Source organism: Manduca sexta, chromosome 28, assembly GCF_014839805.1.
Source record: "Manduca sexta isolate Smith_Timp_Sample1 chromosome 28, JHU_Msex_v1.0, whole genome shotgun sequence".
NCBI classification, from domain to species: Eukaryota; Metazoa; Arthropoda; class Insecta; order Lepidoptera; family Sphingidae; genus Manduca; species Manduca sexta.
In genome coordinates, this window is record NC_051142.1 from 18,249,677 (window position 1) to 18,371,542 (window position 121,866).

At 36.3% G+C, this 121,866-nt stretch overlaps 1 protein-coding gene across 3 annotated transcripts; it reads right to left on the reverse strand.

The window, feature by feature from the left end:
* Positions 1-10,745: 10,745 nt before the first annotated feature.
* On the reverse strand, positions 10,746-80,730 carry LOC115447922 (DENN domain-containing protein 2A). 3 transcript variants are annotated; one of them, XM_030175223.2, is made up of 12 exons: positions 78,918-80,730; positions 40,838-41,230; positions 20,798-20,915; positions 19,979-20,427; positions 19,022-19,164; positions 18,600-18,696; positions 18,076-18,338; positions 17,466-17,615; positions 16,754-16,937; positions 16,146-16,274; positions 15,018-15,167; positions 10,746-14,637 (listed from the first exon to the last, which is right to left on the reverse strand). In XM_030175223.2, exons 1-12 carry the CDS (start codon positions 80,373-80,375, stop codon positions 14,326-14,328), a joined length of 3,846 nt encoding a protein of 1,281 aa, XP_030031083.1. In that variant the 5' UTR covers positions 80,376-80,730; the 3' UTR covers positions 10,746-14,325. The 3 variants fall into 3 exon arrangements, with proteins under 3 accessions (XP_030031083.1, XP_037300267.1, XP_030031084.1); XM_037444370.1 differs by lacking the exon at positions 78,918-80,730 and adding an exon at positions 67,524-67,586; XM_030175224.2 differs by lacking the exon at positions 78,918-80,730 and adding an exon at positions 63,485-63,601.
* Positions 80,731-121,866: the final 41,136 nt, after the last annotated feature.

A 121,866-nucleotide genomic window follows, 5' to 3' on the forward strand; every position in this document is an offset into this window, starting at 1 on the left:
AATTATAGGGTCTCTTAGAGTGATTCGTACGTCCATTGTTAAGAGATTGTCGGCACCCGTGCCCTTCCTTAAAACGTCCTGTCCGTGCAAGGGCCCGCTTCCCCAATGACTCGCGCGTCCACTGTTGTAATACCGGTAGATTTCAGCTTTTTTTTACATGACATACATTTGCCAGGCAAGGGTCGATTTTACAAATAGACCGGATTTTTGGCTGGACGCATTAAGAGCGTTTACGCATCCGCGCGCCGTATGTCTCAAAAACAGCACTTTTCGAAGGAGATAATATCCATCAAAACATTATTTTAAAAACATATGAATTAGTAATTATTATAGAAAATTTTGTTGTCTAAAAAGTTAGTAGAGAAAATTTTTAGATTTATTGAGTATTTGTAAATTGTTTAATGATTACTGAACAGAGGTATTCAAATTTGCGCTTCGAACGTCTATTTCGAAGCTCAAAATATCTTAAACCACTAAGGAACATAACAATATGTTATTTTTATCTAACTAAGAAGATCCTGAAGAAAAAAGTTAGTAGAGAAAAAATATCTTTTTATGTTTAATTCATGAGAAATAAAAATTCAAAGAATTCGAAAATTTCAGAAATATTGGTCATTTAAATGATTTTTTTTCACTATATCTTACTTAATTGAATATAATATTGGATTACTATAATAGAAGAACATCTCCTTAAAAACATACAATTTAAAAATTCTACAAAATTAGTTCTGTTATTTTTCTATAAATATTTTAAATACCACTATAAAACGCAACGCGCAAATCGTTTCAAATTAGTCCGCCTTGAGGCTTTCTAGAGAGAGGACGTATCGCTCGTCGCTCCGGCGAGACTCCAGTTGGACTTTGCTGTGCGTAGAAAAATAGTCACGTGTATACAGTGATTGCCACATCTTAGTACTTTAGTAAGTAAAATATTTTTTTTCTTTGATGATTGACAATAATTTTAGTAGTTACTATAAATTATTATTATATTATTATGTTTCAGACACAATGGGAAGTAAAGCTATTTCTAGGCAAGAAAAGGAAACGTAACAACGCTGAAACTTCGGCTAAAGCAAAAGCTAAAAGATTGATGTACTAATGTTATAACATGCGTCTGTAGTTATGGTTGTTGCTTTTTACTCATTAAACACTTGAGCATAGTTACTCGAAAGAAAAAATGGAACCTTAAGCTAAAACAATTAGCCCATTGAAATGTTACATGAGCTTTGTATTTTTAGAGGACCCAATTTTATTTTTAGAACATGTGTGGGGGTCAATAGAAGCTTAATCTCAAGTTTAGAGGGTCGCCCCCCCTTGTCCCCTGGCCGCCATCATGGAAAAAGGGGTGAAAACAATTTTTTCGCGATATCTCGGAAACTATGCGTCTTACATAAATTTTGTAAAGTCATAATTTGTAGCAAATTGTTTTGCCTACAAATATGTTTATATAACTTTTTGCCCTAAATTAAAAATTAAAGAAGTTATAAGCAAAAATGTGAGAAAATGTTTATAAAAGTTTTCTTTTTGCTCTATAACTTTTTACATTTTACAAAAAATTACCTCAAACTAACTTGTAAATGATCTTTTGAGGAAAATTGTTCCCTATAATTTTTTTTTATTTCATTCATTTAAAACGCTGTTACAGCGCTCCAAAGTTTACTGGGTTCGTCAATGCTCATGAGAATCCGGTCGAAACAAAATGTTTAACTTATTTTTGATTTGTTTTTATTGTAAATATATTATTACAATTTTTTTGTTAAATTCGTACAACTTTACTTATTTATTCCTAACTCTTTTCTTTGCCATAGAACTTACCAAATTTAACTTATCGAATGTTATGCAGGTAGAAAAGGTATGAGTTACCATTTCGGGATAAAGGAAAAAAAAAACATATTTGCAGGCAAAACAATTTGCTACAAATTATGGCTTTACAAAATTTTTGTAAGACGTATAGTTTCCGAGATATCGCGAAAAAAGTGTTTTTACCCCTTTTTCCAAGATGGCGGCCGGGGGACAAGGGTGGCGACCCAAAAAACTTGAGGTTAAGCTTCTATTGACCCCCCACACATGGCCCAAAAATAAAATTGCGTCCTCCAAGAAATGCAATATTCGGTCCATAAATTGTAACATTTCAATAGACTAAACGCACATTTCAAAACTCGTTTTACTCCCGCGGCCAACTAGTAGAATCGTGCGGGCCACGGTAGCACCAGCGCGCTCTGTGGTTAGTAGGTGGGCGACTGCAGTAGTCGGTAGGGGAGGGGTGGTTACAGAAATCTGACGCCATTTTCCTCCATCGTGATAGTTTCTGATATGTGTCCATGGCGTTTTGGAACTCAACTGACCGTTAACTGTCCATCTTGTAACCGCCCGCCTTGCGATAATCGCTCGCCAAGTTTGCAGGACATAATCGGAACCGCGGTGGTTACAAATCGCACAGATCTCCGGTCGTCATGAGTTTGGAAATAAAACAGCCGTTTCTCAACCACGGCGGGCGCGAGTAAAAACCGCTTCGTGAGTTCTTAGCCTTATAGAATCACTTTGCTGTCCCGTTGTCAACACGTTTACAACTCGCCAAATACTCAGTGCGCGAGTCTCACTCGCACTTGGCTGACTTTTTTGCATAATGCATAGGTACGCTTACTTTCAAATAACAAGGTTTTTGTGTTCACTGATGCGCACTGTTAAGAAAATTCAAGTGACGAGAGACGGAATCCTATATCTTTCTCCTCTTTGAACCTTAGAAATAAGGGATTTGGTAATTTATGTAGCTAGTGAATAAAACTACTAGTAGTAGTTAGTATACCTATCTTCTTAACTATTTGGGCTAGTTTAGGTTTACACGCTCACATCAATTTTACATATAATTTTATCCTGACGTTTAACCCTGTGCAGGTTTCGGCGTCATTATACTTGTATAAATTAAACGCGTCTAGATCCATATGCAGTTTTACTTAAGTATGTAGTGTTTGCGTAAACTTCGATAACAATAATAGTATATTCTATATATTTTTTTATTTTTAGGTAATCGTGCCTGATATTACACTCAAAATAAATAAGGTTATTAAAAGCCGCAAAATTATAGATTTTCAATATTTTTTGGATCAAATTAAAACACTCAATAACCACAACAGAGCAACAGGTTGTAGTATCGAACATTTACAACTATTGAAAGAGAATGTTTGCTTGCAGTCAACATTTTTAATGAAGCGTAATATGTGCAATATGGAATTTAAGCTATTTAAGCGCTAAGAGATATACTGATAGTATGGACGTATATCGTGGAACTGTGAATGGAGCTATGATGACTGAAGTTGGTAGATCAAATTTAAACGAACAGTTAGCTTCCATAGATTTACCAATATTAACGCAAAATGTTTACATGAAATGTTACGACGAGTTAGCTAAATGATTGAAATTAGCTGCAGAGGACAGGATGCAAGAGGCCGCTAGGGAAGAAACTGATAAAGATGTTGCCTGTGGCGATGTAAAAGACGGTATTCCCATACTTACAGTCAAAGCTGACTGCTGTTGGTCAAATTAAAGTACAGATCCATCTATTTTGCTTCGTCGTGTGTCGCAAATATTATGCAAAACTATGGATATAAAACTGGTAAATTGTTATACATGGATGTACAATCGATCGATTGATGATCGATGTCACTGAGAAGCAATACCTATTAAAAAAACTATCCAAAAAATATAACCAACTTCCGAAAAAGAAGTCTTTTATTTCTCACTTGTTAGTTATACACCTAAAAATGACATCTCATTACATACACCTTCTGACTCAAAACATAAATTCCAATATGTAATTTCTAATGACTTAATTTAAACTTTCAATACGCTAAATATTAAAAACTGCAGATCTATGGAGTAATTATGTGGTCCATTATAAACATCGTAGCACAGTAATTTTCCTGATTTATTGTCTGATTACGGAGTTCTGGTGCCTATCTTTCGGCTTCATGATGAGCTCCACTTTACTAAAGGGTACTTTCTTAATGCAAATGCTTAAATTTTTTAAGCATTTGCATTTAAAAAGTGAAAATAACAATTTGTAAAATTGCCGTTAAAATTTGTTAAAAATGATTATTTTTTTCATATAAACTATTTCATGATGAATTCTTATATATTTAATAATAGAATTCTTCATTTATCATAAATTCATAAATCATAAGTTACATTCCAATTAGATAATTAAAGCGAAAAGATCAAAATTGGTTGGTCTGACTATAAAGATAGCCGACGCGCTAACCTACGCACACAGCTACGCAACGGCTCTGTGTGAGTGAATTTTGCGAAGAATTACCTATAGTTGACTTCACGCGCGGCACGTAAACGCTCTTAAGCGCTAGCAACCCTTAATAGTTCTCGGGTGCGCATTCACACGCCCTGTCCAGTGACAGGGTTCGCTCCCTTAGTATCTATGACTCACGTGTCGAAACAAACATAAAATAACTTATTCTTTGTTTTGTGCACATTTTCCACATTTATTACACCATTATAATTTAATTCCTAGTTTAAAGTTAGTTTCGCTCAATATGTTAGTTATTATGGTTCGTAAAAAACAATATAATTTAAATAAACGTTTTAAATAGCGTGAAAAATCGTTTGCAATAACAATCGAAGCGGGCGAATATTTTAAGTGTTGACCTTTTGTTTGGAATGTACTGACGCGCGGACAAATGTCTTCGAAAAATAGTAAAAAAGACTTTATGACCTTTGTAGATGATTTGGTGAAAATGTTGAATCGATGAAACAGTGGGTGGTTTAAGTGCTCTCTCTGAACCCAATCTTCATTAATTAGAGGGTTACAACATATCTACTCCCTACTTACGAGTTGTATAGAATTCTACGTGTTCACTAAACTCAGCTATCAGCAGATGACTTATTTGTTTATTGCATAAAATTATTTAGAAAAATAAAGTTATAGCTATAACGTAGCAGGCTCGTTATTTTTATAACTAAGTAAGGCAGCATTCCTAATTGCCATAAAATGCTATTAACAAGAAGCTAAAAGGAAAGAATAATTTCTTCGTTAATCCTGTCTTCCGTTTTTTATAGTTGTAAATATTAGAGGTGTATACTTTATACTTTGAGTTTATTTAAAAAAATCCTTAGTATATTTTTCTTATTTTACTAAAACATATTGATCTGACATTGGACTCATAAGGTCAGGCGGGGAGTCAGAAATCTGTAAACTATTTTGTTCCACAACTCACTTTCCTCACGTCAAAAGGTTGAAGGAAACGCAAATGTCATAAATTACAAAAACTAGTCTTAACAGTCTTAAAGTCAGAATGTAAGTTTTTTTTTTATAAAAACAACCGTTGTCATACATTTGGTCGAACAGTTATAAGTATTTTAAAACTAGGCTGACAGTATTTAAAAAAAACTGCCATGTTTTACTAAAAAGTTTTGTTCCGAACTGTACAGCCGAAGAGATTCGACGCCAACTGCCGACATCGCCGTTGCATTATTTGAGACGGCTCTTTATATCGCGTATGTATTAGCATAATGGTATTATTTAAGGTCTAGCCACATTTAAATTGGATTACAAATGGACCCCCAAGCCAAAATAGTGTATGTTTGATTTTCATAATTATAAGTTGTTGAGAGACCTTGAGATTGAGTGTTTTAGCGACCAGTATTAATTTTAAACGTTAGGTTAATATTGGAACATCGTTAAGTGACCCGCTTGAATATTTGCTTCTAGACTATAAAACAAATAAAATCAAAATGGCCACATTTACACGTGTATCTTGCGGGAATACGCCTTACTTCTATACAAACGTATATACGTACATAGAATCACGCTTCTATCCCAAGAGAATAGGCAGAGGCTATGGAATATGGATTGCCATTTTGTTAGATTCTGGCATACTTCTCTCGCTTCCTCCACATTCATAAATCTTTTAAAGAAGGTCATATTCGTTTGTTCGGTGCGATTGGCAACTACCGGGTTTTCTATTTCCACTCCCCGTATATTTCGTCTTTGTCAGTCTCCTGTCCATCTTCTCCAAATGCCCAAATCGCCTTAGCATATTCTTCTAGATTACGGTCACTATCCAAGGGTTTTGAACCTACGGACATTCGTCTCGGCAGCCCGTTCCACATCCTGTTAGGCTATCCCCGCTTGTTAAAGTTCTCTTTTCCTTTGCTTTAATTTTTCTAATATCTATAACAATGACAAATATTTATCCTGCGTACCATTACTATAATCAGTATGTCTTACATTTCTTAAATCCTAAAAATATTCTGCTATAAAAAAAATCCTAAAGAATATAACTAAAAAATATAATATTTTAAGTTATCAAGTTCTCTATCTCGATGCTATATCGTTTTCTGTAACAATTGCGTAAACTGAGTTTCTTTAATATTACAATATTTGTACCAATGTCAGATAATTACGAAACGCGATGGATGCCGCGATCATGTGATTGTGTTGGGATATACAACTAGAATATTTTAAATATAACTCAGTCCGGTAAGTATTTATTTATTTGTAAGATACACCAAGCGCACTACATATTGCATGATTCAATACAATAAAACAATAAGGTCTAGCATCTTATATGTGTGCTACTAAATACACACAAATAATATTAATAACAAATATTATTTTTTTGTTATTGTACCAATATATAAATTTGTATGCTGTGGTTTATAATTGAACGGGCACGTTACATTGTTAATTGTAAAAATGCTACGACATTGTTTTTATTATATGCCGTGTATCCTCCGTTAGAGGTTCTTAAAGCAATAAATAAACACACACAACATTTACCACAGACAACATATTTAATTTAAATCTAAAACATAATAATGAGGAGGCAGAAGATAATATTATGAAGTACTAAAAATCAATGAGTAAGCACTTTACCTTTAAACATATGAACAGAATCACTAAATAGCCCATAACATGATACAATTGGACTACAAAACCTATGTATGCAATATTAAAGTGTGATATGTTTTTATATGGGTTCGATAAACTGCCCCCACCATATCTATCTATACAGGTATTTATTTTGAGAAAGAAAGGTTTATTATTGAATATTAACAGTATAACGTGGACATAGTAACAAAACAAGAAGACAAACACAAAACTGGAAATATAAATTATACCTATTGTACCAGCCTGATACCACAGCGCTGATTTTCAATGAGGCACCCCGGGTGACATTACCCCGCGGCTTCAACGTGTAAAGTTTTCCGGGATAAAAGTCCGTTCAATATATTTTCCCGGGTTAGAATGTATGTATGTATATGTTGTCTATAAATAATTTGTGTTAGCGTATGTGTGTCATATCTAATTTTTCATTTTATTACTATTATTATTATTTTACGTCCGCCCTAAATTCCCCTTTCCACTATTTTATCATCTCCATCCAATGGTGGTTTGGTAGAGATCGCCTCGAGCATATTGCTCGTCTTATTAGACTGCCATTTGTACCACCGATGTTTTAATCATTTCTACCGTCTGTATACTTTGTCTTGTTTCTTACATATAGTCTCAGACTATCTACATATCAAATTTCTTCACAATCCGTTGTGTAGTTTTTGAGTTTATCGCGTTCTCACAGGCAGACGGATGCGGAATTTCTTTATGCCATATTTTTTGGAACTTTTGAAAAGGAATAATTCCGTCATTTGTGCTTATTGCGAAACTTTAACCGTTTACGCAGCGCAAGTAACGGAAACGCTTAGTAACATTTTTCATTAATGTTCCGCTCCTATTGGTCATAGCGTGATCTTATATAGCCTATAGTTTTTCTCGATAAATCGGCTATCTAACATTAAAAGATTTGTTCAATTCCAACCAGTAGTTTCTGAGATAGCGTTCAAACAAACAAATAAACTCTAGCTATTCTATTAGAATAGATTATGTAAATATTACTTTCATAATTATATGTTTTAATTTCAATTTGGAATATCGTGTCAAAAAATCTAAAATACCTATTTTACTTATTGAAAAAATATTGTTCCGAATTCATTTCATAGCATCACAACTAAAGGAATAAAAAACAGAAGTACGTATGAATTCATTTGTAATAATAACAACATCTTAATATTACAAAATAAATTTAAAAAGGCACAATATTGGATATACACAACTTACAGATACAACATAACAAAATACTAAGTTGACATACGAATTCAATCTGCAAGAAATGAACAACTGAAAAAACTAAGACCCATTTAGAATTAGGACAATAACTACGCTTTTAAATCACTTTAATCAGGAACAAAACAGCAATTAATCAATTTAAAAAATACAAACATTGACTACTAATATCCTGGTTTTTGGAAGTCGTTTAAAAATATGATAATGAGTAGATACGTAGTTGCCTCCAAGTATAATAATAAATATCTTGCGTAGTTAGAAATCGAAAATGGTTTACACAGATTCCACGTCCGGGTCGTGGCAGGGTCGTGTTGTCAGGAATAAAAAACCAATGAATAAAATATAAATGCTCCTGGGATCAATAACAAAGAACACTGTCCCGTCACCACCAGGACCATGCGCATGAGCGTGATTAGAATGTCTAAGGATTGTCGATCTGCGTATGACTGGATCTTAGACGGTATATAGTGGAATTAAAAGAATCCTAACCGGACATCGAATCGACAGCGAAATTAGTCCAATAAGAATAAACTTTGACAGGCTTCTAGAAGAGTTACTTTGGTTAGTTTATTCTTACCGTTTATCCGAAGTTAGGGATTTTCATATAAATGGCATTTATCCGTTAATTAGTGTGACAGTATCTTTAGTTGGAAAGGGCTATGTGCTTTTTATAATATATGTTAAGCAATAGACCAGGGATGGTGAACGAAAGGAATGGTTAACATGCCATAATTTATAAAAAAAAAAATTTGGACTGTAACGTGTCATTCAGGACCGGTTTTATCTATTCGAATGCCCCTTTTTTATGACCCAACTATGATTTTTTTTGGCTTTGCAAAGTGGATTCACTGCACCTGATATTAAGCCCAAAGAAATATATATATCATGTTTCGCATATTACTTGCATGCCCGAATTATTTCGTCAGATTCCATTGGTTCGCCATACCTGCAATAGATAGTCTTCGTACATCAGAGAGGAGTTATAGCTATCTTGTTACACTATATTATTATGTATTATATACATACTTATAAAATATTTAAATTAAGGTGGTAGCTCAAGGTCCATTTTCATACATTTTGTTTCGGCTTTAATCTGGGTAACTAAACAAGTATTGGCAAGTAAAGAATTTAAATTCACGTCTAGTTAGTGATTAGTTCTCGCAGTTGAAAGAAAAATGTAAAAATAATTAATAATCATGGATATTTCTGCCTTTAAAATTTCGTCATATTAAATTTTAAAGGCCGAAATATCCATGATTATTAATTATTTTTACGTTTTTCTTTCAACTGCGAGAACTAATCACTAACTAGACGTGAATTTAAATTCTTTACTTGCCAATACTTGTTTAGTTACCCAGATTAAAGCCGAAACAAAATGTATGAAAATGGACCTTGAGCTACCACCTTAAAGCTGCATTTTAATATAACTCATTAAACTATAATATAGGGCTTTATTGATAAACATTTTAAAGAGAGATTAGACAAGCTACTTTTGTATTTGTAATATTTTTGAAGTCATGAAGTAAAAAAAAAAAATCATTTTGTTAGTCAATGTCGTTCAATTTTAATGTTAGTGATTGGTCCAGAGACTAACGCGTCAGTCACGTGTTTAGTCTCAACCAATCACAATAAAACGATACACAATCGTGTCGTGTTTTATTACACATTCTAAACACGCAGATCTTTTAATTACAAGTGCATAGACTTCACTATGATTATAACATAATATGTTAAGTCAGTAATTACACTGGCTCATTGACGTATATTATATAGACACGAACGTCCATATAAACTTTTTGTTCAAAATCTGAACTAAAATGGCAACCAAAACGTCACTGTGATAACCTATTTATTCACTTGAATAACAAATAATTTTACTTATTTGACTAATATTTTTTATTCAAATCAAAGTTTACACTTAGACTCGAGTTTTTATATCATGAGCCCCACTCCGTATACAACCACAAGCTGTCAATATTGACCATACTAAAGTCAATTTTAATGGATATCAGTTCAAATCAGTTGAACACAGTGAATGTTCGGAACGCCAAATCTAGTACGTAGTACATATTATATCGATGCACTGGCTGCAACCAACGTATCGGATCCAAATATTTGTTTGTGAGTAAATGTATGCCGTTGAAGTAAGAAATGTATCGCTTGTATTGATATACTGTTTATTATATTACGAAAATGTATGTGTTTGGCAGAATATCGTCCTTATTCATAATGAATTCTGCTTTTATAAATGCGAAAGATTGTGAAATTTTTTGGAAGATTTTCGTGTTGTGATATTAATTGTAAATTCTGTTGATTGTTGACTGCAGTTAGTTTATACTCCTGTTGTGTATTAATATCTAAGACATGAGCTAAAATATTTTAATAAATTGATTTTTAATAAATAAATACTTAATATGCTAGAATATTAAAAATGTATTATGTAGTTGTAACTAACTCCAAATCGGTTTATATTCGACTGCTATTTTTTATGATAAGTTCGACGAAAATTTATAAAATGAATCAGAGAGCATATACCGACTTCAATGTTTTTTTTTTCAATATAACTTTTTAAAACTCAACTATCAGTTTGGAAAGGGATAACATACAAAGCATATTTTCAAGTTTGGTTTATTTATTTCATACAGTTTGGCTTTTGAAATTTGTAACTCGAAACAGCATTTTCGAGAGCATAAACTATTTTCTATACCAGAGGTTGTCGAAATACAAAATTTCATCAAAATTAGTTCAGTAACTCTACCATAATGTAATAAACATTTTGAATTAAAATATTGATGGAAGAATATATCCCTTTTTCATATTTTATATGCTTATATATAGATTTAGGCCAAATTCAAATAATCAAAGTCAAAAAACACTAGATAAATAGATTCAAGGGAATGTAATAATAAATTTTATTTCTAAAAATATATTTACAATAGTATACAATACAAATACATAACGATTAGCAACGCGATCGAAACACAATAAAAGCGATCGTCGATACTTCAGCAACTGGATTTTCAACTCTAACATTTCATACATAAGGCATATTTAAGGCAAATTTCAAAACAGATACACCCAACAGCCGTAGATGGGACATATCACCTCTAGTGCAGTGGTAGAATCCGTATTTTAAATCAGAAGTTTCGTGGTTCGATTCCTAGGCGAGGCACACTATTTATGGTAATTCATAATCAATACCATGTAGTACACATATTGCAACGAATCCATCGTATTGTATTGTTCCTTGTGCCTTTTTATATTTTTTGTTGTTTTTATGTGTGTAGTAAAATAAATAGTGTAAAAGGTTTGTTGGGTATATCTATTTTTCCTTAACTTTGCTATATATCATTTTCTACCTTAAATTAAACAGTATAAGGCCTAATTATTAACAGATAAATTAAAACTATAATTACTGGTTAATGTGATGTAAAACATGATGAGATGTACGAGACTTAAATAAATATTCAAAGAAAAAATTAAAGCAAATACCATCTTTACCCTTAGAGACATGTAAAAAACGGATAGATGTTTTTCCTCATATAATACTCACTTTTTAAAACCGATTGACGTCACTAACTCGTGAAAAAAACGCAATTTCCTTTTGTTTTGGAACCTTTTCTTACTATGGCCGCCATCTTGATGTTATGCAATGTTATACTTAAGAATCCATTTCTAGCCACGAACATCCCATACATGTTTTTAATTCCATTAATATATCAAAAACAGTATTCTAGTAATTAAAAAAAGATAATTGTCAAGTTACCTAAACCTGCCATGCTGAGACAGGAATAAAATATAACTGTATTTGAAGAGAAGTGACTATAAGTTAACATTTCCTCCTTTTACGAATATTGTGTTAATAATTGAAGATCATAATTATCCTTGAAGGATACTTTGTTTATTATTCCTAAGTTTCGCTAGATTGCTTGATCTTCAACAGGATTGGCTGTTAACTGTAGTTTTGATACATCAATGGAATAGTTAAACCCACTTGTTCTGGTTAACGGGTAGTCAAATTACAATTTGATATCTTATTGTCAACCTGCGGCCACACTAACATCTTATGTCATTAATTCACCCTGAAGCAACTCCTGCGCAGTCGGTCTACACCGACTACACGCCCAAGCATGGACATTTGTCGCGGCCCTAGGGATACAGTTAAGTATGTATACCTCATTCTTGCCAAATCACATAAGGCCTATGAGGAATCGTAAACATTTCGTGGCCTTCTCCCCTCCTAAGAGGGTTCCTTTTCCCCCACACGGGTTAGCAGAGGTATAGACGACTATATGGGTTCATTTATTAACGCAATGTTAAAATGTCCCTATATATTGCGAATGTGTGTTAGGCATTACCTTTAGTGTGGCCACAGCAATATTGATATCAACTGCATTAACTTTTTTACCTTATTTCTTACGATAGAATCATAGATCGGAGTTACTCTGATGAGCAATTGACGTTTAGCAAGATATACACGGACGATATTGCTATTTATATTTTACAAGAAGCATGGAATCTTTGTCAGATAAATAATCTGATTTTAAATGTAATATGGGCTTAAACATCGAGTCCATTATTTCAGACTCTCTGAAGTAATTTGAGAACATCAATCCGCAATCTCCAACAGTCAAGAAGTTTAAAATTGCTCTTTAGAGTAACTCGATATTTTATACTAACGTTTACCAGACACAAGTGGGTGTACAAATTACAACAAAAACTAAGATCTATATTCGTTCAGTCCAGCCAAGACGTCTGTCTCGACCATCTACCGAGAGATGGCGCGGAAGACTTGTTTTAGAACTTGGCAAAACACCTTCCAGTAGATACCACATTAAACTAGGTAGGACGAGCAAATTGCTCTCTTAAAGCAACACCATATTTTTATTACAAATTGTATGGCACCGCGCTCGTCATATTCTAAGATCCTTTTTACAATGTTTGAGTAAACATTAACCCCCTTATTCATAGACGTTTATTATCTAAGGACGAAGCATTGTTGTGATAACAAGTCTGTTTCTCAGTGCTGACGGCAGCCGTCGCAGAGCGTAGACATAGGGCCGTTGTGATTGGCTAATATTGAGATACAACTTGAATCTAGTTGGCTGTCAGATAAACAAAGCTGAACAAACAGTCTTATTATCACAGCAATGCTCCGTCCTTAGATAAATAATGTCTATGAATAAGGGGGTGATAATATAGGCCGACCAAATACAAAAGTCAAACTTCCATTTAAATCGTAAGCAAGAATGCAGTCAACTTTAACTTGTAGATTACATTTACTTGAACATTATGATACTCGGTCTCATTAATGACACTGACTATAATATCCAGATTCTTTGTAGTATGATTCCGTTCAACAGGCCGTCATAATTGTATTGACTGTCGCGAGGTAATCATCTCTCGTCAGTCGACATTCTATTGGACCACACTCCACTTACCATCAGGTGCAGTGGAGCCAATTTTGCGTTGCCCGTAAAAAAATAAACTTTGATAATTCACAGATTAGTACATAAGAGATAGATCATAAATATTATAAATATACCAGTTTTATTTTTCTTTCCATTCCTTCTTTTATTTTCCGCAAACATACGATATGCACTAGTATACTATGAAAAATGTTAGTCCGATTATAAATCCATTGAAATATACAATAGCTACTGGTTTGTTTTAATGTGGTATCTATTGGAGAGGTGAAGCCCACAGTTGGGCGGTTTAAAGGCTGGGAAATATTGCTTCTCGATATGTTATTCTTAATCAGCTCAAATATATTGCTTGCGAGAATTCGGAACAAAAAAGCTTACTATGTGTCCATTACTGGAGATAGTAACATTTCCCACAATTAATGTTGGTTAGTGTTTGAAGTATAAATATGATCGATCCCACTCTAGTCCGTTGGGACGATAAGACCGTGTCCAATACTGGTTACTCCACTACGCATCGAGTGTCCATCATTACTTCCGTAAACTTCATTTACTGCTTTACTGGGTATTCCAACAAAGTCCATGTTTGGTTACATCGCCATATATGACGCATAGGCTAATATACTTTTTTGGCGTAACACCTCAGTAACTCTAAGTGGTTCCTCTAAGAAAAACCCAAAAATGGCAAACCCAGTCTATATCCATTAACTTCATCCTGATCATTACGGGTTACTTTGATCCATCTCAGGTCCCATATCTGTCCATTACTGGTTATGCTACCAAATCCCTCAACTTATTCTTCAGCATTTTAACCTTCCTATTCATGGCGCTTTTATAATTCTTTCCCTCGACATTCTTGCTCATGTTAAACCTCGTTATATTTGATATTCTGTCGTCGAAGAGATGGTAGAAGTCGGGTAAGGGCGCATCCACATACGCCACGTCGATGTCGCTACCTTGGGCCTTGTGGAGATGCTTGGTGGCCATGTTTTGGGCGAAGTGGTTGAACATGGCTGTCTCCGTGAACCACTCTAGGAAATACTGATTCTGTTTTGACGTTGCGCTCTTTATGAATGCGTCTTTCTGTAAAAGGAAATAGGGTGATTATTACCTGATGGGAGGTAACTGGAAGGGATCCTACAGCGACTACACAAAAGGAGTTGAAATAATGACTGGTTTCGAAGTGAGTCCTGATTCATACCTAAGGGAGACGCACATATTAACAATCAGCGATATACGCTATAGCGATGATATTAGGCACGAAACAAAAAAATAGGGTTCGAAGGACCAAAACTGAAAACATTAACCCACCTCTCCCTAAACTTAAAACCCTATTCGAAATATGCATTATATAAAGTCTTTATTAGAATAAATAAATAAAGTGATTCTATAGAGTTCGAAAGACCAAAACCTTTACTCAATTAACACTTCCTCCTGTGCCAAGTAGTCAAAAGGCCACTCACGTCAAAAACAGCGCCATCCTTGCCCATATCTCCGTCCTTCATGGCGCCGTCCCTGTAGAACCGCCAGTAGCCATCCAGGATGTCCACGAAGAACCGCATGAACGCCTCCGATATCATCACGTTGCGCGTCTTTGTGTCTTCCTGCTTGTCCTGCAATTGAAATGTTTTTTTTAAATACAAAACCATAAAGAACAAAGCAAGCAAGCCTGATGGTAAGTGATAGACTGCCCAGAAGCAACAATATTCCACTGCGCTCGTCTGCATTAATATATACAACTCAATATGGCTTTGAAGTGCGATCTCAGGTGAGTCAGTATCAAGTTAATGTCAACCTCTTAAGATCGTCTCTAAACAAATATCAACATCTCAAATAATATCTTAAATCACAGCATACGACGGAGTTTGGCAGCTGTGTTTTGTTTTTGCAACAGCTCACACTCATCTCAAAATAAGCACTCAGATTATAGCTCAAGTCTTGTTTACTATATAAGTTCAATACCTTAAACTTAAAATTGTATTCATAGGTGGCATCTTAAGTCCCATTATTCCCAGTAACTTCACCGGTTACAATGTCTTTTAAATTGGAACACAACATTGTCGCCACAATGTTGGTTAGCAGTTGAAATAGACATTTCGTTGGTAACTACTCAGCCTGAATCTCGCATATCAGAGATCAGAAGTTTTATTCCGAAAAATACGTTATGGAAAACTATCTAGTAATTATAATAATAATAATAATATCAGCCCTGTATTATATACTTGCCCACTGCTGAGCACGGGCCTCCTTTACTACTGAGAGGGAGGAGGTATCTAGTAATTATTTATACAAAAATAGACATACACACACACAACATCACGTATTTATCCCCGAAGGAGTATGCAGAGGCACAACCAGGGCACCCACTTATCGCCAAGTGTGTTCCGTCCCATGATGTGATAGGTGGCGAGCCTATCGCCATATCGGGCACAAATTCCAGACTCCGGGCTGATACTGAGCAGAAAAACCCAAATATCACTGCCCGACCCCAGGATTCGAACCCAGGACCTTAGAGCGCTGTTGTACCGTGCATGCAGTACAACTACGCCACCGAGGCAGTAGAAAATAGACTACATTATGATATATTAGACCTTATGTTTAGTGGACTCCATCTGCAGCGAGGTCTTGAGCGTCTTGTAGCTGGAGGTGGGCAGGATGGTGGACTCGTCGCTCTGGCAGAACAGCACCTTCGACGGGTGCGTTAGGTCTATCAGCATGCCCTGGGAACGACGCGACAGGTGATTTTTTTATACAAAAAGGCTAAAGAACAACAGTATAGAGTTACAGATATTACATCATTTTTTTTTTATTATTTAACAAAAGGCATAACACAGAACACAATCATTATAAAGAATACTTAAGCACTAAATTACATTATGACTAGATTGTATTCCTTTTTAAATCTAAAGCTATAGTTTCGTTTTCCATTAAGTAGTAAGTTTGACTAAGAATGATTAGATTTATTATTCTTTATACAAATAAGAAGTTCAGCAATTGAAGTAGAAACTGGTTGTACTACATCTGCTAAATCGCAGCAAATACATGTTTATAATGACTATCGGTTAAAGCGTTTAGAAAATGTCCCTCCAATGTGTTTGTAACCGATTTCCACTATACGTAAGTTTTCTTTTTCACTAACTAATAACAACACCCTTTATAAGCTTTATCACGACTCCACATTCAGCAACACCCTGTATACCTCCTCAAACAGTATCCCCTCCACGTCGATGTCGCCGCTGGTCTTCAGCATGCCGGCGAGGATCGGCAGCGGCGCCTCCAGCACGTCCGTCTGTATCTCCGCCGGGATCGCCGAGATCAGCGGCTGCTGCCACACGAACGGGTACAGGGAGCTCTGCAGCGCCTCGAGGCACGACGACACCGCACTGGAAATCACATCAAACCTTATTGTATATCCTACTTGAACTTATCACAAGTCACTATAGGGGACCGGACTCATTTTTGTTCTTTATTATTATCAAATATTTACGTTATATAAATTATAACACAGAAAGAATTATTTAAATCCGGTAAAAAATCAACAAGTTATAAATCTTTCAATTTCGGTAGAAGGGGTAAGTAACAAGAAACAGAAAAGAGGCGCAATACCCACGTGTGACGTTATAGGGCATTACGACGCGTGCGAAAGAAAGGGATGAAGCGATATCCCCACTTCGCGCCCACTTCGGTACATAGTAATATTTGAAATATGAATTACTCGCTCATTTTTTAACCAATTTTAATGCAGTTTTCGCAGGAGGGTTTCTTTTTCCTATAATTAACCATTACATATAGAATACTGTACAAAATCAAACACAGGACGGTCCCCTATTATGTACGGTCCGACCTGGCATTCGAACTCAGGACCTCAGCGTGATAGGCAGTCAAAAAACTACACGAGTCCCGACACTCACGTGAGCTGATCGCCGATGATGATGACCTTCCTCTCGAGCAGCAGCGAGCCGAACACCTTGATGACCAGCCCCGCGCCGAGCAGGTCCAGCAGCGTCGACAGGTTGTCCTCGTCCACGCGCGGCTCTATGGGACGCTTTATCGTCTTTGTCCTGGAATAAACAAATTTACACTTAAAACTTAACGCGATAAGACTTCTTTTAAACTGCCAGCATATTGTGTAGATTCATCGAGCATACAGCCTCCGTGGAACATTTTATGTTAAGTATAGTCTACTAGTCATAAACATACACAATATCAGAAGAATTAAATATCCATGTTTCTCATGTAATGGCTACTAAAATGTAGGAGTCTCAGAAAGGAGGTGTATGATAAACGACTGATTAATTATGCTGGCTCTTTCGTGTCAGCTCTTTCAGATGACACCACATGAATCATCACTTCAAAACTTGTAGAGTGTAGAAATATTCAGCAGTATGGCGCGTGGTCATTGCAGAAATAAGATGAATTAACTGTTTTCGAAATCTACGTTAAGTGATAGGTTAGTAGCTTTCTTTCTTTGTCTACAATTCATCACCAATTGCTTTTAACTCCTCGAACTGAATCACTCACCTATACCCTTCAAAGCTGAGCATCACCTTCCTAGGTCCGTTATTGTTCTCCACATCATAGTAATCCAGATCGCTGCCACCAGCCGAACTCCTCATGTCCGGCATGGTGCTGCATTTGACCATCTCCTTGCTAGGTCCGGTGTGGTGGTAGGAGACGGTGACCTCCTCCCCGCGGCTCGGGAAGTCCGTCTCGAACAGCTGCTGCAGGATGGAGTTGATCTCCACGTCAGAGCTGCCGTGGTGCGATTCGATTTCTTGAAGCACCTGGAATGAGGAATATTGTGCTGGTAGTAACTGATGGTGTTCGTTGATTCGTTCTTCTTTCCCAGCATTATGTACTAGACAATTTTATAATTAACTTTTATCGAAAAAAGATGTACATTTGTTGGGGTCCCTTAATTCGTTTTAAACATAGAAATATAAGTTTTATAGATTGAATGCTTTGGAATTATATCGGTCTGAAAATACCGTATATGTGAAATATTTTATCTACATTTTTTTTATTATCTATGTACGTATTTTTACCTTATAATAAAATCCGGGGGCACGATATCTCCCAATAATACAGTAACAGAGTGGTAGACAAGCGGTGGCGCCCTCTGGTAATACTCGACGACAATAACTGTAATCACAAAACAAAGCTTGTTGCAAACTTTTCTTCGGATATAAATTAAAAGAAAATTAACAAAGGAGGATTCAAAGTGAAAATGACAATTTACTCAAAGTTTATAACGATAATACATTCGAAATCAATTTTAATCATTTGGACGTAACATATAATCAAACACGAATCGTATATTAATAAATTTTCCTGAAGCAATAACCAATAATAATTATCAATAAAAAAAATAAGTGACAGAATCGCAAAACCACAAAACCGAAAAGTGCGGACTATTTTATCGAAACGTATAGATAATTTTCTCGAACACTATAATCAATCTACTCACCCATAAGACCTTTCGCCTCTTTCGTCAGTCAGTACTAGAGAGTAACACTGCCCTCCCTTGGAGTCCGCGCACCACTCGCCCCGCGACGCTGAGCTAAGCGTCTCTGGGAACACCAGATTCTCTATGTGTGGTGGGATTTGAGCCTGGAGGGAAGGGAGATGTTGGAATTAGTACAAAATTTGTAATCTATACATAATATAAAACAAAGTCCCCTTTTCTGTCTGTCTGTATGTTATCGATTTTCTTAAAATTTACTGTACTAATTGTATTTTTATGAAATTTGGTATGGAGATAGTTTGAGATCCTGGGAAGGTTATAGGCTACTTTCTACCCCGGGAAAATATATAGCGGGAGTTTTATCCCAAAAAGCTCCTTCACGCGTGTGAAACCCCGAGCAAAAGCTGGTACAATATAAGATAGCTTCAAAACGAGATCTCTTCATTTATAATGGAGAAGACAGACAAGGAAGTTGGTGGTGAATCGTCGTGAACTTATGATATTTAAACAGTAGAACTGTGAGATAGATCCGATTTTAAGAAAGATAATACGAGAAGGATATAATTGGCGATACCTAGCCTAGTTGGGAGTAGAACGGACTGCCCAGACAAATGTCCACAAGTTCAAAATTCAACATCACGCATCTCTGACTATTCTAAAGTTATCTGTGTATTCCATGTGAATTATCGCTTGGTTTAACGGTGAAGGAACAAACATTGTGAGAACATCTGTATACCTCAGAACTTCTCTATAAGAATTTTTAATATTAAGGGTATGTGAAATCTGCCAAACCGCACCAGACCAACGTGGTGGACTAAGGCCTTATTCCTCTCATTAGTAGAGGAGGCCCGTGTACAACAGTAGGACAGTATAGTATATAATATTCCCACACTAACTAATATTCGCATACAAGAGAGCTTACACTTGCTAATCTATTTTACCAATCTAAAAAGTACTTACTTGTGAAGGAAACACGCTCTTCACATACGCCTGTCCAGTCATATAATTCAAACCCACCAGCAAACACAAGTTGAACAACCCAGCCTCCCTCGCCTCCAAAGGCAACTCTATATCCAAACATCCCGCCTTCTCGTCTATGCTCAGTTTATCCATCTCGAATCTCATAGACATCACGTTTCCCGTAGAATCGGTCAGATTGAATTTGGAATCCGTCGGCATGTCTACTTTGTCTTTAGTCAGGTTGCTCTGTGAGTGTCTGAAGCTCTTCCAGGACCGGAAGGTGGAATAGGGGTTGTCTATGATCTCCGACTTGTACGAGCAGATCGAGGTCTGGTGTCGGAATCTCGTTTGCCGTATACTCTTTGTGTCGAGATATGCAACGCGGCTTGATACGCGTCGAACGTAGTTTTTCCTTTTTTCTGTTAAACTTCGCGTTAGTTTTATTGAGTCTGGAAAAAAATGCTTGTTACTTTACTATGCTTAGGCAGAATATCAATTAAAAAAAATCATAGGTGGAAAGACAAAAAATGTATACTTGTAATTAGTCTGTTATTAGAGAACAAAATATCACAGAATATTAAATTTTATACAAAAAAATATATAAATGAACTTGGGGAGAAATATTACTAATAAAATCGATATACTGTTTGAATTGAGTTTTCTAGTCAGTATCAGCCTCAAGTCTGAACTTATGCCCGATATGGCGATAGGCTCGTTGCCTAACCCACGGAACCTTAGAAAGCGGATGCACTAGATACGCGTCTGCCTAAGCCTTCGAGGATGAAAAAGCGTGCGTTTGTTCTAGAACATTCCACGTACCCTCGCTGGTGCTGCCGTCTGACTGGTCAGTGGGGAAGCTACCGGGCTTGTTGCCGGCACCTTCCATGTTGCACGCGGCCGTCACGGTCTCGTATATCTCGATCATTAGGCGATTCAACTGCAAAAAAAGGAATATGTAGATGATGGATAATATAATGCTTATTTGTATGTCTTGGCCGGTGAAAATTGGGGTTGGATTTTATAGAAATGGTTTTCAAATCGATTGTATATAGCAAATTGTCATTGTGCTATCCAGCATTGACAGTAGCTGAGGAAGCGGTAGGTATATTTTAAAGTAGGGGCGCAGTTGCAATTTGTTTTTAGTTATATTTGTTATTTATGTACACTATGTCTGTTTACTGCCTCGGTGGCGTAGTTGTACTGCATGCGCGGTACGGTAGCGCTCTGAGGTCCTGGGTTCGAATCCCGGGTCGGGCAAAGTGATATTTGGGTTTTTCTGCTCAGTATCAGCCCGGAGTCTGGAATTTGTGCCCGATATGGCGATAGGCTCGCCCCCTATCACATCATGGGTCGGAACAAACTTGGCGAAAAGTGGGTGCCATGGTTGCGCCTCTGCATACCCCTTCGGGAATAAAATGCGTGATGTTGTGTGTGTATGTCTGTTTATGTTGCGACTAGTTCGCTTGCCAGACCATCTTACGGTTAGTATATTGAAATTTATTTGCTAAATAACCCTTGTAAAGCTTTGAAAGAGTTTATGTAATAAAATTTGCGAGTCGTTGAACGTTAAACAGAAATATAATAAATAATTGTTTAAACCATTTTCCAACATTTTTTGTAAGTATTACTGAAAAGAACGAATTGACTACAATACGAATAGAATGCGACACTCATTCATAAATAGCAGACGACGGTATTTTAACAAAAATAAAAACTTCAAACACATTTGTAAACAATGTGGAAAATATATTTATATTTATTGAACTGGTGAATGATTATAATAAATTAGGTCCACCTTCAAGTTATGATCAAGAAAGGTTTAGTATAGGCACGTATATGAAACTGGTATATAGACGATATTTTCCCGGCACTGAAAGTGATTTCTTAAATCTCAAACACGTATAGGTCCGCTACGATTCGACACCTACAAAATGTTAGTATATATTTAGATAGACCAATACAAAGGACAACTCGTGATGTGTTAATAAACCACTGTTAATTTATTCGCACTTGAGGTATAAACGACTGAACAGATTTAGATGCAGTTTTCGCAAATGTCAAGTAATTTACGTAATACGATGATGAGTTCGCGCTAAATAATGTCAATTAAATCCCACGCGGATTGGTTCGCGTAGATAGTGATTCATATTAAAATAACGGAAAACTCATATCTTCTTACTACACGTTAATACGCCTCAAGGTCACTACATGTTTACGATATGCGCGTACAGAGTCTCGAATATAGCCGAAAAAACATTCATTCAATAATATTTATTCACAAACGGCTTAATTCATTCATTTTAATCATTCACTCATTCAATTACTGTATAAGAAAACTCATTCACCTGTACGAATCATTTTGGACGTTATTTTCGTACACTAGATAATCAAGTAGCACAAAGTAGTCAATAACTATAATTATTTTAATGTCCTATGTTTAGATTTGAAACACATTTTTAAACTGAAACTAATTTTAAATATCGAAATACTGAACACGTTCCATTTACGAATATTTAAATTTGAAGAGCACATTTAAACGTATTCCTCTTTTGAAATTTACACTTATTAATATTTGGTTTCACTTCGGTTCGGTTTTTGAAAACGTTTAATTCCCGAACGTCCAGCGTGCGATGGACAGCGCGGCGCGGCGGCGCGTGCGTTTACAAGAAGTGATCTAATTTGTATAATCGTGTGCGGGCACAGTGAAGTTTTCTTGTAACGATAACAAGTATGTTATATTACGACCCCCAATAATATGGTTTTATGCAATATGGGATAATTTATGCCAATTATTTCGTGAGAAAAACCTGAAAAAACACCTTTTCAGACTTTAAAGCTCAGCACATACCAAAGATGAAATATTATGATAATCAGATAATTAGACTTCTATTTATGTATAAAAACTTCAAAACATAGTGCCAAGTAAGATATTCACTAAAACTATTAATAATTACATCTGCCCCTAATTAGTAGTTCAAGACACTATCAACACGTATACTTTCAAAATGACTTTTGTGCTTGACAACTCAAGATATCAGTTAATACTTTTAATACCGAGTAATTACACCGGCAATGTCCTTCAAACGGGGACACAATAATGCTCATTGTTTAATAAAAATCTGTTTCAACCCACAAGCGTCTCAATATCGTTGATAATTAATGTGCTAACAGAGACTGCGTAATATTATATTTGATGAATATTATTACTTAATTTCATCTCGCATCGTAGATCTGCAACAACATTAAAACAACATACCCAATTATACACATAAATAAAACAAATACGCCGTGAATTCTAAAAACGTAAACACAAAAACATACTGTTCTCACAATTGTTTCGAGTATAAATGTCGTTTTAAGTTCTGAATAATTAATTGCAATTTGAAATACTTAAGATTTAATTTTGTGTACATTTGTGTGCAACGTCACAACCAAATCCACTCGGAAATTTATCCGAAATAGAATTAAATTTGCCCATTAGGCAATTTATGCGAAACGGGATTAATACGTCCCATAATCTTCATAACCTCTCACATTCATAATATTAGAAGGAGTTATATGTGATCAGTGTGCCAGTACAGTGATAAAGTCAGGATACCAGAGGCAAAGGGTCCAAATCACCAGATTCCTGCCGGTTTCCCTTTTTATAGAATTTATGTAGAATCTAATTAACATTAGAACTATTTGCAGTCCGTATTTATGCACATTAGTACCGACATATTATCGCCACTACACGGTATAGATATAGGTAGTACACTCTAGTATGTAAGCATCATCTCGAAAGAATACCTTTATCACAAGGAAGACCGTCGTCAAATTGAAAATTTACTTTTGCATTTCCAACTATACTGTGAATCATCTATTAATTGATTTGGAATATTCCTTCAACAAAGTTTTGAGGAATATTCCCGCTCGATAAGTCGTCTGGAAAATTAATAATTTATCTTTTATCGCAAATAATTTGATTTGTTTATTTGCACCACCGCCGCGCTGTCTGCTACTTATTAGGTACGTCGAAATAGCAAACATATTTTATTGTATTGCCTTTTGTTATAATCAATCAGGCTACGATTTTTTTAACTTCCACAGCAAAGGGACTCCACAGCACCCGATGGTAAATGGAGTGGGGTCCAATAAAATGCCGACTTACGAGAGATGATTACTTCTCGGCAGTCGACATTATGCCTGTTGGAAACCGATATACAGTGGCTGATCCCGGAACGCGACGTTGGCCACTATGGCGAGTTTTTGCTTCTGAAGCTAACATATTATATTGCGCATAAAACTATTTTTTTTTCCCAAGCATTAATGCAGCAACTGTAGTGCAAAGTCGACTATGGAAGGAAACAGTTATCGGTACACCAGTTTTTATAACAACGCGTCCGGCGCCGCGACTCACGAGTGTGAGTCACCGGGGAACCCATTCCCTAGTATCCATTGTTTTATATCAACTTAGCTTAGGAATATCATTACACACTGGACCTGATGTGGACAAGTCCAAATCAAATAAATATCAACTAACAAGAGATTTGCGTCCCTCTAAAGTCGCTAAAATATGCCACACATCGATATACATGTACGTACTAGATTTGGCGTTTCGAACATTCACTGCGTTCAACTGAATTGAACTGTCATCCATTCAAACTGATTTTCGTATGGTGTCAATATTTATGCTTGTGGTTGTGTACAGAGCGGCGCTCATAATATAAAAACGCGAGTCTAAGTGTAAACCTGGATTTGAATAAAAAATGTTAGTCAAATAAGTAAAATTATTTGATGTTCAAGGAATAAATAAGTTATAACAGTGACGTTTTGGTTGCCATTTTAGTTTAGATTTTGAACAAATAGTTTATATGGATGTTCGTGTCTATAGAATATACGCCAATGATGCCACACTCTTTTATGTGTGAAAATCGAGAAGCTAAAACATGACTGATCAAAACTATCCATTAGAATTATACGAATATTCGCTATTTAATCTAGTACAAAAAGTATTAAATAGATACTATCCTAAAACTCCCTGCATGTCAAAAACCTATTAGCGTGTCCGTCTGTTTGATTCGTTCTTGGCGCAGTTCCGTACAACGCCGTCCAAGATACATAAACAAATGAGGCTAGGTCATTACAAGTATTAAATAATGACGTATACGATAATGATTTATTATTAGGGATGTATTGTTGTCGATAGTTTGAGGACTGGAAATGTCGAATGCGTATTTTTTTACCTCTTCTCTACGGCCAAAGGGGTTGTTAAGGGCGCAACATGTGCACTTACAGTTTTCTATCCAGTTATTTCCTCAATGCTGAGGATTGTGACTTCAGTAGACTGTCTATAAAAGCCATCTACCTGGTTCTGTCACTGTGGTCAGTTGAGTTAAATATCTGTCTAGTAATGAGATGGCCTAATCATGAAAATTTTATCTCTGCAACTTGCGTGTGATTTGTAAAAAAAGGATCGTTTTATACTCGTTCAGCAAATTAAATCCTTTCACGGTGTCCAGGCGTCAGGCGCTGGTTTGTGAACAATAATTTGATTCCTTTAAGTAAAAATTATATCAGATATTTCAGCTTGACGATGGTGTATTTTTCAAGCCGAAACACCATTTGAGTTAAGATCTGTTGAATCTCTCATCTCATTAGCAGTATTAAATACAACAGCATAGCCACCATTTGATAGGGGTTTTCGGAGACACTGGTAATAAAATAAATAAGCGACTTAAAGCGCTAACCCTTAGATAATAAGGGTGTTTTTATAGTAGTACGGCAATTTGCACCTAATAGTAAGCAAGGTGGGGTCCAAATAGTGTCGACTAACAAGAAATTCGACACAATTATACCGACCTTTTTAAAATTGAATATACTTGTGTATAAGTAACATTGGTGATGTCTATGGCGAGTTCTTCGTCTTGTATACGTGGTCACAATCTGGTCAGACGCAAATATCCAACCACCAGTAAGTGGTATCCCTAACCGAATTTCGGCCATGACCGCCAATCTCAACGGAGATCACTAGAGTACGCAGGAGATATAATAGTACACAAGTGTGTGCGCAATACACAAGCACTCTGTGTTCTTTCACTCTCATAGCCCGGTGAGACGGCGATCAGACATGCCCCGAGATCAGGCGCAGGACCAACGGCTTTAAGTGCTTTCCGAGGCACGAGGATATCACACTGCCAACTACCTGACTCCGAGCTGCGACTGAGTTATTTTTAAGATGGCAAAACAAAATTATTTAGGCCCGACTCGGCATTCAAACCCAGGATTTGGGGTAGTCGTATTAGCACCGTGTACAATTGAAACTACGCCACCGAAACAGTCAGCACCACCGGTAATAGGTAAATGATTATAATTATTGTATCGACAACTCACCCCTCACTACTCAGCAGTTATCAGTTAATTAGTCCGTTATATTCCATGTGCGATCAGACAGGCCGACGCCGCGCGAACGATACGTTTTTTATTGCTTTGCACCAAATACTTGAGATATTTCGCGGTAATTACGTGTTTATTATTCTAGCTGTTTGAGGACATCAGCTGACTTAGTGCTGGGCATGCGCAGTAAACAATACACCATGATTTGTAGACGAATTACGTCATGAACTCTCGTAACATCACGTCTATATCCCTTTTTAGGGTTAGGTAGGGGTTTTAGCCACATATTGCCGTCTACAATAATGAACCTTGTTACCAATGTAATAGGAGTCAAGCCTATTGGCATTTTTTGCGTACTATTTCAGAATTTGACTGATTCTGAGAAACCCAATATCCCTTTCTCAACCTAAACATGACATAAACAGTGAAGATTTTGCATAGCTTAGATTTGAAAAAGCGGCAACAATATTTTTTATTTCAATTGTATTATGTGTTTTCGGAAAACATAATAGATTTTTTTTTTAATAATTTGGTACAATCTTTGAAGAACATTGGGTTACATAACAATGAAATCTGATTTAATTCTTGAAACATACAAAAATTGTATCTACATATTTATCTTAGATGGATCGATTTGCTGATGGTAGGATATATTTTATATACGCCCGGATAGCGATCACAGTACACAAGTTGTTAAAGCCCCATAGTGGCCCATGTAAGTGTGTCGCGTTCCAGGATCAGCCTGTGTATATACGGTTAAAATAGGCCGGCATAATTGTGACGACTGTCGAGGGGTAACAATCTCTCGTCAGACACTCTATTGGACCCCACTCCACTTACCATCAGGTACCAGTAGGTCACATAGCTGTGCCCGTATTAAAAATTGTTGGTCTAGCTCTCTCGTTCCACGGCCCACGTTGATCCAAACTGAACTATCGCATTGTTGACAAAACATTATTTTGTTATTGCTTTCTCGTTGCACCACGTTTTCGCTTGACCCCCCTAATTGCCCCACTTATCTATACAAGCAGATAACCTCTCACATGGTGTAAAACATTACATGGTGACTCATTGTCGTATTAGGTTATTAGGCTGTTTATTTAGATACTATTATAAATATAGTCTATCAAAATGGGTAGACGGAGGTGAACTCAGTACGCTCAGGGTTCGTAAAATAATTTTGTTAGAGTTACTTGACACAAGAATTTTGAAGGAATGTGAGGTCTGTCAACCCACACTAGGTCGATTAAAGTCAAAATCTTCTTAGCAGATGTGTAGTATTTAGGTGTAAGTGGAGCTGTATATAATTCAAAGCTAATACGTAAAGGTATTACGTAATTATTACTTCAAACTCAACATAGTATTGGAGAACAACACACATCCAAAACATCAAAGAATATAAAAAAATATTTTCTCCCATCCAGAAAGACCACCATCATTCCCTAGGGATATAAAACAGTTTATGTACGTAATGAGCATAAACTCGACTGCGCCGAGCCCCCGACTTACGTCAGCTGATGGGACGGACTCGGGTGGGTCGGTATGGGTCACGGCCCCTATCAAAATGAGAATTTACTCACCACTTGGCTGAATAAATAAACAGCTGAGTGTATTTTATACAACAGAATGTTGAGACGAGCAAATAGATCGCGTAGTGGAAATCATTACGACTATCCTTAATTTATCAAACAACTATACAGTCAGTCGCGACGAATTATACGTAGATATCTATGCAATGTTGACGCAGTGCACCGACTGCACTCGTAAACCATTGGATAATAAACCACACAAAGCTTTAAAATTGAATTAGCTACAGTTTTCTTTAATTTAAAATGCAAGTATCTGAACACTGTTGCGCAGCGACAAAAATACTCGAAGCAGCGCTTCCTACCCGGACGAAATTAAATATAAGGCCTATTTACATAAAACGCACCCAGTCTAGAAGGACTCCATTACAATGGAACTACCAATTACGTAATGCGTAATTAATATACTATTGCTTTATCTATATAGAATGAGGCCCCAACTGTTCCTAACCGCGTTCGTCCCTGAGGAGCCCTAAATAGAAATGACAGGCGTAGAACAAGTGTTCACTGTGTGGCACACCATCATCTATTAACACACATACCATCGAATAGCAATTAAATTTAAACCTTACTCCTTCCGGTTTAAGGGCGAGTATTTACTTTATTACTTAATGCTATCATCGTCTTTTCATTGATTTAACGTGAGCTCCAAACATACTTTGATTACAAAGAAGTAGACGCAGAAACATAAAACTTTGGACATGACTCCAAGACGACCATTGAAATAAAATAAGATCCCCACTTTAAAGATATACCAATTTGTCAATTCCATACTTTACAACTCATTACTAATACCCTAATCAAAATATGACTGCAATAAGCCTCTAAGGAAAACTTATAAACATGCAGACGCTCGCATAAGAAACCTAACTCAAGTTCCAAACTAAGCCAACGACGTTCGGACTTATGACGCTTGAATACAAAAGAGACTCAACTTAATTCCAGTCACAATCATAACAACGCTAAAACACAATGTACTTGTATTATGGCATGCGGTTAATACAAAGTAGGTGACCATTAAGTTAACGATTTAGAAACTGTAAGTTCATTGTCTCTGATTGTGGGTCATTTCTTTGTGCTGCAGAAGGCCACACGAGTAGGTCAGCTGTCGGCAAGTGATCACTGGACTTGAACGCTTACAATGTCACAAGAATTGTAAATAGTTTTCCCTTTGAAAGGAAAAGTGAATATAGTCCTGCGTTACCTATTTACTTGATACCTTCCCTTACACTCACCACAAAACCTGAAGCCAGGATCGATAAAGGCACGCATAGTGAAGAGAGAGCTGAAGCTATGACAAGGTGAAGCTGACTCGATGGGAACAATAATCTGTCTTAATCACGTAATTTAATTAACATATTGGATGATATAGAGAGCGAAGCACAATCATTAAAGAGGGAGGAAATAAACCCAAAGCAGATATTTTTACAACTGGAAAAGCCAGACGTAAAGCTGACGGGTTCCTATTATGCAGTGCATAAACTTGATTACACCAATGAATATGACAAATCTCTAGAAAGCATGGAAATTCCGCAAATACTGACCGCAGGAATCGAGGCAGCAAAGCCATTATACCAGTTTTCGTCAATAAATTATTCAAGCACTATCATTTAAACCCTAAGTCTACGTCTGCATTCTGGGCAGTAATACTATGTACGTATGTTAGTCTACGATTTCAAACAAGAATATTTTCATGTTTCCTAGCTTCAGCAGGTACGTTTTGTATAGAATTTTTTATCAAATTATTTACTTTAAAGGACATTCATCTCTTTGGTGTCGCGCAATACGATTTCATGACCTTTTGAAAAGATAGATATATACGAATCTTTCTTACTAAAACCCAACCAAATCAATTTTCTATGAAATACAATTGTAATTCTACGGAACAAAGCGTTCCAATGATATCATCTCGATTGGTCACCAATTAGCGAGTAAATCTCTCGTTATCGGCATATCGCTCTACTCTGACGCGGGGTCACGACATTCCATAACTTAGGCGCTGGCAATTAGATCGTATTGGGCTGGTCAAATTTCGATAATTTGCATTGATGATTGACAGCAGCGCCGTTGTGACGACTGGAACGAACGGGATAGAGCCCTAGCCTCGTCAAATTAGTAAAATAGCTATTGAAAACCCTATACTGGACTAAATGGGCGAGCAGTGGCGCAGGTGGAATTTACCAAAAGGGAACCCCACACAACATATCACTACATAGTATAAAACAAAGTCGCTTTCTCTGTCCCTATGTCCCTTTGTATGCTTAAATCTTTAAAACTACGCAACGGATTTTGATGCGGTTTTTTTTTAATAGATAGAGTGATTCAAGAGGAAGGTTTATATGTATAATAACATCCATTAAATAGTGGCGAAATATTGCACCCGTGCGAAGCCGGGGCGGGACGCTAGTTAGTAATAATATGTATAAATGCGGTCTGCAAATCAGATAACGATAAATAGATTTCAAATGAATGATGAAAGTGAAGCCGGCAGGAATCGGATTATATGGACCCTTCGCCACAGTGGACGAGTGATGGCAAGTTTTGGGTGCTGGTATTGTTAAACTCTCACGTTATCCACTTGACTACGATGTAATACTTGGTTTTGTGTTGAGTCAAGACTAAAGCTGAAGTGCAAATATTTTTACTCGTTTTTTCTTTCAAATAATAACGTTTTCATAAAATATGCAGTATTTATCTACAAAAGAGGCCAGAGTACTGCAAAAATCTCTAGCTAGTTCTAGTAACGATTATAATCACGATTTAGAAGAGCAACTCTTGTCTCGAAATTCATTGCAAAAACATTAGGTACTATAAAGAAAATCGTCAAGAGAGCAGAGTATTGCAAATCTCTGCCTGGTTCTAGTGTTTATTACCACCACGATTTAATAGAGCAACTATCGGTATTAAATATCAAGAAAAATAGTAATATTCATAACTGAATTCGCCTCACAGACTATCAAAGATGAGTTTATGAAACGCATGCGCCTGATATTGAATGTATTTATTAATTATCACTTAACTTTGTTATTAAAACATTATCTGTACGTACCTACTGAATTTTATCTCAATTTTAACAATACCTTACGTAAGGCAACTTGAACGCAATACGAGTTTATCTTCAACGTTTCTTTATTACTGTTAATGGACGCGATAACTTTGTATTGGAACTTGGTAATACAGATAAAAGAAATTCAAATATTTACAACAATTTATAATGTAGTATTTACCTCTTCGCCCAGTTGGGAGTCCGTTTTGGATTTTAAAAGCGTGTTGTTATTATTAAATCAGACTGTGTAGCTTTCTATTGATAAACGAATTTTTAGAATACAATAAATTTAGAGATCATATTATCTTAATAAGAAACAAACACAGCTTTACCTTTTTCTAATAAATTTCTCAACATAATGTATTGACTCTGTGGATCGGTAACAAAAGAATCATGTAAAATCCAAATTGCAAGACGTAAGTCTTCGCGTTTATCCCCGAACTGTTAAAGTGAGGAAGAACGGGAGCATCCACATATCCCCTTAGTTTATTGCCGTCTCTTTGCTGACGGCCTCAGTGTAGTAATCGTATTGTGTGCGCAGTACCACCACTGCTTTCGAGTCTCGGGACAAATATTTGGATTTTTTGCTTACTATCAGCGCGGAATCTGGATTTTGTGCCCGATATGGCGATAGGCTCGCCCCCTATCACTCATGGGAAGGAACACACTGGGCGAGAAGTGCGTAACGTAGTTGCTCCTCTGTCTACCCCCACGTGGATGAAGGCATGATATGTATTTTTGTTTCTCTATTTTTTTGTATTGCTCTCTCAGATAAAAGGCTTATAATCGTATCGGGCACAAATACCAAACCCATGAATCGGCAATCAAAATAGCATGAACTCCAACCACAACGATAAAACAAGTCCCATACACAAATATACAATCTAGGCATCACATAGCGGCCATTTGTAAATAATTACATCCCGCATGACGTTACAATAATGACTAGTGTGTAAACTTGACGGAGCATCATTAAAATTCTCCAGCACTTTACACAATGTAGAAATATGCAACCGACAGTCTGCGTGTAATGGGTTAGTATGAAAGGCCATTAGATGAATTATGAAGTGAGAGCTGCGTCTGAAGCAAACCTGTAGGTTTAGAATGTGGCAAAAAACAAAACACCACTCTGTGTCGTTTTATTTGGATTGGTTGAGACACTTTTTTATACGTGCACTGCAGCTGATGGTAAGAAGAGTGGAGTCCAATAGAATGTCGACTGACGAGAGATGATTACCCTTCGACAGTCGACACAATTATGCCTGTTGGAACCAGATATACACAAACTGATCCCGACAGCGAAAAACTTACTAGAGCCACCATGGCGGTATTGCAGAATTTGTGATTATATCGCTTGTTAAATGGCGTCACACTCGCCGTATACCAGTATCAAGGGGCTAACACGGTGATATGTGTATATTGCACCACTCTTTATTGTTCAGGGTGGGTATCATTAGGCGATTGGCCTGCTAGATGCACGTACATGTAGCCGCAGTCGTAAAAGGCAACTCACTGTCTAGTCACCTGACGGTCGATAAGGGTGCGGTGTCCCCCTGTGGCAACTTAATATAATTAACATTAACCACATGAACCTATACTATTTTATATAGTTGAAGAGTTTCTTTGTTTGTATGCACTGCTGCTCGGATTTTCATAATTCTTTCTATCTTCATTCTAGACTGTTTATTATTCGACGAAAATTAAAGGTGACGAAGTCGCGGCAAAAGTTAGTAATGAATAACAACGAATCTAAGAAAGGTTGACATTCTGACACAGAAACATAGTAAAATATTTCACAGCAACAAAACAATACTTGTGAATATTCAAGTTACAATAACTGCTATTGTGTTGTTTCATGTTTGAATGAACTTCTCGATGGGCGTTGAACCGACGTGTCAAAAATCCTCACCTGCGGTGATACCGTGTTTTTTTATTGGTCGTCGTATTGTACCGCGTACGAATTGTAACTACTACGCCACCGAAGCAAATAGAAACAAAATTATAAAACAGTAAGTAATCACCAATCGGTCTTAGTTATTCGAATGCTCCGGAATGAAAAAAAAGTATTCCAGGAAGTGGCGAAGGGTCTATATAACACCATTCCTGCTGGCTTCCTTTTATGTAGAATTTGTGTAAAATCTAATTATCATTATAACGATTTTCAGATCGCATTCGTGTACATAGCACCTATATATTGCGTGGGGTTCCTTATCGGAATATTTCACCTTTCGCCACTGGACCAGGGAGAGTACAACTTCAGCTGCCCTCCCCGCACGCTTTTGGATAGAATCTATCCGAACAACAAACATCAGATTTTTGTTATCATAACCATCTACTGAACACGTAAAGGAACTTGCCTAAGGACTATAAAAACCAATTCGCATCTGATGATGATGTCATGTAAGATTAATATCTCACATCAACAGCAATCATGATTTCTCAGGATGGTGATGAGGCGATGATGATTTATCATCATCATGAAAATGAAAAGGTTGCGAGTCAATATAAGAGAGGCTATTCGAAGTCTCGTGGACTCGCACTAAGACTGCTCGAATCACTCCAGTAATAAGAGCCATAAACATAATTAATGAAGTTGAGCGGAACATAGACATCTTTAATTGTACAATGGCGGAATTCATAAGGGTAGCTATAGAAACTAACTAATAATTTATTGACTATATGAAATACCTATACATATCTGTATCTGAATTGACTATGTGACGAAGTAAATATAATCGCATGGAATGTAACTACTGTAAGATTATATTAAATAAATAAATATATACGTCGTACACATTTGAAAAAACAGATTACTATAATTAGTTATTGTATACCTCCTTTATCACACAAACAAATATGTAAACAAAACATTGTTTTGAATGTAAAAGAAAACACAGAGTTAAATACAACAAAACATCGTATGATCACGCCTTTATCCGTGCAGTAGGCAGAGGTTCAACGTACTAGTGTTTAGCTTTACTACGAAACAGAATCGTTTTAATTGACTCAACAAGCACCAATAAAGTTTGTGGTATAACAGTAGTTCTAGAATGTACAATTTTAAAAAAAATGGGGGTTCACAATTCCAAAGCGCGGGGTCCACAATTTTGTTTCTAGTTTGATAGTATAACACTAAATTGTTGGTTTAACTTCACCTATCAATGTAGGCAGATAATATTGATAGGGGCCGTAAGGCACGGTGACCCCAACATAACTGTCTTGACTCCCCCTACGAATCCTTGGAGGTAGTCGTTATGCACTTTCTCCGCGAAACAAAAAAAAAAAAGTCCACCAGAAACAGCAACATTTTGAAAGTGGGCTATGAGAAAAGTCTGGAAACCTCTGATCTAGACCATGATGACCCTCGGTCTATTTTCTGTTTCTCCTATTTTTATACAACACACAATTCAAACTTCACCTACCTACTAAGCCAAGTGTTATCGTCGTGGGCTTGAGGAAGGAGGTTACATTACCAAGTTGCCTGCCTGACTGATCTCTTTCGTCGTCAAAATACACAAAATTCATTTTTGTGACCTCATTTCTCATCGTTGAACAAAAACCTTCCATTTAAAACTGGCACAGTTTTTTTTGTGATTATGTTTTTAGCAATACATATACCTTAATTCCATTTCAAAGAATACCATGATGAGGTTCCTAGTTTCTCGTAACTTTGTTATATAACACCTCCGGCAGACGGTATTGCGATCATCGTTTTCGGAAAAATGATAAATACCCCACAATTCTAATGTAAATTTTACCTTATCATAAGAAATCCAATGTCATTTGAACAGAAAGAAATCACAAATTGATCTTGAAACACTTTGAAATCCATATTATTTGTAACACAATCACTATTTTATCATACTAATTATTGTTTTTAAATACACTTCCATACAAACATTCAACTATGACCACAACGTGAGATTTGTGAAATCGACTTAATCCAAATTCGAGTCATTAAAAATTAATAACATTCAACACGCGATTCCTTTTTCGAAAATATCAACATTCACAGTTTTATGTAAAAACTGTTTAACAACACTTTTTAAAAAAAAGAACGTTTACAAAAAAATCCTCGGCTATTTTTTTGACTCGGACCTCTTCAGTCTTTAATAAATCTCAGCCTGATTTCACAAACTATTGGTAACTGTTATATCTATAATGCACTTTTGTGGTTAAAGTTAACGTCCAAGTTTGCGTAACCGTCCGTGCCGACGGTACGTCCAGCACTAAAGTTCAGTAGCTGACTACGTCGCTGTCGGTTCGGTTTACATGCCGCGAGATTTGGGTGAGTCATTTGTTTAGATTTCATGATAGCGTACGTACTTTGTAATGTTTCTTCGTTGATGAGTTAGGTTATTTTAAGAAAAGTAATTAAGATAGTTTCTAAGTCCTTAATCAACTGTTAAATTATATATTTTCTGTTCTTACAATATTTTAGCAAGCAACGCCGCGAACGAACTCAATATTGGCGGCATGTAATCCAGTTCTGCAGATGTTTCGTGATACCGCATGCTGACTCACCGCAGATAATGACTGCGTCTAACCGTTTGTTTGTTTGTGTGTTTACTACTAGCACTGTATGGACAATGGTATTACACGCCATGAAACGTCATCGTGGATTTTATCAACAGATCTAGATCATTTTTTTTTTAACTTGACCCTACATTTGTTAGCCTGGCAAAAGCCAGCTTATAAAAACACACCGGTCTTCTGTGTAAACGCTTTAGGCGCTCGCAACCCTTGAAAATTAAGCGACCATGTTGAGGGCAACCTACTAACTTAATCGGCCTATCACACGTGGTAAAGATCTGAATCTTATTGCGGGTGGGTTTTAAAATTTTTATTTATAATTATATTATTCTATTTTATTTTATTTAATATTTTTTATTTATATTTATGAGCCGATGTAATTGACCTACCTTATTGGTGCAAAGGATGACTTGACCAGAGATTCTACTTCGAAACACGAACGTCGAAACGTCGCGTCGGTCCAAAAACGAAGAAACGACGAACTTCGAATTAAACTCTACTACCAAATTACTTCGGATCCGTCACCGTTCTGTAGCTTACTTTAGTGGTAGGATCAATTCCCCGTTTTTTTTTTTTTTGGAGAAAGCAGTGGACTTTTATCCTCGCAGATAGTTTTGAAAAGTATAACTCTAAGTTCTTACAAATATCATGTCTGAAATATTGCATGATCGGATGTGTCACACTTCGTAGTAACAAAAAGTTCGATCCTTTATCCGAAAATACGGATTTCGTATTTCGAAGTAGACCTTTGAAATACTATCTGATGCGTGAGGCGCTTACCGATTCTTAGTGAAAAGAATTGCCTGGCTTTTGGACGGGTTGATATTAAAATAATTTAATTATAAAAAAATATTAGTTTGGTATTACAACATGTGATACCAAACTAATATTTTTTTTATAATTAATTAATAAGAACCAATAATGTTAACTTAGGTAAAGTTAACATTATTGCTTCTTTTTCTTAATGGAAGGTTAAGGAAAACGTAAGGTATTTGTTTCAAACCACAAAACACGTAAGTTATCCGAGTTGGGAATTTGTATCGGAAATGCTATTACATTAGTAATCACAATATTAACACGATTTAATTTAATATAAACAGTAACAGCATATTTTAGGGTGACGAATACAGTGCTAAGCAATATGTCAAAATTCTCAAGTTGCTACTATTTATGCGCAGGCGCTCATAAGGCGAGCGGCCATGTCCCATTCATTTGTATAAATTCTAGACTCGCTTGTCTAAGTCTATATTGTTCGCACTTCACATTACGTACAGTCGTATATAGCTATCGTTCATTGAAAAGCATTCCTTTGTTCCCATCAAATAATAGATCTGTTGGTACAGACGCGAACAGATTAACAATTCAAAGCATAAATATCATCCAGGAAGGGTATTAGGCATTAGCAAATGAGCCATGAAATTTACATAATATATTATGATTTATTATGGACGACTCATGGAGGATCTATACTCATTATTAAATCACCTAGAACCTAAGTGATCGGATTACAATATGGAAGTCAATCAATTTATTCTAAATAAAATTACTGATACATCTGATTACTCCGAGACCAGGGTATATTGCAACGGACCACGCAGTCCACTAACATATGGATGATGTACCTGCCATAAACAGGTGTAATATTTTTTGAAACTCTTCATTATGTACCTAATATTGTAAAAATTACTGGCTGTCCTATAATAATAAATAAAATAAAATAAGCAAGTCGTTTGTCTCGGCAAAACTCTAGAAAATTGACTATCAAATATGCTATAAAATTTCGATGGCGTTCCAATCGAAAATTTTCCATGCCGATGGGCCCACGAAATAATATTTTAATTTACAAATATAAAGTTATAAGGTCAAGTTAGCGGCGTAAATAAACAAAGCAACTAACGCCTTATCTGTGCCGCAGTGCATTGCTTTGTTTAGTATAAATCAAAGAGTTCTAATATTATATAGAGTGGACATTAGGAACATTGTGATACAAAAAAAATTGCGCACATGCGATGGTTACTCAATCTACTATGAAATCAAAACACCAATGAAAAATACTTCACATATTTTCCCTCTCAGTAGTAAAGGAGGCCCGTGCCCAACAGTGGGACAGTATATAATACAGGGCTGATATTATTATGTTGTATCTTTCCTGCGAGAAATCACGACATAAAAGCCGGTCCGTTTGGAAGGCTTGCGTGGCGACATGGATCCAACACGTAGAGGCCCCTTTAAGATACATTACTCTAGTTGGGGTATATACACCTTGCGAGTACTCTCTCTGTCTGTACTTATGGAGGAAATACAGCCAAAGACCGGTCTATAACCAACTATACTATTTATTGTCTTTGGCATAAACATACTTTACAATTTGAAACGCTTTAATGCGACTGTATGTCGAAATGAACAGAGTGCTTTGTATTGTGCATTGCTTTAGTATCTGTTCGTGAATTTACTTAACTTGGATGGCATCGACTCCAAAAAATACACATGTATAAGCATAATAGTATGAGAGACAAAGCAACTATATAGCGTCTTATTCCGATTTACATTTATTACAATAATAACTGTAATTCCGATCGTAACAAGTTGGTCACACAAACATTGTACGAGTCATCTTAAGATAAATATAGGTAGATTGTCCATAGTTGAACAACTACACCGGCTTTTGAATCGTATCAATCTGTTGATAAATACCGAACGTGTCAGATGTGTTTCATTTATCATAAATCGTAATATCAGCCTGTATTATATGCTGTCCCACTGTTGGGCACGGGCCTCCTCTACTACTGAAAGGGATTAGGCCTTAGTCCACCACGCTAGTGGCCTAGTGCGCGTTGGTAGACATCACACACCATCGAAAAGTCCTATAGAGAATTTCCCAGATATGCAGGTTTCCTCACGATATTTTCCTTCACCGTTAAAGCAAGCGATAATTCACAAAGAATACACACATATTTTTAAAAAAAATCAGAGGTGTGTGCTCTTAGGATTTGAACCTGCGGACATTCGTCTCAGCAGTCCGATCCACAACCAACTAGGCTATCGCCGCTTAAATCATTAAATATCGTAATATATAATAATTACTAATCTTACATAATACAAATAGCCTTCCATCAACCAAATAACACCACAGTTACCACTCCTAAAACGTTGTTCTCGGTTGTAGGCACCATTATACCGCCAAATGACTTACTCAAAATTTGCAATTGTAAATGAATCCATAGAAACGGTTCTATTAATCATGTCCAAAGGTCAGTGACAGTTAATTAGAAAATTGCAAACAGTTGCATTATTTCACGGTACAGTGCTATCGTTTTGGGAAAACGCGGCCCAATTAATGATGAAAATTGGCAACGCTAAGCTAATCAATTATAAACGCATTTATTGGAGTTAATATAAATCCATTGTGTACAAATTTTCCACTGTTTGTAATGGATAGATTGACTATATAGTAATAATTGTCTAAAAAACCTATGGTTTCGTATAAATATGCACGTAGCTACCAATTGTCATAGGCTCAGAAATCGAAATAGAAAGCGTAGTCGTATGATATAATTAATAATTCAGTTCCTCCTATCCACTCCTCACTTTACAAATTACTATCATTACATAGTATAAAACAAAGTCACTTTCTCTGTCCCTATGTCCCTTTGTATGCTTAAATCTTTAAAACTACGCAACGGATTTGATATGTTTTTTTTTAATAGATAGAGTGATTCAAGAGGAAGGTTTATATGTATAATAACATCCATTAAATAGTGGAGAAATACTGTTATTTTGTCATGTTATACCCGTGCGAAGCCAGAGCGGACCGCTATGTTTTTATATACAACGTTCACAGTTTTTCTGTAGTGTATTTAGTATCAGAATTGCACCCGTGCGAAGCCGGGGCGGGTCGCTAATAGTACATAAAAAAACAAATAACTTCACCAACATCAATAATAGACAAATTTAAACCATAATAAAATTTACCACTCAATAGAAAGAGACAAAGGTCATGTGCGGCCAATACCTGTCCCCTTTCTATAGGTTTATAAGAAATATGTATATATAAAATATCTGTCGTATTCATCTTGAGGTCCGGAGCTCCACCAAGGTATAGATGGAGACCAACACGGAGTTTTAACACATAAAAATCCAGCGTACCCTGCATACCACTAGTAAGCGGAAATCCAAAAAGATTTTCCCCATAAAAAAGTCTATAGCGTAGAGATTGTCCGCATCTATGGACCAAGTGATCACCATATCTCTTACTTTTCTGTCCGTATTCAATTAGCAAATGAATAGAAGCACGGATGGATAGGAGGTTACCGTCTATTCTCTATCGGCCGACCCCTATAAACGACAATAACTGCTGCCGTCGGATTAACCAAAAATAGTTCGTCTGACATATTTCCCACGAGTAATTTTAATTAGTTTATTCTTACCATTACCGCGTAGTTATCAATACGGATAGTTTATTGCATTTTGCCATATATCCTAAATGATATGACAATCATATTTAAAACCATTATCACTAATTATAATTTAAAACAACTTCCGCACTATTAGAAATGAACAGTACTTTAGCTTTTGACTGTACCAATTACGAACTTTATGCCTCTCTTTCTAATGTATGGAAAGATACGTTCATCTCTTTCTTAAATAGTATGGCAAGCTTTTTATGTTTTTGATGTAGGAATTTAAATCTAATTACTATGATATTAAAGTTTATTTGGATTTAAAAGGTTTTCCAAGACGAAATGGCACTCATCTTCATTGACACAATGTTCAATTTAAAATTCAAATCTATAACGTGACAATGTGCACTTTACAGTGATGCTTTAAGGTTCTTTATTGCCTGTGCATAGCCTATAAGTAATAGCAAATATTTCCCACGTACAATGACACCAAAGAAAGACGGTCTAGATTTAAAACTAGGAAATTAGCACAAACAAATGAGAGCTAACACTAATCATCATTACAATAAGTAAAAAATTTACTAAATCGTTTGGCGTGCATATATTTCAGTGTAATTTGAATTTTTTTTTGTCTACCTGGGACTTATGCCGAAATACCAATCTACAAACAATTTGTCTATAACACCATAGAAAGAGACAGCGATTATACGGCAAATACCTCTCTCATTCTGACTCTCTGTAAGGTAAAACATCTCAATATCTACTACCCGCATTATCGCTTTATCTCTCTCGCTGTTTTCTGCCCGTAATCACTAGTCGCCTGAATAGGGGCACAGTACTATTCCTAACTTTATAGGGGAGCCTTTAGCCCGAAATGAAACATTTAAACCATTAAAAAGATATACAAAACAGTACTCACATTCTCTTTGTCCACGTCCAACTGAGGATTTTCTTTTTTCGGCCCAACACCGCACCCCATATCACTATGGTTTCTATACCTCTTGGTCTCAGTCAAAAACTTCCTGTCCCTTTTCAAATATTTACCAACATCTATTATATTTTCAGTTGACTTGGAAACTTTGATTGCTGTCAGCATCGGATTTAGTTTGATCGATTTTTCGATAATCGATTTGTCGACGAATGACTTTTCCGCAATCGGTTCCATTGCGGGCTTTTCAATACTCATTTCCTTTGAACTGAAACCGTTTTCGAAATTCTTGAGCAGTTTTTCGAAGTCCATTTTCCGACTTTTCGCTACGTCCGGCGACGTGGACCGCGGCGCGTTTGTCGGTATCTCGTAGATTGTTTGGTCCTGGAAAGAAAGAAAAAAACACATTAATATTAAGTGTCAAAATTTAATATTTTTGTATTGTATCGTAGGCAACGATATTTCAAAAATTATCGTAGTTGTCAAGTTCGTTGAATTTCAAATCTTACGATCAAAGTCATAAGTATCAAAGATTTTAGTAATCTACGTCAAAATTCACCGTTTCCTCAGGCACATATGAGTCACAGGTGCCGATTTACTCAAATTGGGGGTAATTTTCTCATTATCCACTGATTCAACAAACAAGAACGGTACAACAATGAGTATACAGAAACGCAATCTGAAAAGATATCATTAGTTAAGCCACGATATAGTTTTAAGTTGGCTTGACCACGTTGGTACCAAAACAATTCTGATTTAGATCAAATTTGGCACACGGGTAGACCATGGCGTGTACTTCCTCATATGCTTCTTTAATATCGGTAATTTTTAAATAGATGGCGCTTGCATCACGCAATGTTTTAGCGACTTTTGTAGCAGTAAAGGCTTCTCATACGCGTGACGCCGCGCCGTGAGCAACACCAATTATACAATAAACCGAATAAGTACTGTTATACGACAAACTTTAAATTTACTGAAATAAAAACAAAATATTTTACCATTCATACAGCCAATACCCAGGCAGACGCAATTACAAGGGATATAATATAGAATAGACTAAACTACCGTCACTCGTTCACAATGAGGTCGATTGGCAATTAAGACGTCATGCAAATTGTAACAAACCTAGAGGGAAGTCCTGTGCCCTAAACAGGACGCATGCAAAACTATTACTTGTAAAATCTCCTTGTTATTCATGTAGAAATTCTGAAAAACTTTTTGTTCGATACAATTTCTCTGGGAATTATATTGTGCCCGGATTTTTAAAGTAGTGAGAGCGAACGAGTAAATAGGCATTCTTTAATACCTTTTGCTCGTAGTAGGATATTTTATATCCGCTCGGATAGCGACCACCGTACACAAGGTGTTAAAACCCGCCATAGTGGCCCACATAAGTGTGTCGCGTTCCGGGATCAGCCTGTGTATATTCGGTTCCAACAGGCCGGCATAATTGTGTCCACTGCCGACGGATAATCATCTCTAGTCAATCGACATTCTATTGGACCCCACTCAACTTACCATCAGGTGCAGTACGGTCAATTTGGCTTGCTAGTACTTATAAAAAAACCGCAAAATCTATCTATATATATAAAAATCAATTGCTGTTCGTTAGTCTCGCTAAAACTCGAGAACGGCTGAACCGATTTGGCTAATTTTGGTTTTGAATTATTTGTGGAAGTCCAGGGATGGATTAAACGATGACGAAAATAAATAATAAATAACGGAAAATACTAAAAATGACAATTTAAGTTTTCAATACAAAATGTTCCTAGCCATGAAACATTTGATGTCTTTTGTCTGGCTATCACATATATGTAGGTGCGTTAAGAAATTTGTCTGTTTCATAGTTGTAATATGAGGTCCGATTTCTTTGGTTTATTTTGTTCAAATACAAAACATTTCAGAAATAAATAAAGTGTAAAAGTGTCAGTTGGTTCTCAAAAATAGAAAACAAATAAAGAAATTTCAAGACTATAATTAAAATCTATCATCAATTGTTCAGTGCACGAGAACTTTATTTAATGTTATTGTCGCAAATTGCCACGGAGAAGATGACTTAGATCGTCGAAGTTAATGAAATGTGCGACGAGCTACCTCACGTGCAAACCTTACTGTTGACTAACGGGAGACAGATAATGATAACATACGTATTGGTATGGCAAAATTGCGTTCCACAATGAATAATAATAATAAATGTATGTAGGTGATACGAAGTTCACGGGGTCATCTAGTAAAAAATAAAAACCTCGAATTTAAAACTCGTACCTGAATCACCAACTTCACGAATTAAACACATTACACGGAAGAATCTCAATATGGACATAGTCGTATGTTATTAATGATAACCGGTGACACTCGAATACTATGATGTAACGTGATAAGTGTTACGTAACCGAGCACTGAACCCGCACCAATTGCGTGAAATTTTGCGGTTAAAGCGCTCCAGTATTGTGTTACTTAGTCAAGTGACAATTCCTGCTTGGCATTACGCTTTGAGAAATAGCTGTTTAACCGACTGCGTTAAGATAAAAGGGATTGTATGCTTTTATGTATATTGGCATTGGAATCGGTTGAGTTGAGAATGTAAATTAGGTATTTTATCATATTGTTATTTTAAAATATTAGGGTTATGATGCCTTTTGTGTTTCAAGACATCATATGTATAATAAGGCAAAATGATTCGATGTGCAACATTATGAAATTACTGTTGTTATTCTGTTTAAAGGATATTTTAGCCAATTTAATTACAGAAAATGTTAAGACTAAAATAATGTCACAGGGCATGAATATAAGACAATGCCACGCAACTTATGACGTTAAATCATGACGCTGAGTTATTCCAATAATTATTTTTCATATCAAATAAAAAACTGGATCCTACCACGCGGGACACACCCTCAACAACGCCATCTCTTAACCAACGATGCGAACTAACAGTTCCCTACAAACCCGACAGATGACAGCACATGAACGTAGCACGGAGCCGATGACCTCCACCGGATGCGAAGCTGTATACACAGCGGTTGTATATACGTTTCATGTCTTTATATTATTGAGATAAACCAATCGGCTTATTGGTGCAGTGCCAAAGTACACGTACTCAATTTGGACAGTCAAATTAAAGAAATTTTACTGTAATAGGAAAATATACACGTGATTTGGGTACACGATGACTTCGCAGGCACATTATGAGAAGCGAGTTCGTCGAAGAGTTGATGCATTAGCGCTCTTGTCTACCTCTAAGAGAATAATGGCTTGATCAAATAAAATGCATATATTGTCACATAGATACTACAAGTTACCTTGGCTATTTTGGCCTACTTTATAGAAACGAGTGGGTCTTCGTATCTGTCTTTGGTCTCCTATCTCTGTCGCGGCCCAAACCGCTACCTTATGACATTTTGTCAGGCCAGAGGATTACCTACCCGAACCCAGAAAGAGCTATTTAGGTATTACGTAAGTAGAATTTTTGTACTTTTTAATCTCCCCATCCCTCTTGTCAGTAAAACTAAGCAAAGCTCTGACCCCCTCTCTATGCCTACGTAAGTAAAAGGATAATGTTTACAAAATCTGTTCAAAATTCTTTATTGTTATTTATTTGTCAAAAGTTTATACAAAATATAAACAAACTTCGCTGACGACATCACTATTTACACCCATCCCCTCTGCTCCTCATGTTATAGAAAATAAGCAAAGCAAAGATTTCCCTTTAATTCTTAGGTATTTGAAGAGACCGAAAGCATCAGTGCTTCGCTCGTTAACTATAAAGCTAGACGTATTTATTTATTTATAAAGATACACCAAACAGATTACTGACAATAATAATCTAAATTACATTACAGTGGATCTAATGGCTATTCAGAATCCAAATAGAAGTGTATACAACTTATTCAAATTAGGTGACACGTACATGTTGTTTAGTTACAAAATAATAATAATAAATATAAAATATGTTGTCTAACGTAAGGCAGACGATGTGGGAGTTTTATTTGATGTATGCACGTATAATCGCGTGCAGCAACTAGTCAAGTTGTTTAGTGTAATTGATCACATTAAATTCACTTTCTACGGGACAGGTTTCTATGTACAGCCTGTTTGCGAGGCGGATGTGTGATGGAAATTGTAATGCAACAATTTTATTAATTAATGTTGCTGATAGATTCCGGATATGTTGGACCCGGGAAGCATCGAACCTACACGAAGCAAAGTGGATATTTGTGTTTTTTTACATATTTATGAGGGCAAAGAGACTCCATTGCAACCTTTTAAGACAGTGCCCCCAGCAGAACGGCACGCTAAGCGAATTTTTAGAAGCTATTAAATAAATAATGATTTCTTATGATTACGGGAATGTTAGAAATTTAAATTAAACTATTTTTCGGATTTTATCGCAGCCTCAGTCCCCCCCCCCCCCCAGTACTACCACGAAGGCTGCAAAGTCTTCGAAACGTCGGAAGAAAAGTAAAATATTAAAACCGCGATAAAATCCGAAAAATAGTTTAATTTAAATGAGCTATTAAATAAAATTTATATAATAAAAAACATATTGTGTCTACAGTATGTTATCTTAACTTTGCATGTTTCAAATCTATACTAATATTATAAAGCTGAAAAGTTTATTTGTTTGAACGCGTTAATTTCAGTAACTATTCAAGAGATTATGATTTTTTTTTCACTAAAAGAAAGCTACATAAGTCCTAAGTGATATAAGCCACGTCTTTTCCAGGAAAATATTTAACACGGAAAAACATTTTCACCCAGGCGAAGCTTCAGACAAAAGCTACTTTTTAATAATGTGAATATTGTTTCATTCATTTCGAATATAACTATCCTTAATTAAGAATATTAGCAACAGATTTGTAATATTGGAGCCTAACTTTAAGTTGTATTTATACAATTAAACAATTAGGTCTATATATTTTTATTATTGTTTTGAATAACGAGACGAGCTTGCTGTTTGTCTGATGATAAGCGATACGACCGCACATAAACAGTAGAAACACCATCCAACACCTTGAATCACAAAGCATTGTTTGATATTCCACTGCGGTCGCCATGTTAAGACATAAAATGTTTAGTCTTATTATGTCCGGTAGTTACACTGGCTACAATGTCCTTCAAACCGGAACACAACAGTAACTACACGCTGTTGCTTGGCGGTCGAAATATACATGACTGCTAGAGTATCGTATTCTTCTCGTAAAATATTTAACGTCGAATTAAGTAATTATCAAAAGAAAGTTATTTTGAGTGACGCAAAAATCAAAAATTAAATATCTCTGTTTGAGACAGGTCTGTAATAGGTGCAGAACATTAGACATCAATATATTCATTCTCCATCACTAATATGTTAAAAATCTTGTTTTCCTAGTAAAGTTCTTACATCACATTTAATTATATAAAAATGAAACGAGTTATAATTAAGAAATATTATTATATGTAACAGGGTTAACATCTTGTGAAACTGCAGGTCAATTTTTGAAATAATTTTTAAAACAATACATCTTATTGACACGTTACGTTTGCCGTAAATTGAGTTTTTTTGTAATTAAACAAGTTTTAACATGACTTGGATCGACTTATTTAACTAATAATTAAACATCAGCATTACAAAGCAGAGTTTTCTGTCAAAGACAATTAGAGAGGTGCAACCATATATTAAACTAACTAGTTAAAACCGAGTACAGACTTAAGAATATAAAGCCAGGTTTACAAAGCTGATTAACGCACAATTTATATAATATAACTTCAATAACTTTATTATCTTGGGTTCCGTTCCCAGGTTCTATTTTCGCATCTAGATTTATTCAATCAGTTTAAGCTGGATATATATATTATGATCCATTTGCCGATAGGTTTAATATATGTCCCACTACTGAGCATACCCTCCTTTATTACAGAGAGAGTTTAGATTAGTCCACTACGCTGGCCAAATGCTGAGCGTGGGTTGGCAGACTTGACAATTATGTTCAAAACTATTATGGAGAATTAAAAATCATGCAGTTTTCGTCACGGCGTCAAAAAAAACAAAACAAATTAATTACAAATAAATTATAAGCTTTGTTGCTCTAAACACGCTTACTGCTTTAGTAAAGAAATCATTACAATAATCTGTCTTGTTATTTAAACACAAACCCACCGGCCACGTTAGCACTGAACCTTGAATTTTTGGAGTCAGTTAATAAGTTACAAAACTCGGCCTTTGATTGTTAGCTGTTTTTGGCAAACTCATTTTTTTAGGAATTTGGAAGGTAAACGAGCTGACAGCTCACCTGGTGGTGGATGTATTACGAAGTCGCAAAGCCGCCTAAGACCCTGATTCCCGATCCTATAGATCATTTTGACAAATGATAACAATATCGTTTCATTGTCATTGGCCGAGAGTCTAACACGTGAGACTGGTCTCTCGACCAATCACAGACGTCACCACAAACGACACGATTCTTCGTGTTATAAATATGCCAAGTTATAGGGAGGCAAGGGATGATCTTAAAGTTGCTAGATTTATCTAATCCAAGGAGGTTACTAGAACTATTACAGTATTTACGTGAAGTTAACAGTACATTCGTAATGGCGGATGCGTTGACCCAGTTCCCCGATGGCCGTTGCGTCATTATTCGAGAGTTCGTGTAATTAACTTAGAAATGTGTCCTTCAGAATTAATATTTGGGCGATAGATGTATCACATTAATCATTGTATTCGTAAAGTTATTGCTAATTAATAGTTCGCGTCAAGACAGAAGGAAAATCTAGCAAGGATTCTAGTGCACCTGAGAATTCTTTAAAATATGGCGTAGAATAAATCAATAAGTTGGCCGCTAGATGTTAAAATGATCTCCATCGGCAATAAACCCAACCAATGGAATAATTGATGCGCAGTCGACCTCAAAGAAAAAAGAATAAGTTTAGGGAAGGGATGTGTTTAGGCCTCTGTAATCTACAAACTCGTTAGACCAGCGTAGGAAACAGAAAATCTAATCTTTCAATTGTAAAGTAAGAGAGTTCAATGCAAAGTTATGAATGTCAATGGATGTATAAAAATACTAGGGTATTGCATTCACACATAGATATCATCATCTGATTTTGACAGCCTCCGTGACGCACATATCGATGAATTAGATGTGAAACGAGAAGCTCCAAGGTCGATTCTCACAAGACAAATATTTGTATTGTGTATGTTGTAGAGTGAAAGTCGCTGTAGTTTGACATTCACGACTCTGAGATCTGATACATGTAGTACAGTGTTAGAAATTACTTCAAGTTACACATCGACGGTTGAAAGGCTAATTGTCTTAACCGACATTTTTTCGACACTAAGTTTCATACATATTTAAAATCAGCACTTTTTTTATGTTTTTTTAATAATAATAATATCAGCCCTGTAATATATACTGTCCCACTGTTCGGCATGGGCCTACTCTACTACTGAGAGGGAATAGGCCTTAGTCCACCACGCTGGCCTAGTGCATGTTGGTAGACTTCACACACTTTCGAAAATTCCTAATAGAGAATTTCTTAGGTATGCAGGATTCCTCACGATGTTTTCCCTCGCCGTTAAAGCAAGCGATAATTCACAAAGAATACACACATAATTTTTTAGAAAAGTCAGAGGAGTGTGCCCTTGGGATTTGAACCTGCGGACATTCGTCTTGGCAGTCCTTTCCACAACCAACTAGGCTATCGCCGCGATTTATTTTTGTTTTTTTAACCTAACTAAAATTTTTGGTAATTTGGTACTAATTGCGTCCGAATTACATTTCTTAAATTTAATAGCCTCAATTCGGAGTTTCGCTTCACATAACCCCAAAAATTGCATCAAAATCCATTCAGTTATCGTAATTAATCAACAACCATACCATAGATTTATAGTAGATACTTAGTAAAAACTTGACGACGTTAGCACAAAGTGAGACCAAGACCACGCACCGGTACCGTCACCCACTTCGATAAAAATCTACATGCTGACACTTGTACGAGTACTGTCACTTGCCGGCAAGCCCAGTGCTCACTAGCATACCGACTGACTAATGTAAGACTGTTTATACAAATCAATTATGTCGAGTAATCGCTTCGAGATAAGCACCTGCCATATACAGTAGGAACTTGTAGGTAATGCATTGATCATTGTGTTGCGAAATATTTAATGCTGTTGAGTTTGCAGTTACACCCACGTTTTAGTCCGTTCTTGGAACGAAAGCGGTCCTAACGGTCAGCCAAGTTACTGCAGTTCTGTCGGGCGTAATATTAATGAAATAGTTTGCATAGTTGTTAATTCCTCGTTCCCTGATCCCTACTCCTTCCCTTTAAGATCGGCAGCGCATCCATGATTACTGTTTGTTTTGTGTATCGAACTTCGCAGCCAACACCAGGGGAAACCTGTGAATGAGATACTGGAATCCCCCGGCTTAGCGACTGCAGGGCCCTGGAGGAAAGTTGGGAGGCGATATCTGGGGAAGGAAGTGTGGGGAAAGAAGAAGGTACCCTCTTAGGATGGGAAGAGGGGAGAAGGTCAGGAAGGTTGTGTGTCTAGGGCCGCGACCAATGTCCCCTCGTGCATGGGCCTACATTGGGTGTGGAGAAAGAGCGCACAAGATGATTACTGTCGCATGAATGTTGGCGCTGGATATAACTTAAGTTCAGTCAATCCCTTGCTCGTTTGTGTACGTGACCGCCAGTTTCCGGGCACAATATCCAAATATCGCAATTATATTGTGCATTTTTCGATTGAAAACATACGTGCGTTTCTCGGAAATCTCGCCTCGTAATGAAACGAAAATATCGCTGCAATAGATCCACTAACTCTGACTGCACTCAATAGCCCGAATAAAGGCGTAAGCCACGTTATTATGTATATCAACAGATACATTAAAATTAATTATGGATCAAGTAAATAAAGTGCATCATGACCCAGCGTTGACACGTTAATCCTATCGCTCCGTTATTAAAGGCCCAGTTTAAAATCAATTACCACCGAAACTAAGCCAAGGTTTCAAAATATCACGACTATATTTAGACATTCTAGATATTGTCCTAGAGGCTGTTTATTACGGCCGAAAACAAAGCCGAAATCGAATTTTAAGTATGCTGTGTACCACAACGCTTTCTATTGTTGAGATTGAGTTGAAGATAAATACAATCCCTTGACGATCACGATGTTTACTAAAGTTCAAATAAAGATCAATTGTTAAAATAGAACTAATGCATGATGGCGATAAGGGAACTAATGAAAATGGTAACGTAAAATGCTGTAACTATAACTACACAGGGAGGTACAATGTGATGTTTGTATAGCATAAACTGTACAGCCGTGGTTTTCGGTTAGGAGGGAAACAGAAAATAATTAACATATAGTCACTGACGTATATTCTATAGACACGAACGTCCATATAAACTATTTGTTCAAAGTCTCAACTAAAATGGCAGTCGAAACGACACTTATAACCTATTTATTCACTTGAACAACAAATATTTTTTACTTATTTGACCAATATTTTTTAGTCACATCCTGGTTTACACTTAGACTCGAGTTTTTATATTATGGGCGCCAGTTCGTACATAACTACATACTGTCAATATTGAAATCATACTAAAGTCAGGTGTACGGAGTGCAGTACGGTTGAGTCAAACACAATGAGTGTACGGAACGCCAGACCTAGTACATGTATATCGATGCCTATAGTATTCAAATCGAAAAAATGTTAATTTATAAATACCAAATAAATTTTAAGGCATATGCATCGCACGCATCGAATACATTCCGCTAGCAGTATTCCCGTCGCATGATGTCATTGGTAAAACTCTTACCATATCGGCCACAACTCCAATCACGGACATCTGTTTTGAATCAACTTAAGATAGGAATTTTCGAGACAAAATTCAATTTGAATGTATCACTAAATATATTTATATAAACGCAAAAGAGTAAAATAAAAACGATACGAACATCAACAAGTCTATTTCAAATTCGATCTTATTTTCGTGCACTTGCGCCGAAACCGAAACTGATCGAATTCGAATCTTCGTCCGGACTCTATTTCTAGACCCTCTCATTGGCTGACACATCGTTAACTCAATCGCATAATCTAAGGTCTCCTGGACCGTGAACTCCTTATCTAGAATAAATAAGATCAAAGTCATTTATTATGACGATGTTGTATTTCCTTATTTATAAATACATAGAATGTACTCAGATGCATTCTAATCTATTCTCTATTTATCAACCATACTTCTCCCGCAGCTGGGCACGCATTTCTACTTTTTAGTGTATGGACTATGGTCCACACGATGATTTAATGAACGTTAATATAAATCATAATAATATACAAAGAAATCTAGTATGCAGGTTTCTAACAATGGTTTCCTCCGCTAGCGAGCGTTAATAATAATGAATAACCACAAAACTTCTAAAAGTCAAATGTGTCTACGTTCTTCGGTATTAAAACCAATACGATACCCTTATTTCAAAATTACTTGCTGATTCAAAAAATATGGGGTGACACCACATTTAAACTACGCACTGCGCATCGCTCCTCTCGAGTTATTCAAAGTCTCAAAACCGCGTCGTGCACACTGCTCTGCGGAAACAAAGCCATGGCTACAGGTTAATCAGCTGACTCGCAATGGACACGTACATAAGCGAAAACCCACTTTTTAAGGAATTCCTTGTTGAGGGGCCATTAATTTTACCCGCCTTAGATAATCATAAGTATACGTAATTGCGGTTGTTACGTATTAACACAATGGATTAATCATTACGCCATATACAAATCAAAGTAAAAAATACGCATCAATTCATATTTCGAATATTGATATAAGTAAGACCAGCGTTAACTCGCTATCTCTTTCCTGCATGCACCATAATAACCGGTGACGTCATAATACTATACTCCTTTTCTATTATTTTACACTTACCCCATTCATAAAATTTCATACACAAGACTGATTATATTTTATTATTTCGCGAATTTAGATAATTCTTTTGGATTAGATTTCGTAAGATTAAAAGCAAGACAATAAGTCAACCTGTAAAATCAACTATAGGCAATTAGTGTGTAAATGTTTGTTTACAATTCTGTTACGTCTAGTAAATAAACCTCTCCAGAGTTACGCTACGTCATCACATGACACATAACGGCTCCAACAGATGTTTTCTCAATATAAGTGAAGGAAGTAGTTATTATTGGAACGTGGTTATTTTTAAACTAACCTATATGCGGGTATGTTGATACAAAACATGCGGCTCGCCGACGCGCTTTGAACGTTAAAAATAGATGTTTAGATGTTTGGAATATTAAAGTTCATTGCTTTCTAGATTTGCGATATTTATATCCGCCTCTGTAACAACCATCGTACACAAAATGTAAAATCCCGTCATAGTCGCCCTCAAAAGTGTGTCGCATATATCCGATTTGTACAAGCCGGCACAATTGTGTTGACTGACGAGGGTAATCTCTTGTTAGTTGACATTCTACATTGACGCCGCTGCATTTCGTCAGATGCAGAAACTAAAAGTTGTATAATGATTTCTTATATTTACGCGAATGTGAGACAAGAATTAAAACTATTTGTTGGTTTTTTGCGGACTCATTCCGCCCCGTGACCACGAAAGCTGCAAAGTTTTCGAAACGTCGGAAGAAAATTACAATATATAAAACCGCAATAAAACACGTAAAATAGTTTTATTACTAATAGTTGTATGTTAATATGTGAGCATTAAAGTTTCAGAACTCGTGGCAATGTATTAGATCTACACGGCTACACACTTTTTAAGGAAGTAGAAACATAAGCGATAGCTGGTTCAACGAGGATGTTGCACGAGGAAAACTTGCAAATCGCATCGTTGTAGAACGTAATAAAATATGAATTAAGATTACCATAATCTACACTAATGGATCACTTGTTCTGGAAGGGGTAGTCAGAGAAAAGAGAACTTATTATAACAAGGATAAAAAAATGTGAAATGTGAATAATAAGATCCACAATCGCCTACACATATTGTAATTCCAGATTAATTAATCCACTTCGAAGGATGAAGTCGCCAAACTGAACTCGAAATAGAACCTACAACTTCACTAATTCTTCCACACAATTCAGGCTAATAAACCAGTTCACAAACCCACTTGTATAACGTAGTACGAAATGACAACACGCGTGCTTCTCACCACCACAATGGTTAGGTCACCGCTCACCACGCGCCGGCTTTATCTTCAAGTTTATTATCATTGTATAATATGAATCATGGTCTGAATTTTGCAATAACGGGCCATTGCTATTGTTTATGATAGAAGTGAAATGAGGTGGAGTCATTATATTAAGTCTTTTTTTATTATTATAAAGCCGTTCGTATGATGGTAAGCGTCACTAAAAATGCGGCACCATTTGAACTTTGAATTGCTAAACCCTGCACGGCTCTGTACTGTTTGATACCCTAAAATATTCCAGATTTAATGGTCCTATCATGCCCAGTAATGTATTTACATGGAGTGTCATTAAAACCTGAACAAAATAGTTCTAGAATAATTGTGTTTGTCGGTAAAGTGACATTGTTTGGATAAGCACCTAAAGGAACACTCTCATGCGAGAGCGAGCAACTAGCTAATCAAATAAACATAGCTAAAAATGTAAGCTTAAGATTTTATTGCGATTTTATATTAAAATGTTCTTCCGACGTTTCGAAGACTGCAGCTTTCGTTGTCACGGGCGGACTGAGGTGTTGGTCGTCAGAGAAATCAGTTACAATATCTACCTATAATTTACATTTTTTTTATCAATTTCTAACATACGTGTAAGCATTGTAGCCAGTATAACTACTGGACATAATAAAACTTAACATTTCATGTCCGAGAATGGCGAACGCAGTGGAATACCAAACAATACTTTATATTCAAGGTGTTGGATGGTGTTTCTACTGTTTATGGGCGGTCATATCGCTTACCATCAGGCGAACGGCAAGCTCGTCTCCTCATTCAAAGCAATAAAAAAAACATTAAAAATCATTAAAGCTATAAATGATTTATTAATAACATGAACAAATAAACGCAGTTAAACCATCGCGTGTTAGACAGTGAAAGTAACCTCCAGTTACCGGAAAAAATTAACGTTTTTACAATAACTTTCGTACGAAGCGGAACCGATTGAAAGGCAATCAATGACTCTATATTCTTGCGTGAACATTTGTTTTATACAATCGGATGACGGGATAATACGTCTCGACGAGATAATCACAAACTACATTACGCTCGTCACCCTGAGATATTAGCTATAATCTTTATGAATATTACAAAAATAATAGCAGTTCACACCCTATCACATTATGGCACGGAATAAACATGGCGGAAACTGGATGCATCTGTTGCACCTCTGTCTACCCCTTCAGGAATAAAATACGTAAGTGTGTGTGTATGCAAAGTAGTCCTCCAAATATTAAATGTCCTCCGCCCACAAACATACATTATACAAGAATCATGGTACGTTAAGACCACTCTTTTTAAGGAAATAGTCACATATTTTTTTATTTTGAAGGGGATCAAAAACTATGAGCTATTTCCCGTTGATCTAAAATCATGAAATTACACAACAAGAAATTTCTTACAGCACTTTTTAAATAACAAATCTGAATGAAAAACGTAAACATGTACTTAATAACAAAAAAAAAAGGAATTACAACCCGAACTGTGCCGATCCCATTCATGATTCCACTAAATATATTTTTACAATACATTTCCTGTCACTCTTCAAAAATTTGAGCATAAGATATGCTTACCACGAGGAAAGAGACCTGTTACTCTCGTATTATTTTATAAAAAACCAATCAGGTTTCAACATGTTTAATTGGACATAATATTATTCAACAGAACGTTTATGCGTTTCTTGACTCTGATTGGACTTTTTGCGTAAAAAAACATTTGTGATTTTGAAATTAATACGTTAAGATATTTACGGAGTTACTAAGCAATTATATTAGTGGTAGTGGCATGTCGGAGTTTTATCTAAAGTCAATTATAAATATTCAGTTTCTTCTGTACCACCAATAGGCTTTACCGAGGTAAGGTTAATGACAGTTTCGATGTGTCCATACTGTTGGTAACATTGCTAAAGACCTAAATGTCTAAAACTTTCTTAATTGTAATCTTTAAAAAATAGGCTATTTAAGTATGTTTTATTTAATGCATTTTTAATATGTAACAGAAATTAGTACAAAAAAGAAATCCTGTGAAAACATCATTAAAATTCGATAAGAAATGAGGCAGTAGTTAATTTCAAATATTGCTACGTGCAGGAGTGGGCGTAAGGATATCGCTCCATCCCTTTCTCTCACACCCATCGTAATTCCCGCTGACGTCACATGCAAGTATTGCGTCCCTGTTCTGTTTTTTAACACTCACCCCTACTACCTAATTTCAATGCCTTATAACTAGTGGATTTTTCACCACGTTTTAATGATTGCTTCTGTTTTAGAATTTATACGACGTACAAATTTTGTAAAAGTTATAAATTAAAATAAGTCAGAAACCTTATCTCTCGTCAGTCGACATTCTATTGGACCCCACTCCGCTTACAATCGGTTGCAACAGGGTCACTTGGCCGTATATAAAAAAAAGTTTCTTGAATCTACAATAGAGTTTTGTTATTATTTATAAAATTTGTGTTTGTGTAGGTATTAATTGTAACTTAATAAAGAAATTCCATTTATAATCAAGTGACATAGTTTTTAATACTATTTTCCTTATAATTTGTCAGAAAAATCTTTAGTACCTATAAAATATGGCTTATATTTTTTTCCTTATTCAACTGCGACACTAGATCGATAGTCTCAGAGCGACAAAACTAATGTATTTCACTAGCTAACAGGTTCTTGGGAATTTAGAAATTGGATCATCATAAATTTTGATATATAATTTTGCTTACTTATAATCTCACACCTATTATCTTTTATCTAGTAGTAGACAGAGGCGCAACTGGGGCATCCATTTTCCGCCTTATGTATTCCATCCCATGATGTGATAGGGGCAAGCCTATCTCTGTATCGGGCACAAAATCCAGACTCCGGCCTAAGGGGCCAAGGTTCAAGTATTACGTAATGCAATTTTTTAAGATTTTTAAGCCCCCCCCCCCCCCATGTAACGCGCGGTAACGTTTTTCTGTATGCCATCCCCCCTCCAAAAGTTATGTAACTCTAAATTGTAAATTTTTTCTAATATTCACAATTATTTTACGCAAAATATTGGAAAGTCGCTAAAATACCTTTGTTATTGTTTTAAAATAAAAAAAAAATAATATTACATAACGCATCGTAACGTTTTACAAGACTAAAATTGCGTTACATAATACTTGAAAGGCCCCTAATAAGTAAAAAAAAAACAATAGTACTTAATCCCTTTCAGCATTATTCCCGATAAAAAATAACCTACAAATACTTAAAGATACATTTCCACGCACTCACAAACAATTTACATACTTTCGCTATTATTACTAGGAATACACACTAATCGTTTAACTTGCATCCTATACTAGTTCAACAAGGCAACAAACCGGTATGTTCAAGGTGAAACTAATCAAACGCTGATAAACCCCAACGTATAAAATTTTATAACCAACTGGATAGTACAGTACGGCCGTTTGATCATGGCCCGAGTGAAGTTCAGAGAACATCCAACCGGGCAAGACGTAGCGGCCGTTGTGTACCTGACGAGAGGTAATCGTCTTTAATTAGTGAAGGCTGTATTTGGACCCTACGACTTTCCATCAGGTATTAGAAAAATATAAATAACTTATATGGTGTAAAGCCCACCATAAAAGCGAGTCTTGTTCCGGGGTCGACAGTATATCTAGCAAGGCCCGCGTTATGGAGGCCGTCGAGACGCATTATGTTTGTCAATATAACAGAATACATTGTACAGACTATCGTATGTTTTTTATAACGCACTAGCTGATCCGACAGACGTTGTCCTGTCTTAAGTCTTAACTATGTATGCACGCGCGCATTCTGTCGACCGCTGACAGTTATTTCAAACAACGGACAGTTATGTTAAATTAATATTGTTATAGTCCATTGAAAAGTTACATTTGGGGTTGCGTTTTTTAGAGGACGCAATTTTATTTTTTTGAAGTGTAGGGGGGGTCAGTCTAAAGCTAAAACCAAGTTTGTGGGGTCGCCACCCTTGTCCCACGGCCGACATCTTGAAAATAGGGGTTGAAATGGTTTTTACGATGTATCTCTTAAACTATTTATCTGACAAAAAATATATAATTTTTTTTGTTGCAAATTAAATTCTCAACAACTTTGGTCTAGTAACTTTTGTCGTAGAACTATAAATAAAAAAGATATAAGCGAAAATGTTAAGAAATTCAATGTTAAGCAATATCCATTGCAACGTCATCAGAACGTGTGTTTATAAGGTTCATAATACTTTTTGTACTCTCATTAATACCTAAATACCCAAGGGACCATTAGGGAACAAAAGAACATCTGCCTGCTATTATTATTATTATTTCTAACCTCTCTTATTGTAAGAATAGCTGATAATATTGTGTTGAAGTTGTCGTAAGTAAGTTTTTTATTAGCATTTTAACTTTTAAAAGTCTTTTAAAAGTCAAAATGCTCATAAAAAAAAGTAGTTTTCACTAAAGTTAAAATCGTGTCTAAAATCATTCGAAATCGTCTTCACAATTAGAAACAGAATAAAATACATCCGCACGTACAGAAATATGTAGCACAACTAAAAGATATAAGTTGAACGACAACTTCAACACAATATTATCAGCTATTCTTACAATATGAGAGGTTAGAAATAATAATAATAATAGCAGGCAGATGTTCTTTTGTTCCCTAATGGTCCCTTGGGTATTTGGGTATTAATGAGAGTACAAAAAGTATTATGAACCTTATAAACACACGTTCTGATGACGTTGCAATGGATATTGCTTAACATTGAATTTCTTAACATTTTCGCTTATAACTTTTTTATTTATAGTTCTACGACAAAAGTTACTAGACCAAAGTTGTAGAGAATTTAATTCAAGATGGCGGCCGTGGGACAAGGGTGGCGACCCCACAAACTTGGTTTTAGCTTTACACTGACCCCCCCTACACTTCAAAAAAATAAAATTGCGTCCTCTAAAAAACGCAAGGTAAGGCCTAAAAAATGTAACATTTCAATGGACTATTAAGTTTTCTAACTATCCGCGCAATTTTTCGAAGTTTTTCTTTCATAAGAACCTTCTTCAGACAATAACAAACACAACAAAAAAAATAGTGAAATCAGTCCAGCGGTTCACGCGTGATGGCGTGACCAAGGAAAATAGGGATTGATATATATATATATATATATATATATATATATATATATATATATATATATATATATATATATATATTAGGAGGATTAGATTAGGAGTTACAACTTCACTTGCGGGAAAGATCTTACAAAATTACAATTACGTATTTTTTAAAAAATAAACAAATTAATAACATGGTATGCATGTTTCAAACTTTACTATATTTGTTAACAAGGAAAAACATTCTCAATAAAAAATGTGTCTGTAGTTATAAGCTTGACAACCTAGGTAAGGGAATACGAACCAGCCTTGAAACAATAGCCGCGGGTTCGACACCCGTAAAGAAATGTTACTGTAATGAGTTTGAATTTATGTACCTCGTAGTTGATAGGTAATACTTAACACGACACGTAAATTACAGTGAGACAGGCGGTGACGTAACGTGTTCGATTGCAGTGCTCACGTCAGGGGTTTGATCTCCAAGTCAGGCAAAGTAATATAGGATTTTTCTATTCAGTATCAGCTCGGAGTCAGGATTTTGTGCCAGATATGGCGATAGGCTTGCCCTCTATCACGTCATGGGACGAAACACATTTGGCGAAAAGTTGATATATATACTTCGGGAATAAGTGCGTGATGTATGCTTGTTTTTTTGTCTTTATACAACACTAGCGACCAGCCCCGGCTTCGCACGGGTGCAACGCTGATACTTAATACACTAGAGAAAAACTGTGAACGTTGTATACAAAAACATAGCGGCCCGCTCTGGCTTCGCACAGGTATAACATAACAAAATAACAGTATTTCTCCTCTATTTAATGGATGTTATTATACATATAAACCTTCCTCTTGAATTACTCTATCTATTGAAAAAAACCGCATCAAAATCCGTTGCGTAGTTTTGAAGATTTAAGCATACAAAGGGACATAGGGACAGAGAAAGCGACTTTGTTTTATACTATGTAGTGATAATAGTTCCTTATCACGTAGATGAGCACTAAGGAGGAATCTTTGGAAGTTATCCTAGTGTTTTATACTCTAGTTTGCATTTATACAGGAGATCTGTAACCCAGATTCGTACGTTAAAACCTATAGTGCCTAGGTCATCCGTTAGAGGCGCTGTACACAGATTTATTGATTCACCTGCTGGAATATGACGCATTGCGCACTGCAGTACGAACTATACATGTAATACAACTTTAAACAGTACTCTCCCAGTATAAAAGAAACACCCTTCTTATACATTTGAATGCGAGAGCGAAGAAGCCGCTCGCCTGATAGTAAGCGTCCAAAAATAATAGCAACTACACCCAAATAAAAAATTGCAATGTGTGCTTATCATTCTAGGACATGACATAATATATTACTTTAGATACTGCTTCGATTGCGTAGTTGTAATTGTACACGTTATGAGTATAACTACCGCGCTGCTGTCCTGGGTTTGAATCCCGGGTCGGGCCAAAATAATTTAGACTGGGTTTTTCCATCTTAAAAAATTACTCAGTAGCAGCTCGGAGACAGGAAGTTGGCGGTGTGATACCCATGTGCTTCAGAAAGTACGTAAAACCTTTAGTCCTGCGCTTGACTTCCGTTAAGATTGGCCGCCGTGTCCGAAATGCGGGTAGAAATGAATCCATCACCATAGTTAATAAATAAAAAGTAAAGGCACTGCGAATAAGCATTCATGGCTTCAGACTTACGTTATTAAGTCGCATAATATCAGTAACACTGCCCTTCAAATCAAAACATAAAATTGTAATAATAAAACATGAATGGTATGTAGATATCACTATTCATTAAGCGAATGTTCAAACCCCTGCTGTACAAGAAACATAATCGAGGAGGATATGAGTAATGCAAATTAAATTCCATCTAGTATTTAATACATAACTTTAGCTTAACAGGTTATCCCACGAATAGCTAAACATAAGCGCAACATGTACATTCACGAAGTTCCCTAAATGCTAATTAGAGGCATCCACCAACAACTAAACAAAAATGTTAAATGTATCGCTGAAGTCTGCCGTTCTTGGGTTCGATTGCCAAATCGGACATTTCTATTAAGATTTTTAATATGAGATTTAACGGCAAGGTTTGTTTTATATCAATATCTGAATAACTAAATTATGTTTTTAAGATCTAAAACACTTTTATTTTGATTATATCCGAGGATTACTCCGAACCGAGCAATGTATCTAGGACCTCGCCAGTTTCGTTTCCTAAGTATCCTATATAGATCAAAGATATTAAAGCTATAGGGTCTAGGTTTTTTATAAGAAGCGCTAGGATTGTGTTAAATGATATCCTGCCACGCCCTATGGAACCGGTCAAGCTTCGTTTAACTTGTTGCATAACATTATAAAATCTCTACTCTGCATATTTTTTTATTGCTTTGAATGACGAGACGTGCTTGCCGTCCGCCTGATGATAAGCGATACGATCGCCCATAAACAGTGCAAACACAAAGGTCAATACTAGATTCCCAAGATAGATATTTTAAATTGCCTTCCTGAACATTTGAATCATCTGATCGGTTTGGTAATCAAAGTAAGTACTCCGCCAAAAACAAAGAGACCTGCAGTAGTTTACTGGTAGAGAAGCGGTGGCCCGAGAACAAAGGAAATATCTGCAGTGCCTAGGATTCCAGGAAAGGGCGTTTTACATGACCTACCTTTGACCTAATTGCAGCTGAACTATACAGGTCAGATCGCATGCGTGATTGATCTAGAGCATGCGATGGTGGGGAAACTAGTGGGATGAGTTAAGCGTGACAGGATGAGAAAATAGGTGGGGGTGTCAGGTAAGGAGTAGTGGTGTGAGGTAAACGGTGGAGAAGGGGTGGTGAGACGCGCTAACAGGTGGTCCGATGCAATGAAATAGAACGAGCTCTGGTGAATTTGATTCCAAAATGGAATCCTGATTTCTGAGTTCTTAATTTAATAAAAATTAGGTGCTCCAGGATGAATATTAAATTATATGTTTATTGTTCGTCCCTAATCACACAATAGGATGTAAATAAGCTTGGGAAATTCTTAAAGACAGTGCAGATATGTGTAAATGCTATATTTTGGATATAGTAGAGCACGTCTGTAGAGTTTTCACAGCCGCGAATCAACGGTCTCACAGAAAACCAGCGTGAAGCAACTGCTTGGTTATTACGTTTTACAAGTCTAACGACATTACTGGGCATCGGTGAATACTCGTGACTCTTCTTAAAGCCTCCCTTTTGAAATTCGGAAATAGAAAGTCTTTGCACATGAGAATCTATTACCTCAGAACAAGATCCAAACATGAATAAGTTCATAATACTAATTAAATGAAATAAGACATTTTAGAGCTAACTCCAAAAGCGTGAGTTTATGAGGAAAATATGTGGAAACCTAGTTTATCTAGGTCATTAGCTAGGGATGCAGAACCCAGATTTATTGATTAGTTCACATGCCACAAACGCTTTTCAGTTTCCTTTTTGATATTTTACAGCGCAACAAAATTCGTCCTAATTTGTCATTTCTAAGCCCTTCCCTTTAAAAAATAAGTGATATCCTAGTTGGTTGTGGAATGGACTGCCGAGACGAATGTCTACAGATTCAAAACTCAAGGACCCACACCTCTGACTTTTCTAAAATCATGTGTATTTTTTGTGAATTATCACTTGCTTTAACGGTGAAGTAAAACATCATGAAGAAACCTGCATACCTTAGAAGTTCTATATAAGAATTTAGGATAGGTTAATTATACCAATACCCACTAGGCCAGCATGGTGGACTAAGGCCTAATTCGAGGAGGCCTGTGCCTAGCAGTGGGACAGTATATAATACAAGGCTGATATTAATATCATTATATTATTCCTTTTTTTTAATACTGCCATGTTAACATTTATATTTCTGGTATCGTAGGCGATTATAGGCAATGAATATTTTTAAACATAAAGCGCCCCATTGACATGCATTAAAAAAATCTAATTTAATATTCTTTCTATGCCAATGAGATAGAGTCCAGACTGGTCTGCAGTCAATGACCCCATTCAGTGTCAGTGACATTACTATCAGTCGATAATGATAACTGATAGACCTTATCATATTATCTAACAAATCGTTGTATTATAAATTCGATTGATAACTTATTTTCGATGGCCTATAATGGCTGTTTAATCGACGATGTTCAAAGGTAAATTAACTTGGGACACTCGTGCGCAGAGGTTGGATCTTGAACTGACAAAAGGGTGTTAACCACTTCTCGGGTCACTCCACGTAGTCCATTCCCGAGATAAAAAGTAGCCAATATCACTCAAAGATAATGAGACTTCTTATTAGACATGCATCTTCAGAATTGGACCAGTACACAACTTAATTCAAAAGAGCTGATTTACCTTCTCAACCAGGTTCGGCTGCCTGGCGACGACCAGGTTTTTGACGCGGAATTTTGTAATTACTGCATATATGCTATAAGATTGAAATTCACGTGTAAATAAGATTAATATAGAAGATTTCGCTACCTCATGGAATGACTTCCGTCTTTCTCCAACAATCCGATATTTCTAGGCTATCGTGTATCTTCTAGGTTATTTTCTCATTTACATTCGTAATGTAAGCAGAAATGCAATCCGTTCTAGATCCGAGTTATTTGGCTAGCTACCAACTGAGTTATACAAATATGGCGTCAAATGGAATGATAATACAATTAGCATTTCCTGTGTAGTGAGTCTGTCGAATGGGAGAATCTGTTCGAGTAAGTAAAAGCGTTTTGTTTATTTCTGCCGCCAGTCTACCACCGTTATTTCCGTTTAAAGAAGATTGTAGCCAAGGCCCTCTTGTTTTGTCATTGTATATAATATATTTGGAAAGAATTGCCTCTATATAAAAAGAAAAATGAAAAGCGAAATATTTTGCTAAGCGCAAACTTCGAAGAACTGAATCAATATATAAGTACATAAATATTTTTATTCAAATATTCGTTAAAATCCAAGGAAGGTTCTTAGAGAAAAATTTGAACAAATTTTCCTGGTCAACCTCGGGCTGCTAGACACTTGATGTGACACGAATTCGAAATGCTATGACATTGTATTTATTATATGACGTGTATCCTTCGTTAGAGGTCCTTAAATAAATCTGTCAGATCAGCTATTTAGTAATAGAAGGATTCCAATATAACCCATGCCGGCATTCTGTCCACAGTCAAGGGACGCAATACCTCATTGATTGACACAATTATGCCGGCTTCGAAACAGGATACACACAAGCGGTTCCTGGAACGAGGCACTCATGTAGGTCGCTGTGGCGGTTTTACACCTTATTCACGGTGCTCGCTTTCCGGACGGATACAAATATCCGGGAGAAATAACCAATCAGGCTCATACATTACCTTTAAACAATGATATTTATAAACAGTCCGTTTAATAATACCATTAATACCATCACCATAGGAAGAATATTCCTTATTCACATCACATTTCATATCACCCATTGTACACTATTCAACTTCGACTTTTTTCTATTCTATTTTGAATAACGGTTCTTTGTAATTCTTTTTTTAAAAATTGTTTTTGTTTTTCTTTGTTTAAAACAATAACTCTATAAATTATAACATTATTGGAACACGCCAATCGACCACAGTAGGAAAACTAAACTGACTGATGTAATAGAGGGATAGGGTGGGGAACTACCTATATATTTATCCTTATTTTACACATTGTTTAAACTAAGATATGTTATACTTTTTTTTTATGATAACATAGCACTTGTATAGACATTTTTACCAAGCTCATTCAATAAAGATTTAATTTACAATAGACATTTTTTTTACGTGTGACGGGACAAGTACTTAGCCTGTTCAATGGTAAATTATAGAAATAGTTAAATAATATGCTAAGTTTATATGTGGATTCTTCTGAGGCAACTGAGGCAACAGTAACGTTTCGTCTAGTGTAGGTGTTTATGGGTAGAGGTGTTGACTGCCGATACTATTAGCTTAGTCATCCTTATATACAAAATAAAGTCCACCTCCACGGCTGTCTGTCTAAACTCGATGAACTCAAAAACTATAAATCACATTTCGATGAAACGGAGATATACGGAGACAGTTTGAGACGCTGCGAAGGTCATAAACGACTTTATATCCAGGAAAAATATAAAGCGTGATTTTTATCAAGGAAAAATCTTTCACGCATGCAAAACCGCGAGCAAAAGCTATCTATAAAAATACTACAACATATTCAAAAGCTTTCCTTGTGTTGTTTGGTCATATACGTATATTATTTCACAAATAGAATGCAATATTGGTAATAGCTGTCAGGGAGGGCGGGTTCTTAGGCAAAAACTATTTTATTTATAACTTAACGGCTCTATCCTATAGGAAGGTATCGTGAGGCGCAGTTACAAGCTATTTTACTCATAGTTTTCACTAAGTTTATCAAAATTTTCATCATTTAAATTTTAACAAAGCCACGACCAAAATCAACAAGACATAAGCATATGAAAATCAACGGAAGGGCTAGATGTCATAAACGAAAGAGTCGCAATAACGTATTTGTGACGTCATGGGGAATTACGATGCGCGCGAAAGACAGAGATGAAACTATTGTTCATGTCTGTCTGATACACTGAGATATAGGGAAAATTTAAAAGAGTAGATATTTGTTAACATTTTTTTGTTCCTTTCCATGAACGTATTCTACATTCCACTGTAAAATGTCTGTCATTCCAAACTCACGTGACAAATACAAAAATACAGTTTCCGAACGTATCACCCATTTAAACACATTACACGCAATATCGCACCTTATTTCGATAGCAGTAGATGCCATTTCAACTTGTACATTATAAGAGGTCGGTAATTCGTACGAACGTAGTGCAAACATATAAAAAAACTGCTCAATGAACTTGTATAATGCTAATCATTGTAGTACAGTTACGTACGCTGTTGGCAATGATAACTCAGTATGACGTGCGGGTCTCAAACTGTGTGTATACTGTATTGACTATAGAGTACGCTACAGCTCTGAGACAGAAATATAAACAAGCAAGCAGTCTGTTGTTGCAGCCTTCGTGGCCACGAGGGATCCCATAAAGACTACAAAGTCTTCGAAACGTCGGGTAAAATCTATATATACATATAATAAAACAAAGTCCCCATTTCTGTCTTTATGTATGTTATCGATTTTCTCAAAATCTACTGAACAGATATTTATAAAATTTCGTGTAGAGATAGTTTAAGACTCTGGAAGGTTATAGACTTCTTTCAATCCCGGAAAACTATATAGCGGGACTTTTATCCCGGAAAACTCCTTCACGCGGGCGAAGCAGCTAGCGAAAAATATAAAAAAAACCGTGATAAAAATCGGAAAATAGTTTTTTTTAAATTTCGAACATTCGCATAAACATACGAAATCATTATGGCTGTCGTGTTTGGAGTTTTTTTTATCGCGAGCACGACGTAGTGGCCTCCCTGCACCTGATGGTAACACTTGTCGCGTAATTTCATGGTGTATACACCATTTTTACACTTATATTCCTTATATATTTCATATTCTTTATAAACTTGCGACTGGCTTAGGAATAAGTGTGAATCAGTCCGAAGAAGGAATTGCAAGGTGGACAGACTTGTAAAAGGTCGCAGGAAGTCGATGGGTGCAAGCTGCTTCTAACTGATTGATCTGGAAATCTTTAGAAGGTTCATAGATGGCAAGACATCCTGTAGCTCATGATAAAATATTCAAAAAAATATAAGAAGATATTTGTGTACATTACTGGCAGAAGACCGTTGTACTTTATTTAAACCTAAATTACTCCATAGATTTCCACATGCCACATTGAACCTAATCACTCCACTTTTAAATTTCACTTTCCCATTCGTTACGCCATTTGTTCAAATAACAATAATACTTGAACTTTCTCTTTGGACTGACTACCGACCAAATTTTGTTACTGTGCCAAATTTCAAATCGATATTCTGAGAAAAAACAACAGCAAGAGACTAGTAAGTGGCGGAAAACAATAAACGTTACACAAGTGAATGTCGAAGAGGTGTCACTGGTCGGTCTCTCACATGTGAGAGTCTGCCTGGGTAGTTACCACCGCAATGTCTATATTTGCCGCTAAGCAGCAGTGTGCAATCACTGTTATGTTCCGGTTTGAAGAACATTGTAACCAGTGTAACTACTGAACATAATAAGACTTAACATCTCATGTCTTACGATGGCGAGCGCAGTGGAATACCAGATCTGAGTGTTCTTTGATTTAATTCAAGGTGTTGGATGATGTTCTTACTCTCGTATCGCTTACTTTCAGGTGGACGGCAAGCCCGACTCGTCATTCAAAACTTGCCAGTTTGATGTCCTTACATCTACCCATAAACAACAGCAACAAAACCCATACAATTACCTACTGTACTACGTGACAACTCTTGTAGCCTTGAGACATTAAATACGCTTCGTATCGTTCAGTATTTGCATTCCTTTCAATGTTTTTCAAACCGGAACATTCTCGCAAACTGGGGCTTCACTATCTTGACAATACGTTGTGCAAACTCTCATATAAACCAAATCTACCACCTAAAATGTCCAATTCGTATTCCACTTGCCCACTTAAACGTGGGGTCAGCGCAATATCTTGTACCAAGCGTATTGCAAAAACGGCTTCGTTAACACGATCGCTGCTTAACGTCAACTCTCTAACCGCCATTTTCAATACACATTTTCAATCGCTTTTTCCGATCTAATTCTCAAAAATGAACCCATTAGAACAAAGAGTTTTTTGGACATGATTACAAATGAGTTATTCTGATTGGACCATTAATGGAATCTGATTGAAGATTACGATTAGGATCACCTATTGAAAACAGCAGTAAACTATTGAAAATACAGCCATAACGCGTTGAAACATGAATGACTACGTTAGATGTCATAGGTGACTGCGCAGTGCGTCAAATTCCCTGCAGGCAATCAATAAAATCTCAGTCCAGCGCCTCTCCCGGGTGACCTAATTAATCTAGCTCTCAATATAGGATACCCGGTTTGCGTTTATGAATATAACAAACTATGTTTTTTGGAAATAAATAAATAAATAAAAAACTAAGGCTAGTAGGTAACAGGGGGAAGAAATGTATAATAGAATGTGATAAAATATCATGTTTTGACAGTCTTTTGTAATTGATTATTATTCGTTATCATGATTGGCTTATTAATGTGACTGTATATGTGTCTAAATAAACGTTTACCTTCGAATCATCGCTCCTTTTTTATGAAGTGCCCAAATTATGTATGTATGTATTCCACCTAAGGCATTTAAGTTACTTTCCGTGCCAGTGTTAAAAACGCCTCGCATTCGGGACCTACTAAGTTATAAGTACCTAGTAACAGTAGTTGGTCGACAATTTACATAACATTTCACTTAACTATACTCACCATTGCGTCCAGGTTCACTTTCCGCCTATAATTTATTCCTACGTACATGAAAATTTTAACAAAAAGAAAACAAAATACCAATGTTTTTACAACGAAATATTAATAATTACTAGATATCAGGTATACACGTTTCAATAACCCACATGTTTCCTGTTTTACAATCGTAATACAACGCGATAAAGTTGATAGTCGCACGATTATTGGACATGATTGGTGGTTGAATAATCCAACATTCAGTGATAACATAAAGAGGCCGAACGAACGGTGACATTCTAATCAACCCAAATATGATTCATGTTTATTTACAAAATGGCAGGTCGCGTATCAGAGTCTGTCTGGCCAAACAGTTCGGTCTATTTCTGCCGTTAAGCTTCAGTGTATATGCATTGTCGTGTTAAACATTTGATAGATGTACAACTGCTTATTATTCATTCATGATTGCAATTTTTCCATCGGAATCCGTGAAATTGTTAATTCATTATGTCTTCCTTCAGTCTGGACTCCGTAAAACATTAGTTAAGCTTTAAACCACTTATCAAAGAACCAGCAACTATGCGAAGTTTCGTAAAAATGACATGAGACATTTTTTTTATTGCAGTAAGCAAACGAGCGAACGGTCTGCCTGATGTTAAGCAGCATCTGCCACCCATGGACTAAAGTAATGCCAGCGGTACAGCCAAGCCGTTACCTACCGGGAGGTGTACACTCTTTTTAGACCTTGTTTACAGAAGGACAAGTCATAGCGCTCGGGAAACACCGATGCAGGGAGTGCCAATGCCATTCTAATCTGTTACTCCTCTTGTATCTTTTTTTTTATTGCTTTGAATGAAGAGACAGGCTTGCCATTCGCCTGATGGTAAGCGATACGACCGCCTATAAACAGTAGAAACACCATCCAACACCTTGAATTACCAAGTATTGTTTGGTATTCCACTGAGTTCGCCATTCTGAGACATGAGATGTTAAGTCTCATTAAGTCCAGTAGTTACACTGGCTACAATGTCCTTCACACCGGAACACAACATTGACTACACACTGCTGCTTGGCGGCAGAAATAGACATTGCGGTGGTACCTACCCAGGCGAACTCTAATAACTCTAATAATAATAACACCTAACTAAAGCATGTTTGCCATCCCCGTTCTATGCCATCAGGTGGACCACCAGTTTTACCGTCGTGGCACTAAAACACTTCACTACTAACAACTGCTAAATACCTTGGTATTTATAGACGAGGAGAGATATGAATGCCATCAGAGCACAGACATGTGACATATAAACCCATCATTCATACTAGGTGTCATAGCGCACTTTCACTGGCACTTTTACCAGATTTCTAATGTCGCTTTGACGCGTCGACTCCATTGAAATGTGTAATTGCTTCGACGATTAGACGCACAAAAAAATAGTATTCAGATGTCAATTAGCGCCGGCTCGTTGGTTAGCTTCGTTCACACATAACCCATGACGCTATTCCAATAACACCGTATGGGAACATGGGGTAAATAGGGATGTAACTGGTCTTGTAAGTATAGATGCATCGGATGATGTCACTTAAAGGATTATTTAAAATATTACTATTTTACGGATTTTATGTAATTATTTAAAAAACGGGGTGTTGGTCCTCGGATTTAGTACCCGCTCCCCCCCTTGTGACCATGTAGACTGCAGTCTTCGAAACGTCGGAAGAATTATAATATAAACAACCGCGATAAAAATCCATAAAATAGTTTGATTTCAACATTTTACATTCGCACATAAGAAATCGATACATTTGGTTACTAGAATAAAAACAATAATAATATAATCATTGTTGACCCTATTCCTCCTGCATCTATTCACTTAATTTTCCTGTACCCAAAAACTCTGCATGACACCAGCATTCTGCAGCGTCACAGTACCACGCATACTCTAAATTTAAACACTAAATTATCTAGGTAATTAATTAATTAGACCAGAGATTAACCAGTCCTTGCTCGCGAGGTTAATCGAATTACCACCTAACAGTTAATTATTCAAAACTACAAAGTATTTCTTAAGGAGGAAAAACAAGCATGCTATATATTATAAGAGGTATGTGACAATAAAATTGAGAATATTTCGGCCCACATAAAAAAGCATACATATTATATACTTCGATATTGCACACTACCAATATAACTGTAGTACATGATAGCCTTGTTGGGAATGGAATGGACTAGAATGAAGATGCGCAGGTTGAAAACCCAAGGCACACACCTCTGACTTCAAAGTTACTTATGTATTTTTTATCAATCATTGGTCGCTTTAAAATTAAAGTAAAACATCATGAGGAAAACTTCATGTGAGAATTCTGCATCAGTATTTGGAAAGAATATGTAGTTTGCCTGTGAGCCTGGTGGACTAAGGCCTAAACTCTTTGTGGTAGAGGCCAATGCTCAGCTATAGGCAATATATAAAAATACGGTGCTGGTTCTATAATAGACCAATATAATTGATGATAATATCGTATGCAAGAGCCTATCAATAATACCATTGAGTTTCTTTCAGTTTAACAGCAATGTTCTCCAGACACTGCCAATGCAATAGAATCATATCGCCTCAGTGTGATGAGAGAACTACTGTGATGCCGGTCAGAATTATTCATATTCGTATTAATGGCACCTATGATAATCATGACGTCATTCGCTTGAATAAAAAAATTAGGCCACGCATAAATACCTTACGACGCCATTTACAAATTCGGTATTTAATATATAATTTTAATATTAAACTAAAACCCAATTTCCTTATGGAGGAGGTTATATTACGTCAAAACGCAATGTTTTGTGGTTGATATCTTCTATTATGTTAAGCTATGGTAAAGCCAAAATTTCCAACCGTTTATACCTTAACAAAGAATCGTTATTTCTAACCGAAACTCATCTGCGAGTGAATGATTCCTAACCTAATTTCGGCCCCAGCAGTCATTCCTAACGGAGATCAGCTAAGGAGGCAGGAGAAATTATAAAAATAAAACAAACAAAAACGCAATACACAGATGCACTCTCTATTCCTTCACTCTCATAGTCCGGTGAGACGGCAATTTGACATGACCAGAGTATCAGGCACCGGCATTGCACCAGATTATACAATAACAATGTGATCCCTGGATTATCAGGTATCCTTTGTTAACTATAATAGTTCGCAAAGGCCTAGTTATAAATCAAAAACATACCCTCACACTATAATCAAGCATTGTGTAAGCCAGTCCGTATTGGCACGAAGTGTGTTCTACGGAGCGTGACGTATCGGATGTCGGGTCACGCACCAGTGCTTGAGAACAGCTCCTTGCGCATGAGCTTGCGGCAAACAGAAGATATAAACCAAAAGTAAGATAATACCAAGCCCAGTGGCAAAGGGTTAACACGATCCCTACCGACTCACAATTAAAGTACTATTTACACAAGAATAATTTTTTTTGTATTTTTTTTTAGAGTTTTATATCACTTCGTTGTCCGCCTGTCGAGGCAATATTTCCTCAGGAATACACAAAGGTATCAAGTTAAAATTTATATCAGATGCTTGGGTATACGGCATCTTTCAACTGAGAAAAAGATATGACTGTTTATGTAGTATATTTCGCTATTTCATAAGGGAACAAATTCCCATAGGCTACATCCAGTTGTACTAAAATTATGAAATATGTAATATGTCTGCGTCAAGCTGTCGTTCTTTAGTGTGTTGGTCTTTTATTTATTTAATAATTTCTTATTAACCTGTTAGTTCAAATCGTTTTCGGAGTGCAGTGGCTTCTGGAGTCGGTATTTTTGTATAAATATTTTTAGGCGTTCGTTTCGCTTGCCTCTAACCTGGCAAATCCTCGTCGTTTGTATTAAAAAACCATTAAATGCTCACATATAGATTTATTAAAATTCAATAAAATTACAACAACCAGATTTGTGATGCAATTAAATTATTAACTATACTACGACAGTCATTATAATATTTCCAAAATGTGTTATAGTTATTTATTATTGGTATTTCTCTACTAGGAACAAGATATTTCCAAAAAAAAACTATTTTATTAATTTGTAAAATTGTGGACGATGATTTAAATAATCTAAGGAACAGTATAAAAAGTTAAAATATTCCACAATTGTTTCTAACATTCGTCAATTTTCAATGTTACCTTTCTTCAGTAATTACCATTTCTAGAGCCTTTTAATTACAACCGCAGTTAAATTTATTTAAAGTCTTATATCAAATTCAAAAATAGATAGTGTACCCTGGTTAGTTCCAATACCTGAATACCGATAATTCCATTAAAAAAAATACAATATTCACAACAAAATCTTAAAGATTTAATTATTAAACTTAAAATAGTACCCGTCATATTTTATTTATTTTTTATTGCACTAATATAATGTATTTTATAAACTCTGAAATTCTATACAGTTACAAAAAATATATATACAAAATGGACAGTTTGTTTCCCGATTTTCAAAGGCTTCGTAAAAATGAACAATTATATCGTAAGTCAAAAATATTTTAGAAATGTGGAATTTTTAGTAGAGAAATACCTTAAAGCTAGAAGTAAATTATAATATCAAGAATAAAAGAACATTATTATATAAGTTCTTATTTTATATTATTGTACTTTAGTCCATTGAAAAGTTACATTTGGGGTTGCGTTTTTTAGAGGACGCAATTTTATTTTTTTGAAGTGTAGGGGGGGTCAGTCTAAAGCTAAAACCAAGTTTGTGGGGTCGCCACCCTTGTCCCACGGCCGGCATCTTGAAAATAGGGGTTGAAATAGTTTTTACGAAGTATCTCTTAAACTATTTATCTGACAAAAAAAATGTATCAACATTTTTTGTTGCAAATTAAATTCTCTACAACTTTGGTCCAGTAACTTTTTTCGTTGAACTATAAATAAAAAGTTATAAGCGAAAATGTAAAAAAATTCAATGTTAGGCAATGTCCATTGCAACGTCATCAGAACATGTGCTTATAAGGTTCATAATACTTTTTTTGTACTCTCATTAATACCCAAATACCCAAGGGACCAATAGGGAACAAAATAACATCTGCCTGCTATTATTATTATTATTTCTAACCTCTCTTATTGTAAGAGTAGCTGATAATATTGTGTTGAAGTTGTCGTTCAACTTATATCTTTTAGTTGTGCTGTGCTTTAAAAGACTTTTAAAAGTCAAAATGCTAATAAAAAAAGTAGTTTTCACTAAAGTTAAAATCGTGTTTAAAATCATTCGAAATCGTCTTCACAATTAAAAACAGAATAAAATACATCCGCACGTACAGAAATATGTAGCACAACTTAAAGATATAAGTTAAACGACAATTTCAAAACAATATTATCAGCTATTCTTACAATATGAGAGGTAAGAAATAATAATAATAATAGAAGGCAGATGTTCTTTTGTTCCCTAATGGTCCCTTAGGTATTTGGGTATTAATGAGAGTACAAAAAAAGTATTATGAACCTTATAAACACACGTTCTGATGACGTTGCAATGGACATTGCTTAACATTGAATTTCTTAACATTTTCGCTTATAACTTTTTTATTTATAGTTCTACGACAAAAAGTTACTAGACCAAAGTTGTAGAGAATTTAATTTGCAAGAAAAAATGTTTATATTTTTTTTTCAGATAAATAGTTTAAGAGATACATCGTAAAAACCATTTCAACCCCTATTTTCAAGATGGCGGCCGTGGGACAAGGGTGGCGACCCCACAAACTTGGTTTTAGCTTTAGACTGACCCCCCCCTACACTTCAAAAAAATAAAATTGCGTCCACTAAAAAACGCAAGGTAAGGCCTAAAAAATGTAACATTTCAATGGACTACTTATGTTTACGGTATTTTTATGTCTTTTTATTATTTTGATTTTTTTTTTGTTATTTAAAATGTCCCTTTTTGGACTTTGCGGTATGTTATTAATACAATTAACCACATAGTGGCTTCATATCTTACAAACTAAGTTTTTTTTTATTATTTTTTTGTGATTTTTATCTTTTTTTTGGCTACAACGTAATCGTGAAAGTTTTATAACAGATATAGGCATAAGACATTGGAAATTTCATTGAAACTTAAGCAATATTTTGCTTTATTTAGTGTTGCCATGGGCAATCACACTAGCTCAAAAATCAAACATTGTTTCACATTGTAGATATGTGAAATTACAAATCGCCAGAAATATGATTATACTCAAAGTATTAATTCGCTATTTGCTAGAATTCCTTTCGATTAACTACTCTTGAGATTAATGTCGCTGAATAAAGATTTTTACAATCGCTTAATGGGGTGTTGTTGGTCATAAACAGCACAGCCCGGCCTGGGAATCGAACTTAAAACTCGTAAATAATTCGCTATGGCATTCGCTTTATAAATAACATTTGAATTACCAGAATATACTTGAATACTTTTAAATTGAAACTAATGATAATTAATAATTCAAAATCTACACAAGCAAAAGTTTCTCAAACTACATTTGTACGTTGCGACCAAGGCGGCTAACCGAAACAACCGTGGACCATTATATTTTTAAGTATTGTAAACGTCATGATCGTCAGATTCCAGAATGTAATCATGTAACAGAAGACCTTTTAAAAACATAGATCGGGTCAGCACAAAGATTCTGGAATGGACTGAACTTAAAGCAATTTCAATAGATTACGTTGCATTTTCTATATGCTATAGTCACCTACGGACACAAAACATCAAAATTGAAACGGTACTACGTCTCACACATCTTAGTCCAACTTGACAAAAGTAACATCATTGTTTCTAGTTCTATAATGTCATAACAATAAATCAGTTGTCCATGTAGCAATTGATTGGTCCGATACGTTTTTTTAATGGTTTATCCTGCTGACACGTCGCCGCTAACACGTCAATGAATAATGACCCTTACGCCCCATCCATATCATAACACTTTCCGAACAGATCTGTTAAATCTACATTCTGATTCCTGCTTCCAGGTCTGCTATGTTCCGAAACATCACAAATCGATCTTTGTATGGAGCCAACAATTTATACTGCCTTTCTGCGCGCTCTGGTAACTTGTCTACTTTTTGGTAAAACCCTCCTGGCAAGATAACACCGAATTCAATCTCAGATGTATCGTCGGATGCTGGATTTTCCTTTTTTCCTGATTTCGTCGGTGTGCGCTGTTGCTGTTCGGCGGACTTCGGCAATGTGTTTTTCAAGGAGTGGTGGCAGTGCTTCGATGGCCGTACCTTATGTGTCGGTGCAGGGGGCGATACCCGCGCCTGCCGCATTGGAGACTTTTGTGGCGGCTTTACCTCGTTTCCGACATTCGCTTCTGTATGTTCAGTACCGGCCTTTCTTTGCTGGAGATTCCATTCGATTTTCTTGGCCACTTTTTGCAATCTTGATATGATATGTGTTTTCTTGGCGCTGTTAATTTTCTGCTGAAGTACCTCAAGATCAATAGCTCGGTTCACGAATCTAAGCTGTTTTTTCATATGTTTCGGATCACTATCAGGTTTCCAGGAGTATTTCTTACGCTTTCTCGTATTTTTATCAAAATATTCTACCAAGAACAATATGATGCTAACATTATTAAGGACGAATAGGAGCCAAAATTGTACCTTGATCCCCGATAGAATCTGAGCTGCCGCTGTAATAACGATTATATCTTTGCAATTGTCTGCAGATCTTCCTCCGCGCAGATCCCATCCTGGATATAATATCTCGCCTTTCGAACTATAAACCGGCCTTGTGACATAGCTCATGATCCCGATACTAAGTAAATGTACAAAGATGCTTCCCACGTTTGCTACCATGTATTTCGTTCGCAAATCATTGTCGTATATGAACCATGTAAGAATATAGTTAAAAAAAGTCGCGTAAATGGCGATTTTTTTGAAAAAATTAAAATGGATCTTATTTTGCATCACTATAATCTCTGGATCTGACGAGCACTTCTTACATGTTGGCGGCATGATGATTTAGTTTACACTTCACACCATTTAAATTATGGGTAACGTTCACCAATTTCGAATGCAGGAACGACTATTCTGCTCCGTGGTAAATTCTGGAATGGCCGAGGACTCGTCAGTATCTATATGTTGCGTAACAAATTGCTGCATTGATCCGGAGTCTGGGCTGCGCGTTGCATCCCCGCCCCCTGCACCTGGGGAGGCGAATACAGGGCCCGAATGGCCGGTACCACGGAATAATTCACGATATCTTACATAATCATTACTCGGTCTAGTGGTGGCGTCTGTAGATAGCAAACTGGAAGTCCTGGGTTTCAAAAAGAGACGGCACTTTGTGACATTCATTATTAAGTAGTCCTCATTGTAAGTCCTGAAAGGGTAGATATGATCGAGGCGGTCAGTCGTATAGCAGATTCCAATGGATTAGGATGCAAGCAGGAGGATGACGATGTTACTTTATTAAATTATAAAGTATACCCAGATTAATTATAGCTTCCAACTCTTAGACGAAAAATCTTAAGGTTGTTTCGTGAGTAACAAATAGGAATAGAATAGAAATAGAAATTACTTATTATCTTATGTTCAGAGAAGTCATGGGTGTTGCAAGCCGTAGGCTAAGGTAACCACAAACTGCCATTTTCAATAAACCATCGCAGTCGCTTTTTTCGACTTATATCAAAAATGGACTAATCAGAAAAAACTGTTTCTGATTACTGGTGGTAGGATATATTTTATATTTCCTACCATTGGTGGTAAGTCTCTCATATTTGAGAGCCAGCCTGGGTAGATACCACCGCATAGTCTATTTCTGCCGCCAAGTAGCAGTGTGTAGTCACTGTTGTGTACCGGTTGGAAGGACAATGTAGCCAGTGTACTACTGGACATAATAAGACTTAATATCTCATGTCTCAGGATTTCGAATGTAGTGGAATACAAAACAATACATTGTAATTCAAGGTGTTGGATGGTGATTCTACTGTTTAACGGCGGTGGTATCGCTCACCATCAGGCGAAAGGCAAGCTCATCTCGTCATTATAAGCAAAAATAAAAATATCTGCCCGGATAGCGACCACCGTACACAAGGTGTTAAAACCCGCCACATTGGCTCACGTAGGTGTGTCGCGTTCCGAGATCAACCTGTATATATCCGATTCCATCAGGCCGGCATAATTATGTCGACTGTCAAGGGGTAATCATAATATCTCGTCAGTCGACTTTCTATTGGAACCCACTCCACTTACCATCAAATACAACGGGATCACTTTGGCGGGTTTAAAAAAAATTACCTTCTTAGAAATGTTAACGTTGATTGGTTCGTTCTCGAAAGCAGATTGAATTAATTGAATTAAAGTTTTCGAAAAACCGTAATAAAGTATACATTTCTAAATAAAACCATTTATCAGATTTTAACAAACTTCCAAAAAAGGCGGAGGTTCTCAATTCGACTGTATTTTGTCGTTTTTTTTTTTTGTTTTAATTTTCTCCCGACGTTTCGAAGTCACGAGGTGGCGAGCGATGTTTGTAGCTTAGTACTCCGTCATTTATTAATCGATCTGGTAAATTAGTTATTCATTACAAAGAATATATTTTCAGATTAGTCGCATAGAATTTTTATCAAAACCCGTTTAGTAATTTGATTATTAAATCCAAAATAACTAGAATAAGCACGTAGTCCAAACAACCAAATTGCGAATTTTGCTTTCCTGTTTCTTGTTCGTGGTGTTTTGTCGTTCGTATATATAAGTATACATAGCATCACGACTCTTTCCTTTTTCAGGGGTAGGCAGCGGTGTAACACCTTATCGCATTAGTCATACCGCATGAGCAATACAGCTACGTCATCGAAGCAAACTATCACAACAAAAAAAATAATAATATTACCTATATACTGGTTACCAATATTGGACTTGGTGGCTATAATGCTAGCCAAGTTAGATAAATACATTAGAATATACGAGAACAATATTTAATGTAATCTAGAAACCGACTAAACCACTTACTCATTTGCCTATTTATGCACAAAAAAAAGTTATAAGACGCTATAAACATATTTGTGTACCGAATAAATGGGTAACTCCTCCGGGTTAATAGTTAACACCACGGTCTCACGTAAAAGCAACGTTAGTGGTTTGCTGTTACGTTTCGTCTAGTGAATGAGATTTCCAGAGGCACAAACATCCGTACCCATCCTTCATTTCAGGTTACCAGGGTATTGTGTCGGAAACCCCTATCTGAAGCCGCTATAATTATATTAAATTTCATTAGAAATTTAAGATAAGATAACATTTTAGATACGATGGGGCTGGCATGGTGGAAATGTCACCAAAAACCTCTAAAATACAAAAAAAAATATCCTTAATTTCCATTCCTTTCCCTGCAATCCGTCAACGCATCGATTATTCTGATTTAATGGGTAGTGGATATTACTTGATGAGGTGACACACATATAGATTTGTCGGCCTAAGCAGAAAAAAAAATAAATATACCTAAGGTAGGTGTATAAATGATCAAAATTCAAACTCACGAATTAGTGTCCCAAGGGCAATTCTATTGTTAAGATACTAAAATGTTATAATGAGTCGGTTGTAAATGAATGATGAATCAAAATAGATTAACTTATGATTCACAATTAATATTCCTGTAGTATTAATCACCTGTGGATAACCATAATTGTTATGGTTGCACTGAAGTTAATAAATAATAAATAAAAATAAATGTACATTTTAAAAACCAGCTTTTGCTTACACACCTACAGCGGACACTCAAAAATCCGATGTGGTTGTTTAAGCCAGCTAACAAGCATAGGGCAAATTTTAAAAAAAAATAACATTAGGCACTGGTTAATATTAAAGACATTCTGTCATATCTATTGTTTTACGAAACAAGGCAACAGTGAGAAAGAACCTGCACACCAGTAATTTCTCTATAAAAAATCCAAATGTAAAGTTTAAGAATGAGACCTAATTCCCCCGTAGTCTCTACATATAATAGAGCTGGACACTTCCCATGCATGGTGATATTTATTGGTAATAAGACATATAAGTACCCATATAAATAATAGATATGCCACAAAAAAATACCAAAAATTATAGGTCCAAACTTTAATAACAATAATTGAAAAAAGAAATTGCACTTATCTGAAATATCAGGTATTGAGCCTATTAACCATTCAAACTAAGATATTTAAGGATTTTTAAACTTTATAACACATAATTTACTCATAATTTAAATAGTATTGGAACATATCTCTGTAGCATTAGCGAGAAAGTAATATTAACTTTAATTGAAAGATTCTTTCTTAATATAACAGCTTTTAATAAGGACATAAAAGTTCAAAAAGGATTCGAAATTCTGAATTGGTCCACCTTCTTTTATGGCTGACTGTGCAACAACTAATTAATAACATCTATTGGTATTAGGCAACAACTTATTATTCTATATCTTACCTTAGCTCGCAGATCTTCCAGACTCTTACTGTAGCTTTTATTCTTCAGATTGTTTAATGTTCCATAATTACTTTTTTTAACAGCTTCATCATCACCAATATATGGTTCATCGTAAATATGTTCATCCACATAGAATTTGGCCCGGTCTGCCTCACATTTGCATGTGAGATGGCATTTAAAACCATCATACTTATCATTCCTCTGGCATTTCAAACATTTCGAATCAGTATATGAAAGCAACTTAGACTCATTGTCTACACAAGAACAGGGTTTAGTATTCTCATCCGTCTCTATGTGGGTACTTAGCCTGGTATAAGGAAGACTAGACATGGAGTTCCCAACGGTACAGTTCAGGGAGTTGAAGCACCGTGATATGGGGTCTGATGGACTACTATTAAGTGTCCGTTGAGTTATGTCCAATATTTCCGTGCATAAATAATGCATTTCCTTCGGCTTGGGACTTGTTTCTGTAATCTTCTGGTTTTGAGATTTACGTCTCTCTAAAACTTGTTCCAGTTTCTTCAGCATAACTTTAGGGTCTTTGTGAGGTTTCTCTGGGATTGGAGCTGCAAATGTTCGCGGAGGCTTCTTTGGAGGCGGTCCGGTGGGTAGTGGTTGTTTTAAAGCTTTTTTTAATGTATCAGTTAGGATTAAATGAGGATTTTTACGTTCTAACTTCATTGTCTCACTGGAAGCTGCCAGATCATCCATTAACACCAAGTTAGTCTTTGTCTCAGGCTCTGGAACATCAGGTTTTTCAAACTGAGTCATCAGCTTCTTTATACGCCCAGACTTATCTTCTTCTAAGTTTTCGGTCTCAGAACTAACACCGCTGTCCGTCATAGCCTCGGATTTCTCCTCTTTTTTCTTAGGTTTATTAACTTGAGCATACTGCTCCAGTATCTCAGGGGGTACCTGATCATCTGGCACTGAATTATGCATGGTTCCTTCCTCACTAGATGGCACAAAGTTCTCTTTTTTCATTTGCAGCTCGAGAAAGTTTCCAAGTTGCTTTAGCCGCTCTTTGCTTAACTTTTTCTCCGTTTTTAATGTGAAATCAGTGGTTTCTGACCTACCGTTACAACTGCCGTGGCGTTTGGGGCCCATTTGACTGCGATCACAACGAAAAGCGTGACTTCTATGAAGTTTTTTACCCGGGTCACTAGTCTGTCGCGAAAGACTACTTTTAGCGTCACTGAAGGTCCTTTTCACATCACTTTTGCTGTACAAATAACTCTGGTTGGGTTTGGGGGTCCAGTCGTCGCCAGAAGAATCAGATTCCACCGGTCTTTCGTTGTTATTTGATTTAATTTCGTCGAATTTCTCGTTATTCTCATCCGCCCCATATTTTTGTTTACACAACTGTGATTTTTTTTTTAAAAGTGGCGCGTTTTCGTTGTTCAAATTCTCAAATTTACTCTTTATCGCTTGCACTCTATTTTTTGATTGCGATATCATTATTTCGTTTTTTTAAACGACATTTTTAATTTTAAGTTTTTTGGCACGTGTTCACAACCGCAATATTTGTAACATTTTATTCAACTACACATACACAAAGTAAACAATGTAAAAAAAATGTTTCCGAAGCACGATCACAAAACAGCTGCACTATTTTTTTGTTTTAAAACTTCTATGAAACGAGGATAAAACTTTTACGGTCAATTAGTGGTCATTAAAAAATTATTATACTACGGTTTGTTGCAATTTACGCGACGCGAAACTATTTTGAAACACTATTCACTTGTCACAAAGTTTACATAAACATTTGACCGTTCGTTCGAGGGCATGACTCTAACTGAGGGCTGCCAGACTACGCTATCAACTTCCCCACTACGTAGGTATCTACTTACGACTGCAATGAATTTTGATAATAGATAATAATATTATCTTGAATAAATATTATTCCTACTAATTTGGTATACTGTAGCTATTCTTTTATAATTGAAACCTATACATATATGAAAGGCAATTGTTATAAGTAATGTAAATTGAAATAATAAAAGTATCAATATCATACCGAAACTAATTCTAAAATTTATTTTCGATATGCTCGCTCCCTATCATTTCATAGAACGGGAAACAAAAATAGATGCGTTAGTTGCAGCCGTGCCTATCCTTTGGTGGTAAAGAGAATGATGATATGTTTATAATTATAATTAGATGATTATTCGATCCCTATTCATTCTGCGTATTAATTGCATTAGAATGTAAACCTGCCTCTGAATATAACTAAAATAGCATAAATAATATAATATTTTACAACGTTCATTGAAACGAGAATGGGAACACTAGATATTTATTACCTAAACCATGGGTAATATTTATTAGATTACCTGGCATGCAAACAGCTGAGTACGGAATGAGTTCGGATACATAAAGCATGATGTTAGGTTAATGGTTGTTCGACTCAAACAAGAAAATAAGTTATTACAACATTTATAAACATATCATTTTATAAATTAAATGGCTTTATTCATTTAATTAATAAATACATTTTAATAATAAAACTTATTACAAACAAAACTCCATAAAATATATTTTTAAAGTATCCGAACATAATAATTCTATGATTCAGAAATAACTGCAATCTACGCAGTGCTATTTAGATTCAAATGTTAAATAATTATTAGAAATACAATACATGATATTAGTGTATTTAGTACACAGCTATTTACATTATGTGTTATAATTTAAACGGTTTACAAAAACACTTAAATAAATTTACTCAAACGATAAAAATTATGATCTAAGTGCCATCTATTCTTTTGTTACCATACTCATAAATACTGTTCATTTTCTAACAGGCTGCGTTTCATATACTTTAAAAAATATTCACTAGATGGCGCATGCTTAAACCTTTAATAGCATCCTAAACAACCCAAAGTTTTTAATTTATTACTTAGTATAGGTAACTAATAATAAATACTTTAAAAGGGTATGTATATATATCTTTGAAAGGTTATTTATATTCATACCACAATTTATTTTTAATTATTAAGACTTAAATTTTAAGTCGTAAAAGCGGTTAAAAAGAATTTGTCTATCTAGCGAACTCGTTGTGCAGACACGGTCGTGTTTCGGTTTGAATAATTAAATAATATTCATCTCTTGAAATTGAAGGACAGCTGTACATGTAATTATTGGACATCTATTAATAGTTTTATTTATTGCTTCCGAAGGCAGACGAGCTAACGGCTGATGGTAAGTGGCCCGTGGATGCCGGCAATGGGTACCAGGGGCACAAACACGCCTTGCTATAGTAAATTAAAAAAAAACCTCTTTGAAGAAGGATATGTCAGTTCATATTAAATTTATTCTCTAGAAGTTCATTTCAGAGTACATAAGGGCGAAGTAAGAGTGATCTTTGGAAACGTACACTGCTGGTGGTAGAAGTATTCAGGTGGAATGAATGAGCTTTCCTCCGAACACGGTAAGTAGGTACTCTAATAGTAATAAGGAGGTGACGGTGTCTCAAACAGATTCGCAGAGAATTCCCCGTGGAAGAGTTTATAGAGTACGCATTCGAGCGGCACACCTCTGTAAGTAAGTCAGGTAAAAGCAATTATCAGTGTCCTTGTATAAACGTGGGAACAGTTCTCCTCGACAGGCGGATTTGTATTTCACAAACCAAGTCTTTATTCTGGCGTGAAATCCGCTTAACTAGTCTCAAGGTAATAGGGAAATGGGGCAGTTTAACCAGTTTATCTGGCAACCCCAATTTTCGGCCAATATAAAATATTGATTTAGCCGTAACATCACCAGCAAACCAATTTTCGAAGCAGTAAAACATAATGCTTATTGATATTTATCAAGTTTTAAGTTAAATCTGTTGATTTTATACAGCTATATTATTCTAGAACTTGTGTTTTTTTTACTTTTTAATAATTAAAAATTATACTTAGTACCTAGTTATTCATTGAGTTGTACACACACAGCTTTGTACGCTATGATCATGTTTAATTATTTGTAAATCGGCAATATGCAATAAACAGGCTTTCAAATGGTTAGGGAAACAAAAGCGGTAACTAGACATAGTAAATATAGAAAGCGTTAAAGATTTTGGTCAGTTGTCAAGTATCTACAAATTCTAAATTGGTAATTTTGCCCCAAAAAGAAATATTTTCAAAATATTTACTTTAAAGAAGTGGTACAAAGTTCGTTAACAGAAAAACAATGAAAAAATAATCAATATTCGCCATATCGCCAGCTTTAATTAATTGGTATACTATAAATTCCTTTTAATAAATAAATAATAAAATGAAAGTAAACATTTATCAACAAATGTATATCAAACCTAAGCAAATCATTAAAGACAAAAACTTGATAGCGTTTCAGACGAACACTATTATGATTTATAACGAAAATTACATTAGAATTTGTGTAGCGAACCATGGTTTTTTATGAAAATAAAATGTACGCGTACCAGTTATCATAAACATTGCGCAATTATTAGTAATATATCATTTTACTTAATAGGTAAGTACTTATATAGATTAATATTTTATGATTTATCCATCAATGCTGATAGGTTATTTTTGTAACACTAGAATTTTGTTAATGTATTAAGTAATCAAATTAATGCCTATTATATTACCCAGGAATTATTACAAACTAAATTAATAGCATATTAGTTGTGAATACTATGATATAATTATTAAGCGTATATTATATACCTAATTATTTAAATGCCATACCTATGTAATGATTTTTATAAAAAAGAATCTTTATGTTGAAATTAATTTTTAACAATTTTAAACAATATAATTAAAAAATTCCACAACAATAAAATGGTAGCATTATGAAAAAAATATATTAAACTTGTCTATATTTTGTTTATGAATAATTTCATAAACGAAAAACGTATTTTTTTCCTACTTTATGTCATTGTTGTATGCATAAACAGCAATAATATACCATTTGTAAAAAAAGTAACAATACGTGTCGGATATTTATTTTCTATTGAATTATAAAGATATAAAACTTTTTTTACATTTTATTCACGTGATCTTATTAAGTATATGTTATTATATTTATAAAATGGGTTCCACGTAGCAAAACATTTTAATCAATATTTATTTAGTCTTTAATATATATATATATATATATATATATATATATATATATATATATATATATATATATATATATATATATATATATATATATATATATATATATATATATATATATATATATATATACATACAGCGTCATTTTGATATTGCGTTACTAAATGCAACCTAGTAGATTAAACTAATCAGATTCACATATGTTTGTATAACGATATTTTTTTCCATAATAATTTGATCAGTGCTTTGACATTATGTAAAATATTCTCAGAACGTGTTGCTGAGGGAGTTTGTGGCAACGCTTCCCTTTCACAGCGATAATACTTTTCAAAGCGGCGCGGCGGTAGATTAAAAAAATTGCAAGAAAGACTGCCGCGGTGGCGTAGTTGGACTGTATGCGCGGTACGGCAGCGCTCTGAGGTCCTGGGTTCGAATTCCGGTTCAGGCAAAGTGATATTTGGATTTTCTTGCTCAGTATCAGCCCAGAGTCTGGAATTTGTTCTCGATATGGTGATAGGCTCGCCTCCTATCACATCATGGGACGGAACACACTTGGCGAAAAGTGGGTGTTCTGGTTGCGTCTCTGCATACCCCTCCGGGGATAAATGTGTGATATGTGCGTGTGTGTATGTGTGCAAAAAGATAATTTAAACCAATGGGTTTAAGCCAAAATAATGATTTTGGCTTTGACTTTGTCCCGGTGTTATCCGAACATTTTTGCGTCATCTTGCGCTCGCCATCTTGAGACTATTATGTCTTATTATTTTCAGTAGTTACACTGGCTACAATGTTATTTTTCTAAATGTCCTCCTTTTTTTAACGAAATATTCTTTTTCCCTTTTCATCTTAATTTGTTAATGTTTTTATTTGCGATTTTTATATGTTAAAAAACCCGTGAGATACATTTTTGTTGACGTCATTTCAAATCGAATGACCTATTGTTCATATTTTTAGGAGCTTCATGAACAATTAACACCTTTTTGGAACTATTCCAGAGATTATTCTTTGTACGAATACACGTTACACGAATTCATAACTTAAATATGGCTACCGCGACTTAGATAATAAACAGTATTAGTAACAGTTTTAGTTAGATCTATTTCCTGAATTATAGATTGCGGCGATGATCATAGGGATAGACAACCCATTTGTGTGTATACTGCTTTTTTATTTAAAAAGTGTGTATTATGCAAAGAGGTTGCATAGCTGTTTTAAGTCGAACCTGCTGAATAAGAAAAAACATGGCCATTTACGATCTTGTTAATCAAATGTATTTAAATGTAATATTTCAGTTATCTCTTTTATTAGCGTACTTAATTCCTTGTGAATACTCATTATTTTTTATGGCGGCCTCGTGTAATCTACAATATATTTTACAAAACACCAATTAATAAACGTGGGCAGTGTGGGTTTATAACTGAGCACTACTCAATGTGGTGCTTGTATTCTATATGATAATTTGTAAGAATTGTACACACATACATCACGCCCGTATCCCCGAGCGTGTGGGCAGAAGTGTAACTATGGCATCTAGTTTTCGGCTGTGTGTTTGTCCCACGATGTGATAAGAGTGGAGCTAATTTCACTTATCAGACAGAATTTCTAGACTCCGAATCGATAAAGCAGGATAAACAATATGACTTTGCCCGACCCGGGTTACCATCCGAGATCTCAGTGTTGTCGAGCCGCGCACGCAATACAACTACGCCATCGGGGCAGTCAAATGTTTTTTTTTTTTTGAGATAGGAGGCATACGAACAAGCAGTCTGCCTGATGATAAACAGAATCCGCTCTCCATGGACTGTAACAATGCCAGGGGTACAGGAAAAGGGCTGCCTATGGGAAGGTGACCCTAGTTTAAAGGACAAGTCACAGGTTGACCTGTCATATATTTTAGCTTTTTAAATTCCCTTTCCTGCCAGTCCGAGCTGAGTACTTTGGTTTACGCTGGGCTTTTATTTTTTAAATTACTTTTAAACCATATATGTGACTACAGACATTATAAATTAGGGAAAAAAATCTTATAAATTGTTTTGACGTATCATAAGTACAAGTATGTTCACCTATGTGATTTTTTTTTATTATATTTATCCCAAATTTTTTTTTAAGGATCACCAACCTGACATACAATAAAAATACAATTTTGTAAAATGAATGTCAATTTTTTTTACAAACAAATATTGGTACAACGTAAGCTATTAAATATTATAAAGACCAATAAAGTTGTATAAGGAACTGAAATACTTTAGTGCATAAATAAACATAACCTAACGAATATTCGTCTCGGCAGTCTGTTCCACAACCAACTAGGTTATCGCTGCCAAACATATATATTTTTGCTTAAATATGACTTAATTAAAAACACATATTATTCAGTACAAAAAACAGCTCTCAATGCGAGGAGGTTAGAACTATACATTATCAAGGTCTTTGTGCTGTTTTTAATGATAATAAATCTGAATCTATTAATATTATAAATTTGAAAATCTAAACATTTTTGGATGTTTATCAGAAATAGACACAAACACTCTGACACCAATCGGCTCTGAAATAAGTACAACTCTAAAGTTGCCCACATCAGTATCCGGTTCAAACAGACCGGCATATTTGTGTCAACTGGCGAGTTCATCCTTCTCAGGGATTGTGCCCGTATAAAAAGTTCTCTTCAGTCATCATAACGTGTGATGAACATATCTACTAATTTAATTAGATAGAATTAACTACACGTTCAAGTCAAGTGAACATAAGCAGACAAGCATGAGAGAAATAAAACGATAGTGTCCAATATTAGATATTTTATTTATTGAAGTGCAACAAGATACCACGGGACCGTCCTGTATGCGCCGAAGAAGACCACCGCGAGTTTTGGTTGGTATGCCAGTGGAACACAGGGTTAAGGACTCGGTCCAATGCTCGCTCTGATACTATACACCCGAGTGTCGACATTGGGCCGTAAGACCGGTGAAACCAATATAAATGTTTCTCTCATCCCCAAGTGGTGGCGATAACAGGCTTATGGATGATAGTTGATAGGAGGCCGACAAATAGTGTGAATAAGGCGGTTGTGGATGTAAGAGCTGGTAGGTTAAAGGGCACGTATGAAGTACTCTAAATCAGCGGGAATTAATGAGGATATTAAAACAATACATACATTGAATAGTCTAATAGTAAAATCGGAACAGAAGGTAATTTTTAATAGATATAAATTAAGTGGAAATGTAAAAAGAATAGAAGATGAAAGAAAGGAAGAAAGATTGTTTAAATTATATTATAATCATATTTTGGTCCCCAAGATACAAGCACTACCTAGTTTGGGGTTCGCTGTCAATTGGTATTTTGTTTTAAATTAGTTAATAAGCACTAACATTACATGCTAATAATAATTTAAATACATGTGTTCCTACTTGTTATATTTTGTATGTGCAAAAATAAAAACATTTTATTACATTGATGAAAGTAGAAGAAGCGAAAAAAGTGGGCTAGAATCAGGCAAAGTGGTAATCCATAATCTCTACGTACCTCTACGCGATGGTGGCGCGATATGTATGTATAGAATGACGTATAATGTTATTTCTCAGTACATTCTAGAGCTTACACGTACTTCTGGTCATAATAAACCAATTTACAATTCAATATATTTTTCAAGCTATAAAAAAGATTTTGCGGAATGAATACGGCTATTATCGAGAGAAAAAAAACGCTTTATTACATATTATAGTCAAATTATAGGTAGGTATATTTATGTTATTGCTGCGAAGAATTCTGGGGTTCCACAATCAAATGCTAAAATGGAACCATAGAGTCTGCCTCGGCCGCAGGAGTATTGTGTTGGTGGTCCAACTATTTCGCTGAGGTCTCGGATTCGAAACCTGAGTTGGACAAAGTGGTATTGGGTTCTCTGCTCAGTGTAAGTCTGGAATCTGGAAATTTCCCCTATAAAAGGTGATAAGCCCGGCCGCCATTACATGGGACCTGTCAGCTGGTGAAACGTGGGTGTGTTACACCTCTGCCTACCCCTGAAAAGGGAAAAGTCGTCATACAATGTATGTAGAGAGTGCCGTATTTCCTTTAGCGGTATAACGAATTATATTATGATCTTTTACAGAACAATGTGTGCGATTAGAAATAGGGATTTTGATACTGATTTTTAGCACATACGATGTTAAAGTACTTTGTCATAATCCCGAGGAAACATTATGCAGGAAAGTTCTTTCTGCCGTCCGCATGTGCGTGAGAGACATTACTTCTTGTTTCTCAAAGGAGATTTAGACATCCATGTCCTCCAAATTGATAAGACGAAGAAAGGTTACAAAATCATCCGATGCTCTGCGCAGTCTTCATAGAAGAAACTACAGCCTACAAAACGACCTGACTTAGTAGACAACGTTAATATCAGCCTTATATTATATACTGCCCCACTGCTGGGCACAGGCTTCCTCCACTATCGAGAGGGACAAGGCTTCAGGCGTCCAACACGCTGGACTAGTGCAGGTTGGTAGACTTCACGCACTCCCTAAATTTCTATTAAGAATTTCTCAGGTATGCAGGTTTCCTCACGATGTTTTCCTTCACCGTGAAAGCAAGCGATAATTCTCAAAGAATACATACATAATTTAAAAAAAGTCAGTGGTGTGTGCTCTTGGGATTTGAACCTGCACATATTCCGCAGTCCGTTCCACTCCCAACTAGGCTATCGCCGCTTTTAGCAGATGACGGTTGATTTTAATGATAAAGTTGGTAATATAGTCGAGGTGTGTCAATTCACATAGTTTATTTATAAAAAAAATGGTATTAACAGCTCCCCAAGCTCCGCCTATTCTAAAAAACCATTTGATCATTTAGCACGTATACGTGGAATTTTATATTACTATACTAGTTCTGCAAAATTTCGCGAACACCCACATTCTATTTATAAATATTAATTTAACGAATTTTATCTAAAAGCAACAAGTTATGTTATTTTAATGTTCTATACAGTTGTTGCCGTTTGATAGATGTAGTACAATTGAAGAGGATTCAATACAGATAGGTCAGCACTATTTACTATACGTGTTGCTTGGAAATATTGAGTACGATATTTGTTCACACTAAGACAAATTGTATACAAATAAAATAAACCTATCATCGAGTAAACCGCAATTGAAATTGATACTAACCGTATCAAACTTTTGGTTGATAATCCTATACTTTTTTGTAACTTACGAGGTATTGCACTATCCGTGCCGCTGTTTTTATTGGTGTCGCCGAAAAAAGTGCAATCTACAACTACCGCCCAGCCTGAAGGAGCGAGTGGACGGTTACGGTGGGGTCACCGGCCTTTCGACCCACGCTCAGCCGCCCGGAGAGATGGAAAACATCGGGCGACCGCCGCGCCGACAATACCTTCGGCAAAATAACCGTTAAACTGGTATTTAATATTAAAAAGTAATGTGTTAAGTATCCTAATTCCTAAGTGATAATTTAATGTCCTTTATACAACACCACCACGTCCCCTTTCTGCCTAGATTGGAGTGACATCATGCAGGCGGCCGGTTGTAATGCTAACTTTAGATTAACAAGTTCTCTGAGCAATATATTATTTTCCGAGCAATTCTATACGCATATGACTTGCAAGTCCTGCTTTATAGCTGCGGTAAAAATCGTATGCAAAAGTCAACTTTAAAGCCGTCTTGGTAATCTAAACCTCGCTTTAAAACTAAGTCAAATGGTCCTTACAATGTGCGTAAAAGTGGGTTGCAAGAACCAAAATATTGATATAAAATAAAAAGCAAATTAAAATAAGTGCAAATGGAACATAATTTTATACCTGTGCTAATATCAGCGATTAGAAAAAAAAACATATTTATTTCTCATCCCATTATTTCAGATAAAAATATTCCCTTAACGATTTTTTTATATCTTGCCTCGTGGGTTTTTAGTTTTTATCATACCTAAGTCCTAATTAGATACTTTCTAGTTACATTCATAATATTTAGGGTATCAAATATAGAATGACCTGATGACCAAAGACGTAGCGCTGGTAGAAGGAAACAATAACACCGAGAAAGCAATATACACCGTGACTTTATAGTCGTTTTGGAACCGAAAAATTTGAATTCTATATCAATAGTAGAAGTGAAAAAAAATATCAGTTTAATAAAATTAAAACATTTTTTTTAACATTAAAATGAATACTCGTTTCCGAATAATAAATGAGAAGTCGTGGTAACGCCACTACAAACACTACGTTCGGTCCCATTCATAACTAAGCGGCAAAATATTCTTCAAAAAAATAGGTACAAAGAGACCGCCGCGCCACGTCGCGTCGTCGCCAATCACGTGCACCCCCCTGATGTACCTATACCAGGGCACGGCGAGCGCATACACTCCCGCGCACCCCCGCCCGCCGCGCCGTCCTTCAGTCTGTAATACGACAACACGCGCGCGATTGTGCTGTTTTGATTTCGTAGCCATGCGAAAATGAGTCGTCAGTATTCAATATTCAAACGTGGAGTATTTGTCAATGGTTCAGCTATACGCTGTTGCAAAGTAAGTACAATTTGGAAGAGGTTAGGCGGTTGTACTCCCAGCCGGATCATTTGAATGCGCTGCGACTTTACGGGATCGAAACTCCTCAAGTTCAATTCACTCCCACTATCTTGGCTGCACCCCAGCGCCTTTTCCACGGATTATGCAAGTACAGTGCCTGCCCACCTCAACAACGAGTTTTGTGACCTATGGATTGGCCGCGGCGGCCCCGTGGCTTGGCCGGCGTGAAGCCCGGAGTGAGCACCCTTTGATTTTGTCTTGTTGTGAAAAATAAAAAGACCCGTGTATTTCCGGGAACACAAAACATGTGACGAGTTACGTAGTGCGATAGTGGACGCCTTTAACAGAGTGAAAAGTGACAAACACATTGCGAAAGCTTAAATACAATAACTCAAAACGTGAACGTTTGTGTATCGAACGCGGCGGAGAGCATTTCGAGCAGTTGCTTAATGCTTCGTTACAGGGAAGTGTAAATAGGTAATTTGTAAATAAACTGTTTAGGTATGTAAGTTAATTATTTTGTAAATAGCTCCAATTTTTTAAATACGCCCGAAATACTCATAGTTCGCTCGCGCTATTTATTTTTATTACTTAGACAATAAATTAAGTAGGTATTTTATTGGAAAGTAATGCTTTCATAAAGTAGGTATTTCCGACGGTCCTAAGCCCGTGTAAAGTATGAAGGAGAAATTGGAGTATCCATTTACTTATTTAATTGTGATTTTGAATAAATTTAATAATGCTTGTTCTTCCAAAGTGAAAATGAAAAAATCAAAAAACAATTGCGTTCGTGCCTCGTATCAACTGATTCAAGATGTGAAATAGGTACATAGCGTAATGAGTTGTGATGTGATATTATCCCTGATACAATCAATACCATCACCATGATAAGTCTTTTAATTTAAAGGTGGTAGTGTAGGTACTAGTTTTTAAATCAAGGAACTCGGGAACCGCGCGCGCGTCTTATTGCTCTTGGTAGGTATCAGCTGACACACTTTGGTAGTGTGCGTCGTTTGTGAATAGATCGTCGCGGCGTTACTATAAAATCATTATCAAACTCGAACGAGTGAAAAATATTATTTGGATTATTTTTTTTAATATAGACCGTAGAACTTATTCACTATTTTTTCTTGGTTCTACAAACTGTTCTAAGTAACCACGCTTCGGTTCCAAAACGACTATAAAGTCACGGTGTATAAGCCACGTACAATGTAAATCGCTGTTTTTAATTGAAAACACAATTAACAATATAGCTAAAAGGCGAAAAATCCAGTTGAAGGACGACCCAAGCATGCCGCTCGCCTGACGCCCGCCCATATTCAGTACCAACGCCATATACTTAGTCTGGCCATAAATACTGTTACACTTAATTATAAAAAAATATTACATTTGAATTTCGAATCTGTCATTTTTATACGATTGTTCATTGTGTTTTCTCATTTTGGCGCCAATACATTGTAAAATATTTTGCGATATTAAAATGGTGTGGGGTGATAAAGAGAACCGAATCGCTGTGATAGCATTACACAAAGTAGGTATGGAGCCAAATGCAATTTTTAAAACTCTCCATACACTTGGTATTAGTAAAATGTTTGTGTACCGGGCTATTAATAGGTACAATGAGACCTCCTCTGTTTGTGACAGAAAAGATCTGGCCGTCCACGTAGTGTTCGTACGAAAAAGGTGGTCAAAGCAGTAAGGGAAAGAATTCGAAGAAATCCTGTCCGAAAGCAAAAGATTTTATCTCGGGAAATGAAGATAGCACCTAGAACCATGTCGCGTATTTTAAAAGATGACTTAGGACTTGCAGCCTATAAGAGACGCACTGGCCATTTCTTAACTGATAATTTAAAGAAGAATAGGGTGGTAAAATCGAAACAACTACTGAAGCGGTACGCAAAGGGAGGTCACAGAAAAATTTTGTTTACGGATGAGAAAATTTTTACAATTGAGCAACATTTTAACAAACAAAATGACCGTATTTATGCTCAAAGCTCTAAGGAAGCTTCCCAATTAGTCGACAGAGTGCAACGTGGACATTATCCGACTTCAGTGATGGTTTGGTGGGGTGTTAGCTATGAAGGAGTGACTGAGCCATATTTTTGTGAAAAGGTATCAAAACATCGGCACAAGTGTATCAAGATACCATTCTTGAGAAGGTAGTTAAGCCCCTTAACATCACCATGTTCAATAACCAAGTATGGTCCTTCCAGCAAGACTCGGCGCCGGGTCATAAAGCTCGGTCCACGCAGTCTTGGTTGGAATCGAACGTTTCGGACTTCATCAGAGCTGAAGACTGGCCGTCGTCTAGTCCCGATCTTAATCCGCTGGATTATGATTTGTGGTCAGTTTTAGAGAGTACAGCTTGCTCTAAACGCCATGATAATTTGAGTCCCTAAAACAATCTATACGATTGGCAGTGAAGAATTTTCCCATGGAAAGAGTGCGTGCTTCTATTGATAACTGGCCTCATCGTTTAAAGGACTGTATTGCAGCCAATGGAGACCACTTCGAATAAGCTTTTTATATTTTTAATTGTTTTATATTTATGTATTAAACTGACACACTGTAAAAGTAATAAATGTTATTTGCAGTTAACAATTTTCTTTTTTCTTTATTACAATATTTATGGCAAGACTAGGTAGAAGTTTAAAACATAAAGTACTGCGTGGCTCTCCACTGCGTTCTTCACTGAAACATACAGTAACACGCCGACTAGAATGCCTTTCAAATCGGAATAAAACAATGCATGCACTCTACAGATTGGCAGCAGAAATAGCCTAATGCTTAGAGCAGTTTTAACTCCGATCTATTGCTCAAACATTCTTATGTATACGACAACTTTTCACCACCAAATGACCATTGCGACGTCTCACGTTCCTGCCGCGTGATGCGTTCATACAGCAAAAACTGTTCTAAGTTATCATTAATCACAAAAACAGATCGATAACTGTACTAAAGACATACTAAAATGAATTATGAGTGTAAAAAGTTGTACGCCTGGTTGTGAGCTCAGAAACAACTAGCATGAAAAAACGAAATAATTTAAATAATTTGCTTTTTATGATGTTTCAGTAAGGGTTCACTGCTATTGGTATATTGACAACTCGTTTCTGAATCAAATGCAATAGTTTTGAAAAAGAAGAAGGAAGAAAGAATCGCTTCGGACAAAGGTATGTTTTGTCAGTCTATTTACAAACCTCTTAGTGCCCATAAAACACTAAATACATAAACTGAAAAACAACGTAGTCAATTAGTTTGAATGTTATGCTATCTCCTATACAACGCAGCGCTCTCAGAGCAGTCGTTGGACACCTCTCCCTGCCGGCCGTGATGTCCGCCACGGTCGGCGGCTGGAGGTCATGGCGAGCGATGGCCTTCTGCAAGCGCGTCATCTCGCGGAAAGAGCCAGAAGAGATTATGTAGGCGTCAGGTAGACGACTGACCAGGCTTGACTCGCCACCGCGGTGTTATTTGGTATGCCGTTATAGGGTATACAGTGGTGAGGGACTCGCTCCAATGCTCGCTCGGATGATGCTATACTCCCGAGTATCAACATCATAATACAGGTGAAACAAAAATACCGTTCCACTCACCCACCAAGTGGTGGTAGCAGTAAGGCGTTTTCTATCTGCGAAAAAAGAAGTGCTATCTCCCTCGCACGCACGAACCCTTATTGCTATGATGTCACTTTGCCAGTATCTCGTTTCCTAACTGAAAATTATTGCTATTTCAAAGATTTGTGAATTGTGTACAAATTAAAGATCTTTTGATGTTGTATTTTTCTTAACGTACATTATAATTAATGTATAAAACAATAATAAAAATACGTCGCGACAAAAATAAATTACTTGAGAGCACATTATATTACAGAACTTATTATCATACGATTGCATAATCCATCATATATGTTCCTGTTATTACAACTAGTCTAACCTTCAGCTCAGAAAAAACGAATACTTATTCCTAAATGTAAATGGATTCTCGAAAAAAAAACAGTAGATGCTTCTAGAGTTAGATTCGGTTTTGTAATTTATTCTATATTTTTTCAAATTGTATGGTCTTACTAATAATATTCTGGTAACCTATCCTACGCCAATAGCTCGATACTCAAAATAATTTTCAGACATACATATTGAAGTGAGGAATCATTATAAGCATTATTATCAAAATATTAAGACGCTCCAACAAATATCTTGCGCATTCGGTCCCACCTTCTCGCACTAATACCTCTGTAAAATACTACTCGCGGTTGGTACCATGTCTCTACAAAAACAAGCTTCAGGTTCGGGAACCATTGTCGGTTATTACTCAGGAAACCTAGGGTGCGAGCAAGAAGTCGGGACGTATACTTATAGATATCAAATTTATACACCCTTTTATACCACTGGCATTAGGGTATGATTGTGTGCGACTATACCATAGGATCTCTCGTTATGCCGTCTCGAATATCCTGCAAACCCGCCTCTGCAACTCCTATAAGCTAGGATCAACAGTGGCACGCATTTCACGACACTAACGGTGGGGTTTCCTGTCTCTGGGATTAATATGTATTTAATCCATAACTTGAAATAGGAAATAAAGGTTGAGTTGAAAATATCAATTATTACTTCGCTTCACAACAAAGCTGGAGACAATGTATTAACGACTTAGAAGGTACTCTTTCACCTCAAATACAAGTGGTATTCAAGCGTTTTGCAGAAATTGGATTAGATTTATGGTCGAATGCTTACGTCAACACTTCTGGGGATCAAATTCTTAAACAAACGAAATTATAGCTAATGCTGATCTGCACCTCATAGCTAAGAAATCCGCATGTACGTCACGTATTTACGTACATTGAAATTTAAATGATCTGATCGTGACTTTAGAGTTTGTACCTGTTATTAGAGATCCTCTGGGTGAATAGATAACTGATGACCCTACTACGGCAAAGCTATAAGAGTTACGTCTTTATATTTACTGTAAATGACTGAAACTAGCCCCAGAAGGGCCTGATGGTTGGCGTTAAGTTGTAAAAATTAAGCTAAATGGTTTCAACAACATGCTTGGATGTGTGTCTAAGGCCAGTCCCAAAGTTGATTGGTGTAAGCGCAAGTGGCAGAGTATACTTATGCGCATGACTAAGCTGCCTCAACACCTAGAAAAAAATCATATTTCAACCTATCATATAAAAAGCAAACTATACCGATATCACGCCTTTAAGAGACGGTACGTGAGAGATGCAACCAAGGCACCTTCTTTTCACCAAGTGTGTTTTGCGGCGTAATATGATGGAGGCGAACCTATGGCCATAGGGCACAAATTCCAAACACCGAGAAGATACTAAAAAAAACACAGTATCACTGCTAGACCTGGGATTCCAACGCGGAACCTCAGAACGATGTCGTTCCGTGCCCTCAAACAACGCCACCAAGACACCCATTTTTATAATATCAGATAAAAATATTTCCTGTGTTTCAATGAGTATTGGCCCAGAGGAATTTTATTTTTTGTATAACTCACAAAGTTCAACGCATACGTATAAAAAAGTCTAATTTACAATTACTGCACACTAAGAGGCGGGTTCTAAAAATGTGGTGCTATTAACTTTTTGTTTTAAGTATATTTTAATAATAGGAAAATCAACGTCGTTGGCGAAACTATATTTTAGTACCTCGTAAACTAAAATCTTGATTGTTTTTCGTTTTAGACTAAGATTTATATGCTTTATCTATGCTATAAACTGCATGTTAAAATGATATTCGTTTTATTGCATAAACTTTGATACTAGACAAAGCAGTGGTGGAAGGTGAAAATTTCTTAAAGGGAATCAACACAACATAAGGTACTAATATGAATTAATGCTGTTCCAATGGTAATTAGATTCTCCATAAAGGGAAGCCGGCAGAAAACGGGTTTTATGGACCTTTCGTCACTGACACAAGGTGAAACTTGCCATATTGGGCTACGTAAATATGTCGTTTAGCAGGATGAGCCTGTATATATCCCGTTTCGGCCGGCATAACAAACCAAACCTTGTCGCGTCAGAAGACTCTGAATTTTTTTTTTCTCCCCGGTTTTCGATATACCACGAGTATTTCGTTAGTACATAATATAGAAAGAAGCCATAGAATTATGGCAAGTTATTACCTAAGTGTTTTAGTAAGCGTCTTAGAATCAGATGAATGAAATGAATGTCTCCTTTTCAGAATTTCACGGCGGCCAATTTCAACGGATATCAGCCAGGTACGCAGGATATATTATAGTGCACAAGTGTCTGCGCAATACACAGATGCACTCTTTGTCCTTCACACTCAAAGTCCGATGAGATGGCAATCCGACATCACCGGAGAGGGATCAGGGGCAGGACAAACAGCTTTACGTGCTTTGCCAAGCACGGGGGTATCACACCGCCAACTTCCTAACTCCGAGCTGCGACTGAGTAATTTTGTAAGATAGAAAAACGGAATTCGAACCCAGGACCTCAGTGCAGTAGTCATACTCGTACCGTGTACAATTACAACTACGCCACCGAGACAGTAAGTAGCGGCAGTTCAAGACAGGCAGTTTCAGATAAGCAGCCAGAATCAGATATATATTAAAAAAAACTTGTTGCAACTGCAAAGATTTGTCACAGTTTTACTTTTAACTATAAAAGCCACAAAGTTATGTTTAAAATTAAAAATAAAACAAAAGTATTTCCGGTTTCATTATTAATTATAATTTGTAAAAAACGGTAAAATGTGGTAGATATTTACTGGTGGTAGGTTTCTCATACGTCAGAGTCCGTCTGGATAGGTACCACCACAATGAACTATTTCTACCGCGTAGCAGCAGTGTGTAGTCACTGTTGTGTTCCGGATTGAAGGACATTGTAGCCAGTGTGACTACTGGACACAGTGAGTTAACATTTCATATCTTAGGATGGCCACCAAACAATACTTTGTAATTCAAGGTGTTGGATGGTGTTTCTACTGTTTATGGGCTGACGTATCGCTTACTATCAGGCGAACGGCAAGCTCTTCTCGTCATTCAAAGCAAGAAAAAAAGTATATTACACCATATTTTTATTACAAAGCAGTAACTTAATAATATGTAATAATTACTCTTATATACTAATAATGTGATGCAATAAACTCTAATAGCTTTTGTTCTATTTGATGTTAACTTGGAAATAAAATATAGATACATTACTCACCATACTAACATTAAAAAAAACTAAAAGCAACCCAGCTGATGACAGCCAGACCATTACGTAAGAATATGACCAAGTATGAATCAGTTTCCCTCCATAGTGCAAAACTCGCTTAGGAATGCAAAAATACCTAGGTGCAAACATTTTTGAAATAAATAAGTTCATATATGTATTTGGCAGCCCCCCAACGAAATGGATCGACGACCTGATGAAGGCCGCCGGAGTCCGATGGATGATGGCGGCCCACAACCAGTCTCTATGGCGTTCAGTGGTTGAAGCCTATGACCAGCAGTGAACGATTCCCGGCTGAAATGTATAATGATGCATTTGGGACGAGAATGGAAAACTAAATTCCCTCGTAAAATAGGTACCTGAACTAACCTTACATGCTATATAACCTCATATACCAACACTACCGACATGTGGCTTTGTCTTGTTTATCGGTTTCTTATGATAATTAATGTAAAGAGATTATATGTTACTTAATTTTGCCTCCGGCTCCGCCCGCATGAGAAAGCTTTTTCAGTATAAATATTTCCCCGGGATAAAAAGTAGCCTACAGCATTCAGGAGTAATGTAACTTTGTATTAGTGAAAAAACATCAAAATCGATTAAGTAATTCCTGAGATTAGCGCGTTCAAACAAACAAGCTCTTCACCTTTATAATATTAGTATAAACGTGCAGCTATTTTTAAGAATTGTCCTTTTTAAATTTGATATAATTCAAGCTACGTTAGCGACACTGCATGGAATGTATTTGCATTTTTAGTGCCATTTTAAAATATATTTTGATTTAATTAGACATTGAATAGTATAGTCAGTTAGATCAGACATTATAGTATCCAAAGTTGTGCTCGACTAAGATAACCACTTTTACCAATTGGTAATCGTGGTTGTCTTATTTGAAATGTCAGTGTAACAAAATGTCAAAGCGTCCTTAGATATTATTACAAAAATAATATGTATACAGAAAAATTGTTAAATTGCGTATTAAAAACGTACAAATCACGATATAGGGTAAATATGGAGGATTTTCCATCGGTGTTTGCTATTTCACGGGAACCATCGCATGGGCTCAAAATTTTTGTTTGACAATCTTACCAACGCCCGCTCCATAAATCTTAGATCTCTTTGTATACAACATACCCATTTAGGTGTATTTTAACAGGTTTTTGTTATTTTGCGCAAAATAATTGTGAATATTGTAAAAAATATATCACTTTAGAGTTACATAACTTTTGGAGAGGGAGCGGGGGCGTACAGCAAAATGTTACGGCGCGTTACATGGGGGGTCAGAAATCTTCAAAAATTACGTTACGTAATACTTGAACGGACCCCTATGTGATAGGAGGCAAACATTTTTTTTACGTGCTTGCAAATTACTTTTATTTGGTTTCGTCTTTGGATCGCTTCGAAGATTTATATTAGCTAGTTTATTGTAAAAGAACATTCGAGGTATCCTTAAATAACAATACCAATGTACTGTACCGCGACAAAACTAGCCTATATGTTAATCTGGGATATAGTCTAATTATTAAAAAAATCAGACTACCTCGACGGCGTAGTTGTAATTGTACACGGTACAAGTACGACTACCTCGCTGAGGTCCTGGGTTCGAATCCCTGGTTAGGTCAAAAATAATTGTGACTGGGTTTATCCATTTTAAAAATTGTTCAGTCGCAATTCACAGTCAGGAAGTTGGCGGTGTGATACCCCCGTGCCTCGGAAAGCACGTAAAGCCGTTGTTACTGCGTCTGATCTCTCTCCGGTCATGTCGGATCGCCGTCTCACCAGACTATGAGAGTGAAGGAACAGAGAATGCTTGTGTATTGCGCACACACTTGTGTACTATAAAATTTCCTACCTGGCTGACCTCCGTTGAGATTTGCCGCCGTGGCCGAAATTGCGCTAGGAGAGATTCATTCATAAAAAAAAAACTTATCATGTGGGCGAACAAATTGCATTTATGATACATCAAAACGTGCTTTTAGAATAATAATTATTATTTCCAAATAACACAATCACTTATATAACTACGGACACTTTAGTATATATCATGTCTGTGTGTTAAATTTAATCGAAATTCTGTCAGCGGTTTCGCTATTTACCTCAAATAAGGAAGAGTTTTCTTATCTTTGACCTATAATATCAACTAATAACATTAAATTAATTCTTTTTTTAATTCTCAGAAACTGTTTTCTTTTTTCATTTTTAATAATAATTAATTATTCTAAAACATACATTTTGTCTGATTAAATGTCAGTGAAATACAAGATGTCCCATAAATAAATTCACTTTTGTTTTGTTTATATAAGTGACGATAGCCTAGTTGGGTGTGGAACGGACTGCCATGACCAATGTCCGCAGGTTCAAATCCCAAGGGCACACACCTCTGACTTTTCTAAAATCATGTGTGTATTCTTTGTGAATTTATCGTTCGCTTTAACGGTGAAGGAAAACATCGTGAGGAAACCTGCACATCTGAGAAGTTCTCTATAGGAATTTCGAAGGTGTGTGAAGTCTACCAATCCGCACTAGGCCAGTTTGGTGGACTAAGGCTTAATCCCTCTCAGTAGTAGAGGAGGCCCGTGCTCAGCAATGGGCAAGTATATAATACAGGGCTGATATTATTATTATTGTTTTGTTTATTACATAACAATGACGCGCATGAGAGGGGACCAAGTGTTCATACGATAGCTTTTCTTTAGCCTTTGTACATCCATTACTGAACATAGGCCTCCCCAAAATATTTCCAGACTAACCAAAATGAGTTGTTAGAAATTTGTTACTATAAAACTTTTTTAGAAGTCCTTCGTTTAGAAAAAATATTAATTTTACGACTTTTTTGCGATAAAAGTTTAGAATTTACTATAATTCACACGACTTATAACCCTGCCCCGAAATGGCCTTGAGCGTTCGTGCAATTAATTTTCAACCTAGTTACGGCGGGAATATGCAGAGATTTATAAATATGGATACTTAGTGAACCTTCTGGCTTATTCTTCCTAGCATTGAAGAACAGGGGGGGAGGGGATTTCAATTTTTACCGACTTCAAAAAAAGGAGGAGGTTCTCAATTCGACTGTATTGTTTTTATGTTTGTTACCTCAGAACTTTTGACTGGGTGAACTGATTTTGATGATTCTTTCTCTATTTGGAAGCTGGTCCTTTCCGTGTGATAATTTTACTATACCCTACATTAGAGTTGCTCAATATGGGAATCTCAAATTCCAGGACATTTCAGTAGTTAATGCATACACGGTGCCGCTGGACCGACAGACGTCAAAAACAACTTAAGAATAACAAATATTTAGCAGTGATTTTATGTTCCCACAATTGTCTTCTATTGAATATTATATTATACATACATATTCATTTAAAAAATAAACTAAACTAACCAAAATTTCATATGCTAATGTAGACTATCAAACGCGATTATATTTTATTTTATCAAAAGTAATTTTGTTATTCGTTACATGTTAAAAACAAGTTGATTTTTACTTTTTGAGCACGAGTTATAATAAAATATAGGTGAGTTGAAATTATTAATGTAGAGTCCGTCTACAATTTGAAAATAATAGTTTTTACCACACACTCTTTTTGCTTGTGGTATATATTTGTATCCGCCCGGATAGTGACCACCGTACACAAAATGTTAAAACCCGGCACAGTGGCCCATGTAAGTGTGTTCACACTTCGGGATCAGCCTGTGTATATCCGGTTACAACAGGCCGGCAAAATTGTGTCGACTGCCGAGGAGTATTATAATTATCTCTTGTCAGTCGATAACATTAAACATTCTATCGGACCCCACTCCACTTACCGTCAGGTGCACTGGAGTCACTTTTTCGTGCTCAGACAGAATAAATACTGACGACACTTAACTAAATTAATTAAAATAATAATAATAAAAAGTTTATTGCCAAAATTAAAACTGTTACAGAAATTAACAACATAAAAACAAAACAATCTTATGAATAAAAATGGCTAAAGGAAGTGGCTCAGCTTACTGCTGTCTGAGCTGTGAAACTCAGCCAGGGCTGGTTTTCAGCCACTTCTTGCCCCTTTGGTGTTAGGCGGGGTTAGGACTAACGGCTCCTCCATTAGTTTTTGAGCTGCTTAGTTCTAATAATATCAATAAAAAAAAATATCTTCATTAACGGTTCATTATAATTGTAAGGTAACTTATAGTAAAAGGACTATTCCAGCAATATTGTTGAAGCAATTACAACTTTGTGTTGGATAACTGAAAGCGTCTGCGTCTTACCTTAGTCCCAAACTTTTTTATTCAGTACAATCCCTCCTAGCTGAACTTCGAACACGGCGGCCAATCTCAACAGAGATCAGCCAAGTACGCAGGAGATATAGTGCACAAGTGTGTGCGCAATACACATGTGCACTCTCTGTTCCTTCACACACTCTTAGTCCGGTAAGCCGGCAATTCAACATTGCCGAAGAAGGAACAGGTGCAGGCCCAATGGTTTAACGAGTTTTTCGAGGCATGGGGGTGTCACACCGCTCACTTCCTGACTACAACTGAGCTATTTTTTAAGATGGAAATACCCAGCCACAATTATTTTGGCCCGACCCGGGTTTCAAAACCAGGACCTCAGCGCAATAGTTGTACTCTTACCGTGTGCAATATTCAGTTCATTTAAAGTATTGCATACAAACTAACTGACAAACTCTACTTCTATATAAATTGTCAAGAATTGCATTATCATGTTTTGACTTGTATTGAAAAATATAATCACTCAATTAAATTTAAATTCGGGACAACGGCCTTTTTATCATAACAACCTTGAGGAATTGCTGGTTGTTATTTTTATGCTATCTAGATTGTTTCTATACTCTTGACCCCACAGTAAATGCGTCGTAGTGGAGAGAGACTTCTGAAAAAATTAGTTTAATTCGAACGGACTGTCTTCAAGCAAATATATTCGTATTTAGTATTTAGGGACGCTCCAACGCTCTTCTCTCGACCTATATTGTTAACCTTCAAGACAACCACATTCATTCTATTGATATCGTGTAGGTGATCTTATGAATATAGTCCTATTAAAGATATTCAGACTTGTTAACGGCCTGTATCCAGCGGGTTTCTACGGCCTTCTTCCTCTTCGGAAATCTTTAAGGAAGGTCTGTGTTGAGCAGTGGAGATGTAAAGTGTTTTGCTAGTGGTTGGATATTAAATTTATCCGCCCGGATAGCGACCACCCTAAAAAAGGTATTAAAACTCGACATAGTAGCCCACTCAAGTGTGTCGCGTTTCAATCAGCCTGTGTATCCGGTTCCAACAGGCCGGCATAATTGTGTCGACTGTCGAGAAGTAAGCTTATCTCGTCAGTCGACATTCTATGGGACCCCACTCCACTAGTCATCAAGTGCAGTTCGGTTACTCTGTTGTCCCCGTATAAAAAAAACTGTCGAAGCCAAAAGATGGTGATCCAGTTGCTTCTTTGCACGCATATAATAGCAAAAATATGAATCACGCTATCTTTTTCAGTAAATGATACACAAAATGAGACCCTGTCACTAAAAACGAGTACGAAAACTATGGTTTTATTTAACAGTTATATGTTAGGAGGTCGCTTCTCAAGTTTATTTCAACTTGTAATTCACTGTTTAGTTATGTTATGTAATGAGCGCATCAAACATTTAATATTATCACAATCTGATATCTCTGGTAATAACCCAACCGTCTGTCTGGTATTATTATTATTTTTTTACTTGAACAAAACAAGACGATCGAAAAATAAAAATATTAAAGAACTTTATTTATTACGTGGAACATAATTAGACTTTGCAATTAATAGTTATTAGGATTTCATCGCGGTTATTAATTTTATTTTTCCCTCGACTTTATGAAGGCTATGCAGGACTTCGTGGTCACAGGGCCCACCATGTTGGTGGTCCGAAAAGTTAATGTTAGTTGTTATTTAGGATCCAATTTTCACAGGCAGAACTCACAATACCTTGAGTGCAATAGGGCTTTGGGACCCAATTTAATTAGATGTATACTTGAGTCTCATGCTTCTGCAAGTTTCCAAAGATCTTCTTTATTGAAATTATAATTTTTTCATTTTAATAGCTGCGCAAATCATCGAAGGTAGAAATCTGTGTTCTTTGGAATACTAAACACTGAACAAAAAATAATAATGCAAAAAAAGCGAATGCATACTAATTATTAAACAGAGTTCAGCATGCATTCGTTACCATTTAAAAACATAATTTATTTGATGTTATATCTTTATTGATTTTACTAGTATCTGTCATACAGATTAAATTAAAATAATTATAAAGGCCAGCGTATCAAAATGATCGGTCGGTCGCTTTCCACAAATGTATTTATCACCAAGGTAATAATATTTTTACATATAATTAAATTGTATTTCCTATTATTATTATTTATTTTTAAAAGTGCAATAAATTGAATAAAATTTAATGTTGAAGGAAAACTAATATCGGGATCTTTATTAGAGCAACAGAAGCCAACACAACAGTTTTTAGAATTTTTGTCTGTACAGGTACATACGTGTACGTGGATGATTCCCGGATTTAGTGCACCTGGCAACCTTGACTCGTAGACTGAGCAGCAACTTTCCTCCATGAATAATGCATGCACGCGAAATCTGACCCCTTATAACTACGATATTACCATGCTTTACCTGCTGGTGTAGTGTTGCGGAAGGTATAGGGTTCAGTTCCCGACAACGGTTTTTTTTTAACGATAATTGACAGACAGTGTTCCCTCCATCTCATATTGTGTCCTTTAGTGATATATGAAGACTAGGTTGTAGGCATGCCGGCGTAATTGTGGCGACAATCGATACATGCATTTATAGCTAGCTATAGATGCTAGTGTGTGTACAAACATACATATGTTTGTACACACACCACGCAAAAACTACTACATGGAATTGAATATAATTTTCACCGATGTTTCGCTAGAAATCTAAAATATAGGCTCCATTTTATCCAGGGAAAATCCAGACTGTTATCCCGGAAAAACTTTTTCACGCGGTCGGAGCCGCGAGCCAAACCTTGCTTTAGTATATAAATGCAAATGAATATTTAAAATATTATATTAAAACAAAGCTTTCAAAATAGACAATAAAATTGTTACTTATGATATTATTATTTGGGTATATGTCGGAGAAAAGACAAGGATAGAGCCCGAAGGAGGGGGGGGGGAACTGTTCACATAAACAGGTAATAACATAGATTATTTATAAAAAAGATTATTTATGTAAGTTATTGTAAACAAATGCATTAAGGTAACTAAAATAGAAATTGTAAACATTTGTCTGAAATGGCGGTAGTGCTTAAATGTTTTGACGTTCGAAATGATATAAATACCGGCCTCTTGGTTGATACGGGGCATTTCATCTTGGGCCGTCGAGCAGAGCAATACTAAGAGACTGACAAGTTAAGTAAATATACTTTATTTTCTTTTAGTTTCTTTCAAAGTAAATATTATTATTAATATAATATAATAATATAATGAAACATTTAATAATTTGGGAGTCGTACCTATGTTAGGGTGTATACCCTATCATAGGTACATATTGTATATAATATAAAAGATATAATAGATACATAACTGGTTCTATAGTGATGTCTAATGTTAATGAAACATTATATCACTGGCTATGTTTATTGATGTGTATCAATATAATATATGTAATAAATATATTGTATAACAAATATAGTGGTCCTTGTTTCCTTGAAAACGCATCCGCCCTTCCCTACTTGATTACTGACGTAACGTATTGATAACTGATGTCCTGATATAAAATTATTGTTGCATATGTTCGTTTGCTTATATAAGTGATCTGAGTATAAAAATACACAATTATTTTAAAATGTCTCTACTTATAATCTAACATAGGCGTATTGCCAATTTACCTACCGCTGTTCCGCCTCCAAACACCACGAACAAATGTACTGAGGTTTGCGCCGTTGTCACGGGCTATGCAATTGCTTAACATCATATCCCAGAATTTGGATATCTTTATATGCAAACTGCGGGAATTCACAAAAATGGTTCATAGATATATTGAAACCAATTGTTAATATTACGTTAACATCGCATTAGTATTAACTGTTATTGTGGTACAATAAGTATAAATAAATAAATAAAATAAAAGTTACCAGCCAAGCTTAGTTTCTGGCACCTCTATCTGCACGTATTCGTATAAAATCCTGAAATGCATATTATTGGTTTAATTTTTTTGACTTCATCCATTGGATAATCCTGGCTTCCTCCTTGGTTGTAATTAATAGAACAATAAGACTGCGCTTAATAACCAAGAATATGTTTCAATAAAACCTAAGAAATGCAGCTCTGTTTTCTCCAAACTTGAGTCACACAAGAAGTTCATCTTTATACTTTTTAATTTTTTTTATTTGGGCATGAGAAAGTGACTCAACTGCACCTGATGGTAACTGGAATGGAGTCCAATAGAATGTCGACTGACGAGCGCTGAATACCCCTTGGAAGTTGACATAATTCTTCCGGTCTGTTGAATCTGATATACAGTCTGATCGCGGAAAGTGAACAGTTACGTGAGCCACTATGACGGGTTTTAACACCTCGCGTACGGTGATTGCTATCTGGACGGATATAAAAAATTTAAAGTCGTAAAAGTTGGCCTTCCTAAAACACTTCCTAAAAGTTTTAGTAGTAATTGTCGTCTGGGACATGGGAGGGAAAGTCCCGTAAAATTGGTCTGACCAAAATATAGTAACCAAAAGAAACAAACAGAGAAATACTTGAAAACCCAAACACACAGAAACCGCGACGTAAGATAGCATTTGCCAATGACCCAATGTCATTGGCAAGATAGAATACAAATACGAAACCAAACATATACTGCCGTGCTAAGCGCAAAAGCGGCATGTCAGGGAAACCTTATTTCGAGATAATCGAAGTTTGGTAAATATAGTTTTATAGTTTTGTATGTAAAACTGAGTTAGAGAAACTCTTAAAGATTTTTAACAAGTTCTAAACAAGATACAAAAGAAAAGAAAAGAAAACATTTTTAACACTGCCTATACACAACGAACGAAAGACACCGATATAGCCCAGCGGATTAGCAAACTAAAATGGCAGTGGGCGAGGCACATAGCTCGCACAGCTGACAGCAGATAGAGCAAGAAAGTTCTCGAGTAGAGACCACGTACCTGTAAGCGCAACGTTGGATGTCCACCTGCAGGGTGGACAGACGATTCGATAAGTCACAGGATCAATTTGGATGCAGGCAGCTTTCGACAGGTCCGTCTGGAAATTTTTGGGAGAGGCCTATGTTCAGCAGTGGACTTTATGTGGCAATAGCAATATCTATCTAAACTATACCTAATAACAAACCATACAAGGCTACAGCGCTAGAAACATGTAAGTCTCTTGTCCAGCAGTGGCGCCAAATATGTGCCATACTACATTGCCTATGTAGTTAAAAGTAGGTAGAGGAAGAGGAAGATGGGGACTACAGGGTACCTCCCAGTGGTGTAACTGGCAATATTTCATTGGCTCCCGGCTTCAAGCCCCAAATTATGTAAAATTTAGTTAGCTGTTGTGTATTGGGAGCGACAAAAGGCCGGAATATTGTTTGTGAGATAAAATTGTTTTATGTTAGGCCCCTCTCGATCGCTTTATCAGGACCCGTTAAACTCTATTTGTTTGGTACATTATGTAATCTTGTAAGTTCGTCCACATATCTCACCCTCATCATACTCTCCGATAGTTATTTTACAATTGTGAAGTCACAGACTTTTACACCTTCTAGTCCCTCCTTCCTTTGCAAGATATAACTTTGTTTAAAGAGCCTGGATGGTACTGCGTCTGTCACCATAAAACATGGTTTGTTACTTTCGAATCTTCTAGAAGTACACTATATCCTTACATAATATAAAACAAAGTCTACCGCCACGTCTGTCTTAACGCGATAAATGCAAAAACTACCGAACGGATTTCAATAACATTTGGTATGAAGATAATTGGAGACCTTGGGCAGGACAGGCTAATTCTTATGTCGCGAAAATGTGTAGTGGACTTTTATCTCAGATAAACTCAATAATACAGGCAAAGCCACTAGTAAACATAATTTGTTATAAGATAATTAGTGTTGTCGTCTTATGCTTATGGAATTATTTTGTTTACCATTCGTGACCTCTGAACCCTTCATACTACCGAGAATAGATATCACAGGTGTTGTGACTTATAATACTTCACTTAAGAATATGTCGTGAACCAAGATTCAATACAAGGCGAAGCTTAATCAGATTTGGACAAATTAAACGCGGCAAATAATCTCTTTTTTATAATAAGTAATTAACAAAAATACGATTATTTACGGATGTTATCGTAGTCATTTGTATTATTATTTTCTCCTGACGTTTCGAAGACTGCAACATGATCATGGGGCGGAATGAGATATTGGTCATCCGTAAGTCAAAGTTACCATATCTACCTACATCTTAATATTATGCATTAATCTGTCGCGCGAAAATAATAATACAAATAACCGCGATAGCATCCGTAAAATACTTTTATTTCAATGTCGAAAATTCGCGTAAACATAAGAAATCATTCATTATTACCTAATACGTCTCATTAAGTGTAGAATTAAGTTTTATTTTTGTTTAATAGTTGATATTTAAATATCATTTGGACACATGAATTATACGAATATCGTTATAAATTAACCGCGGGGAAGTAAATTATTTGACACTTTTATATCGTCGTAGATTGTATTAGACAAAAATATTATTTACTTAGTAAATGTTCTAAATTTATAAGGCGTGTTTATATCAAACGTCTACTAAGAATTGAGAATAAGACAAAAGGAGCCTTTAGAATATTAAGTTAGCAGAATTGTGGACTCTTTAAACCCGCTGTTCCTCTTGTCAGCAGAAGTAAGCAAAGGCATCGCCTACTCTCACTCACATGACGCAAGCATAAAAAAGATTACAAAATCTGTTATTTATTTATCAAAAATAATTAAATAATTATTGTTGACGCAATCACTGTTGAGACCCCACAAACACGTCATCGGAAATAAGCAAAGTTGGGTGTGGAACGGACTGCCGAGACGAATATCCGCAGGTTCAAATCCCAAGGGCACACACCTCTGATTTTTCTAAAAAAATTATGTTAGTATACTTTGTGAATTATCGCTTGCTTTAACGGTGAAGGAAAACATCGTGAGGAAACCTGCACACCTGATAAGTTCTCTATAGGAATTTCGAGGGTGTGTGCAGTCTACTTGTGCAGACAACTTCGGCGGTTGATATGTTAATCTATTGATAGAAACTTTCTGACGATTCTGCACGTGTTTAGTATAACTGCCTTCTGTATTAGCGTGAATGTGAGTGGATGAATGTTTAGGGTTTTCAGGCTAGTGTGCAGTGTTTTAGGGATTACGCCGGTGCTGGATATAACGATGCATGTTATAGTATTTCCTTGTATAAATTTCCTTTCATTCGGCCATTAAATGTGAACAGCTGAAAAAAGATCTCCAACGATTTCCTCACCGACTTGCAGGAAGTATCAAACAAAATGATCGTTGATGGCTCATCCTCCCATTGATAATCCCGAGCCGATGTTCGTAACCCGTAGGGGGTTGCCCTCAGCATGGGCGCTTAATTTAAGAGAGAGAATGTCCGGTGTGTTGGTACAAGCCGGACCTGCCAGGCTAACAAACGTAGAGCCAGGATAAAAAAAGGTGCCATTGTATGACGTCAAACTCATTCCGATTAGATCATATACGTAAACTAGCTTGACAAGTCAATACAAAAAGAAACACGAAATTAACAAGTCCACTATTAGATAATATCGTTTGCTAGTTCATTTTAATATCACACATACTCACGACTTGTATCGAAGGGGTAGGCAGAGGCGCAACCGGTGCACCAACTTTTCGCTGTACGTATTCCGTCCTATAATGTGGTAGGAGGAGAGCCTGTCGCCATATTAGGCAGAATTTTCAGATTCCAGGCGAATACTAGTAAACCCGATATCATTTTTCCCGATTCAGCGATCGAACTGGTGACGTTAGCATTGTAGTCGGACCGTATAACTACACAACCGATGCAGTCATAATTAATACACTGAATGAAACATACTTAAATTTAATACTTTAATTAGTACACAGGCAACGATGGCAGTTTGGAATATAACAGACTGCCCAGACAAAGATCTGCAGGTTCCAAACCCGAGTCACACACTTCGGGCTTTTTGTAGTTATTTATATTATAAACTAGCTTTTGCTCGCGGCTCCGCCTGCGTCATAAAGTTTTTCAGGCTAAAGTTTTCCGTTATAAAAATAGTAGTTTCCCGGGAGCCTATGTTCTTCCCAGGGTCTCAAACTGTCTCCATACCAAATTTCATCTTAATACGTTAGGTAGTTTTTGAGTTTAACACGTTAAGGCAGACAGATGCAGCGGGGGACTTTGTTATATTATTTAGAACTTTTTAAGTGAAACAATCCCGTCATACATCATTGTTGCATAACTTTAACCGTTTACGCAGCGCAGGCAACGGAAGCTCTCAAAACTCATAATTTTCCCCGTTTTTGCAACATGTTTCATAACTGCTCCGCTCCTATTGGTTATAGCATGATGATATATAGCCTATAGCACTCCAGGAATAAAGGGCTATCCAACGCAAAAAGATTTTTTCAGTTCAAACCGGTAGTTCCTGAGATTAGCCATTACTGCTCCGCTCCTATTGGTCATAGCATGATGATATATAGCTTATAGCGGTCCACAAATAAAGGGCTATCCAACACAAAACGAATTTTTCAGTTGAAACCGGTAGTTCCTGAGATTAGCCATTACTGCTCCGCTCCTATTGGTCATAGCGTGATGATATATAACTTTGAGCACTCCACAAACAAAGGACTATTCAACACAAAAATATTTTTTCAGTTCGAATCGGTAGTTCCTGAGATTAGCCATTACTGCTCCGCTCCTATTGAATATAGCGTGATGATATATAGCCTATAGCTCTCCACGAACAAAGTGCTATCCAACGCAAAAATAATTTTTCAGTTTGGACCGGTAGTTCCTGAGATTAGCCATTACTGCCCCGCTCCTATTGGGTATAGCGTGATGATATATAGCCTATAGCACTCCACGAATAAAGGGCTATCCAACGCAAAAAGAAATTTTCAGTTTGGACCGGTAGTTCCTGAGATTAGCCATTACTGCCCCGCTCCTTTTGGGTATAGCGTGATGATATATAGCCTATAGCACTCCACGAACAAAGGGCTATCCAACGCAAAAAGAATTTTTCAGTTTGGACCGGTAGTTCCTGAGATTAGCGCGTTCAAACAAACAAACAAACAAACAAACTCTTCAGCTTTATATAATAGTATAGATTATTATTCGCTTAACAGTGAAGTAAAACATCACGAGGAAACCTGCATGCCCGTTCTTCTTTGTCGAGGCGAAAAAACGCGTTATCGTTTTACCACTTGGAGAATTAGTGGAACATTATGTTTGTTTGGTGTTACGACCCAATGTCGACATTTTATAATTTTCTATAAGAATTTCGATGATATTTGAAGTCTCCTAAGTATAAAATTTATTTCTTATCTGTTTTGCGAGTATATTAATGAACTACTATAAACAACAATTAAAAAATTTAATTCACAGTATTATTGTAGTTTATACCTTAAACTGATAACAAACATCAAAGTTTCTTGTCCGTTTATATCTGGTGAGAACTGCTTTCCGAACTAGTGGTACAGTTAATATTGACGAAATCTAAATAATGTACAACATTTAACAGGGTTAAATAAATAATTTCATTTCATTAGCAACCCTCACTAGGCAAGAATGGACTTGGTTTTGGTACTTTTATACTGACGTCATTTCATATGCAACAATACATAGTTTCAATAACGCATCATCAAGTTCACAAAGCTCAGTAATTAAAAACTAGGCATCTCTCCTCGTCTCAGAAATATAACGTTGTTTTTGCTAAATATATTTAAAAACAAATCACGACGCTAAGTAATGCGATGGAAGCTAGTGTTGGATTAATTAGCATTAGCATTAATTGTTAGCATGCTAAATCACATTTAGCATTTCATAAAATTTAGCAATACAGTTGCTAAATTTTGTGAAGTGCTAATTAATTCGTGCGTTAGCGTGCTCCGCAATAGCAGAGCAAGTGTGCCGGGGCCCTTAGCACCCGCAGGAATAATAATTATAAATTCCGTGATAAAAGTTAATGCTAACGCGGCCTGTTTTGAATGGAGGAGTGAGCAAGAAAAAGGCGCAAGAAATGCGTCGCGCGGAGTGGCTCCTTGAGTTTTTTATACTTTGGAAAGTTACCGTAATATTAGGGCGGATAATATTGTATACAATAATATCTATTATATCTGAATAGAGAATTAAAGGTAATTTTAATAAAAACTTGTATATTCTACTAGTTATAATACTCATTCTATAATATATAAATGAATATCATATAATTTTAATGAAATGTATAGAAGGTAAATTGGCACTAAATAAAAAAATTGAGCCTTGAACTTAGTCCCTTGATTGCGCGCAAATTGCTAAATCTTCATTGTGTATTTAAATTTGCGAAATATAATCCTCAAATTAAAATTCACACAATTTTAATTCATACGACATACTAGCAATTAGCTTTATCATTGTTATTTAGCATGCTAAGAGATGACAATTCGCATGCCACTGAAATTAATTCGAAATAGCATTAATTGCCATCACTTATGAGGGCGTTAAAAATAGAAACTATTTGCACGTCTAGAAAAAAAAAAAAAACTTATTAAACAATATCACATTTATTGTATGTTGTAGAGATCCCTACGTGTACACTGTACAGATCCATGGAATCACGTGAATAAATCAAACCAAATATCTGTCTACCTGCCGTAACGTGACAAAAAATATCCATGAATAATGAATATTTTCGCCAAAAATCCCGGTTTTAGTTTTCTGATTTTTGATCTCTATCATTTAGTGCGACTATGGTGTGCATTCGCGTAATTCTGACTGAAAGTGTGATGTTTCCAATTCGACGAATTCTAATGGAGTAGTCAAGGTAGGGCGTGTAATATTAAAATTACCTTCTATAGAACTCATCAAGGATTCTTTTGTTAGAAATTTACTTTTTATTAACATCTACAGTTAAAATAACTTATTGTAAAGTTTGATTTTCAAGAAGACAAACTTTTTTTTAGCTGGGAAAAAACGCGCTAACGCTACCGTCACGCCACGGTTTCATCGTGTAACGCAATGTTAAAATTACCCTGTTTATTGTATATACTATATAGAAGATAAAATAAATTTGTCTAGATTAGTAGATACGTAAACGTTTAAGGATTATATTGCTATTACGTGTGATTAGGCACTTACCATGTTAACAAGGCCGTCATTTTTTAAACGGCAAGTTCTAAGGAATAATTGATTCGCCTGATTTAAAGTAACTAACACTGAAATTAAACATACGCCATAATAATGTATAAAGGAAAGGAATACGGATTAAGATAGACAGAACGGTGCTTAGACCCGGGAAATCTAACTCTATAGAAAACGCAACACTTTTATTCACTAACGAAGTTTTGCTAGCGACTCCACTAGCGTGAAAATCTACAAGCGATACCAAATCACTGTAGCGGACTATAACACCATATATACACCGCACAGCTCCATCTGCTTATATAATTAAATAAAAAAACCTATAGAACCAAATTACCAGGATAGAAAGTAGCTGATATCCTGCCCAGGGTCTCAGACTATCTCCATACCAAATTTTATCGAAATCCATTTAGTAGTTTTTGGGTTTATCATGTTTGGACGGACGCACGGGCTTTGTTTTATAATATGTAGGTCATTGGGCCGTAGAACCAATGAAACTAACTTAACCGTTCCACTCACCCCCTAGGTGGCGGTAGCGATAATGCATTTTTTCCTCACAAAGATAAGGTATAAATAAATTAACTTTACAGCGTAAGATTTAGCGTTTATGGATTATTAATGTTCACATTGAAATGAATCAATAATTGTTTTTTTTCATGTATTAGGGGAGCGAGGGGTTATGGGGTCCTGCGGGTTATGGGAGCGGTGTGAATATAGGCATAAATAGGACTCGTATGCGCTCAGGCGCCACTCGGAAGCGTTCGTCTAACATAGACTCGGTTCGCCCCACTCGCTTGACTCGACAGTGCCACGCATTCCGTCGCGAGAGGAGGTCGTCGGTTTTTCGCTCCGTGCTTATAATATTCACGACATTCCAAATCCCAAGTAAGTATCAAAATACATATTTATTGCAATTTATGTACATTAATATTATGGCCAGATCTATCTAATTTTATGTTCCTGAATTTACATCTAAGATGGTGGTCGCTGGTTAATAGGAGCCTATGTCGCTCTCATTAACTCGTCATAGCTCTCATAACCCCATATATCTAAAACGTATTGCGTAAAGATTTATTTGAAAGTGATGATGACACAACTGGAGGAGAAGATTTTCATGATATTTGCGATGATGAGTCTGAATACACAGAGGAAGAAGCTTTGGGTGCCATCTGCCTTGATACGGGCAAAGATAATGAATTGTGGTTCCGTTGCAGAAGTTGCGGGACCTGGGCACATCAGGAATATTCTGGTTCTGATGATTCAACTGCTTATATTTTTGCCTTTTGTTTGGATTCTTAATAGTAATTGATTACTATATGTTAGAGACTGATTTGTAACAATAATTTGAGACTGATTATGAATATAGGCTCTCATTTCCCACAATGGAGGGTAATGAGAGCGTTATTGTTTTTTTGAAAAAAGTTTAATAGCAGAAAAATGGCTCATTATAAAACATTGAAATTATGATTATGTTGTAGTTAGATAATTAAGGTTCATGTTCCTGATTAAAAAAAACTATACTTTCTACAAATATGAGTTTTATTAACAATTCCCCTAAGTAGGACCCAATAGGGTACCGGACTCATTTTTGTTCTTTACTTTTATCAAATATTTATATAATATAAATTATAACACAGAAAGAATTTTTAAAATCCGGTAAAAAATCAACAAATTATAAGTCTTTGAATTTCGGTGGAAGGGGTAATTAACAAGAAACAGAAAAGAGACGAAATATCCACATGGGACGTCATCGGGAATTACGACGCGTGCGAAAGAAAGAGATGTAGCGATATCCCCACATCGCGCCCACTTCTGCACATTACAATATTTTAAATATGAATTATACGCTCATTTTTTTAACCAATTTTTATGCAGTTTTCGCAGGAGTACTTCTTTTTCATATTATTAACCATTATATATAGAATAATGGACAAAATCAAGCATAGGCCGGTCCCCTATTCCTCCCCGCTCCCCTATACAAGGGGCTTTTTGATGGTGCTATGAGGCTATAAAGGCAACTACATAACCTACAATAAAACTATCTTGCTAGACTACTCTCCAGATACTTATAAAGAACTCTGCATTCATAGATTTTAAAAAGAAATGTAGGTGTACGCGAAGTTAATGGAATAAACAATTAAAAGACTTTTGATTTTAATCGATCCTGTAGGAGACAAAAATTCAAATACCCTTGGCATCTGAAATCACAAAAACTTCTATGAATTCGCTTTAATTCATAACAACACTTTTATTCTGATAATCATTTTACTAATGGTAGGTCCCTCATATAAGAGAGTGCGCCTGGGTAGGTACCACCGCAATATCTATTTCTACCGTCAAGCAGCGGTGTGTAGTCGCTGTTGTGTTCCGGTTTGAAGAAAATTTTAGCCAATTTAACTACGGGACATAATAAAACTTAACAGCTTATATCTTAGGATGGTGAGTGCAGTGGAATACCAAACAATACTTGATAATTGAAGGTGTTTGATGGTGTTTCTACTGTTTATGGGCTTGCTGCTTACCATCAGGCGAACGGCAAGCTCGTCTCGTCGTTCAAAGATATAATAAAAATTAAAACATTTTAAATGTTATATAACGTGTTATTTTTAATTCGTTAGAGAAGGTATATTATGTTTATTAGTTAATACGAGAAACTTGGAATTGGTCAAGGCCAGCTTAAATATCGTCGTCGGTCATCAACCAGTGTTGTGTGCACCGGTAGCCTTCAGCCAGAGCACATTAGTCCTAACTACATTACAACCAATTATTAGCGTCCACCATACACTGTACACATGGTGTTTAAACCCGCCATAGCGACCCCATAGTGTGTCGCGTTCCGGGATCAACCTATGTATATCCAGTTCCAACAGGCCGGCATAATTGTGTCGACTGTCGAGGGGTAATCATGTCTCGTCAGTCGACATTCTATTGGACTCCACTCCACTTACCATCAGGTGCAGTGTGGTCACTTTGTCCTGCTCATATAATAATATTAAAAAAATACCGCTAAAATCAAGACATCAGACGCAGTACAGTGCCACGCAGCACTTTATAATTCAAGAGTTCAGATAGTGCCACTGTTTACGAGCGGTCATGTCGCTGCCCATCAGACGAGCGGCTTGCTCGTCTGATCACTAAATATAAAACCATTAATGTTTGACGTAACAGTAAAAAAAAAAATAAAGCCAAGGCAAGTAATATAATTATATATTTTTTGTCTAGAACGAAGCGGCGTGCGTTACGCTAGCAAACCGAGCGTCCCATATACCAATAACATTTGCACACAGAAGGGTAGCAAACGCGCAACTGTGCCACCAATTTATGCCGTGTGTATTCCGTCTCTTTCCTATCGTGGGTAACGACGGTTCTAGGTTGGACAATGGCCAGCCGTCACCCTCCCTTGACCCTCCTAGCTACGCCAATGTACCTAAAAAGTCTCTTAAATGAGACTCCTGGATATTTATCATCAGCGGCAGGATATCATGCTGAACATGGGCCTCCCCCAAAGATTTCCAGATCGCCCTATTGGAAGCATCCCGCATCCAACGACCTATTGCGGCTTTTATGAGGTCATCTGTCCTCCTCGTGGGTGGACGTGCGACGCTGCGCTTGCCAGTTCGTGGCCTCCACTCCAGAAGCTTCTTGCCCCATCGGCAATTCTATATATTACCACAACGTTATTCAAAAACTAAAATCAAACACATCCGATCAACCAGGACCCACTTTTCGTCAAGTGCGTTCTATCCCATACTGTGATAGGGGCAAAACTATCGCCATAACGAGAACGAATTCCAGACTCTGGCCTGATACTGAGCACTAAAACCGAAAAGGTATCACTGCCAATCCGGTATTCCAGACTTCAGAGTGGTAATCGTACCGCCCTCTCAATACGACTACGCTATTGATACAGTTGGTTATTAATAAGAATGCCTATTAAATTCAGCTACATGGGGGACGTAGATTATCATAAACGGAATCCTAAAACATAGACGTAGTTTATACAAAAAAATTAATATGGCGTAATATGTCGAGTTATATTTTCAGGTACACAACACGTCAAAAAAACTTATAAATATAATTGGCGATAAATTATATGATATATTGCAATACTATGTGTTGGCAGTGGCTCCGCCCGCGTGCACTTTTTTTCTTTGTTTTTTAAAGTGCACGGCAAATTTACTCCACTGTACATATCTTATCTGACTGACGAGAGATGATCACCTCTCGGCAGTCGATACAATTATGCCGCCCTGTTGGAACCGGATATACACAGGCTGATCCCGGAACGCGACACACTTACGTGGGCCACTACGACGGGTTGTAACACCTTGTGTAAGATGTTGCTATATGGACGGATATAAAATATATCCTATCACTTACCACCTACCAACTACCACTACCTCCTTTTTCTGAATAAAAATAAGCTCATATGCTAATGCAGGACACGTTCTACCTGTATGCCAAAGTTAATCAAAATCTGTTCAACTCTTTACGTTTACATTCAACAAACACCTTCACAAACTGTCGAATCTATATCTATACTATTACATAAAGCTGAAGAGTTTGTTTGTTTGAGCGCGCTAATCTCAGGAACTACCGGGTCTAACTAAAAAAAATTTTTTGTGTTGGATAGCCCTTTGTTCGTGGAGTGCTATAGGCTATATATCATCACGCCCTGACCAAAAGGAGCGGAGCAGTAATGGCTAATCTAAGGAACTACCAGTTTTAACTAAAAAAATATTTTTGTGTTGGATAGCCCTTTGTTTGTGGAGTGCTATAGGCTATATATCATCACGCCCTGACCAAAAGGAGCGGAGCAGTAATGGCTAATCTAAGGAACTACCAGTTTTAACTAAAAAAATATTTTTGTGTTGGATAGCCCTTTGTTTGTGGAGTGCTATAGGCTATATATTATCGCGCTATGACCAAAAGGAGCGGAGCAGTAATGGCTAATCTCAGGAACTACCGGTTCGAACTGAAAAAATATTTTTGTGTTCGATAGCTCTTTGTTCGTGGAGTGCTATAAGCTATATATCATCACCCTATGACCAATAGGAGCGGAGCAGTAATGAAACATGTTGCAAAAACGGGAAAAAATTATTAGTTTTGAGAGCTTCCGTTGCGTGCGCTGCGTAAACGGTTAAAGTTATGCAACAATGATGTATGACGGGATTGTTCCTCTTAAAAAGTTCTACAAAAATATATTATAAAACAAAGTCCCCCGCTGCATCCGTTTGCCTGAACGTGTTAAACTCAAAAACTACCCAACGTATTAAGATGAAATTTGGTATGGAGACAGTTTGAGACCCTGGGAAGAACATAGGCTCCCGGGAAATATATACCGTGACTTTTATAACGGAATACTTTAGCCCGAAAAACTTTATAACGCGGGCGGAGCCGCGGGGAAAAGCTAGTTTATAATATTAGTAAGGTTAATTAATAGATTTAATTAAAAATGTTTGATTTATGACATTTTGCTGTAATGGTCGCTTGAGCCAGCTATACAAAAATCGATTGATTTGTAGCATGAGTGTGACAATTATTAATAACTATGAAAATATTATATTATCTGTGCTGGCACAACTGCCCACAGATAATATAATATTTTCATAATTCTTATACCCGTCCGATTATTTAATTTGTAAAGCTGAGGAATTTGTTTGTTTGTTTGTTTGAACACACTTATCTCAGGAACTAATGGTTCGAATTGAAAAAATATTTTAGTATGGGATAGCTCATTTATCTAGGAAAGCTATAGACTGTATAACTTCAGGCGGTTAGAAATGGAGCATTAATGAAAACTGTTGCGTTTTTAAAACATTTTTCATTGGAAAGTGTAATCCTTTTGAGAGCTTCCGTTGCGTGCGCTGCGTAAATGGTTACGCAACAATCATGTATGACGGAATTGGTCCTCTTAAAAAGATCATAAGAATATATATTATTAAACAAATTCCCCGCCAAATCTGTCTGTCTGTCTGAACGCAACCAACTCAAAAACTACCCAACGGATTTCTATGAAATTTGGTATGGACATCGTTTGAAACCCTGAAATCGAAGTAGACTATTTTGTATCCTTGGAAAATATATCGCAGGACTTTATCCCGGAAAACTCTTTCAGGCGGGCGAAGCCGCGAGCAAAAGCCAGTATAGGCAGTGGCCGTTCTTTCATAGAAGCCTAAAAGCCTGGCTTGCCTTAAAATTATTTACCTTAGTACACAAAACCGAATATAGAACAATAATCATAATTTTACAAAACAATTTTCAAATATTTAACATTCCCGCGCTATGTATCGCTGTACTGCACCGGTTCTCCTCGAGTGCACCCACAAGTACACTACAACACCTTAACACACACTACCACACCCACACCGTATCAGTATACACACATTTTGTTCATAATACCAAACACGGACACAAAATATATTCATCACTCTCACTCTCGTTGGGTTTTACGAGGGTTATTGCATCAATATTTCCTTCTCTCTCACACTGATGGATAGAATGCTAAAATTCTACCACATATGCATAGCTGGAGTTGGTTTCTATATCAATTAGTACTGAAAAATAACCTAGGCTTTTGGCTGCATAGATATTGTATGAAATTCGAGGTTGCCAAGTTAAACTTACTTTTATTATAGTATTATTATATTACATTTGTAGTTATTTTATATTACATTTGTTCTGCGTAATATTCCTTATTTAAATTATTATGATTTTCTGATAATTTTAGTATTACTTTAATTATAATTGCATTATTATAATTATTGTAATGTATTTGGACTATAATTTTATGTATCAAAAACTTTTTCTCATATTTTGAGCAGTAATTTTATAGAATATTTTTTTTCGGAACTGGCAACATCTGTTATTTGTTTTGATTGAGCCGGTGATACATTTTTAAGCATTAGTGTTTTTTTTTTGTTTATTTTAAACATTTAAATACAAAGTAAATTATGTGTGAGTGAAAAGTTTTTATCGGCGAGCATAGGTAAATTTGTGAGGTTATGGTGGACAACAACAACTTCATACTAGTTGGCGAGTGGCGCGAAATGTACGCCTGACTTCAAAAAACTATAAGGTATCTACAACAGCATCCAAAACTAATTGTCGTTTTGGATCCTCCCATACGAATAATCATTAAATTGTATTTGTTGTTGTTTCACATTTTCTCGAACGAGGCAAGTGTTTGGAATGCATCTGGTTGAAAATAATAATACTTACAATTTAATCGGTGCTATCAACAGAATATATTCTAAATCACATTCAATTTTATTTTGAAGGCATTTTATTTTTTTGAATGCTTTCAGTAGTGTACAATACTTATGTGACGAAATTTTTAAACAAATCGTGCGCATCTACAGAGTAATAGTAGTGTTTCTACTTTTTATGAGATTAGTTGATAATTTATACAGTTTATTTGTTATTACACCATCTGAAATTTCTTTCAGAGGTCACGGTGGGTCAGAACCATCTTTCGATTAAAGTGCCTCATATAAGTTACATATCTCGTTGCGTAGTTGTATTGCGTGCGCGGCACGACTACCACTCTCCGAGACAGCAAAGTTATATTCGATACCTATTTTATTTTCTAACGCACATTTATATGAACCGAAGACGCGATCTTTTTTGTGCTGCTTTGGCCTGCCCATGCCCAAAGCAGTAGGCACGCCACTGAGTATAGAAATAAAGGAATATAGCCTGCCTCTCTAATGGCCATCGATGCCCATTAGAGAACGACTGCAGTGCTGAGATCTGGAGTTCGATCCCTGGGTCGAACAAAGTAATATTGAGTTTTTCTAATCAGTACCAGCCTTTATTTTTTTGGTTTCGCGTAGACTGTGCTTATGACTGCCGCCCAGCCCTCGCAGGGAGGCGGCTGAGAGGTTATTTTGAGGTCACCGTGCCTTACGACCCGGCGTTGTACCGCCCAGATTTGATGTTGATCTTCAGACAACCACCGTACTGAGTTCCTAACCCTATATACAACGCACGGCATACCAACTAAAACTCCGCGGTGGCCCCCTTCGCCGCGTTAGGGACGGCTGTGAGCTTCCTCCGACGGAATTGTCTAAGTCTTCGTCCGCAGAATGCGCGGTGCCGCCTGATGCAGCCCGTCTCTTAAGGGAAGAGGGATTCATTAGCCCCCGCCGCAACCGAAGGATGCTCTCAGCGTCACCGGAAGCAAGAGGCCTACCTTCCACGCTGCCATCCATCCCAGGGGTCACCACAATGTGCTAAACATGCACAGCCTACACCAGAGGCGGACAGCCCCCCTCTGCCCGCCGGCGACCCCCTGATGGCCCCTATTAGTCGGCTCTTACGACAGGCAGGGAATATCGTGATGGAATTCTCCAAACGCTCCATCGCAATGGACAGGCTGGTAATGATTCCGTCCACAGGGCGGAATCATTACCAGCCTGTCCATTGCGACTGCCTTAAAAGAAGCCGATGGTCAAACAAAATGGAAATATCTTATACATACAACCACGAAGGCCTTTCAGGGACATGACCCTCAATAATGAAGAACACGACCAAGAAGATCAGCCTGGAAGGTGAACTTTGTGCCTAGCATTGCGATGGGGGTTTCCCATACATTATGGGTCAAAATACACACGGCGGAAAGTGGCTTCACTAGTTGCGCCTCTGCCTACCCCTTCGGGATTGAAGGCGTGATTCTGTGATTGAATATCATCATCATACCCGTAAAGTATGAGGCCGACGTAATATTATTGTTTTAATTCTACTTTCACGCGGACAGAGTTGCGCGAAAAAGATCGTGTTTA

What these genes read in the sequence shown, in the direction of transcription:
- LOC115447922 (XM_030175223.2), bottom strand. Translation starts at nt 80,375, where the DNA reads ATGATATCGCAATCAAAAAATAGAGTGCAAGCGATAAAGAGTAAATTT. An exon ending in TGGAAGATCTGCGAGCTAAG is followed by an intron (nt 41,231 to 78,917) that starts GTAAGATATAGA and finishes CTTTCTTTCCAG; the next exon opens with GACCAAACAATCTACGAGAT. An exon ending in TGGACGTGGACAAAGAGAAT is followed by an intron (nt 20,916 to 40,837) that starts GTGAGTACTGTT and finishes CTTTTTTTGCAG; the next exon opens with TTGAATCGCCTAATGATCGA.